Source organism: Sinocyclocheilus grahami, unplaced genomic scaffold (genome assembly GCF_001515645.1).
Source record: "Sinocyclocheilus grahami isolate Dianchi unplaced genomic scaffold, SAMN03320097.WGS_v1.1 scaffold508.1, whole genome shotgun sequence".
NCBI lineage: Eukaryota > Metazoa > Chordata > Actinopteri > Cypriniformes > Cyprinidae > Sinocyclocheilus > Sinocyclocheilus grahami.
The window spans coordinates 14255-122335 of record NW_015505687.1 but is presented as its reverse complement, the minus strand read 5'-3'; the positions used below and the strand labels follow the sequence as shown (position 1 = coordinate 122335).

At 37.8% G+C, this 108081-nt stretch overlaps 3 protein-coding genes and 1 long non-coding RNA gene across 6 annotated transcripts in view; 3 read left to right on the top strand and 1 right to left on the bottom strand.

Moving 5' to 3' along the window:
- The window catches only part of LOC107554597 (uncharacterized), a 12828-nt gene extending 10179 nt beyond the window's left edge, over positions 1-2649 (top strand). The window contains exon 3 of the long non-coding RNA XR_001605072.1: positions 2630-2649. This is a non-coding gene — a long non-coding RNA (uncharacterized lncRNA). The remainder of the gene's footprint in view (positions 1-2629) is intronic.
- A 2179-nt stretch (positions 2650-4828) lies between these two features.
- On the top strand, positions 4829-17511 carry tent4b (terminal nucleotidyltransferase 4B). The gene is made up of 11 exons (XM_016237172.1): positions 4829-5001; positions 7410-7456; positions 9478-9598; positions 9691-9798; positions 9898-10026; positions 10592-10805; positions 10950-11076; positions 11638-11747; positions 11827-12023; positions 12319-12468; positions 15682-17511. Exons 1-11 carry the CDS (start codon positions 4939-4941, stop codon positions 15820-15822), a joined length of 1407 nt encoding a protein of 468 aa, XP_016092658.1. The 5' UTR covers positions 4829-4938; the 3' UTR covers positions 15823-17511.
- Positions 17512-28911: 11400 nt separating this feature from the next.
- LOC107554606 (adenylate cyclase type 2-like) lies at positions 28912-74328 on the top strand. Of its 3 annotated transcripts, XM_016237169.1 has the most exons (28): positions 28912-28995; positions 53432-53957; positions 56644-56850; positions 57835-58008; positions 58134-58283; positions 59684-59841; positions 60603-60714; positions 61358-61485; positions 61596-61754; positions 61871-62003; positions 62104-62292; positions 63384-63424; positions 63561-63620; positions 64289-64369; positions 64521-64590; positions 64719-64816; positions 64930-65014; positions 65485-65622; positions 65737-65832; positions 66161-66339; positions 66738-66849; positions 66946-67104; positions 68464-68610; positions 69170-69274; positions 71402-71516; positions 72792-72916; positions 73072-73260; positions 73349-74328. In XM_016237169.1, the coding sequence occupies exons 2-27, from the start codon at positions 53793-53795 to the stop codon at positions 73216-73218; spliced, it is 3333 nt and encodes a 1110-aa protein (XP_016092655.1). In that variant the 5' UTR covers positions 28912-28995; positions 53432-53792; the 3' UTR covers positions 73219-73260; positions 73349-74328. The 3 variants fall into 3 exon arrangements, with proteins under 3 accessions (XP_016092655.1, XP_016092656.1, XP_016092657.1); XM_016237170.1 differs by lacking the exon at positions 63561-63620 and having other exon boundaries at positions 66946-67149; XM_016237171.1 differs by lacking the exon at positions 63561-63620 and having other exon boundaries at positions 28913-28995.
- Positions 74329-75711: 1383 nt separating this feature from the next.
- Positions 75712-90466, bottom strand: LOC107554585 (bromodomain-containing protein 7-like). Its single transcript, XM_016237150.1, has 15 exons — positions 90319-90466; positions 89176-89363; positions 88628-88751; positions 88456-88513; positions 87564-87708; positions 87256-87366; positions 85402-85586; positions 83572-83686; positions 83365-83440; positions 83177-83284; positions 77862-77997; positions 77532-77643; positions 77318-77374; positions 76145-76226; positions 75712-75836 (listed from the first exon to the last, which is right to left on the bottom strand). The coding sequence occupies exons 1-15, from the start codon at positions 90365-90367 to the stop codon at positions 75712-75714; spliced, it is 1671 nt and encodes a 556-aa protein (XP_016092636.1). The 5' UTR covers positions 90368-90466.
- Positions 90467-108081: the final 17615 nt, after the last annotated feature.

The window sequence follows — 108081 nt, the reverse complement described above, 5'->3', positions numbered from 1 at the left end:
TTTTATTTGTGTTTAGCCTTCATACAAACAAGAAATGTGAAATCACTGTCAAATAAACATCTCAGACTCACCTTATTAATTATTAATATCTTCTAACATACCAGTCAAAAGTTTTTGAACAGTAAGATTTTTATTGTTTTTAAAGAATTCTCTTCTGCTCACCAAGCCTGCATTTATTTGATCCAAAATACAGCAAAAGCGGTAACATTTTGAAATAATTTTACTATTTAAAATAACTCTTTTCTATTTGGAAATATTTTAATGCAATTTATTCATGTGATTTCAAAGCTATTATTTCAGATAAATGCTGATCTTTGGATCTTTCTGCTCCTCAAAGAATCCTGAAAAAAAATACTCAACTGTATATTGATAATCAGCATATTAGAATGATTTCTGAAGGATCATGTGACACTGAAGACTGGAGTAATGATGCTGAAAATTCAGCTTTGTATCACAGGAATAAATTAAATTTTAAAATATATTCAAATAGAAAATATTTGTAAATTTTATTGTTTTTGCTGTACTTTAGATCAAATAAATGCAGACTTGGTGAGCAGAAGATAATAATAAAAAAAAAGAAAACATTAAACATCTAGCTGTTCAAAAACTTTTGACTGGTGATGTAGGGTGGCTGATTATTGTTATAGATTGAAACAAATGTGCTTCAGCCAGGATAAAAAATATGAAAAGTGCTCTGAGTTGCTGCAGAAAAAAAAGAGCAACAACAAAAACATGTTGCTGGAGACGGGCTTATTGACAATTGAAAAACTGATTGTCTGCCAGCAGGAGGCGCTGTGAGAGCACTAGAACTAGCAGTTTCTCCAGTAACGGCTGTAATCAAAGCAGCTCCGCTCATGAACGCTTCTTTATCAGATAAAATGATAATGTCATCGAAACTTTTCTGAAGACAGTCGGTTCCCTTCAGAGATTCATTCATATAAAACACCCGCGCCGCGTTTTGATTTTGAAACGTGCAGTGCTCATGTTTATTCAACGAAGTCAAACGCCACAAATAAATCAATGTATGGGAAACACTGGTAATGTATATTGAAATATCAGAAATGTGTTTAAAAATCATATCACCGTTATTGAAAAGAAATATATTGCGATACATATTGATATTGAATTATGGTCCAGCCCTACCACATCGTGAGGTAGACATGTGGGGGGGTGTTAGAACGAGCCGTTTTAGGTAGGTTTGATTGACTCCTAACTTTTATAAAGAATATCTCTTTGGATTTGAGACTTTAGTCTTTGCAACTTTACAGATCTTCTTTATGCACCAAGAGCTTGTAACACTCCAAAGAGAAAGAAAAATTTAAATCGCATCATATGAACACTTTATTGTTAACCAACAAAAGATGCTAAATAAATGTTAAGTAAACCTACTGTATCTGAAAAATTATTTTAATAATCTCTTTCGTATTTGTCTTGTCTTATTATGCTTCTTTTTCAAAAATTATATATACAGTGGGTACGGAAAGTATTCAGACCCCCTTAAATTTACAGCTGTCATTATCGCAAACGATTTTTTCGATTTCAGAATCGCGCAATAATATCATCAGTGATAATTTTTTTAAATTTTTTTTTAAGTGTAACTTGTCAGTGAACTATGGCTGTGTGTAGTAAATTCTGCTCCATCTGAAAGCACGTGATGATGATTTCCTGCTCATTACAGAACTGGCATTACTATCAAAATGCGCATGACAATCGCATTCGATTAATCGTGCAGCCCTAAAGGTGACATATCATGAAAATCTGACTTTTCCAGGTTTTAAGTGCTATAATCAGGTCCCCGGTGCATCTACCAACCAAGGAGTCGTGAAAAAGATTAACCCAGTAACTTTGTTTTGGTAAGCCTTTTTCTGCAAGCATCTGGAAAAACGAGCGCGTCTGATTTCGCTCCCCTAGTGACGTTGCAAAGGGATCATTATAATATTACTGCCCCTTAATCTGTAAGTTTCCACCCATGGTGCCGTCATTTTGATTTCGCAAGCGACAACGGTGTACCAGCTCTAATGCCATGGCGAAAGTTTGAGCAAAACATGCTAACTGTTCTGTCTTTGGCTGCACAGACGAGCACAGAACACTGTTTACAGTCCCAGCCTCAGAGGAGACAAGAGAGCAGTGGATTTATTTAATGTATATTGCTGCTGCCACACAGATCTAACATAAACATGCGATTTATTTCCCAGCTGTTTACCTTCACAGACATAACCGATTGTTTTTGTAACTCCGTGCGTTTTTAACAAACTTGTGTGAATGAGAACTTAGTTTAGTGCTCAAATGCTGTGACAGCCGCTTTCTGTCCGTGTGCTTCGGATGTGTGCGCTCAGAAAACCGTATATCAGAAGTTTAAACTCATATGGTTTAAAATGCATGATTTCAGCGCGATAAACATGATAATCAGAACCAAAACACATGTTTTTAGCAGGTCCGAGCTGTAATGGCGCAGCTCTATTCTGGAAAAGGGGGCGAGGAGCAGCAGCTCATTTGCATTTAAAGAGACAGGCCCGAAAAACAGCGTGTTTCTGCTTCCACTCAAAATAGGCATTTTCAAAATGATATAATAAATGATCTGTGGAGTATTTTGAGCTGAAACTACACAGACACATTCTGGAGACACCAGAGACTTATATTACATATTGTAAAAAGGGGCATAATATGTCTCCTTTAACTGAAAGCTGAGATTAACTGACATGAAACAGGGACTTAAATGGTTACTATGTTCCATTTTTAAAACCTTGTTTAGGGAAACAAACGCTCTAAAGGAGCCAGGTGTGAAAACGTCCTATAATTGGCATGTCTCCGCCGACTTTCTTTGATGCTATTAAACAGATGTGAACTATGTAGGAATATTTTTCTCTTATTTTCTTTTATGCTTTTGCCACACTTTTATCCAAAGCAGCTTACATTTAGTTTCAATGTACATACACCATTCATTGTGAATGTTATATCAGTTCATGCATTCTCTGTAAATCAAACCCATGACCTTGGCGTTGTTAGCTCCATCTTTAAGGAAGTCTATTAGTATCATTACCTAAGTCATGGGCAAACTCCGCACATGTACAGAATGATGAAACCACCTGCAGCAGCAGCTACATGTGCATAAATAAGGATGGCGCCCAGTTTGGCAGGCATGTGCGGATTCAACCCTAGTCATGGGATTGGCACCTGGCATCAGAAGACCAGTGTTAGTAAAAGCTGGAAGAGAATGAGAGGTGATAGCAGGTGCCTTGGCGCAGTCATCTACTGAACATACTGAACTTGCATGACACCTAAGAGACTATTTCAGTGAATGAATTCTGCTTCTCTAAGCAGCTTGCATGTATAGTATTTCTGCAGGTGTGTCCCATGCAGTGTTCGATGCTGCTACAATTGCCTGAAATTAGTGTTCAGGTTGGAATAAACTTGGACTGCTGGGTCAGGTTGGGTTGAGCTGAGTTGAGGGTGTGCTTCATTCTAGGGTCAAATTATTAGAAATGAGTAATAATGATTTGTCGCTTAGCTACACTCTCCCTTTCCTGACTCTGAAGCCTCACTAGCTGTAGTAACCTGCCTTTGAATGTTTACTTACCTGTAACTAGGGTGTGAATTTGTTTATTTATTTATTCTTTTCTTACCCTGAGTCATGTTAACCAATGTTCTCATTGCTGACATGACAGCATACAATATCATTCAAAAGTTTGGTGTCAGTAAGATAAAATAAAAAAATTAAAAAAAGCAGTTTATAATTTTATTTAGCAGGGGAGCATTGAATGGATCGAAAGTGACAGTAAAACATTTATAATTTTACAAACTATTTAAACTTCAAACAGTTACTGTTCTTTGATGTAAACTTTCTATTCATCAAAGAATCCTGAAAAAATGTATCATGGTTTCCACAGAAATTTGTTTTACTGTTTTAGACATTGATAAGAAATATTTCTTAAGCAGCAAATCAGCATATTAGAATGATTTCTGAAGGATCATCTGACACTAGAGAGTAAAGACTGGAGTAATGACTGCTGAAAATTCAGCTTTGCCATCATAGGAATAAATTACATCATAAAATATATTAAAATAGAAAACCGTTTTAAATTGTAATACAAACTATTTTAAGTTGTAATATTTCACAATATTACTGCTTTTACTGAATTTTTGATCAAATACATGCAATCTTGTGAGCATAAGAGACTTGACATAAGAGACAGTCAAAGTAATTTAGTTTAGGTGTTTATATGTATTATGTACTAGGAAAGCAAACACATTTGTATGCATTACTATTGGCTGTTATTTCGTATTCTGTCTTTATTGATATTGAATTACACTCACAATAGCTCAGGTCACCAGAAACCAGGTTTATCATTAACATTAACAACACCTATCTGTGGTATTGTGCCACCAAATCACTTTAATGTAGTATTTGAGTTAAACATTAAAGAGCATTATTGTCAATAATGCAGTCATTCTTTGATTATGTAATACTTAATTTCTCTCTCTATACAGGCTGCATGAGGAGATAAAGGACTTTTATGAGTATATTTCTCCTCGTCCAGTACATGCAGTCTTGTGAGCATAAGAGACTTGACATAAGAGACAGTCAAAGTAATTTAGTTTAGGTGTTTATATGTATTATGTACTAGGAAAGCAAACACATTTGTATGCATTACTATTGGCTGTTATTTTGTATTCTGTCTTTATTGATATTGAATTACACTCACAATAGCTCAGGTCACCAGAAACCAGGTTTATCATTAACATTAACAACACCTATCTGTGGTATTGTGCCACCAAATCACTTTAATGTAGTATTTGAGTTAAACATTAAAGAGCATTATTGTCAATAATGCAGTCATTCTTTGATTATGTAATACTTAATTTCTCTCTCTATACAGGCTGCATGAGGAGATAAAGGACTTTTATGAGTATATTTCTCCTCGTCCAGAGGAGGACCACATGAGGCTAGAGGTGGTGGCCAGGATCCAGAGAGTCATCAAGGACTTGTGGCCCAATGCTGAGGTTAGTGTTACTCATATTATTGTCTTCTTGGGGTTTATGTCATTTGTATTCTTGAATATCTGGATGATGAGGAACAATCAATAGGCTACCTGCCAAAGAGGCATAAATACAAACACTTTTTCAGAACTTCTACTTGACCTTTTAAATATCAAAACCATATGTGAATTTGTTCTTGCAGTAGTTCACCATTACACGTTGGTGTCATGGACATGCAGAGGTCTAAATATAGGGCCTTGAGGGACTCCATTTCTAAGTTATCACTGGAACCTGTCAGGAATACAATAAATACTCTTCTCAGTTTACCTGTATATCTGAAAGGATATGTTTATTGATTTAACAACGAATTTGCATTAATTTGCTTTATATAAAGTTTTACAGTTTGTGTTGTTCAGTCCAGCTATTTTGAATTGGTTGGTGGCTAATCATCTTATTTGTATTTCAACTGTAGCTTATGGATGTTTTCTAGCAGAGAAAGAAATGCCTAATGGGTGTGCAAAGTGAAATAATAAAGACACTAAAGACACATGATGTGGAAATATAAACTGCACAGAATCTGCTAAGAGAATAGCATAGCTAACTCAACAGTGACCCTTTTGTGCGTTCCACAAGTGGCAGGACCTTCTGTTGCTAAAATGTAGTTCTAAATGCATGGATAATGAGCTGAAAAATAATTCAAAGTGTGTCAACAGCCTTATTTGGCCTTTGTGTTGTGGAAAACTCGCGTGCTGTTCTGTTCTCTACGCGCGCACACATGAAGTGCGCACACGTTTCAGACGGCACGCAAACTGAATCCTCTTCTGAATCCTCTGAACAGACACATACACATATAAAATTATGACAAAATACCCATCTCGACAATCATTCAGGTAAACTCAGTCAGTTATGTCTCAAGTGAATGAAAACAGCTGAGAAAGAAATCGGATGTGATGTGTATCATTATATCAGATCCATGCATCAGGTCTTAAAGGGACAGCGGCCTATAAATACTGCTGTATAAATTAAATATAGATTTTTATCACAGCTGTGTTATTTTCCATAATTATTACATTTCTGTATTTGAATACTACCAACCTTATTTAATTTGTAACATATTCTGTTGTATTTATCTATGCTTGTAATTTGTGTATTTGTTCTTATTTTTACTGGCTGTCCTCTTGTCTCTTTAATCATGTTTAAACTTTCTTAATCTAGTAGTGTTTGCTGTGGTATCAAAGAAGTACTTCGCTTTAAGTAATAAATGGAATGCAAGTTAAATTGAAATATTTTTATTTTCTTGCTGATCCGAAAAATTATCCGATCCATGGGTCAAAAACCGTAATGTGATCCGAACCGTGAGATTTCTGATCCGTTGAACCACTAGTTGTAACTCTTTATATTTAGCTCAGAGTGCAGGCTAATGTTTCAAGGAAGCATAATCGGTGTAATAAAGGAGGATTGCTTGTTTCTTTGTAGTATATATGATTGCAAATTGTTAGAAAAGTAGCCAAGGCACTTGTAGCTAAAACATGCATTTGTATCAGGGGAGTTCTTCAGAAGCATGTTTATATTTGAATCCCACAGTGTAGTTTTTGTCTTCCTGCTTTTACACATTAAAGAAACCGAATTAGCATCTCCTTCTCAGTGCCAGTGTCTGGTTGCTTGTGAAATTTAGGAATGCATATTTATTGTCAGACAATCTAGCTCCTATAGCGATCATTTTTCCTGTAAGCTGAAAGCAGTGCACAGGCTAGCAGCTGCTAATGGTTAGTACTAAACATCAATTATTCTCAATATGACTCTCTCAGGGTTACCCAAAGGATGTGCATAGTCTGTGTCGGTGTAAGAAGATTGAGTATTTAACTTTGCAAGGAGAGGCTTTACCTACTATTTTAGAACCACGTACATGTCTTTAAGTCCCTCTGTGAATGAATACTTCATGTATACTGCATGTTAAATGCTTGTTTTGAATGATTTATTTATGCTTGGCTCAAGTGTGTATTTATTTTTTATTTATATTTATTTTGTGCTTATTAAGTTATGGAGTACATTGTCCCGTAGGCTTGCATTGCATGTAACGATCAGCATTATATTATATTATATTTTATATTATATATTATATTATTATTTTCCGAGTGAACCAACAGAATACACGGATTAATATACTTGAATTTACAGCTCTTTCACCAAAATTTTTTATGTCTTATGAGGTCACAGCTTGCTTGCCATTTTCAGTCCTACTTTGTTTCTGCAGTGTAATTGCGCTCATGTACTCAAACACCAGAGCGTCTCGTATGAATACTTGTCTGTTTTGCATGTTATAGATATGTTCCGTTTTAAATATGAACACAGGCTGGCTGTTGGGACTAATAGCTTCATAGGGAGATTCATGTAAGGGCAGATTTAATCTGTTTTTCTATTTTCTGATTCAGGTTCAAGTGTTTGGCAGCTTCAGCACAGGCTTGTATTTACCTACAAGGTAATGTTATGATTTTTTGCTCTTGCTACATTTTTTTTACACTCAGCACAATATCCATAAGATCTTAAATGTTATTGCACATACACCTGATTTGTGGTGCGAGTTAAATGAAAGTCTAATTTTTGTAATTGTGTAATATAATGTATTATGACTTGCAGCTGTGTGTGTCTGTGTACTTTTTATGTGCTTGCAAGGAGGGGATTAAGATGTGTAATTTTAGCTCTGCTTATCCTGCCATCCCGAGTGTGTGATTTTCTTTTTTTTTTGTGGCAATCTCACTTCACTCAGACCAGTCATACTGCGTTTATACGCCACCTGGATTACTGAACTGTGGCTTAGTGGAATAAATCTATCAATAGTACCAGTAGTGCCAATACACAAGTATGCTAGTTGCTTAAACTGTTGAGTTTAGTATTCAGTTTAGTACATCCATAAATTCATTTGTAACATACTTGGGTGCCCTTACATAAGTTTGTTTTTAATTTATTTAAAGGGGTCATGAACTGCCTTTTTTATTTTGTACTGTTCTCTGAGGTCCACTTATAATGTTCTCAAGACTGTGTATTTTTTTGTGCAATGTTCTGCTATGATTGGCTAACAGTTGTGTATGTTTGACAGCCTACATCCTTCATAGATGGACGCTTCTGCGATTTAGGTCAAAAATGCATAAATACTACATATCAAACGATCTGTAATAACGGACAAATCAATAGTGACCATGTAATAAAAACAGTTACTCACACTTGTGTGGTGCGACATTACTGTCAGATCCAGTCTAGTCAATTCGGCACAGCATCATCTTCCTGAATATCCTGCATTGAATTGTGCCTTTTTTGTAAACAAATCCACTGTGAAATTAAGTGAACAAAGGACCATGTTCTTAATCACGCAGTATGAATCTTCATTAAAAATAAACTTCATCCACTCATTCCTAATGTTTGGATCAGAAGGTGTTTTTCCACAACTTGGCACTGAACAGCGTCTTGTTGTTTTCAGAGCATCTTTATCGTTTGGTTTCTGCCTAGATCTGCGTTTGCCTCTCTCGTTATTCATTTACTACATGTGCGAGTCGGTGGGTGGGGCAACAGGCAGTGCTATTGAAGCAGGTGTTGATCTTCCTCTGCGGAGGCGGAGTTTAGCCACACTATTATGTCATAAAGTGGTACATTCCACAAGCTGTCGTTTTGGCAGATTGGCTTCAATATAAGCTGTTTTTAGACTAACGATCTGCGATTTAGGTCAAAAATGCATAAATACTACATATCAAACGATCTGTAATAACGGACAAATCAATAGTGACCATGTAATAAAAACAGTTACTCACACTTGTGTGGTGCGACATTACTGTCAGATCCAGTCTAGTCAATTCGGCACAGCATCATCTTCAATCTTTCTGAATATCCTGCATTGAATTGTGCCTTTTTTGTAAACAAATCCACTGTGAAATTAAGTGAACAAAGGACCATGTTCTTAATCACGCAGTATGAATCTTCATTAAAAATAAACTTCATCCACTCATTCCTAATGTTTGGATCAGAAGGTGTTTTTCCACAACTTGGCACTGAACAGCGTCTTGTTGTTTTCAGAGCATCTTTATCGTTTGGTTTCTGCCTAGATCTGCGTTTGCCTCTCTCGTTATTCATTTACTACATGTGCGAGTCGGTGGGTGGGGCAACAGGCAGTGCTATTGAAGCAGGTGTTGATCTTCCTCTGCGGAGGCGGAGTTTAGCCACACTATTATGTCATAAAGTGGTACATTCCACAAGCTGTCGTTTTGGCAGATTGGCTTCAATATAAGCTGTTTTTAGACTAACGAGAAAGTTTTGAGTTCTGAAACTTACAGGATGTTTTTATAGTACAATGACCTCTTGTATATCAAAAGAGCAAGGGAATTTTGATTTCTTAGTTCATGACCCCTTTAAAGCCATCAAACTTGTTCAAAAACAACATTGTTCATTCATTAAGAAAATCGTTTTTGTTTGCTTCTATTTAACACTTTTTCTTCTCCCTCTTTATACCAGTGATATAGACTTGGTGGTTTTTGGTCACTGGGAGACTTTACCTCTCTGGACTCTGGAAGAGGCGCTACGCAAGAGAAAAATTGCAGATGAGAACTCTGTCAAAGTCCTGGACAAAGCCACGGTACGCGCAGTGCTTTGTCATACACGTATGTAGGCTGTTTTTGATGTCTGTCAGACATCCCTGCTTGTGTTTAATGCTCTGTGTGTTTGTAGGTTCCCATCATTAAACTGACAGACTTGCACACAGAGGTAAAAGTGGACATTAGCTTTAATGTACAGAACGGTGTTAAAGCTGCAAACCTCATCAAGGACTTCAAACAGGTGAGTGTGGAGGTTTTTTAAAGTTGACGTGGGCAGCCTTTAAATGTTCTTTCTTTATACAGATTTATTTTCTGACTTGTATTTGTGTGTGTGTTTTAGCAATTTCCCGTATTACCGCACCTGGTGCTGGTTTTGAAGCAGTTTTTGCTGCAAAGAGAGCTGAATGAGGTTTTTACAGGAGGCATCGGATCATACAGTCTGTTCCTCATGGTTGTCAGCTTCTTACAGGTAACACACTTCGACACATTCAAATACACACACTCTCTCACTAGTACCCAAAAATAAATAATGCTAACAAACATGTGAACTGCACTGTGAAGATTTTTACATTGTTACAAAAGATTTCTGTTTCAAATAAATGCTGTTCGTTTGCTGTTCTTTCTACTCATCATAGAGTAAATTACGGTTATGATTTCTGAAGGATCATGTGACACTGAAGGCTGCTGAGAATTCAGCTTTGCCAACACAGAAATTAGTTTTAAAGTATATTCAAATCGAAAAGTTATTTGTGTAATATTTCACAATATTACTGTTTTTACTGAATTTATGACGGAGCCTTAGTGAGCATAAGAGACTACAACAGTAGTGTACATTAGAATACAGCTTTAAATGCACACAATGTAACACTCTTTGTGAATATCAGCTTGATAAAGCCTGTTTTTGTTATCCAAAGGTATATGCATCGTCAGATTTGCCTCCAGAGTGAAAATCACCTATTTAATGATAATTGCTCATAGGCTTTTAGCTAATACAACAACTTCATTACAATTGTAACTGCTGTTTTATTTCTCAGCTGCACTACAGAGAGGATGTGTGTAGTTCAAACCCAAACCTGGGTGTACTGCTGATTGAGTTTTTTGAGCTGTACGGACGGCATTTTAACTACCTGAAGACAGGGATCAGGATCAAAGACGGTGGCTCGTATTTGGCCAAGGATGAAGTGCAGAAAGGCATGCTGGATGGGTACAGACCCTCAATGCTTTACATTGAGGATCCTTTGCAGCCAGGTACAAACACAAACCCTCACGCACACATGCACATTTTAAACTGATTAGCGTTTTAAACAGTTCAACTGATACGGAAATGTCATCAAAGATTGTATGGAAGATGTTCTGATTCTTATCACTTGTTTATGTGTGTCTGTGTCATAGGAAATGATGTTGGGCGAAGTTCATATGGGGCGATGCAGGTGAAAGAGGCTTTTGATTACGCTTATGTTGTCTTAAGTCATGCTGTGTCCCCGATTGCCAAGTACTACCCCAACAACGAGTCAGAGAGGTGAGACAAGGAGAACTGGGTAAAAGATGTGTGCATTTAATTTTCTTAGTCGTAAGGGCTGGGCAGAACATTAAACGTGTTTCGTATTATTTCATGAATTTGAAAGAAGTGTTTCTTTATTGACCCATGATATAATATGTAGTGCAGACACTATGACAGCAGTATTCAAGCTCTCTTGGTTTAAGACATGTCAGGGGGGATATGCACTCCCTTATCATACATAGATAATGGGTCTCATATTTACGAGGATTATTTGTATTTATACACACAGGAGAACTTCTCAAGATTTCTGCATAGTTTACAGCACGTTTATATGCATGTGAATTTGTTCTTAATCTTGTTTTAATGTTAATGTATTTGGAGTATTCTAAACACCCATAGTTAGTAATTTGTTAGTAATAGTTAGTAATAGTAATTTGCAAACAGTAAAAAACAACTGCAAACTGATAGATGAACATTGTGAAAACTAATATTAATTGTCCTAGGGGGAAAAAATTACTGTGATAAAAATCAGGATCTACTCCGGATTGGATTCATGAATGGGCTTATTTTTCCCTACAGTATTCTAGGCAGAATAATCCGTGTCACACAGGAAGTAGCGGAGTACCGTGTCTGGATCAGTGCGCAGTGGGGCCAGCGGAGCAACAATGAGCCGGTCCTCAATTGTAATGGTGAGACATTATCCCTGAGCTCATTTTGATCCATATTTCACTTTAGAAAGCTGAATATCCCTTTTTTGATTCTCCATAGCAAATGATGTCACGCTGCTCGTGGAGTCCGAGGAGCTTGATGAGTGCAATAATAACTTTTCTGAAGATAGTGCGGTGCTTCCTACTGTTCCCCGGAGCAAAGTGTCATCAAACTCCTCCTCTCCTTCCCCCTCTTCCCCTTCATCACCATCATCATCATCATCGCCATCTTCAACGGCTTCTAGCTCAAGTGATGCAGTAAGTTCTATATATGTATCTGTGCATCTGTGCAAATCCACATTTTCTCTTTGGACACACTTAAAATGTTAATATAGTTTTTCTATATGTAAATTATCATGTTTGTCTATTCCTTATTTCATTTTAAATATGGTAATATTAATAACGTTCACTTACAACATTAGATGCTGTTTTAGCATAAAACCAAATACATTTAGACACTGTATTGGTAAAAATATTATTTCAAAACAGAAAAAATATATATATATATTTTTGTATTTGTATACATGTATTTTTTTCCACTGGCTTTCTGCAGGACTCTGATGGAACACCCTGTAAAACTTCAAAAGCTTTGGGTGGCCGGGGCTCTAACTCTTACAGTGAGAATACAGAAAGGAATCTGTCCAATCACAGATCACAAAATCATTCAGCAACAATGCCCACCCCCACTTATAAGGGCAATAAGGTAAGAACCTGATGGAAGTGATTATGATTCCATTTATGATTGAGACATATTGGTTCAGTATCCCAGTAATACATTCATTGGCAACACTTTACTATAACATTCAATTTGTTAGCATTAGTTAACCAATTGATTTGGTATTAATTAACATCATGAATTAATCCACAGTACTACAGCATTTATTAATCTTGTTTAATGTTAGGGGTGCTCTGATCAGGATTTTTGAGCTCGATCGCCGACCACCGAAAGCAGTATCTGCCGATACCAGTCACCGATACCGATCTTTTTAAAGCCTTCTTTTTATCATTTATAACTATATATAGTGATACTCCAATCAGGATTTTTAGACATTTATTCAGGGCCTGAATTTCATTTTTGAAAATGGGGGAATTCCCCTCTTAGGTGACTCTTGTGAGAGGGGAAGCAGCTTTCACACAGGAGTCTGCTACTGATCCGTGTTTACCACAAACACAACATTTATCCATTATTTTGATTTCAAATCCAAACATTGTCACTGGAAATGCTTTTTCAGCATTGCAATTATTTTTTTACACAGTACAGTAATACAATCTTTCACAGACATGTTTAAACACAATAAATATAAGCAACACATCATTCAATGCATTTTAATTTTGCATTTACTTCTAGATTTATACATTAAGTTGCTCAAGCAAGTGGTAAAACATTTAAACTACTTTTCTTACGTTATCACAAACTTACCATTGACAGAAATAGTCAGCTCTACTGCCTTTCCTTTTGCATTTAAATCTTTATTACAAGCAATCCTGCCGTTCATAAAGAACTTTGTTTTCCTACCTCCACGAGTGCATCTATTATTGCCTTGTTTATCTAAAAGTGCTCTTTCCCTTTAAACCTAGACAAAAAGCCATGTGTTGACTGTGAAACACAGTAGACTTCAGTTATATGCATTTATGGTGTAATTACTACATTTTCGTGTCAATCCATGTTCATATTTACCGCAAACAATGAGCTGTCACTTTAATTCAGCGCTTGCAGCACAGCAAAAATAGACTCGGTGCGGAAACGATCTCCGCACTGCTGCAGACGCACCGCTACTGGAGCGCACTGCCGGACCGCAACTCACGGAGTTCCTCACCTTCAGCATAATAATTATTTCACCCGCGCCGGACAGAGACTGAGACGGCGCCTCTGCATGTCGTGCCAAACCTCTCACGGCAGCATCATCAGCTTGAGATCGGTTTTTGGAGATCTGCCTTTTTAGAGACCGCCGATCAATCATCCCAACGTGATTATCGGCCGATAGTGATCGGTAGCCGATCAATCGGAGCACCCCATATTTAATGTCTACTAATACATTAAAGCAGCACTATGTAACTTTTGGCGCTCTAGCGGTTAATAAACAGAACTGCACACATCCCGCGGAAAAACATTCCAACCGGAGCTACTTGGCGATTCACGCAGGTATGTGTTACTCCGCAGCGGTGATGACCCGACCAGGCTACAATAGTCCAAATATAAGTACTTAGTGTACCGTAGTAGTTCGGAATAAGACAAAAACGCGGTTTGGATGATGAATTCATGATGTACTCGCTCATTATATACATTTTGCATATTTTGAACACAGAAAAAATTACATAGTGCTGCTTTAAGTTATATTTTTTTCTTGCATTTCTCCTCTGCTTTAGCCTAATCCAGCTTTCTGATAAAACTGGCATTGTGTACCACGACTGTGTATAATGCCATATATTATGAAGGAACATTGTCAGCAAATTAACAGTGAACAACAGTATATTTATTAAATAACCTAGATTAATAAATACTTAAAAAAATTAAATTTTTAGTTTATGATATCTGTGAAGAGCAGGCAAAAGCACGCACATCAATCTCAACTGGATGCTCGACTAAGAAACAAGTGGACAATTTTTGGATGTAAAGTCGGCAACACCAAAGCTCCAAAAGTATCAAAATGTATTTTTTTTTAAAAACTGTCGCATAGCATATGTGACATTTCGAGCACGCAGGCTCTTCATCAGACAAATGAACAACACTGATATCCCAATCTTTATAGGCCTACCTCCAGGTGATCAAAGGTCACATGACCGTACCATATTATCATGATAATAATAATAATAATACCAAAACAATAACATATCAACCAAGGAGAAAAACATAGAAACCAAAATAATTTCCAAAAACCAATTTCACAATTTAGTCGTATTTGCCATATTTGCAGCAGTGATGAAGATTTTATCACAGAGATTCAGAAAACGAAAGAGTGGATTCAGTCTGCAGCCAGTCGTTTTAAAGATGTGTCACAACAAGAGTCTCGTTAAAAAACATAAAAAATGTGACCATCGTGTTAACTGTTACATCCAATATTCGCCTGTGTCGAAGGACATTGATTGTTTTATTGAAACATTGGCATATTGTAGAGAGTGATCCTAACCTCAAGAAATGTTTTGACAAACCACCTCGTTTAGTGTGCAAGAAAACACCTAATCTTCGAAATCTTTTGGTTAGAGCTGATTTGAAACCTACTCCTCATTTTTTTGAACAAAATACCATATGGTAATTACAGATGCGGTAACTGTCAACAGTGTAATTTCACATATAAGACGTCGACCTTTACACATCCACACACGGCAAAAAATGTTTTAATTCGAGGCACTATTTCATGTAAGGCGGCTAATGTCATTTACCTGTTGCGTTGCCCTTGTGGTTTGTTATATTGGTAAGACTAGCAGACCTCTAAAAACTCGCATCTCTGAACATGTGCAGTTTGTATTTATGTACCTAGGCAGGCATCAATTAATGTTATTAAACAATATATTGATAATTATATTTGTGTATTTTGCATAGCTTTATATGTTTTTGAATTCTTTTTATTTCTTATTTTGGTTTCTATGTTTTTCTCCTTGGTTGATATGTTATTGTTTTGGTATTATTATTATTATTATCATGATAATATGGTACGGTCATGTGACCTTTGATCCCCTGGAGGTAGGAGGTAGGGTAAAGATTGGGATATCAGTGTTGTTCATTTGTCTGATGAAGAGCCTGCGTGCTCGAAACGTCACATATGCTATGCGACAGTTTTTAAAAAAAATAATTTTTTTGATACTTTATGATATCTAAAACATTAACTGATGTTAACAAACAACGTAACATGTTAGAGTTTTATTTGTTAGTTTTAACCTTAATATAAATGTCATCTGTTTCTTTCTTTTTTTCTAGAGTCGGCAGCTTACTAACAAAAGTGCTCAAGGGCCACACAACAACCCCAACAAGATCCATCAAAACAGCAAGTCCCAAAAAAACAACATAAAGAAGAGGAAACCTCAGCGTGAGGTAGCGCATGAGGACCTGTGTAGATAGGGGGAGCTGTTCTCTCAGACTTACACCTGCTCTTAATGTCTCTGACCACAGAAGGGTGCTGGTGGTATCATTTATCTCTCCTGTCCCACTGTGTAAGGGATGTGTGTGACTTTGTAGCTGGAAAAGGAAAAGAAAAAAATAATAATTAAAGTGGGGCATTGGCCATGGGATTGAAATCATATGGAGAGTTTAGGCCTGATTTCCACTGGCTTCTGCACAGCTTCTGCTCGCTGCCCATATGGGAGCTGCACTGCTCTATTGGAGATGTGGAGGACCAGAGAATGTAGGAGAGAGAATTCAACTTGAGCAATACCTGAAGCCTTGGGACTTTTGCCTCACTGAGGACAACTGAAATAAAAAAGGACTCAAATTACAAAAAAAAAGTTATATTGAAAGTGCAAAGATTTTTAAATGTCTAAAAAAAAAAAAACTTAAATCGTACAAGAGAAATTATGCATGGTTTTCTTTTTTGAAGAGTGGTTCTTTTTTGTCATGTATGCAGATTATACAAATATTATTAAAAAAATATATACAAAAAGAAAAAAAACTAAAACTACAAAATAACCCAAAAATATTATCCAACATGGAAATGGTTTCATAATACTTTTATAGCATTGTTCAAATGTTGCCATGCTATAGGTGTACACACATTAACTGTAAAACATCTCCTCACAGCTGTGTGCGGGTTTGGGTTCAATTGCCAACACTTATCATCAGCCTCTTCTGCTGTTCTATTGTTTGTGTAATGATGTGGTTGGGCAGTATAAGAGAGGTGTTCGTATTTGACTGCACATCCAAAAACACACACGACTCCGTGCACACTGTATGAATGTGTGTATGTGTGAGTCTGTCAGCAGGAGGAGTAAAGTGTGTTGATCTGGAAATTTGAAGAACACTACCGCTGTGGTTTTCAGTCTGCTTCTCTGAATGATCTATATGTCCATCACAAAAATAAGTTGTATTTGTTAATGTATTTATTTTTATCAAAGACATTGGATTTCTATATTCTGACCGCAGTGGCCAGACATGTTTTGTGTTCTGTCTTATAGCTGAGTGACACATGATTGTTGCTTGTCATGTAGTGTGCTATATATATATATTTTTTTTTTCTGGATGTCAGCTACCCTTTTTCCGACAACTGAGTGACCAAGTTAATTTCTGAAAGTACATTTTAACAGATCTAGAAAAGATAGTTTAAACATTTTAATTTGTGGCTGGTCTACTTAAAAGGAGATGAGTTGAATTATTTTGTGTGATTTTTATTTTTTGTCTCCATTCCACTGGATTTTGATGTATTGTGTAAGAATGCCTGTTCTCTCTAAATTAATATTATTGCAATTCTTCAGATAACCAGTAGGTGGTGGTGTAACCTAAGGTTACTGTTTTTATTTTTATTTTTTGGTTAAGATTTGCCTAATAGTTTTCACAGGTTTCTGGTGTCAGTTTAAGAGATGATGGCTTTTGATGAGGTAATATTAGTTACTCCACCTGGATTTAGTGTATATGATGCTAAAATGAAGTATCAAAGCCAGTAGTATGTCTTGAAACCAGATGGATGCCACTGAAATAGAGTGAGAGAGATGCAGAGCTAGAACAGTTGGAGGATCATTAGTGTCACGGCCAGTGCTCTAGTAAGGTGTACTCCACATGTATCCGTGATCATCCATGCAATAAAAATTACAGCACAACTATAAAACATCAAGCGGGTACATTTACTGTTCTATAAAAATTCTGTTCAACATGATTGTAGTGAATATAAATGTTTATGCTCTGCACTTACATTCCTTAAGCAAGTCCTCCATGTCCACAAATATCTTTATTTGTTTGTTTGGAGACTTTTGTACATTCGTGGAGATCCACTCCAGCAATCTTTAAGACTTGTTAAAAAATAAATAAATAAGAAGAAGAAGAAGAAAGAAAAAAAAACCTTAAGCATGAACGACTGGAAAGGTCATGGTCATAAAGGGTGGGAACCCTTAAAAAAGCCATTACTGAAGAAGAAACTTTACATAGGAAGAAATATCATCTCTAATAGTCTGTTAATTGTTGCAAATAAATGTAAACATTTATATAATATCTAAGCATAAATGTAAGTAAATGTAAAGTTGTCGTTGTTACAGTTCAGATTAAATTGTTAAAAGGACTGCATGAATAAAGGTTTTGCTATCATGTCAGAGCTGCTGTTTAGCTCTGTCTTTCATTTTGGTAAGTTTGAAGCGGAAGTGGCATTTTTATGTTCTGGCTTCAGGGTTTCACAGTCTACTTTACACATAGTAACTGGTTTGTATGAAATAGGGATTAAATAATATTGACATTAAATCAACCATTGCTTCGTTTATTCAGAAACAGGTAATGTTGTAAACTAAACATTTAGTATCTTGACAATGACTGATGTTTAATAGGTCACACACCTGATCTTACCATAACACAGTCATTGTGGTACAGAATCTGGCTTGGCTGCCGTAGTCAGCACTGTACTCTTCCACTCATAAAGTGCATGGGCAATGAAAGGATTTAGGCTGCAGGAAGTGATTCAGATCATTTGCTATGACAAAAATCTTTGTCATAGCTCTTTTGATCTTTGGTTTCATGAACAGTCAGCTACTGGAACGGAACATAAATGTTGTCAACCGTTAACCAGTATTTAAAAATCATATTTTTACATTGGAACAAGTGAAAGGGATTGTTTATTTCTTTGGTTTTGGTTGTTAATCCATATTGGCAAAATGAAAGTACATTTTTAGAACTAAAACTGTAAACTCAATTGTTTCATACTATGTGATGTTCTGTCAGCACTTTTAATGTCTGTTAAATGGAGTTTCTGGACTTATTTTTTGCAAAGAAATATGCTAGGAAGTGCTAAATTAGCTTCTTAATGTCAATGTAATGAGAGTGAGTGATCTATAAATTCTTTGAGAGTGAGATGTTTAGGTTTCATTTTGACATGAGATGCCTGATGCAGGATACTTTCATAGGCTTTCTAGTCACTTTTGAGACATGCACGCTATGAGCCTTAAATGTATATATAGTACACATACTGTTTGTAGCATATACACAATGCAATAGATTGGTACACCACCCAAAGGTGCATTGTTGTGTTGTGTTTTCTGCAGGAGTTGTTTGTTCTGGGCATCTGGGCAGTGTTGAACAGAGAGTTTATTGGGTTCACTGAGAGCAGCGTCAGACTCTGTCTGAACGTGGAAAGCAAGTGAGAGGCAGACAGCACAGACATGAGGTTAATTATAACCTCACATCAAACATGCTGAAGCATTATGGTCAGACTATTGGTAATGTTTACATGCATGAGTTAAAATGTATGTGTAAGCATTAGTGAGCTTTTCCAAATTGGACCTTACACTGTGTTAGAATGTTGCCATTCAATTTAATTGATTATTGAATGATCATTTTTGTAGTTTGCCTCTTTGATCTACAATAAGAACTTTTTGTAACTGTATGAATGACTCTGTGCTCGCTGACTGCCTATTTCCTCTAAAGCCTTAGTACTATGCAAGCTTCTGGTATAGAATTGTCTAAAAGCAATTTGTAGTAGTAAACTCTTTCTGTCATATTTCTAAAAAAAAGTGTTGATTGATTGAGCTGTTTATTGATTAAATTCGATTGACATCGAATGCAAAATTCACTTCTACATGGTGTTTGCTTATAAATGTGTTTTAGCAGTGTGTGGACTGCACAACCTGCCTACAATGATAAAAATCCATTCACTTCTCTTTTTTTAATCCCCAAAAAACCTAAACAGTCTCAATTATCAAGCCGTTTGTTTTTCTGAGCAATATGACGTCATATTGCTCAAGCCCCGCCCACGGCCACTGACGGACTGTCTGGTATTAGCATATTTCCGCCCTCAGCCAGTTGTACGCTGTCTGCCATTTTCTCTGAGCTCGAGCAGCTGTAGCAACAACGTCTCATAAGCAATGCAGGTGTTTTGTAGTTGGATGTAGAAGAACATAAGAGTCTTCATTTTCTCCCGACATCAGACCCACTGAGGACGCGCAGTGGATTCGTTTTGTTTTTGATGGTAATGTGCCACCGAATACACCTAAATTCGTTTATGTCTGCGCAAATCATTTTACTCCAGACTGCTTTCTAAACGAGGGATAATTCAAGACAGGTTTTGCTAAAAAGTTCAAACTCAAGGATGGATCAGTACACACTGTTCGGCCCTCAGCCAGTTGTACGCTGTCTGCCATTTTCTCTGAGCTCGAGCAGCTGTAGCAACAACGTCTCATAAGCAATGCAGGTGTTTTGTAGTTGGATGTAGAAGAACATAAGAGTCTTCATTTTCTCCCGACATCAGACCCACTGAGGACGCGCAGTGGATTCGTTTTGTTTTTGATGGTAATGTGCCACCGAATACACCTAAATTCGTTTATGTCTGCGCAAATCATTTTACTCCAGACTGCTTTCTAAACGAGGGATAATTCAAGACAGGTTTTGCTAAAAAGTTCAAACTCAAGGATGGATCAGTACACACTGTTCGTGATCTCACACTTTATAATTTTTTACGATTTTTTGCAAATCGCCTTTCCTCTTCCACGGAAGAGAGGGGCGGGGTGAGCAGAGCTCATTAGCATTTAAAGAGACATGCACCGACATGTATCTATCTTATCTTTAGCTCATTGCATTCTTTCTTATCATGTAGACAACAGGTTAAGGAAAAATATTAATATGCAAATTAGCGCATATATTTAGCAAAATGCTCCTCTTTATAGTTATTTTTTCTAGCTGACTAATGAGCTTGTGGATGCCGAATGGTTATTCTGAGGTAAATGTATTGTCTCACACAGTCGCTCCCCAACACAATGGAGAACTGCTAGATTACTTATCTTTAATTCGAGAAGCACATGGACCCCCTCTGACCTTTGACGTGTTCTCCACCCTTCTCTCTCGCTATTGCTAGGGATCTATAAATGGAAGAGAGGTTAAACATTCAAGTGTGCGTGTGTGTCTAGGATGTTCTTCACTGATGTCTCCTGAGTTTTTCCCACCCCTGCCCCGTGTGTTGCACACTCCCTCCTGTGGAGATTTTCTGGTGTTGACCATCCATAGTGCACTTTCAGGGAGTGACTTCCTCAGCTTACTTTGGCTTCTTTTCTTTTTTTATTACTAAATTGTTAAAAAAAAATTATAATAATAATGAATGATTCCATTTTTGACATAAAGGTTTACTGTTGTATTAAGAAAACGTTTTCTTTTCATAACATGTTCTGTGAGGTTAGTGAGTCATATGGCAACATTTTATTTTGAAAATGTAACTATATCATGATTTAAAAGGATAGTTCACCCAAAAATGAAAATTACCCCATGACTTACTCACCCTCAAGCCATCCTAAGTGTATATGACTTTCTTTTTTCAGATGAATACAATCGGAGTTATATTAAAAATGTTCTGGCTCTTCCAAGCTTTATAATGGCAGTGAATGGGGGTTGAGATTCAATAATCCAATAGAAGTCCAATAAAGTTCATCAATCCATCAATAAAAAGTGTTCCACAAGGCTCCAGGGGGTTAATGAAGGCCTCCTGAAGCGAATTGATGCATTTTTGTAAGAAAAATATCCATATTTAAAACTTTAAACCGCTAACTGTCGTACACGTTCACGAGAGAGTGGCGTTCCAGCGGATAAATAAAGTTCTATTCCAAGTGCACCACACGTGAAGTGGTCAACATAGGGTAAATGTAAAACAAATTCCCTTGTTAAATATATTTGCAGAAAAGATTAAATATAGAGGCAAATATTGTACATACTTGTCTTAAACACATCCTATATGTTCAGAAATAATATAAGGAAAATGCTAAATATTTCTTAGCCAAAATGTGGCCAACTCAAAAATTACAAAAAAAATGTTTGTCCTTGGTGTATTGTCAACGTGTCTAATTGTAGCATTTGCTAATATTTTTATTCAAAACCGCAATTCCTTAATTTAAAAAATATATGTAATCATGACAAAACATTACATTCAAATTAATTAATAAAATCTGAAAAATCGCTCATCCATCCCTACATGAGGTTCAGTGCTGGACAGAACTACCTCTGCTATGAAGATGCTTTGTACATTATGAGTCGATGACCATTGAGTCCCTTCAACTCATCCATGTTTTTATATAGCCAATTACACACAATCAATCCGTCCAGTAATGTAATCATCTAACCAGTAACAGATGGAGTGGTGCCATGCTGCTCTTTAAAGGCTTTAGTGAGATATTTTTTATTTTTTATTGTTTTTATTTGATATGGCAGATCATTATTATACTTCGGTTTCAAGTGCTGTGGTCTGCTGTGCTGTTTGACTGACAGGCTGGTCCATGTGCAGCAATCTAACCTCACCACACATGACAGACACAGATCATTTAGAGAGGGAGAGGGAGAGGGAGAGGGAGAGGGAGAGAGATCAGTCGATTGAGGTTTAGTGACCACATCATAGACATCTGTCATATTAAATCTTAAGCAAAACAGTTCATGCAGTGTGATCATAGCTACCACAAAAGGTTACTGACTGTCACTCAGAAGGTCAAACCTGCTCCCCCTCAGTGCAGTCTGTTGCTGTTCGAGCCTTGTGGGCAGTGAAGCATGTGCTGTACGATCTATTTTAGATTTGGTCTATTTGAGTTGCTTAACAGCTCTGTGTTAAAACAAGATCTCACACTTGTGTGCTCAAAATGTGTGGAGGAGTTGAAGAGTTAGCAGCTATCTCTTGAAAAGGTGTTCAGCTTAGCAGGAGTCAAATTCTAAACACTTCAGTGTCATCAGGTGATTGATAGGGTCTCCTGTGTGTGTGTGTGTGTTGTCCCCTGAAGTTTTGTCCAGTTTAGCTAACCTCCTTGTGGACACATAGTCAAAGATGATATATATGTCATATTTTGTACCACATATTTTACACTATAGTAACTATAAAAATAAATGATTAAAAATCATGAATTGTTATACAGTAGTAGCCATCTCTTGAAAAGGCGTTCAGCTTAGCAGGAGTCAAATTCTAAACACTTCAGTGTCATCAGGTGATTGATAGGGTCTCCTGTGTGTGTGTGTGTGTGTGTGTGTGTTGTCCCCTGAAGTTTTGTCCAGTTTAGCTAACCTCCTTGTGGACACATAGTCAAAGATGATATATATGTCATATTTTGTACCACATATTTTACACTATAGTAACTATAAAAATAAATGATTAAAAATCATGAATTGTTATACAGTAGTATTTTATTTATTTAAAAAATATATATTTAGTTTTTAATTAAAATATATATATTTTAGGGTTTGTTTTAGATTAGGTTTAGTCTGTAGTAAATGTAATTGTCATTATTTACAATAGAAGTCTATTGTATGTCCCTGTCTTGATAGCTTAGTACAGCTTAGTAATACTACCATTCAAAAGTTTGTGGTCGGTAAGATTTTTTGGTAACACTTTACAATAAGGTTCCATTAGTTAATGTTAGTTAATGTATTAACTAACATGAACAAACAATGAACAATATGTTTATTACAATGAAAATACAGTTGTTCATTGTTAGTTCATGTTAATTCACAGTGTATTAACTAATGTTAACAAACACAACTTTTGATTTTAATAATGCATTAGTAAATGTTGAAATGAACATTAACTAAGATTAATAAATGCTGTAGGAGTATTGTTTATACTTAGTTGTTTATACTTAGTTCGTATTAACTAATGAACCTTATTGTAAAGTGTTACCGATTTTTAAAAATGTTTTTGAAAGACTCTCACTCATGAAAGCTGCATTTATTTGTTTGAAAAAAAAAACAGCAATACAATATAACATATATTTTCTCCGCAAAATGGATATAAATCTGATCTTAACACATATGCACTGAATCAGCTAATTTCAAGATCAAAGACCGCAACAGGAGAGAGAGCGGCATCAGCTCTGGAAAGATAAGTTAGTTTCACTACTTTTAATGAAGATGATTGTGTGTTGAACATCTGCAGTTTACTTTCACATCAGTTTCATTCATATCTGACTATGACATTTCATATAGCCTACAGTGGGTATAGAAAATAATCAACCCCCTTTAAAATAATCACATTTTGTTGCTTTGCAGCCTGAAATGAAGATTTATCCAGCTGTATTTACTCAGTGCAGCTTATAGCATCCAAGTGAAAGATATAACACCAACATGTCAAAAAAAAGGAGGATCACCCACCTTTTGCTTTAATTACAGCCTTTAGTCTGTTGGGATATGTGTCTACTAACTTTGCACATCTAGACTTTGTAATATTTGCCCACTCTTCTTTGCAGAACTGCTCAAGTTCAGTTAAATTTGATGGGGACTGTTTGTGGACTGCAGTCTTCAAGTCATTCCACAGATTTTCAGTGAGGTTTAAGTCTTGGCTCTGACTAGGCCTTGCAAGGACATTCAGCTTTTTCTGCTTCAACCACTGTGTGCTCAGTTTTGCTGTGTGCTTTGGGTCATTGTCATGTTGGAGGTAAACCTTCTTCCCATTGACAACTTTCTGGCAGAGGGCAGCAGATTTTTCTCAAGAATTTGTTGATATTTTGCGCCATCTATTTTTCCTTCTATCCTGACAAGCGCTCCAGTCCCTGCTGCAGAGAAACACCCTCATAACAGGACATTACCCCCTCCATGCTTTACTGTAGGAATGCTGGTATTTGGATGCTGAGCTGTATTGGATTTCCGCCAGACATATAGTTTAGTATTGAGGCCAAATAATTCAATTTGAGTCTCATCTACCTCAAAATCTTCAAGGTGTGTTTTGGCAAAGCTCACTCGTGACTCGTGACTGCATGTGGCCTTTCTTGAGGAGTGGCTTTTTACTTGCAACCCTCCCATACAAGCCTCATCTGTGGAGAATTTGTGATGTTGTTGTCACATGCACACAATGAGCACTCTTTGTCATAAATTCCTGCAGCTGCTTCAAGTCGCCTCTCTGACCAGTTTCCTCCTGGCTTTTTCATCCAGTTTGGAGCGATGTCTTGATCCAGGGAGGGTCTGTGTTGTACCAAAAACCTTCCACTTCTTAATAATATACTTCAATGTGCTTCTAGGCAGTGATAAAGCCTTTGAAATGTTTTTGTATCCATCTCCTGACTTGTGCCCGTCCACAACTTTATCCTGGAGATCTTTTGACAGTGCCTTGCCACCCATAGTTGATTGTTTACTTCAGTTGCACTACCAAGGACTGAAATGCTCCAGGAAAGCTCTTTTCATGCTGAGCTGATCAAAATGACAGCAGCTGATCACAGTTGAAAGTCAAATGGCTTTGTGTGCCATTGAGAAAGTGATTAGCCTCCCATGAGTTTACAAGTCATTTTTAGGAGGGGGGTGATTCTTTTTCCAACTCAGTGAGTTTTGTATTTCTTTATTTTTTTCTGACATGCTGGTGTTATATCTTTCACTTGGATGTTAGAAGTTGCACTGAGTAAATACAGCTGGATAAAACAAAAACTGTGTCCGTCTTCATTTCAGGCTGCAAAGCAAAAACAATTTGACTATTTTAAAGGGGGGGGGGGGGGATTATTTTTTATACCCACTGTATAACATGCTCTCGCACACATTTATTATTTGAACATTTTGGGAGGAGTAAAATTTACATATATGGTTTCATCAACCAGATGCATTTACACTTGTCCAGTTTCATCTAGAATGTGTCTCAGACCACCTCCTGAAGTGGTTTGAGGAAACGGATTTAAATCCGTCTTGAAAGCGTTTCGGAGGGCATTTACACCTGGTCTTTTCACGATCGGATTGCCGACGGTGTTGTCGCCTCGCGTCGTCAGCGTCGGACCAAAAAGCTGTGCTCGAAAACCGTCGGCAGTGTCGGACCAAAAAACTGCGCTCGAACACACCGTACAGACTACAGCCGAACTAGCATGTGCGTTCTGCGCATGCGTGAGAGGAATTACTGTCTATATCAACAGCTATCAATACTATATATTCTTCATTCAAAAGGAGAAATCGAAACAATGATATACGAGATAAACGCAGATATATACGAAACGTAAACAAAGCAGGCTTGCTTACCATTTTGAATATCAGTAACGCTGATAACTTTAATCATTGTAAGCGGCTCATGTTGTTATGAAAACATTTGCGTATTAGAATGATTGGGAAAGATCATGTAACTTTTAAACAGCCTTCTGTCTATACCGCCTTCATTTATGTGCTTGTTTTCATCACTTTTGCTTTAATTCTCGGGCAGTGACTTGTTTGATAATCTGAACATCCAATCAGAGTTCTCACTCTCGCGGATGGTCCCGACAGCCCCGACGCCGCTTCAACATGTTGAATCGGGCAAACTGCCGCCGATGTGAGCCCAACGAGAGCCAACGAGTGGAACACACCAAACAAACTAGCCCAACTGTCACTCACCGTCGGCCCGACGTTAGCCAACGGCCGACCGTCGGCTTGGTGTGTCCCGGCCTTAAGATTCTGTGAATATTCTTTGAGATAAAAAGAACAGAATATATGAAGAGTTCATCTGCAAAAACCGATAAACGCCACTTTAAAAAAATTTGCTGATTGCGTGCATTATTCTCCACATATACCGAGATCTGAACCCTAAACACGTTTTGCCAAAAAAGCTGGTTTTGTCCACTTTCAAGGCATCACGAGTTCATGTTTTACTGCAGAAGCCGACAAGCGCCCTTGTTGTTTTTCAACAGAAGCCGATAAGTCCATTTTAACGAATCAGCTTGCTGTATTCAGGTCAGGTGACAAGGCTACTTTCACTTTGAAAAGACGTGCTAGCTGAGAGGAGTTTCGTCAAAGCTGACTAAAAGTGATCGAGGATAGATATTTTCGACAAACTTGATGAACCTGTGATATCTTCTTCAGGGCGAAAAAAGAAAATAAAAGCTGAAACGGTTTCACGGAACCTTGCAAAAGCAGCGCGTTACAATGGTGAGGGAAAAGCTCCGTGTATTGCGTGTAATCACATCCATACAGTCTATGATCACAACAACAACAATGTTTGTCAGGCATCTACTTTGTCATCTGAGGAGATTACAAAGATTAAACAAGTGTTTTTTTAAACTCTAAAACATGAAATGTGGAGTTATCTGCTTTTGCCAAAAAACGACTGTTGGAGTTATCTGCTTTTGCTATAAAATAAACTTTGAAAGGAGTCCTATTATGCTCTTTTACAAAGTCTTGATTTAGTTTTGGGGGTGTACTTGAACAGGCTCTCATACTAGGTTTTTCAAAAAACACATTATTTTTCACATATTTTACATTATTACAGCACCTCTCTCCCCAGTCTGGCATGAACGGCTCGAATAGTTCCTGTATCAAATGAAGGCCCGCCTTCTGAAATACGAAAAGTGCTGTGATTGGTTAGCTGGGTCAGTGTGTGTTGTGATTGGTGCCTGGTCGGGAAATATCATGCCACTTACCACTGCGAGCTTCAGTGTAAATATTGCGTCAAAATCAAATCAATTTGAGCGCGGTTTAAACCCGAATGATTGTAACCACTCTAAATTCGTCTGCCTTGGGAAAGCTAGCGTGTCTCCGACATAGTGATAACACTCGTTGCCTTCTCTAGTGCAGCTCAACCAGGTCTCGTCCCATTCGTCAATATCTGTGATATCACAAATCCCAGAAAATATGCGTTGTAGTCCAAACGAGTCGTTTGTTGTAGTTTTTGAAAAGTGATTTCTGTTAAATAAAATATCTCCTTTTGAAGTGGACTTTGAGCTTTGTAGCTCTGCAGATCTTTTTTATGCTCAAACAGCAACATTACAGACTAACTAAAGTTGAAAAAGTGAGAAAGCATAATAGGACCCCTTTAATATGTAAAAAAACATACTTTCAATGAACTTTAATTTAGTAAATGACCTGTTAAGTTATTATTACTTAATCAAAACAACCCAACTGCAGTTTGATTGATATTACTTGGAATGCGCAATAAAAAAAACAAAATTAAAAAAATATATAAAAATGAGTTATCAGTTTTTGCAAATGAACTCTTCATATTTAAATAGATTTTTTTGGTAACAATGTTCGTGTTCACTGTCACTTTTGCTGAATAAAAGTATTGATTCTTATAAAACAAATCTTACTGATCCCAAACTTTTGAACGGTAGTGTATGTTGTTTTGATTTTTTCTGTGCATTTTAGGATAACCTTCAGAAATGTCTGACAAAGAAAGAGGACTGGATTCCAATAAGACTGGACAGGAGAGAAAGATATCCCATTTGTTCATCTGTACTCCAAACAAGTGTGCTGCACTAGATTTACCATAGCAAAAGTGACATTGTGGAATTCATGTTTTGGTAAACCTTCTCTAGAAAAGAATATGCAAAATGTGCAAAATATGTTGCATACTAGTCTATTTTCTCTGATGTAATGGCCACGTGCTAGTGCACGTTATTTTTCTAGAAGCCTGAAATTCTCTGTAGCAGTTTACTACGTAAAAAGGTCTATGGCATTTATCCTCTTGAAAATCCACATCTGAAGTCATGATACACTATGTAAGAGACTTTAATATGAAGCTGAATACTTCAAAGAGTTCATCAGGTTTTGAGATCATACAAGGTCATGTCAGATCTTTGGCCTGTGAGAGATGAAGAAGTGATTTCATTTGCCACGTCTTACCATCTGATCCTCTCATATAAAGCACACTTGAGCTGATAGAAAAAAGCATATCTGTTGTCTTTGTTATGGTGTCTTTCCAATAATCCCTCTCTTATTCTCTCATTTTGTTTTTCCTCCCTCCCTCTTTACCCTTATCTGCTGGATCGCACAGGTCTGTTTAATTGTTGCATATCCTCTGCCCATCCCCTCTCACACACAACCCCCCCCAAAACCCTCTTTTTCTCCCACAGACACAAAGGCTTGTATATAAACAAAGAGTAGATGATAATGTCAAAAATATTATGATTATAGTATGTAGTGGAGAATTGGTATCCGTGTGTCACTTGCATTCTGAACATTCTTTCGCAGTGTGTGTTTGCTCGTAGCATTGATGTAATGTTTTGTCTAGTCTTGTCTTCTCAGTTTTTCACTGTCTCTCCTTCACATGCGCTCTCATCCTGAGACTCAGAGGTGTGGACGTTATCCCTGTGCAGTGTGGACTGTGTGGAAGTTCTCCCACTCTTGACCCTTTTGACGCTCTTGTTTCTTTGTCCTAAAAGTGGATGTGACACTTGAAGCTCTCTCTGAAGATCATTTGCTGTTGAAGAGGTATTTCAGTTGCTGATGTGATGCGTTGTATAGAGGGTGTGTCGTCGCGTTGGTTTTTGTATTGGTTTTGTTTGTCTTTAGCCCGTGTTGAACGCCAGTTGTTGCATGCTTTTGCATTTTTTATTACACACATGTGGAATTGGGCTTGCCAGGTGTATTTGTAACGGTGAAAATTTGTGGTTGGGTTTTGATGTGGAATTCTCTCTCCTCTTTGGTGTGAATTATGAAGAGACATTGAAAAACCTACCCTGTTGTCCACAATGCATTCTTTTTATTGAAGGAATTAGATTTTTGTTCACTCAGAAATGAAAATCCTGTCATCATTTAGCCTATTCACTTCTTGTGTTGACCCCATTGACTTGCATTGTATGGACAAAATGGTTCAAACGCTCTTCAAATATCTTCTCTTGAGCTCCACAGAAGAAAGAAAATGAGATACTTCTGGGAACAACATGAGGTTGCGTACATAATGAAATATATGCTAAATGGCTTCAACAAATAGATTTTTTTAAGTTTAGTGCCATATTTACTGTTTGTCAGGAATGAAAATGAGGCTATGAGGGTAGAAATACAGTGCGTTCAATGGGATGTTCAGTGCATTGTTTAACAACATACTGATTGAAACTTTCAGTTGACAAAAACTCCATAAAACAGTTATTTGATCTAGTACCTTTATACTGTATGTACCATTGTAAAGTCTCCCTCACAGCCTTGTTTTAATCTATATAAAACTCAATATGGACTAAGGTCCATTTTTCAATTTTGGGTGAATTATCCCTTTAAATCATCCTTTTTCAGGTTTTTTCGTGTTTATTCTGTGGATGTTTTTCTCTCTAGAATAACATTTCTTAAATGGTGAGGAGCCTATTTATGTTTGAACGCACCTGAAGGTCAGAATATAGTCTGTGTGTTTTTGTGCTCTGTAGGAGTCCAGGTGCTCCACTCTTTTGTCACATGACCCGACTGAGACACACGTATCTCTGTACTGTGACATGTGAATTGCAGAGCTCGAGAAAACGACAGTCCTTCTCCATTGAAATCCCTCAGAAAAGGTTCATTGTTGTTTGAAGCGATGTACCTCACTGCTCTGCTGCCTGTACTGCACTGCCTTCAGCCCTGTAGTTAGGGAAATGAGTCACGGTTGCTAAGGAAATGGGTTGGTGTGTGGTTAGATTGAGTAGACATCTAAGGTTGTCCTTGATGAGAGTTTCTCTGCTCAGAAAATGGTGGATTCTGTCTTCTGCATTTTGTGTGCTGTGTATTTCATCGACGTTTTATTCTAGTGCCCACTCACTCCGACCGCCTTTATCACCACAACAATACAAAAATCAGCTCTGTTAACACGCCGTCTTTCACATCATCACCTAATGTGCATGTGTGTAGCTTAAGGTTAAAATGATGAAGTGTGTTTCTTTGCAAAAGCGTATGATCTGAACGCGTTCAGTGAGTTTTTTGTAACGTGAGCTTGGAGATGTCATACTGTCGCTTCTCTGTGGTTTTACAGCAATTGTCATTAAAGGTTCTTCCTTCGACCTTAAGGGAAGAAATTTACATTTTAATTTGTGATCTTATTGGTACAATATATTGATGCATTTATCTGTGCGTGTGTGGGAATTAGAGAGTGACCAGAAAAAGGGTGTTAAAGAAGGTGATTAATGTACAAGATTGCAATTTCCACTTAGCTAATAATCAACCTTTCAGCTTCCCTCACACACACACACACATCACTGGCTAAACTGATATAGCATGTTAGCGAATAAACTACATATTCCTGGTTATAATCTGACTTTTGTGTGTGTTCCAGTATCCACCACAGAAAAAGGGAGTGAATCACGATATCGTGCAGGGAAACACACAGACATGTACTTTCTGCATGAATGTTCCTGCATAGCTCCACACAGATGCACACAACTGCAAAAACACTGTTGATTCTGCACGCACACATGCACACTTAGTTGAAACAGTGTAATGTAACACCGGGGCACCACTTTCTGACACAACGACTGCTTTCATTGACTGGAAGAAAAACAGGAGAGAATGAGAACGATTGATACGTGGAGTAAGACAAAAGATTTCTATTTCAAATAAATATTGTTCTTTTGAACTTTCTATTCATCAAAGATTCTTGAAAAAGATATATCATGGTTTCCACAAATATATTGCGCAGCACACCACTACATATACATGAACATGGATGTCTTTGGCATTCTGTTATGCCTCACACTGTTTTTTAAAGTGTGTTAAAGAGTTAGTTCACCCAAAAATGAAAATTAGACTGTGTTTTACTCACCCTCGAGGCATCCTAGGTGTATATGACTTTCTTCTTTCAGATGAATCCAGTCGCAGTTATATTAAAAATTGTCCTGGCTATTCCAAGCTCTATCATTGCAGTCAGCAGGTGTTGCAGTTGAACAGTCCACAAGTCAAATAAAGTCAAATAAAGCTCACACATTCATAATAAAATGTGCCTCACACGGCTCCGGGGGGTGAATAAAGGCCTCCTGTAGTGAATCCATGTGTTTTTGTAAGAAAAATATCCATATTTCAAACGTAATAAACACTTTTCTCTCACTTCCGGTATCTGTCATATGCGGAAGGCGATCCGATGGATGACACCGCACGTATGCGCAGCGCACGCCTCTGAGGTATGCTAGTCTCGCGAGTTTGTTTGTAGGAGCAAAGGAAGCAAAGTTTCCTTACTTTAGCAAAGGAAAACCAGTCTCCTCTTGGTTCATATCAAAATCCTCCGACATTTGTCTTTGCAAATCCTCAGTTTACTTCTAATTCGTGACCGGCATTTTGTTTTGTTCTCTCTCCGCATTCGTCACTAATCACACAACGCCAACATCCTACGTCATCCACTGGAACGGCTTCCGCGTATGACAGATATCGGAAGTGAGAGAAAAGTGTTTATTACGTTTGAAATATGGATATTTTTCTTACAAAAACACATGGATTCACTACAGGAGGCCTTTATTCACCCCCCGGAGCTGTGTGAGGCACGTTTTATTATGGATGCGCACGCTTTATTTGACGACTTGTGGACTGTTCAACTGCAACACGCACTGACTGCAATGATAGAGCTTGGAATAGCCAGGACAATTTTTAATATAACTCTGACTGGATTTGTCTGAAAAAAGAAAGTCATATACACCTAGCATGCTTTGAGGGTGAGTAAAACACAAGCTAATTTTCATTTTTGGATGAACTAACCCTTTAAGGTAAAAGAGTCCAACTTGAGTTGAGATCTTTATAATGAAAATGATAAAACGAGTCTTGAGACCCCTGAATTTGACTCTGTTACTTTACGTTCTAGAAGGAATGTATTTTAAACCAACTAAATTATAATATAAATTATTATAATTGTCTAGTCATTCAGGCAACCCACGGATTAGTTGATTTTGAAAAAGAATATTTTTGCACATCCCTAGTATTAGGAAGCCTGTTAACATAGAAAAACATTAGGCTCAGACCTTGAGAAACTAGCTGGGGATATTTAGGAGGCAGAAATGAAAATCAGTGCACATGCAGAAAGACAGACAGTCAGATGAGTCAGCCATTTAAGTCGTGATGGTGGCTCCTAATGAAAGAGAAAGACCAGATTGCCGGTAGTAACATCACGTATAATTACACGCGCAGTAATCAGATATTGGAGGTGTGGAATGGTTGGGTGCCCTGACTCTAACCTCAGATGGAGGATAATAATGCCCTCCTGTGCAATACTTACCTGAACTACTCATCACATCGCCCCAGCTAATGATATTCTGCAGAGAGTGTGAATGTTTATTTGTAATTTACTAGTCTGATCTGGTTGGGTGTGCAGATACTTTCAGCCATCTGTCGTAATGGCGCCTTTCAAGTGCACCTGGGAAACATGTTCCTCCAGGCATTCGTTGTGTGTTCATTATTACAACATGTCATGCATTCAGAGTCTGAGACATAAACAAAAGAAAAGCATTATAATTCTAAACAGCAAACCCAAATAACTACAGTTGGATTCAAAATGATAAAGAATTATTATTTCTATCACTTATTTATATATGGTATCACAACTAAATGTGTAGCAAACCATGAAATTTGAGTGTTTAACACCATTCGCTACAGACTTGCTTTCCACTGTCTGATCTCTCTATAGATTATAGATGATATGATATTAACTATATTTTAGATCAGTGTCCGCCATGTTTCGCATTGACACAGCCCTTCCAATGTCACAACTTGTGCATTATCTACAATTCTGTGTTCCCCACTCATAAATATGACTTAAGATACCATTCATTTGCAATATCCACCTGGAATACTTTATGTAAGGGATAATCAATGGCTAGCCGTGCACTAAAGGATTTTAAATGCATGACGTGGTGGCAAAGAACCGCCCGACGCGAAGCGCATTTAAAATCCTTTAATGCACGGCTAGCCGTTGATTATCCCACTTATTCCATGGTCATTTGCCAAGTTATAGACAAGTTAAAGTATCAGAATCAGAATCAGAATCAGAAGAGCTTTATTACCAAGTATGTTTACACACACAAGGAATTTGACTTGACGACAGGAGCTTCCAGTGTAGAAGAAAGTACAAACATAGTGCAGACATACATGATAGTGCAGACAGTATTGTACTAGTATCGCTCTTTGCAGCACAATATTTGACCGAATGGGTAAAAATTACAGTTATTTTCATCAGTTAGCTCTAGCATTCTGCCAGCTTCAAATCAGACACAGCTGAAATAGTGTGGTAAGATCACATTTATTTGAATTAATTATAGCATGTATTTCAATGAATTATCGATCGAGAGCGAGCGAGAGAGAGAGATGACAGTTGTGTGTACCTGCGTGCTGCGTCTGCGCATCTCTCTCTACAAACAATTACTTCAAAAACAGTGATTTTATCACCTCGTTGCTGAGGAATATAATGTAGCGATCTAGTATCTAGGCTATTTTATTAATAAAAATTGCGGGGAAGCGTTGACAACAAGTTTATGTGTGTGTGCAGCGCAATCTGCGATCTCTCACTCTCTCACTCTCTCTCCCTCTTGCTCTCTCTGTGTGTGTGTGTGTGTGTGTGTGTGTGTGTGTGTGTGTGTGTGTGTGTGCGAGTGATGTGTGTTGGTTAGTGTGCATCAACTAAAGCAGCGCATTAATATGGAAGGCTGATTAAACTGACTTGGAACTACCTGTGCATTAAATGGTTTTACTGCATACCCGCCAGCCAATCAGAATCCAGTATTCAGACAGACCATGGAATAAAAGACTTTATAAGACTCTTTATAAGAGTATAAGACTGACCCTAGAATGAAGGGGCCTAATTTTTGCTCCTTTGGTTAATAATATTTAGATTTTTTTTTTTGATTGGTTGATGGTACCACAAAGATGCAAGGATCTGAAAGGACAGTCCTGAGCCCTTCACTGGTGACTATCCTGAGCTATGACGTCACAAACAGCTCGCTGGGAAATATTTTCACATTTTCCACAAGGGATGCACCAATATTACAATTCTGGCTGATATTAATAAGCCAATAAATATTGTCCTGTTTTGCCTGATAACTGATAAATGGCCAATATTAAAATGCTGTAGGTTTGTGTAAATAAAAATTAAAACGCTAAAAATCAATAATTTTAAATGCTACAAGTAAATTTAGGCAATATCAACATTATAATGTGCAGCGTGAAAAAAGGATACATGTAACATTTATATACTGTATGTGTAAAGCCCGGCTCACACTGTGCGATTTTGGCCACAATTTGGTTGTCTGAGACAAATTTTGGAAATCCTAAAAGATTCCTATAATCCTAGGCTAAAATCTGGTGAACAGTACAACAAGAAGAAAAACTTATTGAGTTTATTTATTAAGAACCAGGATGTTTAAACTCAAATAACAAAATTACCTTAAGTTCGCTCTGTAAAACTGGAAGTCCATAAAGTACTTTTTTGCCCAACCATGACTTGCTCCACACATGTCGTCTTCGTTTTTTTTAGGTTTTTATTATCAAGGCATGTAATAAACAAAACTAACGCTACATATTGCTTTTGTTTGCAAGCTACCATTATAGCGAGAGAACGCGGGTCACAGATTGATGACGTAAAACTCTGGACAAGTCTTGACTGTCGTACAGTCTGACATTATGACAAATGAGATCCTGCAGTGTGACATGGGGATCATGTTCGTATAGTGTGACAAGCAACAATCGCAAAGGACTATTAAAAATCGCACAGTGTGAGCCCATCTTAAATTACAAAGATGTACCTAGGCCTGGGTGATAAAACGGTATCGATATTTATCGACGGTACACCTTCTTCGATATCGATAGAAAAATTGTTCAATATAGCGCACGATATAGGCATGTACTATGAGTGACGCAGACAGCACACACAAACATGAACACATGCTGAAATGAGTGCTGTGCCTGCCTGTGATGAGGAGATGGTGAATAAAGAATGAATATTAGTCAAATTTAAAATAAGCATTTACATTTAAATGTTAGGTGTGCATCAGGGAGGGTCATTACTGGCGCGCGAGATGCGGTGATGATGTAAGTGACGTTGTTGCATTTAAATGTTTTGTTAGTCTAGACCAGGGGTGGTGAACGTCGGTCCTGGAGAGCCGCAGCCCTGCACACCTTCTTCGATATCGATAGAAAAATTGTTCAATATAGCGCACGATATAGGCATGTACTATGAGTGACGCAGACAGCACACACAAACATGAACACATGCTGAAATGAGTGCTGTGCCTGCCTGTGATGAGGAGATGGTGAATAAAGAATGAATATTAGTCAAATTTAAAATAAGCATTTACATTTAAATGTTAGGTGTGCATCAGGGAGGGTCATTACTGGCGCGCGAGATGCGGTGATGATGTAAGTGACGTTGTTGCATTTAAATGTTTTGTTAGTCTAGACCAGGGGTGGTGAACGTCGGTCCTGGAGAGCCGCAGCCCTGCAGAGTTTTGCTTCAACCCTATTCAAACACACCTGAACAAGCTAATCAAGGTCTGAAGGGTTACTAGGAAGCTACAGGCAGGTGAGTTTTTTCATTAGGGTTGGAGCTGAGTTCAGCAGGACTGCGGCTCTCCAGGACAAGTGTTCGCCACCCCTGGTCTAGCCCACGAGATGTGCCACTGCTGTGTTATTCATTCAAAATATTAGAGAAATATAGAAGCTCAATGTGGAGAAGATCTTGAATGGGTTAAAACCGAAACCAAGCCATTCACACAGAACGCATATTCAGCGCATTTTTTAGACGGACAAATATGACTGCTGCGCTCGCGTCTCACACAAGAGATGTATAGATAGCCATGCAAAGTTAAAACAGTTTAAACTTTTAGAAAACACGTCACGAATTTGTGGAGGTTTATTCCTTTTCACTGCGTCTCATATGTTTTTAAATGCAGTCTGTGTGAATGGCGAATTTGGATTAAACAATGCATTAATACATGATGCCGTTTTGTTCATAATTGTTTATGCAATTTATGAAATGATATTTGATTTTTATGAGTTAATTTAGACGTAATGCACGTTTTTATAGAGTTACTTCCTTGCGTTGACAATTTAAATGTGCTGCATTATTTTGCTCATTGCGCCCTCCTGTGGCCTCAGGAGACAATTAGACCTATACAATAAAGACCTAATTAATCTGCATATAAAACATTAGAAATTAGATATTTGTTTAATTTTTATTGTGTTTGATTGTTAAAACAAAAAATATTTGTTGTTTGTCCCAATAAATTGTGTTAATTATTAGGGGTGCTCCGATCAGAGTTTTTGAGGCCGATCACCGATCGCTGATCTCAGACAGCAGTATCTGCCGATACCAGTCACCGATACTGATCTTTTTAAAGCCTTCTTTTTATCATTTATAACCATATATAGTGATACTCCAATCAGGATTTTTAGACATTTATTCAGGGCCTGAATTTCATTTTTGAAAATGGGGGGAATTCCCCTGTTAGGTGACTCTTGTGAGAGGGGAAGCAGCTTTCACACAGGAGTCTGCTACTGAATCATGGCTGTTTACCACAAAAACAACATTTATCCATTATTTTGATTTCAAATCCAAACATTGTCACTGAAAATGCTTTTTCAGCATTGCAATTCTTTTTTACACAGTACAGTAATACAATCTTTAACAGACATATTTAAACACAATAAATATAAGCAACACATCATTCAATGCATTTTAATTTTGCGTTTACTTCTAGATTTATACATTAAGTTGCTCAAGCAAGTGGTAAAACATTTAAACTACTTTTCTTACGTTATCACAAACTTACCATTGACAGAAATAGTCAGCTCTACTGCCTTTCCTTTTGCATTTAAATCTGTATTACAAGCAATCCTGCCATTCATAAAGAACTTTGTTTTCCTACCTCCACGAGTGCATCTATTATTGCCTTGTTTATCTAAAAGTGCTCTTTCCCTTTAAACCTAGACAAAAAGCCATGTGTTGACTGTGAAACACAGTAGACTTTAATAATATGCATTTATGGTGTAATTGCTACATTTTCGTGTCAATCCATGTTCATACTGAAAACAATGCGCTGTTACTTTAATTCAGCGCTTGCAGCACAGCAATAGTCTCGATGTGGAAGCGATCTCTGCACTGCTGCAGACGCACCGCTACTGAACGCACTGCCGGACCGCAACCGTGTGCAGTGAACGCTTTAATCCGTTAACATGAGCGTGGAAAAAATACACACCTCATACACACTGCAAACTGAGTAATGTGAACCTGGCTTTATGTATGTGTGCTGCGAGTGTGCATGAGCACACGGTCTTCAGGAGAGCGCGTAGTAACGATGTGACACTACCTTGATTGTGCAAATGACAATTCCTGTGTCAACTGTGCAGCGTGCAGCTCGCTTATAGACAGTGATGTGTGGTGATGTGTGGTGATTTGTGGTGATTTGAACCATTTGCATATTTTAAGAGAGAAAGAGAGAGAGCATGCGGTGATTCACTCACGCTGTTTGTGAAGTTACGTCTCACACAAGGTTTTCAAATTACTTTATAAGTTATTTAATGAAGAGATATAGCATTATAATTATTTCACCCACGCCGGACAGAGACTGAGACGGCGCCTCTGCATGTCGTGCCAAACCTCTCACGGCAGCGTCATCAGCTTGAGATCGTTTTTTTGAGATCGACCTTTTTAGAGACCGCCGATCAATCATCCCAAAGCGATTATCGGCCGATAGTGATCGGTAGCCGATCAATTGGAGCACCCCTATTAATTATCATTCTTAACACATGCACAAATAAATGTAAACTAATTAATTTAAAATAATTTAGATCAAGAATCTTTTTATAATCTGATTGTGATTCCCAGAATTGAAATCAGTTGGATTGTGAGGTGCCATCAGCTTCCCACCCAGTCTCATGTTTAGAGCAGCTTGGATCATGCATTGTTCATGCAGCAGCTCACTTTGTGTTATCCATTATTTTTTAAATATGTTTGCAACATCATAATATAATCAATGTTTACTAGGGTTGTAACGGTACATGTATTCGGTACGGGTCTTTTGGTTCAGTACGCATGTGTACTGAACAAACACAGCATTGGTTAACCACTGCATGAGCGTAACTTCATTGGAAACTTCCACTTTTAGATATTGTTACTTTTGATAAAAAAAACAAAGTCTCATCCTTCAAATCATGTTCATTTTTTTTTCAGGAAATTCAAACTATAGAAATGCCACACATCTTTGATGTCGCGTGACAGATCAATAAATGCCTCAGTTCAAACGGCAGCGCATCATCCCTTCCTATTTACTAGTTTTAACATGAAATAAACATGATTGAACATCTTGTGCCTCATGTAATCGCCCAATCAGTGTTTCAACCGTGGAAAGACGTCAATAAAACAAATTGTAAACAAAATGTCACGTATAGGGATGTAACGATTCACTCAACTCACGATTCGATTCGATTCACGATTTTGATTTCACGATTCTATTCGATTCTAAAAAAAAAAATTATTTTATTTTTTTTACAAAATGAGATTTAAGACAAATGATAAATTAAATGTGTCCTTTTGTTATTGCTTGGACAAAATGTTGCACATTTCTTTGTAAAATTGAAATATAACTATAATAATATACTAATATATCACTTGCATATTATTGCTCTTGTGTTGGTTTTGATTGCTTCTGTTGTCCTCATTTGTAAGTTGCTTTGTACAAAATTTAAATATAATGTAAATGTAAATAACAAAACTAAACTGAAATTTCACGATTTTGATTTCACGATTCTATTCGATTCTAAAAAAAAAAATTATTTTATTTTTTTTACAAAATGAGATTTAAGACAAATGATAAATTAAATGTGTCCTTTTGTTATTGCTTGGACAAAATGTTGCACATTTCTTTGTAAAATTGAAATATAACTATAATAATATACTAATATATCACTTGCATATTATTGCTCTTGTGTTGGTTTTGATTGCTTCTGTTGTCCTCATTTGTAAGTTGCTTTGTACAAAATTTAAATATAATGTAAATGTAAATAACAAAACTAAACTGAAATTTTAAGAACATTTATGTGTGAAACTACATAAAAATATCTGCATGAAACAGCGGACGAGCTGAATGAGATGCAGATTCACTCTCTGCCAGCAGGTGGCGCCTAAAGCGTTTCCTTGGTTTCCACTGTAAACAAAGCAGCGCTGCACTTATGAACTTTAATATGCATTATACAGAGGCAAGATGAAAAGAAAAAATACCATCTAAACTTTTCTAAAGACATTAAGTTCCCCTCAGACATGCATTCATATAAACTCCTACCCCTAAATGAATCGCGATTTGTTTAGCATCTCAACCGATTTGAATCGTCACATATTTGAATCGATTTTCAACCGGCTCGCGGTTAATCGTTACATCCTTCGTCACGTAGCAATTCATTTACCTCAGGCAAGGCATCAGTGTCCACAAATCGTTAATTCTAGGGATGCACGATATATCGGCGGCCATATCGTTATCGGCCAATAAATGCTATTTTTTATATTATCGCTATCGGTCCGATAACAAAATTAGGTCAATATCTTTAAGCCGATAAATAATGTATTATTTCCGCTGGTTGAACCACTTCACATGCTTGCTGCTGGCCACTAGGGATTTGATCGTCGCTTCTGTGACGTCGCACAAAGCAGACGCGCGTGTTACAAGAGCTGCTGCTAGAGAGAAAATAAGATGTCAGCGGTGTGGGAGTTTTTCGTTGTGAAAAAACAGGACACCAGACTTGCAATCTGCAACAGCTGCTAATGCGAGGGGGCAGTAGAACTAAAAACTTCAATACTACTAATTTAATAAGCCATCTGAAGTTTCGCCATCCCGAAATTTATAAAGATTATCAGACGAAAGTCACTGCCAAACAAACAGCGTCACCCACTACCAATAAGCCGGTACAACAAACACTTGACAATATGAAGAAATTTGACAAGGACAGTGCCAAAGCAAAAGCCATCACATGCAAAGTTATGGAAATGATTGCAATTGATGACCAACCTTTCAGCATTGTTGAGGATTTTGGATTTCGTTGGCTTATCGAATTTATTGAACCGCGCTACTCGCTCCCTAGCCGGCGGCACTTCGCTGACGTTTCGCTCCCCGCTCTATACAGTGAAGTGGCAGCTCACATCCACATACTTTTGGGCAAAAATGTGACAGATATAAGTTTCACTACTGACATATGGAGCTCTGACGTAAGTCCAGTGAGTATGTTGAGCCTTACTGCTCAGTGGATTGAGGAAAACTTTGAGATGAGGAGAGTAATTTTGCATGCGCAAGAATGCCCAGGCTCTCACACCGGCGCTGCTATAGCGAGGGCACTCGAGAGCATGTTCGTTCGGTGGAACATAACTAAAGATATAAAGATATGGGTGCTGCGAGATAATGGCCGCAATATGGTTAAAGCCATCGAAGACTGTGGATTGAACAGTCTTGGCTGCATGGCTGCATGTCTCCAGTTAGCCCCCAGCCCTAGATGTACCTTTTAGTTTTTGTACCTTAGGATACCACCCCAGTAACAGATTTGTACCTTCTTTTTCTGATAGCGTTAATGTAGAAATAGGGGAAATGATTTGTGTGAATCCTATAGCAGAATGGACAGATTTGCTTGAGGAGGCTGTTTAGGGTGGAGCCACATGAGGTCATTATAATTGTTACAGTCTGTTTCCCTTTTATGGTCGATTTCATATGTTTCTATAGTTATAGTGTTTATGGCTGCTCTACTGTGTCTGTTTTGCAAAACTAATTTAATTCATGGGATGAAATGTGATGGTGTGAACAGATTGGCAACACTTACTGTGAGAGTTATAACACTCCATCCTGATAAGGCAATATGCTGAAATTGACTATGTGCCACCTACTGCAAAATCAAACATTTTACTCATTCTTGTGGGCTACCAGGAAATGCAGTCAGGAGTATTAATCATTGAAAATAATAGGTTTATTGAAACTTGTACAGTTTTGTAGGCCGTAGCACTGGACATGGATTAGGTACAAATGCAAGTCTAAAACAAGCTGGGACTAAATTGCTTTTCTATGCACTAAGACAAAACTTGAAAATGATCCATTGGCGGTCTGCTGAGGTCCAGAATTAGAACAACTGCATGCAGGATTTAAAGGGTTAATTACCCAACATAAAAATTCAGTCAGGATTCTGACTTCCATTCTATGGACAGAAAAAGAAAAATCTTTGACATTTTTGAAAATATCTTCTTGGGTAAACTACACCTTTAAATCAGAGGGGATCTATATTTTTTCCATGTTGCTTTTTTGAATATTTGCCAATATTGTGGTGACTTCATCATACTGTAGGTGAAAGGAAGGGCGCGGTAATTTTAAAACACATATGTGACCCTGTCTGTGAAATCTAGGCTAAAGTCTCAAAATCTAATTATGAGATAGCAAGCATCAAAGTTTGATTTCAACCATTAATTTCACTATGATTTCAATCTTTGACATGACCTTACTCAGTCAATATTAAAGATATAAAGGTTATATTTTCACAGAATGTTCTACATCTTTATGAAGGATAATTTTATGTAGAAAACAGTAAATCACAAAAAATGACTTTAGCTGGGTTTTCACAGGCATGGTCACATATTCACATATTCATATTCATCTCCACCCACAGCAACACTACCAGGATTCCTTTGTAGCTTGACCTTGCCCTCACACAGCAGGGTTGCTATTGTCTGTGTTTCCGAAGGATAACAGTTATGTCTCTTTATGAGAGTGATGCTGGAATATGTTTCCTTCAAAGAGACTATTTCTGTCTGCATTAACCAGACTGCATCTGTGATTCACCAGAGAGAGAGCATGCAAAGACAGATGAGGCAGAGTTGATCTCTTGATAAACAATAGTCAACATTCTTTAAAGTCACCATAAAATTATGTAGGCCCCAGCTGCTCATTGTGCAGTTCATGTGACACACTTTTGTTATTGTGTAAACAGTAATAAAGGAACCTGCAGTACAGTGTTACTTTCCAGAATACGCTCTGCATGTTTCACAGACAGTTTATGTTTTTATAATGTTTATGTGTCAGGCCAGTGCATTTATGTGAGTTAGGACTGTCATAAGATGAATATTGCTTGGCATTTGTGATGTTATAGACAAACACAGTCTGCTGAAACAAATAACATAAACATTGATACGTTTTCATGTCTCTATTGAACACACTGTTTAAACATTCACATTGCAGGGTGGAAAAAGTGTGTGAACCCTTGAATTTAATAACTAACTGAAGCCTCTGGTTATATAACCCACACCGGAAATTCACTTTGAGTGCAGATCAGACCTGCAAGGCAGGAAGAATTTTGGCCTTAGTTTTGAAAGTCATGGTATAAACAGAATAGCAAGGTCTTTACTGACATTTTTGTATTGTTGTACAGTAAATACGATCATACCTGGTATGATTTTTTTTTAGTAAATTATTGTTTTAGTTCAACTGAAAATTAAATAATGTGCATGCAATTAGTTAATTCTTAACACATGCACAAATAAATGTAAACTAATTAATTTAAAATAATTTAGATCAAGAATCTTTTTATAATCTGATTGTGATTCCCAGAATTGAAATCAGTTGGATTGTGAGGTGCCATCAGCTTCCCACCCAGTCTCATGTTTAGAGCAGCTTGGATCATGCATTGTTCATGCAGCAGCTCACTTTGTGTTATCCATTATTTTTTAAATATGTTTGCAACATCATAATATAATCAATGTTTACTAGGGTTGTAACGGTACATGTATTCGGTACGGGTCTTTTGGTTCAGTACGCATGTGTACTGAACAAACACAGCATTGGTTAACCACTGCATGAGCGTAACTTCATTGGAAACTTCCACTTTTAGATATTGTTACTTTTGATAAAAAAAACAAAGTCTCATCTTTCAAATCATGTTCATTTTTTTTTCAGGAAATTCAAACTATAGAAATGCCACACATCTTTGATGTCGCGTGACAGATCAATAAATGCCTCAGTTCAAACGGCAGCGCATCATCCCTTCCTATTTACTAGTTTTAACATGAAATAAACATGATTGAACATCTTGTGCCTCATGTAATCGCCCAATCAGTGTTTCAACCGTGGAAAGACGTCAATAAAACAAATTGTAAACAAAATGTCACGTATAGGGATGTAACGATTCACTCAACTCACGATTCGATTCGATTCACGATTTTGATTTCACGATTCTATTCGATTCTAAAAAAAAAAATTATTTTATTTTTTTTACAAAATGAGATTTAAGACAAATGATAAATTAAATGTGTCCTTTTGTTATTGCTTGGACAAAATGTTGCACATTTCTTTGTAAAATTGAAATATAACTATAATAATATACTAATATATCACTTGCATATTATTGCTCTTGTGTTGGTTTTGATTGCTTCTGTTGTCCTCATTTGTAAGTCGCTTTGTACAAAATTTAAATATAATGTAAATGTAAATAACAAAACTAAACTGAAATTTTAAGAACATTTATGTGTGAAACTACATAAAAATATCTGCATGAAACAGCGGACGAGCTGAATGAGATGCAGATTCACTCTCTGCCAGCAGGTGGCGCCTAAAGCGTTTCCTTGGTTTCCACTGTAAACAAAGCAGCGCTGCACTTATGAACTTTAATATGCATTATACAGAGGCAAGATGAAAAGAAAAAATACCATCTAAACTTTTCTAAAGACATTAAGTTCCCCTCAGACATGCATTCATATAAACTCCTACCCCTAAATGAATCGCGATTTGTTTAGCATCTCAACCGATTTGAATCGTCACATATTTGAATCGATTTTCAACCGGCTCGCGGTTAATCGTTACATCCTTCGTCACGTAGCAATTCATTTACCTCAGGCAAGGCATCAGTGTCCACAAATCGTTAATTCTAGGGATGCACGATATATCGGCGGCCATATCGTTATCGGCCAATAAATGCTATTTTTGATATTATCGTTATCGGTCCGATAACAAAATTAGGTCGATATCTTTAAGCCGATAAATTATGTATTATTTCCGCTGGTTGAACCACTTCACGTGCTTGCTGCTGGCCACTAGGGTTTTGATCGTCGCTTCTGTGACGTCGCACAAAGCAGACGCGCGTGTTACAAGAGCTGCTGCTAGAGAGAAAATAAGATGTCAGCGGTGTGGGAGTTTTTCGTTGTGAAAAAACAGGACACCAGACTTGCAATCTGCAACAGCTGCTAATGCGAGGGGGCAGTAGAACTAAAAACTTCAATACTACTAATTTAATAAGCCATCTGAAGTTTCGCCATCCCGAAATTTATAAAGATTATCAGACGAAAGTCACTGCCAAACAAACAGCGTCACCCACTACCAATAAGCCGGTACAACAAACACTTGACAATATGAAGAAATTTGACAAGGACAGTGCCAAAGCAAAAGACATCACATGCAAAGTTATGGAAATGATTGCAATTGATGACCAACCTTTCAGCATTGTTGAGGATTTTGGATTTCGTCGGCTTATCGAATTTATTGAACCGCGCTACTCGCTCCCTAGCCGGCGGCACTTCGCTGACGTTTCGCTCCCCGCTCTATACAGTGAAGTGGCAGCTCACATCCACATACTTTTGGGCAAAAATGTGACAGATATAAGTTTCACTACTGACATATGGAGCTCTGACGTAAGTCCAGTGAGTATGTTGAGCCTTACTGCTCAGTGGATTGAGGAAAACTTTGAGATGAGGAGAGTAATTTTGCATGCGCAAGAATGCCCAGGCTCTCACACTGGTGCTGCTATAGCGAGGGCACTCGAGAGCATGTTCGTTCGGTGGAACATAACTAAAGATATGGTACATGCTGTGCTGCGAGATAATGGCCGCAATATGGTTAAAGCCATCGAAGACTGTGGATTGAACAGTCTTGGCTGCATGGCTCATACTCTCCAGTTAGCCATGCATGACGGAGTTCTGAGCCACCGCATCATTTCCGACTGTATGGTGATAGGGAGGAAGATAGTCGGGCACTTCAAACATTCTCACCTTGCCATGTCCCGACTTGGAGAGATACAGACAGAGCTAGGACTGTCAAAAAAGATGCTGCAACAAGACACTCCGACACGTTGAAACAGTACGTTTTATATGATGTCGAGTTTGTTAGCACAGAAGCAAGCACTTGGTGCATATGGGGCAGAATTCGAGCTTTCAGCGCGTACCAGTGGGGCCTTATTGAAAATGCAGTAACACTGCTTGTGCCTTTCGAAAGAACTGACGAGAGAAATAAGTTCACACACAGCAACTGCTTCAGACGTGATTCCCTCTGTTGAGGCTCTGAAACGTTTACTGAACAAGAGTCTTAGTACAGATAGTGGTGTGAAGACGACAAAAGCTACTCTGCTGGAGGCTGTGAAGCAGCGGTTTAACGGCATATACACCGAGCCTTTGTACTTCTTGGCAACGATCCTGGACCCAAGGTACAAAGATCGCTTTTTTGATCAAGCCACCAAACAGCGAGCAACAGAAATGCTGCTGAGACAACTGAACAAGATGACAGAACTTGAAAATAGCACGGAGAAAGAGAGAAATGAGACAGAGCCCCCTTTAAAAAAGACGTGCACCGAGAGCGACGGAGGCGCAACATCCCTGCTTGACATGTATGGTGAAATTCTTGAAGAAAACATGGCCACAGAACACCAGACGCACCAAACATCTCCAGTAGGACAGCAGGTAAATTATTTTTTCCCCCTCATATTTATAAAAAAACAAAACAAAAAAAAAAACAGCAAAATAAGAAATAACATTTTATTTGACATCTGTAATATAGAGTACATTAAATTCACACAAAGTCATGCTGTATAAGAATAAACATTTTATTTATCTATTGCAAATTTTTATTATTTGATTGGTATTTTGATTATGTAAGTAATGTTGTTCAGTGACTTGGTTGCTTTATTTATGCATTGTTTTTTGTCAAGGCAATAGCTTTTATTTATATAAAAGAAAGTTGGCCATAGAAATGAATAGTTAATTAATAAAGTTCAGAGATCAGTTCAAACTTTTCTGAAGTTAAGGTTTTAAAATAAAATCAGTTGTTCACTGTATGTGTTTGCCTTTTTGTTTTTGCAATCATGCTCAGAAAAATTAATATGTATATTTATCGGCCAATATATCGGCTATCGGCCTCCAAATATAAAGAGTTATCAGTTATCGGTATCGGCCAAAATTTCCTTATCGGTGCATCCCTAGTTAATTCGCTAGAGAAACGAAGTCTAGAGAAGAGCATTTCGTGAAATATTAATACTCATTATATTTTACTTTACCTGTTAGTGATGTCTTAATTATTTAATGTGTTTAAATAAATATGTTATGAAACAAGTTATGACAGCCACTGTAAATAATTATATTTCACCAGCAATTAGAAATCTTATCATTTAGAATTTGATTTTAAATCGTTTACAGCAGAATCTGAGGTAGATTTTTACCCCTAAGGAAATTGTAATTATAATTAAGTTTATTTAAAGAAAGAGCAATTTGTTCGGTAAACCAGTGTTTAAAATATATTTAAAAAAAGCAACGTTATGTTTTTTTTTCCCCCTTGCTGTACCGAAACCATACCGAACCATGACGTCAAAACCAAGGTATGTACAGAGCCGTCATGTTTCTGTACTGTTATACCCCTAATGTTTACCGTATTCTCTCATCATAAATCTCATTTGAAAATATATTGATGTACCTTACAAAGTTGTTATACCGCTCAGCCCTTCTTTGTATCAGAAGACTGGACTTCCGTACTGTAAGATGAGGAATTTCAACAACAGATTAAGACAGAATTCATTTACAGTGCCAAAGTCGGGCATGTGCCTTTGACAGTCTCCACTTCCTGTGTGCACTGCAAACAGCAGTGATTAGCCAAACCAGCCTCGGATAGCATCTGACTAATCTAATCACCCCCCCACCACCAGTCATCTTAGTCTTCCTCATCAGTGCTAATTCAGTTTGCCTCATATGGGGGATTTATTCACTTTGAGGGGTAGTAGTACCTATGCTAAGACGCAATTGTTTGTGTTTGAGGATTTGCTTTTCTCAATATAACACTCAGTACTTTTTTATTATTATATATTAATATATATTCTTATTGTCCTAATTTTTAGTCACTTGTTTGCCAATGTGACTGATAGTCTGACCTACCCATAGGAAAAATGTATCCAAATCCAAAATGACAATGGGAGAGGAACGTGTGAGAAACATGGTAGATCTCTTTATTGTCTTGCTGTAATCTCTTGCAAGACTCCATTACAAAAATGTTTTACTGCTCAGAGGTTGCTGTTGCTTTTTTATTGCAATGGGGTTTTTCACCTTTAATGGTCAGGACAATAGGAGTAGAGACTGGAAACAATTGGACAGGTGAGAGTTGAACAGGAGCTGGAAAGCACCTTTAGCTGGGATTCCAACCCATGTTGTCTGAGGTGCAGTTGTGCCTTCACGTCGATGTGCTGCCCACAATATGTAACACTATACCAGTGTACCAGTGTTTTTATTGCTTTGTTTAGCATTACAATTTTGTCTTGTACAGCCCATTTTTGCATGTATGTAAATATAGGTTATGGTTTCCTCTGTTAAATCATTGTGCAATAAAACACTGACTACATAAAACAACTTCAAATATGACAATGCATATTTTGTGTTTGATTGAAATAGTGTGGATAAATGACATTGAAGCTAACCAGAGCGAAGACAAATAAAATAAAAAAAGAGATCTTTTTAACATGTCAAATATTTCTCCTAGACATAAATGAGGTTACTTTAAGATTGAATGGAAACTTTTGCTTGAATCTCCTGCTTCTCAAACTTGTCTCCTGAGACAAAAACTCTGAGCTCTCTCACAACGGTCTCCTTTAAAGCTTTAGAAGAGATCTCAACAACATCACACACTATGCTCAGACATTTCTCCTAGTCTAAAGACTCTGGTGGCCTCATATTTGTCTCCTCCAATGTTTCAAACAAGATCTCATCATCATCACACACTGTGCTCAGATATTTCTCCTTAGCTAGAGGCTCTGGATCTCTCATATTTGTCTCCTCTAAAGTTTAGAAGAGATCTCAACAACATCACACACTGCTCAGATTTTTCTCCTACACTAAAGACTTGGGAGCTCTCACATTTGTCTCCTCTAAATTTCAGAAGTGATCTCAATAACTTTACAAAGTGTGCACCAAGTCAAATGCCTCAATATGAGCTCAAACATGTCTACCATATAATATGTATTAATAATCAAATTAGTCAATTAATAATCAAGGCATGTATGTGCCTTTCAGCAAAGAAAGCTTCAGGGTTACATTTTCTGTAAATCAGTTTTGATTAAGGCATCCGGTACATTACTATTTCCAACAACAAATGATGTTCCTAAGTACATAAACATTGTCTCATAAAAAGTAACATTATCCTTATTTCTGCATAATTTCTCTCTCAATATAGCCTTTATCTCTGAATTTATGATTCCCCCCCTTTATTTGGTGCCTTTCAAGTACTTCACTTGATGCACACTTTGTAAAGTTGTTGAGAGCTCTTCTAAAGCATTACAGGAGACAAATATGAGACCCCCAGATTATTTAGCTAAAGAGAAAAATCTAAGCACAGTGTGTGATGTTGTTGAGATCTCTAATATATAAACATTTTAGGAGACAAATGTGAGAGATCCAGAGTCTCTAGCTAATGATAAAAATCTGATCACACTGTGTGATGTTGTTGAGATCTCTTCTAAAGCTTTAAAAGAGACTAATGTGAGATATCCAGTGTCTGTAGCTAAGGAGAAAAATCTGAGCACAGTGTGTGACGCTGTTGAGATCTTGTTTGAAACTTTGGAGGAGACAAATATGAGACCACCAGAGTCTTTAGACTAGGAGAAATGTCTGAGCATAGTGTGTGATGTTGTTGAGATCTCTTCTAAAACTTTAAAGGAGACAAATATGAGACCACCAGAGTCTTTAGACTAGGAGAAATGTCTGAGCATAGTGTGTGATGTTGTTGAGATCTCTTCTAAAGCTTTAAAAGAGACCATTGTGAGAGTGTTAGAGTTTTTGTCTCGGGAGAAAAGTTTGAGGAGCAGGAGACTTAAGCAAAAATCTCAATTCGATCTTAAAGTAACCTCATTTCTGTCTAGGATAAATATTTGACATGTTAAAGAGATCTCACTTTTGATTTTTCTTTCCTATGGGTACATTTATATTGTTGTTCTTGGCAGATATTTGCTTACAAAACATATTACAAAAATGACTTAAGCAGGTACTAAAAGATAAAGGTCAATAGTTGCACTGCTATGACAATAGCTGACAGATTGCAATAGTAAACATGAAATCCTGAGGGAGGTGTCTACCTGCTAAATCAGTTATCATGTGTAAACATGGCAGATAATAATCTATGAAGTATAAATAATATGCAGTAAACATTTAATCAGTCTGTTGCAATAGAGGTCTGCTACCCGACCCGGGTTTATAGCTAAACTAATACTATATGCAGTAGGCTACGCTGCTTTCATAGACGCACGCACACACATGAGTGCACACGACAACACAGCACGGAAACTTTTATTAGTAAAATAGCTTCGACAGGCTACTGACTCGCAACTTTATATTTCTCTGCAATGAGGGGGTAAAATCGCTGTTTTTGAGGTAACTAAGCCTCATTGCTTGTAGAGAGAGGCACGCAGACGCAGGTTCACACACGCAACTTTCATCCCTCTCTCTCTCTCGCTCTCACTAATTCAAATAAATTATATAATTAATTAATTCAAATAAATGCGATCTTACCACACTGCATCTCTGTGTCTGATTTAAAGCAGGCCGAATGCTAACGAGCCTTAAAGGGTTAGTTCACCCAAAAATGAAAATTAGGCTGTAGCCTATAATTCAGCATTTTAAAAAATGTAATGGATAGTGCAGGTCAACGTGATGGAATGGACAACAAAAGGGAGATGAAAAGCAGAGTAGATAACAAGTGTAAATAGTTCATTTTCTAATGAATTAAAGCAGAGAATGGGGCTTTTGTGTGCTGAAAGGCCACTGTCCTGGGCTTGACCAATGACAATACCAGCTCTCACATCACATGTAGCTCTTGAAAATTCACATTTAGATGCACTTCCTTCTGCCTGTCTTCTCTTTCCTCCATCACATGCTTTTCCACAGAAGTGCAGATGAAAGAGGAGTGTGAGAGACTGGGCACGACATGTCTCATGATGTTTTGGAATAAGAAAGTGGAAATAATATCAATTTAAATATTTTTGGTATCTGTTTCTAAATTTAAAAAACTCGCCCTCATATCATTCCTATCATGTATAACTGACTTTCTTCTGTGGAACACAAAATAAGATATTTTGAAAGTCACTGGGGTCCAAACAACATTTTAGCCCATTGACTTTTATTGTATGGACAAAAAATAAAATAAAATACTTTTTTCAAAATATTATTTTGTGTGTATATAATTTTATGTTCCAGAAAAGAAGAATGTCATACAGGTTTGGAACGACATGAGGGGGGAGTATGATGGATGAGAGAACACAACATTATGATCATGGTGTTGGTTTGTGCCTCAAAACTATGGATTCAAATGTTTTAGAAGTGATTTAATTCTCAGTACACTCTACTAATGCCACATTTGAGTAAAAATATAGGTATTTATATTGCATTTATAAGTATCGCTGCTTAATCATCATAGGTAGGTGATGTTAATGTTATTTTTCCTTGAGAAATAAATTCCTGTATTGTCAATAGTGTGGAGCATTAGTGTGGAGCTGCAGACTGCTGTGCTGTTCATGTGCAGTTACATACAGTTTGACCCTGAGGAGGTGGCCTGATTATAGTGCTGTGCTTGTGTCATGTCAAGCGTCAGATCATTGTGTATGTTTGGAGCTTCACTACTCTTGTGCCGTGCACTTCCAGGAACTACAGCAGCAGCCAGGAGGATTTGACCTCCCTGTTTCCGCATGGAGAGACTATAGACTCTCATTCCTTCTGTCTCTCCCACCCTTTTCTCTTTCTTTCTTTCTTTCTTTCTTTCTTTCTTTCTTTCTGTTATTGCCCTGTTGGATTGTTCCTTTGCCATGGTAACTTTAGTTTGGGAATATAAAGGCCACTTGTTGGCTTGGGTGCATTTGTCTGGGAGAGTGAAAGAGTGACCTGGAGCTGTCTTTCAGTCTTTAATGACCCTCAACAAAGAGAAAATCATGGAACATCCCAGTTCTCTGTTACTCTCTGTCTCTCTCTCTCTCTCTCTCTCTCTCTCTCTCTCTCTCTCTCTCTCTACGTTTGGAAAAAAATGTTGTGTTGGGTTGATAATGATGTGTTGTCTTTTTCTGAGATTATGGGATAATGTAATGAGGTGTTTTGTAATGTTTTTTTGGAGTTTTGTATTTAATAAAGGTGTTATCAATTCAAAATTCTCTCTCTCTCTCTCTTTCTGCCTCTCTCTCTCTCTCTCGGTCTCTCTCTGTCTGTCCTGTTTCCTGTGCTTCTTTTCAGGGGCACTTCAATGGAGCTTTGGAGTTTGTTCTTTCTCTCTGTGTTGTAGTTTCCAGTCCTTCACTTTCTTTAAGCTTTTGCAATAGTATTAGAGGATATTTCTAATACTTATATGGCAATCAGGAAATGAGAACAGACAAAAATATTGTATGATAACATTTGCTTTTGAGTTTGAGTCATGTTGTCAGCAATGCGTCAGCATAGCCAAGTTTAGCATCACATGAAAAACTCTGGATTGTTACTCATAAGTGTGTTTCATGGTGTGTGCGCATTCAGATGTGAAGCCGTTGCTTACGTTTCCATGATCATCTGCTTGCGCTCCTCAAACATTAATAACCTGCATTGAGAAATCATGACCTTTGGACGAAGCTTATTTACAGAGACTCCTCTGGTCATTTTCCTCTGTGGACCGTTTCCTCCACCTGAGGATGAGGATGTACTAATGCAGATTGTTTTCCGGCGCATTTAGATCAGGGATGGGTCATGATGATGATAATGACGATGAACTAATCACATAGTTAAAAAAAGGAGGTCAACTAGTAAATCTAAATTTTTATATTTAGTCTTTTATGTTCACCAAGGCTGCATTAATTTGATCAAAAATACATTAAAACAGTAATATTGTGGAGTAATATTACAAACAGCTGAATTTTCAGCAGCCATTACTCCAGGCTTTAATGTCACATGATCTTTCAGAAATCATTCTATTATGCTGATCTGCAGCTCATGAAACCTTTCTGATTATTACAATGTTGAAAATAGATTCTTTGATGAGTAGAAAGTTCAAAATAACAGCATTCATTTGAAATAGAAATCTTTTGTAACACTATAAAGTTTTTTACTGTAACTTTTGCTTAAATTTAATGCATCAGTGCTGAATAGAAGCATTAATTTCTTTAAAAATCTTTCTGACCCCAAATTTGTAAAATGTTTTCCTTTCCTGTATAGTCTGCATGTTTGCAGTGTGACTACATCAAGCACAGTAAGACCATTAACCACTCTCTGCACCGAGGTCTCTATGTGTCCAGCAGGGCAGAGTTCACATACTCTGTGTCCAGTGTTCACTCAGGTTTCTCTTTGGAGAGCTCCGCTCGCCTCAGTGTGAGTTGTAGCTGAGGTTTGGCTGAGGATGCCATGGACAGCAGCCATCAGCATTAGGCTCTGTAATGAAGAGAGGACTGAATCCACACAAATGTTGAAATCTACCCAAAAGCCTTTTTACAGACACAGAGAACTTCCAGTGTGGGAATGACTGAACAGAGCAGTGTTTATAAAGATCTAAGGAGTTGACTTGAAAATATACTCGCTAAACTTACATGATTCAACAGCTTTTGAAACAAACCGAGCTCCTAATTTTAGTTTTTTTTGCTCTTCAGTGGGTCAGAATGACTATATGAGGTATTATATTAGTATAATCATTGTAGCACATCTAATAAATAACTCTCTCTAATTTTTTGTGTGTGACAGGGATTTTTGGACTGTGGAAGAATCTGTAATTGCATTGCATTCCCTCTCATCCAACGTACACACCCCGTGATATCCTGAAGCCCTCTCCAACAGGACCAGGAGGCACCTGAGGCAAAAAGTGCTGAAAGAGTGAATACAGAACGAAGAAGGATCATAAAGGACATGCACAGAATGCTGCTCTGGAGGGGAGAGCAGAAGTGTTCTGCACTGGAATGACCTCCCATACACTCTCACGTGGTTTCAATGGGGATTTCAGCATAGCCGCACTCTGCTGGATGGGAGGTGGTGTATTTCTGTGGCATCTGATTGCTCTGCTCTGATTGGCCAGTACTATTCAGTTGCCACACTGCCGTTGGTCAGAATGCCAGCAAAAGGGAAGTACTTGCTGAACGAGCAGGAGTTGAAACAGGAAGCACTGTACAGTAAATTTTCTGGCATTGGCCACTACCAGCCATTCGTTCTGTTGCTGGGACTGAGCATGCTCACCTGTGTCATACTGCTAGTGCTCTTCTTCAGCCTGAAACTGGTGAGATGCCACGTTCATGCAAATGCACTCATACAATATGCATGCTTACACACGCCCACAATCAAAGGTCAAACGCCAACCCACGCAAGTGTGCGCTGTTGAACAAGTCACTTAAAATTAGGAAAGACATTAACTGTCACAGAAAAAGTCAATATTTAACATGTGCCGGATCTGTTTTGTCTTTGCTGTTCAGATGGTTTCTGATGATTGAAGCAGCCTCTCTTACATAATCCTGCAGCCACTGAGGTGCTGATCCTCTGTAGTTGCGTAATTTAAAGTCTGATGATCACAATGCTGATGTGAACTGGCATTATGCGTGACAGGAAATTGAGTGTTTTAATTGTAATAATTGGCAGTTCATGCCAGGTCCATCAGAATGTTTTTTTTTCCTCTGGGAATTTGTAGCACATTGTATAATAATCTCTCTCTCTCTCTTTATTTCCTCTGTTACATTCTCACATAAACTCGCACATAAACTCTGGAGTCAGCAGGATGTGAAGAGGGGCTGTGAACGCTCCTTCCGTACCGCTGTTGTTCATCTCTTTAGCCGTTAAGCACTATACCATCTGTATGAACTTCTGTAACCTTCTCTCAACACCAACCGGCCGTGGGAGGAACAGAATTACAACCAGTGTGGCTCTCTGTGTGTGGGCATGTATGTGTGTGTGTTGTGTTTTACTATTTATTTGAAGTTTCACAAAGCCCATAGGATGATGGGAGTATGTAGGTTTGTGTGTGTGTTTCTTGTGTGTGCTTGTGGACTGAGGTATGTATCTCTGATGTGTTTGAAAGTTGTAGCTCAGTGGTAATTCGGAGTGGTTGACTTAACTGGGTGAACATGAGTGGAGGACTCTACCCACTGCGGTGAGTGTGTATATTGGTGTGTGGGTGAGTGGTGGGGTCGAACTAGTGCTGTGATTTGCCCACTTAGGTAGGGGCTTGTTGTCTGATAGTGTTATTTAATCATTTTACTTTGTCCTTTGTTTACTCTGACTCTATATATAATCAATGACTGGTGTAGAGATTATGGTACTGTTCAAAAGTTTGAGGTTGGTAAGATTTATGTAATTTATAATTAATGTTTTTGAAAGTCTCTTTTGTTCACCAAAGCTTGTTCATTGATCAAAATATAGTAAATATAGTACTTTTGATCAATTGAATTCTCCACCAAACAAGTATTTCCAAATGAAACCACAGCAGAATAGACCATTGCACATCTCAGAGCAAACACACTGTAGTGTCTTAGAACTATCTGCATAGTAAATGATTCAATGACTCACTCATAAGTCACTTGTTTTGTTCCTGAGTGAATTGATGAATTTGAATGTATCGGTTGAGTAGATTATTTAAATGACTCACTCATAAAGACAGTCAGTTGTTGTCATGTACTGGTTTATTGATGTAACCTGCCAAAAGACTCACTAAAAAATCCCCACCACTAATTCACAGCCTGTCTGGAATGTGCAAACATCAAATCCGAAGACCGGAAATAACTGTTGTGTATATATACTGTGTATAGTAAATATATATATATATATATATATATATATATTTCCCTTGTTGTAACTTTGTGTTGCAGCTATTAATGCTTACTCAGATGGGTGCCGATAGCCTCGTTGGCACAATTTGGCAGCGCGCCGACATATAGTGCCGTTTTGCTTTGGGTATCCTAAATTTGAGTCCCAGGTTGTGGACCTTGCCTGATCTTGTCCCCTTCTCTCTCTCCCACTTCGCTTCCTGTCATCATACTGTACTATCATAATAAAGGCAAAAATGCCAAAAAATTAATCTTAAAAAAAAATGCTCACTCAGATGGTGTCTGGTTTTAAACTAGTGTTAGCTTTGTGACAGATGGCATGAAGTGATCTCTGGAGCTTTTAAGGATTTTTGGCTTCTATGTTTTTATGTTTGAGTTTTTCTGCCTTTAGGGGGAAAAATAGTGTGGGAAGCAATAGTCCCTTAACGGCTCCATGACAACTAATGTGCAAAACATTTCCCTTGTTGTAACTTTGTGTTGCAGCTATTAATGCTTACTCAGATGGGTGCCGATAGCCTCGTTGGCACAATTTGGCAGCGCGCCGACATATAGTGCCGTTTTGCTTTGGGTATCCTAAATTTGAGTCCCAGGTTGTGAACCTTGCCTGATCTTGTCCCCTTCTCTCTCTCCCACTTCGCTTCCTGTCATCATACTGTACTATCATAATAAAGGCAAAAATGCCAAAAAATTAATCTTAAAAAAAAAAAGCTCACTCAGATGGTGTCTGGTTTTAAACTAGTGTTAGCTTTGTGACAGATGGCATGAAGTGATCTCTGGAGCTTTTAAGGATTTTTGGCTTCTATGTTTTTATGTTTGAGTTTTTCTGCCTTTAGGGGGAAAAATAGTGTGGGAAGCAATAGTCCCTTAACGGCTCCATGACAACTAATGTGCAAAACTAATGTTTCCAAGATAGACTGCATACACAAACATGTAGACGCACACACATTCACAAAGTTTTTCTAGATAGAGCATTAGCAAATTTCTTTTGAACAGTGCTCTTTATTTTTTCAAAGCATGACATACACCCACTTCCACACACATACTGCTTTTTCTAAACCCCTTGAATGAGCTGGCTTATGTGATATGTATGTTTACCTCTAACACCTTGCTCTCTCCATGTGTGTATGTGTGTGTGTGTGTGTGTTTCAGGATGCAAATGTCCATGGTGTATTTGTGGGAGTTGTGGGAGGAGCGTTGTGTTTGTTCCTGGCTGTGTTTATATTAATCTGTACAGAGACCCTCTCTCAGAGATGGAGAACTTTACTCGGCCTCGCTGTGTGGGCCACACACCTCACAATGGGCTTCACCTTTATTTTCAGCGCAGAAACCGAAATACCAATACAACCATGGGACCAGGTAACACATACTAGCTATAATATTTTATTTAGATTTCACATGACAAGAGTAGTTTTTAAAGGGCACCTATTATGCAAAATTCACTTTTAAATGTTGTTTGGACATAAATGTGCGTTGGCAGTGTGTGAATACAACCACACTATAATGATAAAAATCCACCCACTCCTTTTTGTTAATCCCCATAAATCATAAGCAGTGTCTCAGAACAAGCCGTTCGCAAAATCTGTACGGTGTGACGTCATGTTTATCATCAAGCTAGAGCATTTAAAAACAGCATTCAAGTAAGAAATGTCATCTTATTAAAGCTATAGAAGTTATTTGGTCAAGAGCAGTGAGTGATTTTGTTTTTATTTTATTGTTTGGGTCATATTAACAGCGCAGACAGCAGTAGGTACTGCATATAACGCTGCTGTCACAGATCTAATATAAACATGAAATTACTTTCAGACATAACTGACTGTGTTTATGTAACATATGTGTGTTTTTGACATTACCTTGTGTGTATTTGACAGTTTAAATGCAATAAGACATTAGTCTTAATAGAAACAAGTTAGTTTACACTGATATGGCTTTACAATGCATGATTTCAGCACGATATACATGATAATCAAAACTAGACAGATGTTTTGTTTTGGTAGAGTATCTGAGGTGTGAGCTGTAAAAGCACAGCCCTATTCTGGAAAAGTGGGCGGGGAACAGCAACTCATTTGCATTTAAAGATACATGCACGGAAACAGCGTGTTTCTGCTTCCACTTAAAATGGTCATTTTAAAAATTATATAATAAAAGATCTGTGGGCTATTTTGAGCTGAAACTTCACAGACACATTCTGGGGTCATCTGAGAATTGTATTACATCTTGTAAAAAGGGGCATAATAGGTGCCCTTTAAAGAAGGAGCATTCTTACGTGTTCTCTGTCATGCATTGAGACATTTAATATTGGCAGTAACCGGTAATTTAATACTTTCATCTTATTCTCTCCAGGTGCCCTTCTTCCTCTTCATCATCATTATTGTCTACACAATGCTACCATTCCAAATGAGCTACGCTGTGACCCTGAGTATCATCTCCTCTCTGTCTCACATCATTGTTCTTTCGGTGCACCTCACAGTGGTCGAGGTATCCTCCAAACTCTCCAATCATCTCATCACCAATCAGGTAAAAGACTGGTTTCTGATTGGTTGAAAGGTTTACAGCTTCAGCAAACCTATATGAAAAGAAGCTGAAAAGGATGTAACATCTCAATGTTAAAAGTCAGTTTTCCTCTCCCTCTCCCTCTCTAGTTGCTATCAAATACTGTGGTGTTTGTTTGTGGAAATATGGTTGGTGCATTTCATAAGGTTCTGATGGAGAAAACTCTCAGGCAGACATTTCAGGATACTCTTCGCTGCCTTGGCATTCGCATGAAACTGGAGATTGAGAAGAGACAGCAGGTGCTCATACAACTTCACTCCAACAAATCAGAGACACAGCCAAAGCAAACATATAGGAGAAACAAATGCAAATAATGCTCTGTGTAAAAATACATACTTATGTCTGTTATGCAAGAGTATCAAATGATCTGTTTTATAGAATTTTTGTGACTTCAAATTTGTTATTGTACAAACATGGGTTAAGTTTTTTTTTAAATGAGACCACATTTTTCAGCTGTAACAAAAGCCCTAAGTGTGCTTCAGTTTTGATGTGAACACTTGGTGTACAGCCGAATCAGCCTTTCAAAGTATCCTCCATTTGTGAGTGTACACGAACTCAGTTGGTCACAGACAGAACACACAGACTAGAAATAGATACAGTAGCACTAGAAAGTTTAAACTTTGTTCAGTGTCTGCGCTATTTCTCTCCAGAAGTTATAACTGATTTTCACACATAAGTGAGCTGAGCATAAAGAGTACACGTCTTTAGTAAAATGGCTGCGCACGTAAAATATGCACGTACTATGCACTAATTGAAATTTGCACCATGCATATTGTATGAATACCCTAGTGTACACTTTAAAACATAAGTATACTTTAGTCTTAAGTCCATCTTTCCCACAACACTCTAGCAGCCCCATACTGTAGCTTTCAAGCTAATTTCTCTTTAAATAAAACAAACTTTGAATTTATCTTCAGTCTGCTCATGTATTCAAACTAAATAAGGCTTAAACAACCTTCACCTTAAATGAACTTTTTAATATTGACTTTGGAAATTTTCTCTTGAAATTTTTTGATTTTTTTTTTATATAATGATTTTATATAATGGTTAATTCATCTTCAAATCTAACAGCTGATGGGTATATTAGACATTGAAAAGTGAATCAAGGAGGTTTCTACTGAAATAGTCTTAACTTTTTGTATAGTTTTTAAACTTCTTTTTGTTTCTTGGTTTGTTATGAGTGTTGTCGAAGAAGTGACATCTTGTATGGAGAGCAGTGAAAAGCAGGGTAGAGTTTAATGACTGGCTGTTAACCTCCCTGACGGTATATGTTCAGAATAATAAATCTCACAAACAATGGTGAATCCTTAAAACAAACATTTATAAACACTGGGCAATAGTGTCCTTACAAGACACAGTAAAATCCTTCTTCTGAATGAAACCGTATAATCTGTTAGTTTCCCATTACCCTCTCATAGTCCAGATCTCTTAGCCTGTTGGCACTTAAGCTGTTACAGTCAAACAACAGTTGAAACTGAGAAAGAATAGGACACTCAAAATTAGACAGGAATTGAATTGAATTTAAAGAAAATAATATGTTAAAAAATAAATGTTTAATTCACAGACAGACTTTAACAGTAAACAGGATGATTTCACGGGCATTATCTTTAAATGTGTGTATGTGTTTTTTGTGCTGTAGGAAAACCTTTTACAGTCAGTGCTTCCTGTGTACATCTCCATGAAGATGAAGTTGGCCATAATGGAGCGCTGCAAGTGTAAAGATAAAGAGGAACAGCAGCGTATGGTCCGTGACAACAACTTCCACAGTCTTTACGTGAAGAGACATGAGAACGTCAGGTAACACGTCGTGTGCTCACACACACATATACATCGTCATACATATCTAGAGCTGTCTGTGTGTTGTTCTGCGTTTCCATGCACTAATTTAACCCTTCCTCATTAATCAAGTCCTGAGAGTGAATGAATGGTCAGTCTGTTAGCCTCAACTATCAGAGTGCTCATCATGAGGCCACTAATTTAATTAGTTTTATTTCCCATCAACCCCAAGAGTGAAGATGGGGGATGGGGTGCATCTATTAATATTCTTTGTCCCATGTTCACAATGCTTGGTTCTCAGGCAGCTGTTTATATTTAGATAGACGGCTTGTTTGTCTCCCATTACAGCTGCTCAGATAGAACACAGATTCACTCACCTGTGTGTGTGAGCAAACAATAGAGAGCTGTTCACCTGCCGAAAATCATGGGGCCTGCTCTCTTTTTGAACTTGTTCATTAGGAGTGTGATGACATGGATTGTGTGTGTGTGTGTGTTTGGTCCTGTAGTCAGCATTGAGAACAGCTGGGTCTTCAAGGTTAATTTCCATGAGCTGTGTTTATGAAGTTTTTATACTTTTCTGGGCGTTAAGACAGCTGACACTGAGCTGCTTCTGTTCTCCTCATTAAAAAATACTCGGCACAATCATAACTTCTAAATGCCGCCTCTTCATATTTGACCTGACCTGAGATTCAAACTAGCAAGCATGTTTTCCCCTTTGTTTCAGTTCCAGAATTGCCTACAAAAACACATAAGTGTGTCTCTTTTTGTCTGCTTTCTGCTAGCATCCTATATGCTGACATAGTGGGTTTCACACGTCTGGCCAGTGACTGTTCTCCTAAGGAGCTTGTGATCATGCTGAATGAACTTTTTGGGAAATTTGACCAGATTGCAAAAGTAAGTATAACTATATAGGACTTAATGCAATATAATTATGCGCTTATGCTCAACATTTATTTGGTCAAAAGTACAGTAAAAATAGTAATATTGGCAAATATTAATACAATTTAAAATAACTTATTTACATGAATATGTTTTAAAATGTCATTTATTTCTGTGATGGCAAAGCTGAATTTCAACAGCCATTACTCCAGTCTTCAGTGTCACATGACCCTTCAGAAATAATATGCTGATGTGATGCTCAAGAAACATTTCTGATTATTATCAATGATGAAAACAGTTCTGCTGCTTAATATGTTTGTGGAAACATGATGAACAGAGTGTCTAAAAATAACAGCATTTATTTCATATAGAATTCTTTTGTAACGTCATAATGGTCTTCACTCTTAACTTTTGATCAATTTAATGTATCCTTGCTGAATTAAGGTATTTTAAACTGACCCCAAACTTTTGAATGGCACTTTCATTATATATTATATAATGAAATTGATTAAAATTCAATCTTATTATCAGTCAGTTTGGTGCCTAAACAAATCAAATATCATTGGTGATTTAATAAATTAGATACTTGTGCTCTGAATTGTACATATTAGTTGTCCTTGAAGATGACTAGTATCTGCTTGTGTGTGTTCCCCTGTAGGAGAATGAGTGTATGCGGATAAAAATTCTTGGTGACTGTTATTACTGTGTGTCTGGCCTCCCTGTTTCCCTGCCAAATCATGCCAAAAACTGTGTTAAAATGGGCCTGGACATGTGTGAAGCCATCAAGTAAGTCTCTAATCATTATTAGCACAGCATTTCTCCGTATAGTGTTTTTCCTAGCACTGGCCAAGATATGTGGCAGATGACAGGCTGAATATTTTCCTAATCACTTGCAGGCAGGTGCGTGAGGCGACAGGTGTGGATATAAACATGCGTGTAGGTGTGCACTCTGGAAATGTCCTCTGCGGTGTGATTGGCTTACGGAAATGGCAGTTTGATGTGTGGTCACATGATGTCACCTTAGCCAATCATATGGAGTCAGGTGGATTACCAGGGTATGAACAATAAAATCGCTTATCAATCAAGAACTTTTTAAGCTGCATTCAGAGTACTGTCCGTATTAATGTCATGTCATCTCCATAAGATGCTACATTTGCGTTTTCTCCATTAGCCGAGTTCACATCACAGAGGCGACTCTGAAGCACTTGAACAAAGCGTATGAGGTGGAGGAGGGGAATGGTCACCTGAGAGACCCCTACCTCAAAGAGCTTAACGTCAAGACGTACCTGGTCATAGACCCACGGGTAGAAACTTTAAATCATACATTATTAGTGTGTGCCTGCCACATACAGTATATGTCACTGTATGTGAATCTGAACATGTTGATGTGGTGTTTATGTTTAGTCAAAAGACTCATCACTGATGGCTCCCAGTGTCACCAAGCCTCGTGTGAGTGATGGTTTGAAGATGCGAGCATCTGTGCGTATGACACGCTTCCTGGAGTCGTGGGGGGCTGTTAAACCTTTTGCCCATCTGCAGAGCCGAGAGGAATTCAGCACAGATGCTGTGGTCAATGGAAAGGGTCGTTGCAAGGTCAGAAACGCATGAATGAGTGCTCAAAAATGAGAATTGACCTCATGACAGAAAAATGACAGACATCCCAAACAGCCAATCAAATCACTGTGCTGATAAGCCTCGTTGTTATCTGCCATTTTGTCCGTCAAACTGTGTGATAAAACTCCTTTTTGGCAAATTCCCAGCATAAAAAATAAAAAGTGTTACATACAGTGAAAAGATGCAAGACCGTGTGAACAACTAAACGGTGAAATTTTAAAATGATCGTCCAAAACCAAAATGTTTGTATAAAAGAAAAATTGTTGAATACAGGACAGTTGATATTTTTTGAAAAGGGATGTTCTTTCATTTTACAGTTATTTTCCCAATTAATTACTACATACATGCGGCCAACATATGTTTGCATCTGCAGAAGCATCCGTTGCACGTTACCTTTGTCTTAATGTCAGGATTTATAATGTCAACTTTCGGCTTCTTAATATTTGAGTAGATTTTACTATTTTTTTCTTGTCTTCTACCATTATATTGTTTCATCATAACAACCTGTTAAAAACGTGTGTGCTTTTGTTTTTGCATTTGAAGTACTGTCATTTATTCATCAGGTGCATTAGTGAGCGAGATGACTTTCAACGTCATTTTCTTTGACAGACATACAGTAGATAGAGTACCCATGCTTCAAAAGCGGTGACAGTGTTTAAGTAATGCTGTCATAGGGTAATATTTTCATTATTACATTTACACAAAGTTATGGGGTTCCAAACCTGTGTGCTGTTATTTTTGTGGAACATAAAAGGAGAATCTTTTTTTTTTCATTGTGACCACGACTGTCAAGCTTCATAAAAGGACCAAATGCACGAAAGTAGTGTATTTGATTTGTTTGCTATATTCGCTTTTTATAAATGACTTTTGTGTGATGGATTGAACAGTTCGAAATGCCAGTCTATTAATTCTGTTATTCACACAAATATATCAAATGGAGCCAGAAAACATAATTATTTGGACTACTCAATGGTGTCTTTTGGTCAAAAACTGATCTTTGTATGCAGATCATGTGTTGATGATGACAGCAACTCTCTATGAACGATGCTTAAGTTTGTCTCTCCCTTTAGGACATCCCTCTTAGATCAGTACCGACCAAAATTACAGAGAGGTGAGTTGTGTTTGTGTCATCTGTGTGTCTGTTTTGTGTGTGTCTCAAAGGGGGAAAAAAACAAGGTGTATTGCCTGGTCTTGCTGACTGAAGCAGCGATGTTGAAGTTGTCTTTCTCACTGTTGCTCTCTGACAGCTTTGATGAGTCTCTTGAGGAGTCCTTGTCTTTACCTGCCCCTCCCTTGAGCATATATAAGTGAGTGGAGCCATACTGGCTCAGCCAGCTCTATGGGGCCCGTAGTTTCAACACTAACAATGCAAACGCTCAATGAGCCACTGCTAACTGGTTATACGGTTAGCATGACCATAGCTGCACTCCCGCAGTACACCTGTAGTGTGTTTCCAGATTATAGTGCACTTTGGGCTTAGAAAAGCTTGTGTGTTTCTGCTTGCAAAGAGAGAGAGAGAGAAAGGAAACAGAATTTTCCTTCCTGAGCCGTGTTGAGGCACATTGCAAGGGGACACTTGCAATCTCTCTCAGGGAATTAAACTAACACACGGCATCCTGCCTCACACATATTTGCACAGACACAAATACAAACACCATCTCAATTCTCCAAAAAAAAGAAAGATCTATTTAGATCCTTTAACTACACAAAGCATTAACTGCAAAACTAGTCAAGTCAAGCCACTTATAACTACAGACTTCACACATATATTCACCCAAGCTTCCCCTGAACTGGCTGCAGTCAAATATAACTCAATAACAGCATGACAACAGTTATGAACATCTTTCCTGTTCCCCAGTGCTCATGCACATATAGACATGTGCATTGTGTGTGTGTGTGTGTGTGTGTGTATGTGTTACTTCATGGGTACAAAGTGTGTTTCTGTCTCTATGATTTGTGTATGCTGTCTCTGTAGGAATAAATCACAGAAGACTAAGTTTGATGAAGAACTTTACGACAAGATGACCACCACCATCAATGATTTGAGCTCCAGCAAGTTAGTCATAAACAAGCACATAAAATCATTTTTGGATGGAATTAAGCCCGGTTTGGTTAAAGTTGTACATTTAGTATGCATGAAAACGAGTGAAGAGAGTTTTTTTTGTGTGTGTGTGTATGTGTGTGTGTGTGTGTATGTGTGTGTGCAGGCAGTGGGTAAAGTCTGAAGAGAACTCTGGCCTCACACTGTGGTTTACTAAAATAGACCTGGAAAAGCAGGTAGATATCTTACTGTGGGCTTAACTTAAATGTCCTAACATTTCATTGTTTCATACACTGTGTATTTAAAAAAATAACAAATACCACAAATAAATGAATATTAAAGTATGTGTGTGTGCTTCTCTCAGTACAGGACTATAGAGATGCCAAACTTTAAATACTACATTGGTTGTGCCACCTTCGTCTTTTTATGCATCTTCATCATCCAAATGCTTGTTACCAAGCAGTAAGTGTCATGAATACAAGCTGAACACCATAGACAGACTCGATTTAACACTTTGGTGCTGAACGTGTCTTCATATGTTACAACCATTTGCCCTCTTTGTCTCTCTCTCAAAGGCGTAAAAAGCTGGGGCTGGCGTTTGCGGTGTTGGCGTGTGTTCTGCTTTTGGCTCTGTGCATCTGTTTTGCAGGTCATATACAGGTTAGACCACCACTGCCTTCCTTTGCCTTAGCACAGACATTCAGTTGGTCCTATGGGTTCTGGGGTATGTTTGTGTGTCCAGCACAATAAAGGTCTACCCCTGTGGTTTTAAAGATGCTGCAGCATGCAGTGCCTCTCTTGCTGTGCACTGTGCTGTAATGTGGAGAATGTCATTTGCTGTGTCCATTGTTGTCACTGACTTGTACTGGAATGTGAAATAACGAAAAACAGACTGACATTTGCTACAGTGTCACAAACATAAATACATATACATACCATGACATGTGAGTCGCCCATGCATACAGTGTTCCTCCCAGTGTCCTCTCTGCCCCATGCATTCAAACACACTGTTGCGTTTTCCAACACATTCTGGCTTCTGTAACCTTGAGAGCTTTTGCTTAGGTCAAATCCAGCTCTGTCTTTTTTTTAAACAGCTGTTTTTTCCCTTCTTTTCCCTTTTTATTTCTCAGAGGATGTTTCCGGAGAAGTTAAAGTCATGTACGTGGCTCTCGGCTCTTTCAGAAGCAGTGGTTAAGAGACCTTTTCTGCGCCTCCCATTGGCAACCGTGGCCACCGCAGTCATAGTCATCATTGCCATGTTCAACTTTGTAATGCTTTTTATAATGCTTAGACAATATTGTTGGTATATGTTTTTGTTGAAGCACTACAAAAGTAGGTTCACCTCTTAACATTGTTGCTCATCAAACTTTTTCACTCCACAGTATTTTAAAACCCCAGAGAATTTATGTGACACTTTGCGACAAAATAACAACACCGTTCCCGATCTACCTTTTGTAGATGACCTTCCATATTTGCCTGTGAGTAGCAAGCACACAAACACACACACACACACACACACACACACACACACACACACACACACGTTTACTTGGATAGCTACATGGAGACATACTCTAAACTTCTATTGTTTTTATATGTAGCTAATTATGAATACTCTAATTCCAGATTATAACCCTAACAAATTATTTGCATTATTATTTATTACATTATTTTCTTTATTTATTTCTCATCTTTGTGAATGAGGATGTTTGATGTCCCTGATTTGAGATTGTGAGATAGTTATAACTGTTGACACTACTGTACAAATATGACTCTTTTTGTTTCTGTATGATTTTGTCTTTCCAGTATTCTGTATATAACTGTATATTGGCATTGATCGCCTGTGGCGTGTTTTTGAGGGTGAGTTTGGAACTGAAGGTGGTCTTCCTCTTCATCGTCTCTACCGTTTCCTACATAATCATCTTCTACTCTCAGGAAAATCTCTTCAGCAGCTACAGCTGCCTGCTCTACACCAACCACAGCAGGTACACTCTCACGAACACGCATGCATTTGATTGTCAAATAATTTTTTATTATTGCATATTAAATTGTAGATACTTATTTCCCCCCCTCCTCCATTTAGATTAGCTTTGCCATCTTTTAACACTCACTTAAAGTTAATCTAATAATGTTTGAATAACACTGTTAACATTGCGAAATAACACTGATGACAATTTTTTGTAGATTTCAATAAAAAATGCATACGGGACTTTTAAAACAATTGATTTTAGTGTTTTATTTTACATTTATTTAGATAAAATAGAAAAAACTTTTAATACTGGCAATTTATCAGTCCTAACATGGAAATAATTATCAGTATTGGCCAGAATTTTAATATTGGTGCATCTCTAGTATAATCATGTCCAGTGTTTGTCTTTTGTAGTGTGGAGGACAGTTTGATGGTGTTCAAAGCAGGACTTATGAAGCACCCAAAACTCATGAGCTGCATCTACATCACACTCTTCCTCATTACCATGCTGCTCATATCCCACCAGGTACACACCTCATACCACACACACCTTAAACATGCCATACTGTCAGGGCAGAGAGTTACGCCCATCCTTGCTCTGTCCGTTCTCTCTTCCTCTCAGAATGATTACTGCTATCGTCAGGACTTCCTGTTGAAGAACAAGAACCTGGCCGATAAGGAAGAAGTCGAGCTGTGCGAAAACCTGAACCGTCTTCTTTTGGAGAATGTTCTCCCTGCGCACGTGGCCGCTCTCTTCGTGGGCGAGAACAAAAAGAATGAGGTGGGGCTGCTGTCCACTATCTCTTTACTAAACCGGAAATACAAGGTAGGAACCGGCTTCGAATGGGTGGGATGAGTCTGTATATCACCCTCTCATGTCTCCCATACAAGACCAGACATATACCAGTGATTCCCAACCATGGGTACCTAAGCCGGTTCCAAAGGGCACTTGGAAAGATTTTGATTTAGCTTTGTTGAATATTTAAAACAGAAACAAATGTTAATTCATTAAAATGACTAACTTTGAATAATTTCATGGTTTTGCAGATCTTTTTAAGGAAACAAAATAATGTGTGAAAGATGAATGTTTGTAAGAGCCTTATAGATTGGGCTGTGGCAGTACGTAAGACAAAAAAGGTTGGGAAACACTGCCATATACCACAGAAGATAATATCATGCAATACTCCACCATACCATTCCAATATCATACTCTAAGATCACAGTGTGCACTATACAGAGAATCCCACACTGTATTTTATAGCAACCTCTCAACCATTTTCTACCACAGTCTATACTATACCATACCATAATTAAGAGAGATTCAAAACTTAGGCCTGATTTAATTATTGTGATTTTTTTATTTTTTATTTACAATGGTTTTTATTCCTCCCTGATCTGCATTCTTACAAGAAATGTTAGCGTATTATTACAGTTATCTAAAAGTGCAATGGTTTTGTCTTATTTCCTTTTTCTCACTGTCCAGAAATACTTTTATGTTAATTTAACACACTGCTGGTCCCTTTTGCGGGTCTGTGAGATTTTTTTATGTTTTTGGAAGAAGTCTTCAGTGTCACATAATCCTTCAGAAATCATTCTAATATGCAGATTTGGTGCCCACAATTTTTTTATGATAAATCGAAAGTTCAAAAGAACCTCATTCTTTTTAGAAATAGTTTTTTTTTTTCTTTTGGACCAATGTAAGTCTTTAACTCAAACCTGACCTTTGATCAATTTAATGTCCTTGCTGAATAAAACTATTAATTTATTTAAAAAAAAATCTTACTGACCCTTTGAACAACAGACCAATTTATAGATTTTCTTTTTCATTTTGTTTTCTTACTGTCTAATTTGCAGGTTTTTTATGTGTCTCAGTACATTTAGTCTTGTGCCTCTCTGATTTTTGAGTGCATTTAGTGAAAATGTTCTTTTTGTTACTCAAAACACCCACATAATTTGTCATGAATCAATCATGCCTCATACCTTTACACATGTATTTACATAGTCTGTGAATGTCCTGTCATAAACCGTTTTTTTTGTTGTTGTTGTTGTTGTTGTTTTTTGTCTGTTGTACCATGTGAATGACTGCGACACAGAAGAATTGAGCTCTTGCTGCATGTGTCTTTCTGATCCTCTTCTCCAGGACCTGTACTATAAGTCATATGACTGCGTATGTGTGATGTTTGCCTCGGTGCCAGACTTCAAAGAGTTCTACACTGAGTGTGACATAAATAAAGAAGGACTGGAGTGTTTAAGGCTCCTCAATGAGATCATCGCCGACTTTGATGAGGTCAGAGTGATGTCATGTCTCATGTCTCAAAGCATATGCATTTGTGCTGCTTTTCTGTGATCTCCTTATTCCAGTCTTTCTTCTTCTGACATTCCCTGAATGATTGAATGAATGAATGACTCATTGAATATGAATAGTGCTCTGCCAACATCCAAAATACTTTGTTCTAAGGACGTCACCTCAGCTATCACATGGGTAATTTGATGAAATGAGGCAGCCGTTGTGTAAATGTACACTCATATCACTTCAACTGCTTACTTGTGTGAGCTGCTTTTGGATTGAGGATTCAGCAAGAAACAACCAGGACTTGTTGGTGATCACTGCCACAACAAAGCTCTGGGTTGACTGACCACACAAAAGTTTAGGCCAACAGTTCTGGCAGCAATTTGGTTCACCGAGAGGGATCTAAATACAGGTTTCACATATTGATAGTGCTGAGTTTCAGTGTGAATCCTCTCATACTCTCTCTGTCATTTAATGTGAGATAACATGGCATGGATTTCTACTGCTCTGAAACACTGATATCCACTTGGCCCTTGCCTCCTCTCCTTACCTGCAGTTGCTGTCTAAGCCCAAGTTCAGTGGTGTGGAGAAGATTAAAACCATCGGCAGCACGTACATGGCTGCTGCGGGACTGAGTGGACCTCCAGAACAGAGCAGCCAGGTACTGCACTACATAGTGTATGCAAAGACACCCCATACCACTATATAAACATCTAGAGCAAAGGGAATTCAAACACATAAATCTCAATAAATGCATTCTTAAAATGCATAAACGATTACACTGCGTTAATTTCTCAACTGTCTTTACCTCTCGGGTATCTTGTGTATATTATATTTAAGAAAAAGTGAAGGAGGATGCTCTCTCATGCTAATTGTAGGTTTAGAAACCAGTTCATTTTGTGTTAAATTGTCAGCTTTTGCTGTCATACTTTTGACATTTGGTAGCTACTAAATGGAAAGCCTGCAGTCTGTCACTGTGCACCAATCAGTGATGGCGGCATTTGCATATCCTGAGGCTTAGCTTCAGAATTACTAAGAAAGAAATTTAACTGAATCGCAAAACCTTTTGTGAATTAAATAGATAAATCTGATCAATCCACACATTAAATGTAATGTTTCAAATTAAACTTCACATCAATTTTCTAAATACATGTTATTGATCTTATTGTAAATATTCATCGATGCTCATGTGAAGCATGCTGGAAATCTCCAATCGTTTAGTCAGCTTAAACCCTGCCCCTTTCTTACAGTCGACTGCAAGCTCACATTCAGATCTGCCTCCATCATAATTTACAACGATGGATAGAACCTAGTCCCTGTCCTTCATTTTACCCCAAACAATCACAATATGGAAGAAAAGATCTATTTCTATTACATTGAAACTTAAAATTTGTTTTACACTCCTCTTTCTTTGAGTGTAGACAGGGTGTTAAACATTTTTGTAAATTACAGTTAAGTGGTTGATTAGTATGATTACTTATTAATTTTAAGCAAAAGATTCATTAAGTTAGTTTTATATTAATAAACGTATAGCATCAGGATACGCACCGCATGGCACCAGGCCATTTGCAGCATATTTAAACCTCAAAATCTAGCGTAGCATTAGTTCTGGCAGGTCACGTTAGTCAAGCTCGCATCAGCTGACTCTCAGCTGATCCCCTTCAACCTATGGGGAATACGACACCTATCTAAGCATTCTTATTTTAGGTCCCTCAGTATTATCAGCAGTTTTCGCATTGCTCAATTGCTAATTACCCTCCTCCATCCCCAACTCCTCCTCTGTCAGTCAGGATTCAGCCTTCTGATTCTCCTTTGAATCAGACTAATTCTAAAATGTGTACGTAACATTATTGAACTTAATGATATCTGCAATACATTTTTGTTCTGTTTACCCTGGGGGGGTTATTGCTGCTCTCCCTGCTCTCATCCATGCTAGGCTGCATGGATGCGCAGGGAGTTCTTGCCCAGAACAGAACCATACCGCCAATCCAAACTGTATGCTAATTGTCAATCATCTTTGACGATAGTGGTCCTGACAGAAATGTGTTTCATTAAATAGCAAAAATCTTAATTGACAGCGAATTTCAAAAACTTGATAGAAACAGATCTACCACAATTTAGCGCAAAATGGACTGATAAATTTCTTCTTACATCAAGCTAAAGCTGATGATACATGGGGCAACTTTTTTTGAGCAATGCTGCTTTAGCACTTTCCCGTTGAGAATGGGTAAGAAATTTCTATCTGAATACTTTAGATCGGTCGTGGACCCTGTGTCTCACCTGGTTGCCCGTTGATGGCAACATTGCCCAAACATTGCTCAAAAAGTTGCCCCATGTGTCATCAGCCTAAATCTACACCGCTGCATGTAATTACAATCCCATGTCCTTGACTTAACAGAAATGATAGTGAATTTATTTTCTTGAATATGATTTACATACTGTATGAGATTTGCATGTGAAGTGAACATTGCTGAGAAGTTAACATGCTGAAATTATTTATGAATTTTAATAGCACATTTGTGCTGTAAGATTTCAATTCACCTTAACTGCATTGTTATGGAAAATGAAAAGGCTGACCAGCACTTGTGACTGAGGAGCACTTGATGAATGAGGTGATAAAAATAGGAGGCTGCACATATAAAAACCAACTGAAAGAGAAGTTCCTTTCTTCTATGCAGTTCATTTTATTCTCTGACCCCTGGCCACCCAGCATTTTCCAAAAGTGTCCTTCAAGCTACATAATTTACGTGTCCCTGGTTGACTTGAGCTCTCGTGTGTGTGCCCTCAGGACCGTGAGAGGCAGAATGCTCAGATAGGAAACATGGTGGAGTTCGCCATCGCTCTGATCGGCAAGCTGGACGGCATCAACAGACACTCCTTCAACACGTTCAGGCTTCGTGTCGGTAAGTCTGATTACAGAAACCTCAATTCTACACTGTTGTTAATTACTCAGTTATTGCTTGGAGTCAGAATTAATACTTGCATTTATTCAGACTCAGGATGAAAAACACTTTACCTCCAGGTATTGCACAGCCATTTCATTTTAGTCTTTGCTATTCTTACTTCTGCATTAAGGGTTAAAAATGAAACCAATATATATGGGATGTAGCTGAAAATCTCACTGGCAGCTCATAAGAGAGATCTTCAGCAGCTCAGGGTAACAGATGCACTTGGGAACTGGCATGAAATGCTTCATAAATGCTCCATTTAAGAGTCTGAGTACATATCACCCATCTGTGGCAGAGATCTGATTAAAAAATATATAGTAATAACAGACACAAATCCCCTCTAATAGACTTTATTAGAAAAAGGGAAAAGCACATTCCAGCAGTTACTTGAGGATCAAACTCACTGTCTCACTGGATCTGCTTTATGCTTCAAGTAAGTGGATGCCAATCATGTCTGTGAGCCAAAATTAAGAGGTGATGTCACTGACGCTAAAAACAGAAGCGTCTAATGCTAGTTAAATTAAATCAAAATGGCTTAGTGCAATTTATTAATTTGTGAAGGCTGTGATTTCATTGAAATACATATATGCACTGCCGCTGTCTCTTTTAGAGTGAATGGCACATGGCACTATGTTGTTTTACATTCGAGCAGCTTGTGATCCGGTGTTTTCAGAGCAGCACAGATTGCAGAAAATGCTGCTCCACACAAAGTCATCTCTGCATGTGCCCTGAGTTTGGGTCATTCATGAAGTGCAAATGGAAATGCAGTTTTCTGCATCCATCTTCCAAAACTATTCCAAAAATGAATAGTGCTTATAAACTGGCTGCTGTCAGTGTTTGGAAATGTAAACTGATATTTAAAAAGATAGAAATAACTGGCTTAATACCTTTTTTTTTTTTTTTTGGTGAAAATACTAATGGCCTAAGACTACACAGTAGTATATGTATATATATATATATATATATATATACACAGTGGGGAAAATATTTTTTGATCCTTAGTATTTTCACAAAAAAAAAAAAAAAAAGGTTGTCTTTTGGTTTAGATTCTGTCTATATCTGTTAAAACAAACCTACCATAAAAATTACAGACCCTTAATTTCTTTGTAAGTGGGCAAAGTCAGCAGGGGATCAAATAAATATTTCCCCAAATGTGTGTATATATATATATATATATATATATATGTATGCAGAAATCATGTAAATGTCTGTGCATGATTGTTTGTGCAGGTATAAACCACGGCCCGGTGATTGCTGGGGTGATTGGAGCCAGGAAACCACAGTATGATATCTGGGGAAACACTGTGAATGTGGCCAGCCGGATGGAAAGCACTGGAGAGCTGGGTAAAATACAGGTATGCACTGAATCTCTCCTACAGTACTTCACTTCTCTAGATCCACTATGATGATGATTCTCTTCTCATTTTTAGATTTTCAAAGTAGCTAAGTCATTTAAAAAAAATGAAATGGCCATCAAATGGTTTTTGCTATGACAAGTTTTGTGTTGCAGGTGACAGAGGAGACGTCAGATGTCCTGCAGAAGCTGGGCTATTCATGTGAGTGTCGTGGCCTGATCAATGTGAAGGGCAAAGGAGAGCTCAAGACCTTCTTTGTGTGCACAGATTCCAGCAAACAGCAGGGCATCGGTCTGAGCTGAGACTGAAGCCTCTGCCGCTGACAGCCTCACACACACACACACATGCACACACAGACTCCGGGCCTATATGTGATCTTTTTTGTTTTTCTCTTCAAACTGAAGCCTCTGCCGCTGACAGCCTCACACACACACACACACATGCACACACAGACTCCGGGCCTATATGTGATCTTTTTTGTTTTTCTCTTCATTTAAGAATGTTTTATTGCTACTGGATTTGTTTCTTTAGAGCATGTCTGAAGAAGTGCACATTCTTACTAACTCTGACATGTTGGAGTTTGTTTTGGCAGCATTTGGAGATCTGAAACTCTCAGACATAAAGCAACATATACATTCACGCACCTCACACTAACACAAGCGATCCTCTTATGGGAAACAGACCACAGACAGTGGGTAACTGAGTTCAGTGAAGGAAAATACTGCTTCTCAGACTTTCTGTGTACTGCTGTCATAGTGGCCTTGATCCTGTTGGATTTAGACTGATTTGGGATGACTTGAGCTGGTCGGCCGGTTTTGGTCTCATTTGAGACTCACATACAGAGGGAACACGTGACCCACACAAACCCATCATGGCAGATGAGCAGACGTTAAAATATCTAGAATTTGTTCGGTCATTTAAAATAGCATGTATCTTATTATAAACCATTCTGTCAACATTTGGACCAACGAAATGGTGGAAGCCTGTTGTTGCTTGAATATACATACTGTGGATGTTTTTATTTTTATTCATATATATTTTTTTTGTTTTCTTTTTAAAAAGAACTGCCAAGTGTTTTGAATGCCAAATATCAACAAGAAGTGTTGATTTGCTGTTGTCTTTGAGTTGAGATTGTGGATGTTGGTGAGCCTTTCTTAGCTTCATAATATGCTACAGACAAAAACTAGGAATGTTTACATATACTGGGGGAAAAAATGTCAATGACTGAAATTCAGTCAACTTCAAGTGAAAGTGTACTTTCATCGCTTTCTTTCATTGCTTGTTCTTTCATATTTCTTAGATGTTGACCAAATGGCTCTGTGGCTTCTCCCATCTGAAGTTGTAAATTCGCTACTGGATGTATTCATGCATCTTAGCTTACATTGCAGTAAATTGATTTGCTCAGACGGTCTCTGCTTTTGTTCTTTTTGGTTTGTTTTCTTTTTAAAAAGAACTGCCAAGTGTTTTGAATGCCAAATATCAACAAGAAGTGTTGATTTGCTGTTGTCTTTGAGTTGAGATTGTGGATGTTGGTGAGCCTTTCTTAGCTTCATAATATGCTACAGACAAAAACTAGGAATGTTTACATATACTGGGGGAAAAAATGTCAATGACTGAAATTCAGTCAACTTCAAGTGAAAGTGTACTTTCATCGCTTTCTTTCATTGCTTGTTCTTTCATATTTCTTAGATGTTGACCAAATGGCTCTGTGGCTTCTCCCATCTGAAGTTGTAAATTCGCTACTGGATGTATTCATGCATCTTAGCTTACATTGCAGTAAATTGATTTGCTCAGACTGCTTTTGTTCTGAGAATGTTTGGTGAAAATGAGAAGAATTTGTGCCTGTTGAAGCCATAGGCATAAATGTTCAATTTATGTTCAATGTCTCTCTGGGTTTTCAGCCCTCTCGAGTGTGAGTGACTAAATTGACATAGTTTGAGATTCTGCGCTGCCTTTCTGTACCGCGCAATGTTTGTGAGGAACGCCTGCCGTCTCCTCTGTTTTGTGTGCATTGTTACAGAATAAATCATTTTACACTTTATATGCTTCCTGTCTAGCATTTTGCCAAATTGATGAGAGAAACTGTGTCAGAGGTCACACTGGACTCAGGCCTTCTGGCGACTTCTGCAGAATGAGACTGTATTGTTCAAATAGCAGGTTCATTTATCACAGATTTATGATTTGTTGCCTTAAAACGGTAGCAAATCTCAAGAGGTCATGAAACATCATTATGATTTTACATAAATTTGCCATTGCCAAACATGAAGGGCAATTAGAATTACCTGATTCTTTGGTTTAGTTTGGCTTTAAATCAAAGCATCAGTGGTAACACATGTAACAACTTTCCTTTAAGGTTTACACAGAATTCTTCCAAAGCATGACAGGATTTGTGAATCTAGCAGATAGCACAAAGCACTGTGAACTGCTCTCATGTTAAATCTAGAATTTTCAAACCGTTTAGTATTTTACTCAGACCTTTACAAATGCTACTCTGACATTGTCATTTACTCACCCTCATAACAAACCCATAAGTCCCAACACTCATCTTCAAAAAACAGTATAGACATTGATAAGCGTGCATACATAGAGCACATCAAATATGGCAAATGGAAACTCTATAAACATGTTTGATGCACGAGACCCAATGAGGTTTGTTCTCACATGTCCCACAAGCATATCTGAGCTTCCATTTACTATATTTGAAAAGCTTTATGTATGTGCTTCTATGTGATTAAAATCCTAAATTAAATGTGCTCTTCAGAAGACCCGAGTGAACCGTTCGATTCATAGATTCATTACTTAAAACAGCGGCAGATGATGTTTGGCGGCTGTTTAGCGCTCAGTCTCTCTTTCTGAACCTTCTGCAGCTCCCTCAGCAACACTGTCGTCTCATCCAGCTTCTTCTGGAAATGCTCTGCTTCTAATGGAGGAAGCGGAATTTTTACTGAGATGAATCAGTCTGTTTAATAGGTGGGAAAAGGGTTCACATGTGTTTTTGATGTGATGCTTTCCATTCCACAGCTGAGGGAGGAGGATCATTATGAATTCATTCGGCATAATAGAGATGAAAGATGTGTCTCCAGAAAGAGTTCATTAATAAAACTGGGAAAGAAAAAAAAACAAAACCTTGGGGCCTTGATTTCCATAAGGTTCGATCACACACAAAATGACTAAGAGAGATTTATGATCCATATTTCAAACTAAACATTTTAATAACGGGATTTTTACCTTCTGAGTCGAAGCTCTCAGGGAGCAGGTCAGGATTCAAACCCAAAGCACCATCACCGCTGCTGGGCTCCGACACAACAACCTACATGGACAAAGGGGGATATGGATTGAATCCAAAACATCAATGTGTTCAAAACACTTGTGAGAAGACTTCAGTGTAAACACCTCCAGTCAAATCATGCCACTGACTAATATGCTGATTTTATGCTTAAGAAACATCTTTTTATTCTCAATGTTGAAAACAGTTGTGCAGATTAATAGTTTTGTGGAAACTATGATGCATTTTATAGAAAGCTCAAAAGAACAGCATTTATTTGAAATAGAAATCTTTTGTAACATTCGAAATGCTACTAGTGTCATTTTTGACCAATGTTCCAATTTCTTAGGAGAAAACAAATCACCCTAAACTTTTGAATGGTAGTGTATCTGTATGTTTACTGTTGTTCAAAGAAGTCTTATCAAGTGCATGGAAGGTGCTTATATTATTGTGAGTTATGGCGTCATACAAAATTATTGTAATGTACTGACTGCCATATTATTTTCATAGATTTTCTCTTTTATCGATTTTATAAAGCACAATCAAACTCCTTCCAAGTACCCCAAGGAACAAGCTTAGATACAAGTACATCTGGTTGGGAATCGCTAGATAAAATGCTTGTTGTTCTCCTTCAACCCATCGGTCTTGTCTAGTGGATAATACATAGTTTTAACCTATGCTATATGTGAAATCTGGATAAATCTGCTAAACACAGTGTTGAACAGTAGCACCACCCTGCTAAGGTATGCTTGCAGAACCACAGTCAAAGACGGCCTTCCACACACGGACTAATGTATGTTCATAGACGACTCGTGCTTACCTTTTCCTCTACGTCATCAGCACCCTCACACACACTCACACTCACACAGATTAGTGTGAATGAAGGAGGAAGTCAAAAACGACAGAGGGAGGGGAGGGGAGGGGAGTGTGTGTCTGGGCAAATATTCTTTCCATTAATGTGAAAGTTGGTTGGTGTTGTTGACACAGCTGCTGCAGAGCAGAGAGCCTGCGGTCCTGACACTGCCTTTAAATAGCAGGTTTGTGTCTTCACTTCCACTCAAGTGAGCTATACACACTAGTATACATACTTATAGACATTTGAAATGTTATTTTCTGAGGACATGAGAGCATTTTACCACAGCATCATCTGTTGTGTCTACTTTCTCTGCAGGCTCCTCCATGGTTAGATTACCCTGAGAAGAACAAATATAATCAAAGAAATAATCAAGAGTAAGCTGCCCAGTTGAAAATAATTCAAAATGGATATTATATACATTACATCATTTAGTGGTATATCATGCATTCATTTTGACATGCAGTTATGGGTATTAGATGAATGAGGTTTCTTACAGTTTCAGTCTCTTTCAGTTGTCTTGAGTGCTCCCCACTGGTCAAAGCATCCAAGACATTATCTGCCAACCTGCTCATGTGTTCCTTGGATTTAGCCAGGTAATCTGCAATGCTGCACATGAACCCATCCGAATTACATTTGTGGAACACAAGGTGAACAGTGGAAGGGTGGGAATCAGGGCTTTATTGTTTGAGAGGTTCAGAAAACCACACAAATGCCTGCGGCTTACTGCAAAAACCACTGTTCTTAAGAGACGGCTGCTTCTTAGTCATCTAAAACTGATCAATGGATTTATTTCATCATATGTCTGATTCCAAACAAACACACACCTTTCAGATTCTGGCTGACTGTTGTCCTCTCCATAGAAGGAGTAAATGAGATCAGAGTCCTCTTTGCTGATATGGGAAAAACTGGAGTCATATGTAGGTGCATATGAGCTGAATGGGCCGTAATTCATATAGGCAACTGCAAAGAGAGAGAGGGGCATGTGGAGACTTTCACAGATTCAATGAACTTCAGACTGATTCCTGAAATAGCAGTTTTATGTTTAAGAACATTTCAATAAGTAACTGCCAAAGCAAGCAGTTAGACTGAGAGGAAGGACTCAACACAGTCTAAACCTTTTGACTTTAAGGCCTCCTTAAAGTCCACAACAATATTCAGAGGCTCCTTAGCCCAAGTTTTGTTTCTGAAACTTATTTTAATTTTATGGGCACTCTTAGTTAAAATGATGAAATTTCATACATTCAAAAGTTTTAGGAGTGGAACGTTCTTCAGGGTTCCCAATCTTTTAAATAATTTTCATGATTTACTGGATAAGGACTAAAGATTTAAAAATAAAAAATATTATATTCTATATTCTAAAAAATATTTCTACATGATAAAATAAGAGCTTGGCATTAATTATATTTATTCAAAAATGCCCATGGCTTTTTAAGATTTTTTTTTTATTAAATTACCTTGTCTCAAAATCACAGTTCCCTCTTTGAGAACTATAAAAGAAAATGGACTAATGCACTGCCCACTCCAAAACAGTCACTTCTGAAGCGGCATTGTACAATTCTCTAACTTGACTCAAACCTTCGGTTTTTTGATCAAACAACTAGAGTTTTACATTTTGAAAATGTGAAAGAATGTGAGAAATGGAAAACTCAGTAGGATGCTCTTAAAAGGTTACCAGAGCAGTGCGGTTGTTGACTAGCCCCCACCCCCCCAAAAAATGAAGCCCACCCCAAATCTTAATGTTCTGACTCCTTAAATGGAAGGCTATGATATTTGTCTGCCTTTGAGGTATTATTCGTATCAGTAGCATGGTCTAGAAAAATTGTCACACAGAAGAGTAAAAATATGAAAAACAAGAAGCACCACAGGTGACTGACAGATAAAAGATACAGATGAGTAGAAAAAGGCCACTGATTCAGCAGTGATTTTGACCTATCCTATTTTCCTCGGAACAATTCGATTTTTCTGGCATGTAATAGTACATTCTTCTGGCAGTTGAACACTGGGTATTTAAACAGAGATTATATCGCACCCCTCCCATGATCTTCTCCACATGACTGAAGGTAAGGCCACAGAAGAGAGAGAGTACTGGGTGAGTACTGGGTGAGTACTGGGTGAGTACTGGGTGAGTACTGGGTGAGTACTGGGTGAGTACTGGGGCCTGTACCATGATGGTGGCTGAACAAACTCGGGGTTTCAGGATTAGTTTTCAGTTGACAAAACCAAATCAGTCCAATCCGGCTTTGTTGGTACCATGAAGCTGATCATCAACTTTCTCTGTCAACTCAGGCTTGATCCTGAGTTAATGGAGCATGTGCACATGAATGAGTGACATCAGTCATGAACAGCCAATCACATGCCTTGAAACTGTGGTTCACTTCTTGTGAGACTCAGCACGATTCACTACCAAAGATTAAAATATTGAACAATATGAAGAATTTAAAACACATTTACAAGATGAAACAATCTATCCATGAAAGAGGAAAACTTAGAAAACATCTTGCCTTGTAAGTGCAAGTAATAGTTGTAAAGTTAGTTTATAGAGTTGATAATATTTATAGGTATAAAAACACATAAAAATCTTAAGCTCATATGCAGACATGTTTAAAGCTATTGATTCTAAAACTTATTTATATAGCATATTATCTATATGTTTATATTAATTTAAAATAAAAGCTTAATAATTACTGTAAAACTAAGCTAGCTTGTGTAATGGATTAAGGGTATAATAATTATAAAAAATAATAATCTCTAAATTCAGACAATTTTATGTAGCGTCCTTTAATTTGGAGTAAGAGAAACTGGGGGAGTGGCTTTATTGCGTCAGAGATGTGTCACTTTGCTTGAAGCTGATTGGTCAAATTTCGGTTTGAGATCTCTAAACCAGAACATAACCTGCCCCGGAGCAGGCTAGCTGTGGAGTGCAAGTTACTATGGCAATGAATGCCGCTAAAAGCTAAGCCACTTTCATGGTACATAAAACCCAGGATTGGTGCAAACTAAACTGAAACTTACCTGGCTAGCCAGCTAATCTGGCTTTATGGTACAGGCCCCCGGTTTTAACAGAGTGGTTGAGACTGATACACAGAAGTGAGATTCAACTGGTTGGAAAACGAATGGAGAGTTTATATATATATATATATATATATATTATATATACCTGGAACGACCATGTTTCTCTTGTCCTCTTTGAAACCCTGAAGGGTGTTGATTCCAGTCTGCAGTCTACCTCCCATCATGCCCAATTTGACTGGGCAGTATCCTGGATCTAACATGGAAACATGATGAACTGTACCACATATACTGTACAACATTTGCTTGTTTTCTTGAACTCCCATTGTCACAAACCTCCAGCGCTCAAGTCAGCGGGGTTCAGAATGCCCAGAGTAGTTGAACCATCAGACTTCCTTCTCTCAAACTCCAGCTGCTCATAAAAAAACAAGCCGAAAGAAAAGTGACCCTTCATCAACTGTTATCTGACATCCTCAGAGAATGATCTCCCATTTGAGGGATGTACAATAACACGATTCATCCGATCTGGTCTTATACGCTTACCTCACACTGCAGGCTTCTGTTTGAGAGTTTCCCTCCAGACTCCTCAACGATCTTCTTGATCTCCTCCAGGTCCTTCTCTGCTTGGCTCTTCTGAGGATCATCCTTACTGTCCCTGCTACACAAACATTGATGCAATTCTGGATAATATATTCGTGTCATCAGTACTACCCCCTTCAAAGTGAATAAATCCCCCACATATGAGCCCCATCATTCCTGAAATGAATTCCAGGCCTAATAAACTCTGAAGTCAGAGCAGTGATTGGATAAATGATGAATAATGTGATAACAGATCAATGTTTGGTCCTTATGGGCCTGTTCTCAAGCCGCTACCTGACCCAGTGGAGTAGTGTGCAGGACGATGATTCATCCTCCCTGAAAAGCTACAAAGTGTGTGTGTTTAAAGAGCGTGTAGTTTGTGTGCTACAACTGACCTACAAGTCACATGTTTAAGCATTCCAAGACTCTTGGTCACTGCAGCAGCCAAGACGATTTACGTAGGCAAGCAACAAAAAGAGAGAGTAAAATAGAGAAAGCCAACAAACACCCCGGCAACATCCTAGAATGTCTCACTGGCTTGAATACAGCAGCAGAAGCCCTGAATGCAGTTACAAAGCCATTGTGAATTGCTGCACAGTTAGAAAATACACAACAAATGTTGAAAGGAAGCATTTGATAATTCATTTGAATAATTTTACTGAAGGTATCACTCATTTATGTAGTCACTAGGGATGTAACGGTATGAAAATTTCATATCACGATTATAGTGACCAAAGTTATCACGATTATCAATATTATCACGGTTTTGTTCAAATTAGATGAAAACGTTCAAAAAGAACTGATACACACACTGAAAACATTTCAATAAGTTTTATATTTGAAAATCAACAAACAACTAATACAATTAGCAGCTATATGCACTTTTTTTTTGCATAAACATTAAATGAACATTAACATGAAGCCCTAATAATAATAATAATAATAATAATAAATCACTTGAAGATCATGTGATCTTCGGTTAGGAGATCTTGTGATGCTTTTTAAAGCAAAGTTGGGGTTGATTTCGAGTTCACATACAAACATAAATAGAACAGGCTAATTAAATTTGTCTATTTTAATGTAAGACAACATGCAGTGCGGTTGTTGACTAGCCCCCACCCCCCCAAAAAATGAAGCCCACCCCAAATCTTAATGTTCTGACTCCTTAAATGGAAGGCTATGATATTTGTCTGCCTTTGAGGTATTATTCGTATCAGTAGCATGGTCTAGAAAAATTGTCACACAGAAGAGTAAAAATATGAAAAACAAGAAGCACCACAGGTGACTGACAGATAAAAGATACAGATGAGTAGAAAAAGGCCACTGATTCAGCAGTGATTTTGACCTATCCTATTTTCCTCGGAACAATTCGATTTTTCTGGCATGTAATAGTACATTCTTCTGGCAGTTGAACACTGGGTATTTAAACAGAGATTATATCGCACCCCTCCCATGATCTTCTCCACATGACTGAAGGTAAGGCCACAGAAGAGAGAGAGTACTGGGTGAGTACTGGGTGAGTACTGGGTGAGTACTGGGTGAGTACTGGGGCCTGTACCATGATGGTGGCTGAACAAACTCGGGGTTTCAGGATTAGTTTTCAGTTGACAAAACCAAATCAGTCCAATCCGGCTTTGTTGGTACCATGAAGCTGATCATCAACTTTCTCTGTCAACTCAGGCTTGATCCTGAGTTAATGGAGCATGTGCACATGAATGAGTGACATCAGTCATGAACAGCCAATCACATGCCTTGAAACTGTGGTTCACTTCTTGTGAGACTCAGCACGATTCACTACCAAAGATTAAAATATTGAACAATATGAAGAATTTAAAACACATTTACAAGATGAAACAATCTATCCATGAAAGAGGAAAACTTAGAAAACATCTTGCCTTGTAAGTGCAAGTAATAGTTGTAAAGTTAGTTTATAGAGTTGATCATATTTATAGGTATAAAAACACATAAAAATCTTAAGCTCATATGCAGACATGTTTAAAGCTATTGATTCTAAAACTTATTTATATAGCATATTATCTATATGTTTATATTAATTTAAAATAAAAGCTTAATAATTACTGTAAAACTAAGCTAGCTTGTGTAATGGATTAAGGGTATAATAATTATAAAAAATAATAATCTCTAAATTCAGACAATTTTATGTAGCGTCCTTTAATTTGGAGTAAGAGAAACTGGGGGAGTGGCTTTATTGCGTCAGAGATGTGTCACTTTGCTTGAAGCTGATTGGTCAAATTTCGGTTTGAGATCTCTAAACCAGAACATAACCTGCCCCGGAGCAGGCTAGCTGTGGAGTGCAAGTTACTATGGCAATGAATGCCGCTAAAAGCTAAGCCACTTTCATGGTACATAAAACCCAGGATTGGTGCAAACTAAACTGAAACTTACCTGGCTAGCCAGCTAATCTGGCTTTATGGTACAGGCCCCCGGTTTTAACAGAGTGGTTGAGACTGATACACAGAAGTGAGATTCAACTGGTTGGAAAACGAATGGAGAGTTTATATATATATATATATATATATATTATATATACCTGGAACGACCATGTTTCTCTTGTCCTCTTTGAAACCCTGAAGGGTGTTGATTCCAGTCTGCAGTCTACCTCCCATCATGCCCAATTTGACTGGGCAGTATCCTGGATCTAACATGGAAACATGATGAACTGTACCACATATACTGTACAACATTTGCTTGTTTTCTTGAACTCCCATTGTCACAAACCTCCAGCGCTCAAGTCAGCGGGGTTCAGAATGCCCAGAGTAGTTGAACCATCAGACTTCCTTCTCTCAAACTCCAGCTGCTCATAAAAAAACAAGCCGAAAGAAAAGTGACCCTTCATCAACTGTTATCTGACATCCTCAGAGAATGATCTCCCATTTGAGGGATGTACAATAACACGATTCATCCGATCTGGTCTTATACGCTTACCTCACACTGCAGGCTTCTGTTTGAGAGTTTCCCTCCAGACTCCTCAACGATCTTCTTGATCTCCTCCAGGTCCTTCTCTGCTTGGCTCTTCTGAGGATCATCCTTACTGTCCCTGCTACACAAACATTGATGCAATTCTGGATAATATATTCGTGTCATCAGTACTACCCCCTTCAAAGTGAATAAATCCCCCACATATGAGCCCCATCATTCCTGAAATGAATTCCAGGCCTAATAAACTCTGAAGTCAGAGCAGTGATTGGATAAATGATGAATAATGTGATAACAGATCAATGTTTGGTCCTTATGGGCCTGTTCTCAAGCCGCTACCTGACCCAGTGGAGTAGTGTGCAGGACGATGATTCATCCTCCCTGAAAAGCTACAAAGTGTGTGTGTTTAAAGAGTGTGTAACTCGTGCGCTACAGATGGCCTACAAGTCACAACATGTTTAAGCATTCCAAGACTCTTGGTCACTGCAGCAGCCAAGACGATTTACGTAGGCAAGCAACAAAAACAGAGTAAAATAGAGAAAGCCAATGAACACCCCGGCAACATCCTGGAATGTCTCACTGGCTTGAGTACAGCAGCAGAAGCCCTGAATGCACTTACAAAGCTATTGTGAATTGCGGCACAGTTAGAAAACACACAACAAATGGTGAAAGGAAGCATTTGATTATTAATTTGAATAATTTTACTGACTGTATCACTCATTTATGTACAGTCACACTCCTTTTTCCAAGCAGACATGATAAATAATGACTGGAATCAATTCTATTTAATGGCGGCCAATTAATATCCATGATCAGGGTTTGAAATGAGCTTTCTTTTTATTTTTAAAAGAATCTTCTATTTTTCACCACTGCAGCATTTAATTGATTAAAAATACAGTTAAAACAGTAATATTGTGAATTGTTATAACTTTTCTATTTTAATGTCTTAAATAGTTTATTCCTGTGAAGTCTTCAGTGACACAAAATCCTTTAGAAATCATTCTAATATGATGATTTTTTTGTGACAAACAGGACAGATCATAGTCTCTCTAGCAGCATCAGATACTGATCCAGTCTCCACTGCACCCATCAAAACATAAAGACAACCCAATATGATTTTGTTTCTCGTATATTTGTTTTGGTGTCCTAATGCAGGGACTATTTCAGAAATGTGTTTCCACGTTCAGTTCTGGAGAAAAAGAAAATGTACCCTTAAAGGTTTATTGAGAATGCCTACATTTTCCTCTAAGGTAAAAGGTGTCACATGTTGAGACAGATGTCGTCTTTGATTTGCTCACGTCACTTAGATGAATTTCTTTCTTATACTGTCTGTGTAGTATGTTGAAGTTACACAAAAAGTAACAACTGGCCAAAAAGCCAATTTTATTCACACATTGGCAAGTGTTTTATACCCTGCCTGTTATTAATATAAACTATTATTTTAGGAAATCTACAGGAGAAAAAAATAAATAAAATAAATAAATAATGGAATTGTTCAGTTTTCAAAGCAACCTCAGGATCAGTCTAACTTGAAGGAAATGTCTAAACCCTCAACTCAAATTACCTTTGATGATAAGGAAGGATTAAAGCCTGTTCACACCAAGAACATTAAATAAAACCATAAATTTGCCATTTATTTGACAGGGTTTAGCTCCAACACACTTGCCTGGAAGTTTCTAGTGAGTCTGAAGGTCTTGATTAGCTGGTTCAGGTGTGTTCAATTAGGCTTGGAGTTAAACTCTGCAGGTTAGAGGCCCTTCATGAACAGGTTTGGCCACCCCTGTTCTAGACAAACTAGTCCTAGATAATAAGTAAAAAACTGAAACATATGATTCATACCTTGGTGTATCTTTGTTGCCTACACGGGGTGATTGGGAGTTGTCACTTGTGTCCATAACAGATGAGTTCTCTTTGACAGCGTCAGACGTCCCGCCCTCATCCTCTCCATCCTCTGCTGAATGACTGCTAGACGTCTGCAGGCCAGCCATGAACTCTATGCTCTGTTTTAAACTATCCAGTCTCTCCTAAAAGCACACACATACAGTCATGGCCAAAAGATTTGGCAGTGACATAAATTTTGTTTTTTGCAAAGTTTGCTGCTTAAACTGTTGTGGTGTTCATTCACATTGTTTCTAGATTATTGTGTAGAGTGATCAGAAGCATTTTAAATAACTGCTAAAAGCCTCATTGGCCAAAAAAATTTACTTTTCACAAACAAATTTTTGATCCTGACACAAAATGACCAGCTAACATTAATTGACTAATCATATCAGCAGCACATGTGAATGAGTACTAGTCAGGTTAATCACTATCATACTAATTAGATTGTAAGAGCAGACTGATTGCTATAAAAGGAGGGAAGAAGCGCTTCCAATCATTGTGTTCTTGTTAGCAATGGTTACCTCCAAAGAAACACGTGCAGCCATCATCGCTTTGCATCAAAATGGCCTCACATGCAAGGAAACTGCTACAAAGAAAGAATATTGCACCTGAAAGAACCATTTACCGGATCATCAAGAACTTCAAGGAGAGAGGTTCGACTGCAGTGAGGAAGTCTTCAGGACATCCCAGAGTGTCCAGCAAGCCCCAGGACTGTCTCCTCCTGAGGAGCCAGCTACGGAATCCTGTCACCAGCAGTGCAGAGCTTGCTCAGGAACGGCAGCAGGTTGGTGTGAGAGCATCTGCATGCACAGTGAGGCCAAGACTTTTGGACAACGGCCTGGTGTCAAGAAGGGCAGCAAAGAAGCCACTTCTCTCCAAGAAAAATGTCAAGGAAAGACTGAAATTCTGCAGGAAGTACAAGGATTGGACAGCAGAAGACTGGTGCAAAGTTATTTTCTCTGATGAAGAAGAAAAGGTGAACGCTACCATGAGTCCTGTGTTGTGCCAACAGTGAAGCATCCTGAGACCATACACGTGTGGACTGTGGAGTAGCTTTTCAACCAACGGAGGGGGCTCTCTCATAATTCTGCCCAAAAACACTGCCAGGAATAAAGAATGGTATCAAAACGTCCTGCAAGAGCGACTTCTTCCAACGATCCATGAGCAATCTGGTGATAATCTGTGCATTTTCCAGCATGATGGAGCACCATGTCACAAAGCAAGAGTGATAAAGAAGTGGCTCGAAGATCATTACATTGAAATTTTGGATCCGTGGCCAGGCAAATCCCCGTATCTCAATCCCATAGAGGACCTGTGGTCAGTCCTCAAAAGGCGAGTGGACAAGCAGAAGCCCACAAAGTGTGACTCCGAGAACTAATAAGGCAAGAATGGATCTCCATCAGTCAGGATTTGGCCCAGAAGCTAATATCCAGCATGCCAGAGCAAATTGCAGAGGTTATGAAGAACAAGGGTCAACACTGTAAATATTGATTTATTATATTTGTTTGCCAATAAAAGCCTTTAAAACGTATGATATGCTTATCATTGTTTTTCAGTATACCATAGAAACATGTGGAAAAATAATCTACAAATACTGAAGCAGCAAACTTTACAAAACACAAAATCTGTCACTGCCAAAACTTTTGGCCATGACTAGTTATCTTCCAGTTGATAGATTTGAATGGGTATAACCTACATCATATTGTACACAGCACACCAGTGCCCTCTGGTGTTAAAACACGTTTGGTTTCACTGACACTTTCTAAATGAAATTTAAGTTCCAATACAATTGTTCAGGTTTTTCCAACTCACCTTGCTCAAGATCTTCATGCCAGAGTGAAGGAGTTTCTTTGCGGCTTTGTAGTAAATCGTCTCTGGTTTGTTGTAGATCAAAGCATTCTCACACATCACTTTGAAATCCAGCTGTTGGGAGAACAGTACAGCATAGTCAACCATTTTGTCAAAATAAACGGGATGTATTTTTGTCTAAATTATCTCCATCAATATTAAAATGTTCTATGACTAATTCAAATGTTCTATGGCAAATTAAGGCAGCTGGCATATTCAATCATTCAACTACTATTGTGTGCTAGTGTTACCAGCTGTGATGATTATATTACCTTGAGCTCCTCAAGTGACTGGTATTGCTCCTTCTTCACTTTCTCCTTCATAGTGCTGAAGTCCATGGGTCTCTTTATAATGAGAGAGTATCCTGGAGCGATCAGGTCTGTCACAGGAAATGAGAAGAACGCACTTGGGTCCTTCCTGCAATAAACAGCAGCCAGCAACGTTCGGCTTTCATTCGCAGAAATTATAGACAGGATTATGATCATACACCACAGGAATATAACCCCCACAACACAGGTCCAATAAGATACACAGATAAAGACTACTGATGCAGAATCAGAGGTGTTGTGTAAGTTGTGCAAGAGAACAGTTTCAAAGTTATACACTACCATTCAAACGTTTAGGGTCAATATGTAAGAAATTAATGCTTCTTTTCATCAAGGATGCAATAAATTGATCAAAAGTGATGATCAAAAAGTAATGTTACAAATAATTTATATTTCAAATTAAAATGCTATAAACTTTCTATTCGCCAAAGAATCCTCAAAAAATGTATAATGTTTCCCACAAAAAAAGTAGCACAACAGTTTTCCACGTTGATGATAATAATAAATGTTTCTTGAGAAGTAAATCAGCATATTAGAATGATTTCTGAAAGATCATGTGACACTGAAGACTGGAGTAATGATGCTGAAAATTCAGCTTTGCCATCACAGGAATAAATTAGATTTTAAAATATATTAAAATAGAAAAGAGTTACTTTAAATTGTAATAATATTTCACAATATTGCTGTTTTTGATCAAAGAGACTTATTTCAAAAACACTAAAAAAAAAAAAACCTTACTAACCCCAAAACCATTGAATGTTAGTGCACATTAGTTATGTATAAATCCACAACCTGTCTAAACACAAATTGTCCACAGGTTAGCAAGGTTTAATCCTACCTCTGGAGTTGTCGGATGAGCTGACTCAGAGCTTCCTGTAGAGGCGTCTGCTCTTTTTCTGAGGAATTACAAAAGCCATAACCGACAAATAATCAGCACAAGCACTCGATCCCTCAAAACAACATCATTAAAATAGATCCGTTCTAAACCATGAAAGGGTGCGCAGCTCTACCTTCCATTTTGGCAAGTGAGAGGGTGAGGGGCTTGTCCTGGGACACATCGGAGCGAGCAGGAGTTCTGCTCTGCTCATCCCAGTCTGGATCCACAGAGTCTGGGCCCTTCCTTTTTTTGGTCATCTATGAGACACACATAACATTGATTAGTGAAGTGACATGTGACATGTGACATGTGACACGTGGCCAAGTATGGTGACCCATACTCGGAATTAGTGCTCTGCATTTACCCATCCAAAGTGCACACACACAAACCGTGAACACACACCCGGAGCAGTGGGCAGCCATTTATGCTGCGGCGCCCGGGGAGCAGTTGGGGGTTCGGTGCCTTGCTCAAGGGCACCTCAGTCGTGGTATTGAAGGTGGGAGAGAGCGCTGTACATTCATTCCCCCCACCTACAATCCCTGCCGGTACGAGACTCGAACCCACAGCCTTTGGGTTATGAGTCCGACTCTCTAACCATTAGGCCTAAACTTCCCCCATTAGGATGTAGTAAGCAAGTAAACATCAAAAGTAAAGCACAAAAACACAGTATTCATATCCCACCTTTTTCTTTTTGTCAACCGGTGACACTGGAAGACTGGCTCTGGCCTTCTCGTCCTTCTTTTTCTTCTTCTTTTTCTTGTCTTTGTGCTTGTCGTAATCTACAGAATCTTTGTGAACACTCTTGAGGCTAGGGCTGCCTGTGGTGACCTCATTCCCAGCCACTTTCAACACCAGCTTCAGTGGACGCTCTGAAAGGCCAGACACAACATTGTCATTTAGTACAATAATATAATATAATATAATATTGAAATACTGTCCCATTCATTACCATGGCTATACACTGAATCTGATTTGAACACCTGGTATATCCCGTGTCTCTTTTTCTGGCTTTTGTTAGAAAAACCAACTAGGAGAACATTAATATATTATTGTGTCATCGTTTTAGCACTAATCAGAATCAGAATCAGCTTTATTCGCCAAGTGTGCGCAAACACACAAGGAATCTGTTGTGGTTTTTAAGCAGCTCTTGGTACATACATGCATACATATATACATAACGTTACATATCTGACATGAGAACAGACATATTTAAATAAGACTTAACAATAAATAATAATGTGTATGAATCTAGAACAGAAGATTTATGTACAAATTTGCGCATTATTTACTCTATATATATACAGCTGTATAAAAAGTATTTAACAAATAGTTCCCTCATTTGAGAAGATCTACTCTTCTCATAGACCACTGCATGTATCAGAGTCTGAAATATCCTCTCTTTTAAAACCACATAAAGTCAAACATTTTTTTTTTATTATCGTTTATTACAGTTGGTGATGCTCACTTGATTTTCATCTGGATTTAGATTGAAGACATTTATGGAAAATAACCTACAACTAATTCTGCTGCTGACTTCACTAATCTGATGTTTTGAGCAACAGCTGCTAGTTTTCCGGAGCAAAACAACTGCTAGCCGGCTTGGTAGCCTGCAAATAAAGCTAATGAGAAAACACATGCCTGTCATTCTATATAAATCAGAACATTTACTGTATTAACATCACTTTGTGGACATGTAATATCTGACAGCGTTAGAGTCCGAGTGCTGCTTCATAGCTCATCTGAGTTCATAATGTAACTTAAAGCAGGCTTTCAGTCTATAGTGAAATATTCTCCTACATGGTGAATGTATCGTGTGTGACCTACCGTCGTGTGTGTGCTTCTCTGATTTGTGTTTCTTGTGCTTTTTGCCCATAATTTAAAGTAAAGCTGAAGGTTCAGTCAGGTCAGTGCTTGACCAGTCCGCTCTTTGTTTTGTGTCAGTAAAGATTTCAGAGCGCCTCTCATGAAGCCGCAGGATTCAAACAGCGGCGCCTAATGTTCGGCGGTGTGATTTGCAGGTTTTTTTTGTTTTTGGTTAATTTGACAATAAACCGACTGTAGTTTCATAAATACATAGTTAAATATAATATAACAGAGTCAAAATTGTATATAAAAACGTTCTTTAAAAAAAAAAAAACACGAATGTCCCACAATGCGAAACTTCAAGAACGGTAAGAGCAACAAACAAAAAACGAGCTTAACAGTTTTACACTATGTACCACAGTAGCATACTGAGGCATCATAAGCACAGATCTGGGCCCGTATTCACAAAACATTTGAAGCAGCACTGCACAGACCACTCTGTGTATGACATCAGCGAGAGCGATACAGCATTTTTTTGTTTTAGTTTTGATGTCAAATAAGTCTTGCTGTTTTGCTTTTTTGTTAAAGCAGTGTTGCTGTTGTAAAGTTATACAGCTACAGTTGTGTTGGTGGGTTTTAAAGCAGGTTTGATTTTTGATTTTCTTCCTTATCACTCTGTATTTACAGGATTTCACTGTCCACTCTGTTCAGATGTGGATGAATGGCTACACATAGATGTGTGCACACACTGTCAGAACTGTGTGAGCTAGGGCTTTAACATTCTAAAAGCTCTTTATTCCAAAGATACTACAAGCTAGTCAGTGTATTCAGTATTGTAAGTTATTTCAGAGGTATTGCAAGTATTACATACAACAATAATAAAACAGTGCATTGACATAAAAAAGGAAATTTACTTTTGGTACTTAAGTACTTTTAAAAGCAAGTACTTCTGTACTTTTACTTAAGTAAAAATCTGTCTTTACAACTTTTACTTGTAATGGAGTAATATTTGACCAGCAGTATCTGTACTTTCACTTAAGTAATGGAGTTACTTATAAAAGATAGAGGTGTATTTTGTCCGCCTCTGCTAACTATGCACACAGTGATTGGCTGGTCTGTCAGAGATTTATTCAGACATATTGTAGAGTACGATATTATGTTGCCATATTCAGATAAAGGTTTAAAAATTAAAAAAAATTCTAAAATGTTTCTGTTCCGGTGTTGCGCCCAATTCTGACCTCCGCCAGATTACTACCCCCCTAGTATTGGTATAGGTTTAAGGTTAGGTGTGGGGGAGGGGTTAGGATTAGGCAATCTGGGGCCGTATGTATAAAGCCGCTCAGAATAAAATTTTAGTCCTAAGTGTGTCAAAATTCTTAGAATGATGTAAGTTTACTCTTATTCCTAGATTTAAGAATAAGAGTGATTCATAAAGGTTCCTAATTGTTAAGACTAGGTCCCAGCTCCTAAATTATTTAAGAGAGCTGAAGAGGTCTCCTAACCTAGTTAGGAGTAACAAGATGGCAGCATAGAGGAGGAAACAAACACTTTCCAGCGAAGATATGACATATTGGAGTTATATGATGATCTGGAGTTGATAAAACGATACAAACTTGATTGTCAAGATCAACTGACAAAACTTTTTTTTGTAACGGACAAAGTAAGAAATTTAATAACCTCTTCCACTCAACAAGTCAATGCTCTAACTGCAGAAATGTAGTAATAACATTTTTTTGGCTGTAAAATTGGAAGAATTTGAAAAATGCAGCAATGCACCGGAGATGACACAGTAAGCAGGGTCTTACATATTGTGGCACTAACTTTTTGCATGTGTTCATAATTTCTTTGTATGATAGAAAGCCAAAAATTATGACCGCACAATTTGGCATGTTTCATTGCATTATTATCACAAATAAAACAACTGACTCTAAGCAACTATGCAATATGCTAACAAAATCTTGAACATTCATTTATTTATCTTTTTTAATTAAGGGTGAAATTTCCTAGGCCGGACCTCACTTTTGGCCACTACTATATGGCAATTAATAAACTTTCCAACTGACCGACAAACCATATTGCAAAAACAAGCCACTTTTATGAGGATTGTGGACTGGGAACTCATGTTCCCATCATTGCTCCAACTGTAAACGAGGAGACATACCAATAGAAAACGAAGCGTCAGTAATAATTTGTGATAATTTTGCACAATGTAAAGCATTAAAAAAAAAACATTAAAATATTAAAATATTTCAGTATCTTAATTAAATTATTTTATTGTAGTTACATTAAATGATTGGTGTTGTGCTGCTGTGACTTTACATGAGCAGGCTCACTATTGGCTGATTCAGAGGTTGAGGTCAGCCATTTTGTGTTGACATCATTGTAGTCCTTAGTTCACAACACTTAAGTGTCACCTCAGTCAACACTTAAGAATCAGTCTTAGACTTTACTGAAAGCTGCTTTTAACTTCTTTATAAAAGTCTCCTACTCTTAGAAAAGTCCTACTTTTTACTAAGAATTTTTTGACACTTAAGTCAAAGCTTAAGACTATTCTTAAGAGCATTTCTGAGAAGTTTTATACATATGGGCCCAGGTAGCGATTTCAACGAGAGAGGGTAATAATTTTGAGATAATTTGGCAGGGGTCGAAAATGGGCACAACACCGGCAACAGCCATTTTAGTTTGTGACTTGAGTCCTCTTCACTACTCCTATAACGTTTCATAGATTTAGGAGCTATAGTTTTACTGCTGAAATGCTTTGTGGCCTACTCTTAGAGCAAAATTTAGGATTGACACGCCCATTATTTTTTTACGATTTTCTCCTAAATCGGCGATTTATAAGCTATTTTTATTTCATTTTAATTTTATGTTTTGTGAATATGGGCCCTGGTGTGGACAGTTCACTGGTTTCACAGACAAGGCTTAAGCCATAGTCCCAGACTAAAATGTATGTCTGTTCTGTTTTAACGGTAAAACTTACACTGACATATCTTAAAATATGTTAGTACTATTGATTTGTCTCAAGATGCAAACCAGTAATGTTTTTTTTTTTAAGGCACGTTTAGAAAAGATAGGCTACTTAAATGTCCTAATTGAACTATGGCCTAATCCTGTTTGTTAGTCATGCCTTTTATGTGGCAGATTATGCATGGATTTCTGGAAAGTCCCAATACCAAAACCTTAGGACTCATAACTAAATCTTACTCCTTTTTTCCCATCTGAATTACATGCAGGAAATGTGGAGAAATGTAATGCACATGAACTACACTGCACTACTCTAACAATTAGAACACAATGTTTCTGCTTATATTATAGTACAGGCTTTCATTTAATGTGTACATTGTTTCAATTTACAAAGCCAGTACTTGGAGTTGAAGTTTGAATTACGTTTATTGTGATAAGAAAGTAAACATAAATGCATCCTGGACAACAACATATACCTACCATGGTCTTTGTTAAGTGGAAGTACAGTATATGATATAGTTTAGACCTATGTATTCATCTGAACAGTGCAGAGTATTTATCAGGATTACAAGTCATATGATTTTTTAGTTTACTTAATGAAGCCATTAACTATTATTTATAGTCACTTTTAGCTGACATGTTAAATACTTACTTGATTCAGATCTGCATTTTATGTATAAAATGACCCATGACCCTCAATTTGTCCTTCTCTGGTATGGCATAGGCTTTCCAAAAGCTGCCATTATCTCTACACTGGAACTCCCTCAGGCTGTTTTTCAGGCAGTCTGTGATGTGATTTAACTCATCTCAGCCTGTCTCATATACTGTTGCCTTTGCTCTTATCGCTCATATAAAGCCACACACTCTCACTTACACACACAGCCTTAATGGCCATATTTAAGCTGTGCTGTATCTGTTTGCAACAGGCCTTAAACGTGAGGGAAGCGATCAATGTTTGAATAGATATGTTGGACGTAATCTTCTTTTTCTATCACATACTTTTTGTAATGCCATTTCTTGCTTTGAATCTTTTGAATAACTATTAAGGAATATTACAGTAATCACTGTTAGAAATAAATCCTGTCATTGTAATCAGACCTATTTTTTTTTAAGCCATGGCATTGATGTTCTGCTCTCATGATACATTTATGGCTTAAAATCTAATGGAATCTGACCACCATTTTGGCCATACTTTGAAGAGATGGATCCAAAAGCAAAGGAGCACAATGAGGTGGGTCAGTTTCATTTACTTCAACAAGCCAATGACATTCAATGTCTTTTGAAAACAGTCCATTGGATGCATTTCTCATCAAAGCAGCCACAAACCCATGGGGACAATCATCACATTTGTTCTGGTGATTCATTTTACTATTAATATCTAACACAGGGCTGGTCTTGATTTTCACTCAAATCTGGACGTGAAAGGCACCCTGAAGGATGACACGGCACAATCATGTATCATTTACACTGACACACTAGAATATACGCAATCATCTCTCAAAAATCCCTTAACTGTGAAACCCATTTGCACTGTTTACTCAGCTGGTTCCTTAAGAACTGGTTCTGTGACTCATTTGACTTGCTTAAGTATATTTGTCTGGTTCAGCATTTGCTTTCTATTTCCCATGTATTTGTGTATTTTCCATATATATCTGCTAATAGTTTTCATTTATTTATTTATTTGTTTGTGATCGGGAATGACACTAGCCCTAATTTTGTATGTTGGACATGTTCTATAAGTGAATGGAATAAAATCTGGATTTGCTTCAGATGGATTTCTAGGATTCTTGGCCAGGTGTTCTTTGAAGTCTTGGAAGTCTACCCTGAGGTAACTGGGGCTTGGCTTTAGATTTATAGCGATTTGTTTTAGCATGGCAGGTTAAAGCTATAGGGTCCTGGTTCTGCTTAGGACGGTAACTGTCAGTGTCTGGTACTCTTCAGCCTGCATAGAGACAGACTCCTTCATCAGGTGCACCCATGGTGCATTATCTGTCTCTGCTGGCATGAAATCTTAGAACTCTGCTCTGTGAAGTCTTTAGTTTACCTTGGCTCCCAAATATGGGACTCTGCTCTAACAAGAGAAGCTGTCTTTAACTCGTTCCCAATCAAATGATAGTGGATTAAACTTTCAGAGATTTTTATTACAGTCCGCAACACTACATTCCGTACCTAAGCTGTGAACAAAAAATTAGATTTCCTCTCCTTCATCAGGCTGTCATAGTGTCTAATGCTAATACAGTATTAATGTATTGTAATGTACTGTATCCACACCAATTGCCTTCATCTGCTTAGCAGACTTCCAGTATAGTATTCTTCCTTAGCAAACCTTTTCTGTTGTATTTCTAATAACTATTGATCACAACAAATTATATTATTGTATAATATAGTATATTCTAAATGTATTATTAGCTATAGTAGCCATGATGTTTTAGGATATGATAAAAAAAACATTACATTATAGTAATGAGTTACAGAAGCTTTAAATACCTTTAGTGTAAAGGTGGATCATATCAATATTTTGTATTAATCAAGACCAATTTTGTGCTTTTTTTAATACATTGTGCTGCACCATAAGTTGCAGTGGTAACTGAGGCTAAATGCAGAAGCATTCATCCATCGAGTGCAACCATTTAACAACAAAATCAAGACTTGCTAGGTTCTTTCACCTTGGCGCATAGAATTTGGAGCTAGTAGAATTGGATTGTTATCCATATATGATCATTTACTTAAATCAGTATGACTTTTTTTTTCTTTGAAGAAAAAGGGCATATTTTCCATTAAATGAAAGTGAACAGGAATTCAGTTAGTTTTACACATTTGGTATCATGAGTTAATGCATTTACTGGAAATCGAACCCATGACTTTGGCATTGTTAGTGCCATGTTGTATTGTTGGAGCTATAGGAAAGCCTTTTCAAGACGCATTTGCTATAGTCTTCTGAAGCCAATCAATAACACTAAAATTTAAATCACTATTTACTTTAACTAATCTTCTCCTCCATCATAATTATAAAAATGTACAAACCCGATTCCAAAAAAGTTGGGACACTGTACAAATCGTGAATAAAAACAGAATGCAATGTGGAAGTTTCAAATTTCAATATTTTATTCAGAATACAACAGATGACATATCAAATGTTTAAACTGGGAAAATGTATAATTTTAAGGGAAAAATAAGTTGATTTTAAATTTCATGGCATCAATACATCTCAAAAAAGTTGGGACAAGGCAATAGGAATGGGAATGTTGTCCCATTCTTGTCTAATACGGGCTTCTAGTTGCTCAACTGTCTTAGGTCTTCTTTGTCACATCTTCCTCTTTATGATGCGCAAAATGTTTTCTATGGGTAAAAGATCTGGACTGCAGGCTGGCCATGTTGTATGTACTACAAAAATGGTGTACTGAAATTATTTAACACCAAATGCCATTGGTTGTCATCAGCATCAGTCCTAATGCAGTGCCTCTTAATACAGCAGAGTACAGTACAATAATGTTTAAGACACCCCCTCAACTATGTATGTATCTATGTATTTATATATATATATTTTTTTTTATTCTGGAAAAATAAATTAATAACATCTTAAAACATTTATATAATGAATATACCTTTTTCTAGGTATTCCAAAATCTAAAATCTTGTAATCAGGCAGAAATTATGATTCAGGGAATAACAAATGTCCTTTTCAATATTGTAGACAATGGAATCAAAAAGATTTCCTTGCAATCAAAAAGGTTAAGAGCCACCAGTCTGATGTTTGATGCCTTGCAGCTACAGTCATTTATTTGAGAACTAGTGTGGGATACAGTGAACATTTTCTGTGAATAATGACTTGACCATCACTCTGTTCTTCACACAATGCAATCATTTGACTTCAGAAGAGATAGCACACAACGCATATGGACCACTTTTATGGTGATTTTTTCTGAGCTTGACAGCCTCAGCCCACATTCACTATCATCAAATTCACACTTCCATAAGAAAGAAAATCGCACAGTTTTAAAACACGAGGCTGAGTACATTTTCATTTTTCAGTAAACAACCCCTTTAGGTTTACCGTAAACTCATGGCAGATTTGACCTAATTCAGCCAGGATAAAAAGATATTCATATAGGAACATACAATCAAAAAACACACATGCACCACATAAAAGTCACATTCCAATGGAAAAACATGGGTAACTGCTTCCTCTTGCTGTAGCAAGGGCTAAATTCAAATTCAAATTTTGGTCTCATCCCCTGCCCTCCTCAAAGAAAACGATTATCTTTTTATCTGGCCAGCACTGTGAACCAAACTAGAGTGCCAAAGGTGGGTTCAAAGACTCATTGCAGCTGTGAAGGACAGATGGACATTGCAGCGATGAAATACTATAATAGACTTTTCTGCTATTCGTATGCCAGCATTCTAGTACAAAAACTGCACGGAATTTTTTTTAAGCAGCAAAATCATTAGGGATGAACGGAGGCCACCTACCATTTTCCAGTGTAAATGTTTGGGGACTCTCTCTCCCTGACTTATTTATTTTCACATTTATTTTCACATGAGGCACAGTGACACAGTATAGAAACCAACAGTAGGGTATTAAAACATTTCTGGATCTGGATCAATTCTGTGTTCGTTGTTCTGATATATGTGCTTGCCGAATGGCTCTTCGTTAAACATACAGATCAAATACAGAGTTTGTTTATGACTTCTAATCATATATGACTTCTAATCATAAAAATGAAAATGCTGTCATTTACCCACCCTCTATTTATACTAAAGTTACAGTTTGCAGATTGTTGTATATTGTTAGATCAGTCCAGACCATAAATGCCTATAACTTGGAAGCATCATCTCATGTTCTCTGAAATTCCAGTGAAGTTTTTCATTTAGGATGAAAGCTAAAATCAGATAGACCAGTAACTCTCTCACATGCGACTGCTCTCTGATCCAATTACTCTAATGAATATTCCATTTGGCTTACTTATTGTTTTTGTAGCAGGCTATATCATGTTTAAGCTTCTTTAATGTATTATTCTGTTTTTGTAATGTCTCTTTATAATGGAAGTAGTGGGCTTTTTAACAGCCTGTTCTGATGAGAGACACTGTGGGGGAGGCACACTCTCTGTGTGTGTGTGTGTGTGTGATGAAGAAAAGGAGGGTGGGGGGTACTGATATCTGTCGCTCGAGGCCTTTCTTCTCTGAGCCTCTGAAGGCAGAGGCCCTTTGGAGAGAAGAATTCACAGGAGAATAACCGTTCAAAGCCAAGAAGCGCCATGATGGTCTTCCTCCAGATTCAGAGACATTTGAAAAGTTCACACAAACTGTGATGCTGCCATTGGGAAACGTTTTTAACACACACAACGCTCTGGTGTGCTTCAGTCTGCGACTCGCTGTTTTTATCATAAAGAGGAGGGCAGGAGAGGAGGAAAAAGCGGCAGAGAGGAAGAGGGCGTGAGGGAGAGACGGACAGAGAGTAATAAAGAGAACTGAAAAAGCAGAAAAAGACAGATTAGAAGAAAAGGCAAGCTGTGACCCCAGCAGCTCTTACTATAAAGGCTGCTCACTGTCATTCTTTTTGAAATCTCTTTTAATTCAAATAATCAGTACCCTCAAAGGGAAAAGTTGCATACCACGTGATTCCCTTCAACATCCAAGTCTCTCTGCCTAGACATATGTCCTTATTGGTGCCAAAATATGGCACAAAGACAATATAGTGCCTCGCACACATGAATCATTTGATTCATTCAAAAGTCCAAAATAAACTCGGATAAGCCTGAGGTTGACTGACTGAATCGTTGCTAATAAAATTTCATAATAATGCAATTATTTATTCAATTAATTTCAGTAGTGTGAACAAAATGTGCCACAAAATCCAATTTTTGATTTCAGGAAAAAACCGGTTGACCACAGATGTAACTACATCTCATGAATTATTCTCTTATTGTGACTTTTCCTATTAACATCAATATTTGTGAAATGTATTCCATCTAAATTTTTTTAAGGTTTAATAACTTTTTTCTGTTTTAAAGAGGGAGGGAGGGGGGGGTATAGAGGATTCTTACATATTTAGCTTTGTTGAGTTAATTTTATTGCTTTTGTTTTGAAGAGTTAATTTAATCTGAACATAATTTCATGCTGCACAAAAATTGTTATGATAAAGATTTGCTTGCTTGATTGATTCGATAGAATCAATAGCGATAATGTATTCATATGATCTACCATTATTATAAAGGGGCAGTTGTGGCCTAATGGTTATAGAGTCAGACTTGTAACCCAAAGAATTCGGGTTCGAGTCTTGGTACCGGCAGGGATTGTAGGTGGGGGGAGTGAATATACAGTGCAATACCATGACTGACTCAATACCATAGCTGCATCCCAATGTGAAGGGTGCGCACTTTGAAAATCGCATTTGAAGGCTGATGGCATCACCGTGGTGCGATGAAGGCTGTGTAATTCAAAAGCAACTTCAAGGGTGAGAGTTCTGTGGTGGCCGAGGAATTCACATTTAAACGTAAGTATTGTGTTTTAATTTACTCAAATACTTAGCAAAACAAAGGCAGTTTTTTTTTCTTTTTAAAGAACTTTAAAAATGTTACCACTGCACGGCTTCATTTGTTAGATGGTCTGAGACAAAACTTCTAATATTTCAATTGTTTTAGGGAGCAATGAGCAGACAGCTCAATTTATTAAAATGAGGGATTAAAAAAAGGACCATTTATTTACCGGGGCCAAAAACTCGGCCAGCGTGGCTTGGAAAAGGCAATGACCCATTTGTAATATTTCCAATAGGCTCTCTTGTGTATTAACTATTAGCTGTCACTCTACACAAAGCCCACAAATAATAAGACAACCAGAATATAAGGTAATATTCTTTCACTTTGTTGTGTTTTTGTAGTGCTGTCATGCAAGATATGTCTACAAATGTTTTAACCAAACGTCAGTATTTTGTATACATGTCCTGCTGTGTCATATTTTCTAATGTTAAGATTGCAGCCCTGTCTTAAAATTTTTCATAAGTGTTTCCATTTTCTCTTGTTTTAGGACAATTCTGGAGAAAATGGGTCTGCTGGGGAAAGACTTAAAAAATACAAAGTAAGCAAATTAATACACACATATTTTTCGATATCTTATATTTTATTTTAAATGTCACTTTGTCAATGAAACAACCTAATTTCTGTATAGTTATTTTTGTAGAACTGAATAAACCACATGCCAGCCAGAAAAGAAACACCAGGGTATGGATTGTGACACCCTATCTGTGTTGCCGTTCACTTCTCCGAAGATCCAGCAGCATTGCCAGGGCCTCCCTGCTCAGCCGAAAATCAGGCAGTGTGTCAAACTTGTTAAAAAACTGTCCAGCACTGGCATATTCAGGTTTATCCTGCAGTACAGAGGTCTGGTCTGATTTAGGGAAAGAAAGAAAAGAAAAATTGTTTAGAGCTATATTGGTAGAAGAAATATTGAGATACTTTAGTAAACTACTTTTAGTAACTACTAATACCACATTGGGGAAAACTACTAGTCATATTTAAAACCTTAGTTGCAGGGATAGTTCACCCCAAAAAAATTCTGTAAAATTACTGAAAATTCTGTAATCATTTACTCACCTTCAAGTGAAAGTATTATCTTGTATACTCCAATATACTTAAAGGGTTAGTTCACCCAAAAATGAAAATTAGCCCATAAATTACTCATCCTCAAGTCATCCTAGGTGTGTATGACTTTCTTCTTTCAGACGAATCCAGTCGGAGTTATATTAAAAATTGTCTTTGATCTTTCAAGCTGTTTAATGGCACTCAGCGGGTGTTGCATGCATCGGTCCAAAAGAAGTTAAATAAAAAGCGCCCATCCATAAAAAAATGCTCCGGGGGTGAACAAAGGCCTCCTGTAGCGAATCGATGCGTTTTTGTAAGAAAAATATCCATGTTCAAAACTTAATAATCACTTTAATGCATAGCTTGCGCCAACAGCTGTACACAGAAGCAGCTTCGGGCGGATGACGTATGAGTTCAGCGTTGCGCTGGTGAGTCTTGTGAAAACCAACGTTTGTTAACAGTAGCAAAGGAAGCAAAGTTTCCTTACTTTAGCAAAGGAAAACCAGTCTCCTCTTGGCTTATATCGAAATCCTCTGACATTCTTCTTTACAAATCCTCGTTTTGTCCTTCTAATAAGTGACCGTTCTTTTGTTTTGATCTCTCCCCTGCGCTTCCGCGTGCGTCACTTCTGAGCGGTGCATGCGCAAAGCCGACCTCATACATCATCCGCCCGGAGCTGCTTCTGTGTAGGACTGTTGGCGCAAGCTACATTAAAGTGATTATTAAGTTTTGAATATAGATATGTTTCTTACAAAAACGCATTGATTCGCTACAGGAGGCCTTTGTTCACCCCCTGGAGCCGTGTGAGACATTTTTTTATGCATGGGCGCTTTTTATTTAACTTCTTTTGGACTGATGTATGCAACACCCGCTAAGTGCTATTAGATAGCTTGAAAGATCAAAGACGATTTTTAATATAACTCCGACTGGATTCGTTTGAAAGACGAAAGTCATATATACCTAGGATGAGTTGAGGGTGAGTAATTTATGGGCTAATTTTCATTTTTGGGTGAACTAACCCTTTAAGGTATTGAGTGTAAAAGTAAAGGTATGTACAGTATTGTTCTGAAATCAACTATTTGTATTCTTCACTATATCTCCTATATTCCTAATGGCAATTTTAGGATTTTTTATATACTACACATTTTATTTAACATTTTTATCACAGAATAAGGCAGAAAATACAGCACATTTGATAGTTTCTATGGCTACTGTATTAAATGCTATGTCAGTTAGCACTGCATCATCCAGATACTTTATTTATTACCTGGCGATGACTTGAAAAACACACATATACCATTGTCGCAATCGTGCATGCATTGTCTTCACATCTTTTATTAAGCTTAGCTACAGCGATAACTGAATGCTTTTGTCCATATTAGGTATTTCCTGTCACGTCATAAATTATGAGTTTTGGACTTTCTACATGAGCACGCCCTCTGGCTTGGAGCATGATAATCAAATACGCCCAGTGGGATTTTTTATAGAAAGATTAAAAATACGTGAGAAAAAAGGGAAAATAATTAAACAGGATGATAGCAGGATAGAATGGTCAAATACGTCAGAATCCCGGGAAAAACGGTTTGAAAGGTATGCCTCTCGCACCATTGCTATGCGACAGGAGTGGTAATCGGGAACCCCTGGTGGCGTAATCAGGAAATCCTGCAAAGACAGAGCGTCCTTCACGCACTTCAAAGTGCGCACCCTTCACTTTGGGACGCAGCTCATGACTGAGGTGCCCTTGAGCAAGGCATTGAACCCCCAGCTGCTCCCCTGGCGCCGCAGCAAACATGGCTGCCCACTGCTCTGGGTGTGTGTTCACTACTGTGTGTGTACTTGGATGGGTTAAATGCAGAGCACAAATTCCGAGTATGGGTCACCATACTTGGCCACACGTCACATCACACTCATTATTCAGTTGTTCAATTAATGTGTCAAAATAGATTTAAATAGCATGTTTGATTTACTATTTTTACATTAATGACACTTCATGATATCAGATGCATTTTATATATTCAACAAAAACAGATGGCCGTTGGGATAGGTTTACCTGGGGAAACTTCATGCTCCAGGCTATCTTACCCCAGTAGTGGAGACACTCATTATTCAGTTGTTCAATTAATGTGTCAAAATAGATTTAAATAGCATGTTTGATTTACTATTTTTACATTAATGACACTTCATGATATCAGATGCATTTTATATATTCAACAAAACAGATGGCCGTTGGGATAGGTTTACCTGGGGAAACTTCATGCTCCAGGCTATCTTACCCCAGTAGTGGAGTAAATATCTTTGCGTGAAATAAGACACAAGGCTTGCTTCGTGAATTTTTACCATTGGGGACAGATCTGTTCGTCCCTGTGCAGTTATCATCACCTTTCAGATGGACATTTTCCATTTCTTATAGCTCAAAGCACCGCTTTAATTCCCAGGGGGCAGATGATCAAAACCCTTGATTATCAAATATCCTCTTATGAAAAAAAGAAAGTCCAGGTATGTCGGCCTACAGAGCCTCTTTGTCATTCTGACTTTCTTTTAAGTTTCTTGGTGAGCCCTACATCATGCTACAAGGTGGAAGATTCTGATAAATGTCTACACCAAAGTCCAGATGGCTGCAGTTAAGGCCGATTACTGATCAGCCATTATTTCCTCTTTAGCGCTGTTGGACATCCCAAATTATGCATGTAATTTCCCTCTCTCTAAAGCCCCTGGATGAATTTTTACCATTGGGGACAGATCTGTTCGTCCCTGTGCTGTTATCATCACCTTTCAGATGGACATTTTCCAGTTCTTATAGCTCAAAGCACCGCTTTAATTCCCAGGGGGCAGATGATCAAAACCCTTGATTATCAAATATCCTCTTATGAAAAAAAGAAAGTCCAGGTATGTCGGCCTACAGAGCCTCTTTATCATTCTGACTTTCTTTTAAGTTTCTTGGTGAGCCCTACATCATGCTACAAGGTGGAAGATTCTGATAAATGTCTACACCAAAGTCCAGATGGCTGCAGTTAAGGCCGATTACTGATCAGCCATTGTTTCCTCTTTAGCGCTGTTGGACATCCCAAATTATGCATGTAATTTCCCTCTCTCTAAAGCCCCTGGATTGAGATTGAATAGGTGTGGCTTAATTGTTCACAGGAGCTAAAGGAACATATAAAGCAGATGAGAAGCTTAGGTTCAGCGTGAGGCCTTTCGTCAGTGTGCCGCTCGGTTCTGTGTATGGCAGCAGAAGGCAGGGGTCTGTTCGTTCTGTCACCAGAGACATGAGGAGCCAAAGCTTCAAAGCATCTCTGTAATCTGCCAGGAAGTGACTGTCTAACCGACGTGCCGTCCCGGCCAAGAGCGGCGCACACACACGCACACACACATACACACTAATGAAACTGAGATAAAGGGATCATTCTCACAGCAAGCACTGGCTGTTCTGATAAAATCAGAGGGAAAATGGAAAATCAGTGGGGTTGTGCTTTTCTGTCATTATTTAATGTCTTATAGGATGTTTCTTCAAGAAGTCCCTAGCAGATAAACAAAGTATCCAGGATTTAATTTGTGCGTGCTGCAATATGTTGTTTCATGCTTAGACATGAAAGGAATTTATTTCAGGGCTGATGTAAGTCTCATTCACTAAGCATGTGTATGTACATATTTGTGTTTAAAATCTGTGTATGAATGTTTTCATGCAAAAAACTGAATATACATTTTAGCTAAAATGTATTCTCAATTTATAATGAAATTATATATACACACAAAAACACATACACTGCTGTTTAATGTGTTTTAAAGAATGTGTTTTAAGTCTCTTATGCTGATCAAGGCTGCATTTATTTGATCAAAAATATAGAAAAAACAGTAATATTGTGAAATATTATTACAATTTAAAATAATGGTTTTCTATTTTAATATACTTTAAAATATAATTTATTCCAGTGAGGGTAAAGCTGAATTTTCATTACTCCAGTCTTCAGCGTCACATGATCCTTCAGAAGTTATTGTAATATGCTGATTAATTATCAATATTGGAAACAATGTTGTGCTGCTTAATTTTTTTTCTTCTTTTGGAACCTGTGAAACATGCTTTGATGAATAGAAAGCTAAAAGTATTTTTATTCAAACAAACACTACTGTTCAAAAACTTGTTTGAACAATAGTGTTTGTCAGGTCATGGAATGTCTGAAATGTGACATCTGTAATCTGGTGATTGTCGATGTTGATTGATCAAGATTAAACTGTGCATGCTCTATTTATCCATTAAGATACAAATTTAAGTTTATAAAGATGTCTAATCTTATATATAAAAGTTTAAACCACTCTTTTTAGTTCATCGTTTCATTAAATTTAATGAGCATACACCCAGCTATCCATTCTCTCTGATTCCTCTTCAGATAGAACATTAGTGAGCGATACTCAGGAGAGCATAGACTTGTCTGACTTTACTAAACCTTTCCTTGTGGCTGCCTGTCAACTGAAGTCAGGGGACTTGTTAACAGCAAGTAGACCACGTTCTACAGGAAGCGTACATGGGGGCTGATTTCCCCTGAGCATCTGACAGATGAATGGACCCACAGCAGCCTGTCAAACACCTTAATTTCTTCTGCTGTCAAGGTTTGAGATTTTGTAGCTACATTTTAAAAGCCAGTTCTCTTAAAAGGGAACAGGTAGGCCTACTTGTTTAAATAAGAGAACACCACACATCACCAGGTGCCTGGAAAATCTCTAAAATTGTTACTGCATATCAAAATAAAAAAGTTATCACTAAACTAGGTATCACTAAACTGCATATTTATTGTCCTGGGCATAGCATGAGCGGACTGTCAGAGACTGGAATACAGGAAAAAGCATTCCAGACTCCTTTATCAATGACCATGACTAATACACACAAACCAGTAGACCACAGTGACATGCTGCTGTAGTGAGTCTCCCGCAACTTACACATCTCATCCATATGGCTTTAATTTATGACGGCAGTTATATTTGAACTTGGAAACAGAGGAAAAAAACTGTATACCTTGATCAAACAAAGTCTCTGTAATATATCTTTTAAAGTTTTAATGCTTATGAACATTTGAAATACAGAATTTAACAGATTATGACTTTATAACTCCAAAAAGGCTATTTGTGACCCTGGAGCACAACTCAAGGTTTGAGATTTTGTAGCTACATTTTAAAAGCCAGTTCTCTTAAAAGGGAACAGGTAGGCCTACTTTTAAATAAGAGAACACCACACATCACCAGGTGCCTGGAAAATCTCTAAAATTGTTACTGCATATCAAAATAAAAAAGTTATCACTAAACTAGGTATCACTAAACTGCATATTTATTGTCCTGGGCATAGCATGAGCGGACTGTCAGAGACTGGAATACAGGAAAAAGCATTCCAGACTCCTTTATCAATGACCATGACTTATACACACAAACCAGTAGACCACAGTGACATGCTGCTGTAGTGAGTCTCCCGCAACTTACACATCTCATCCATATGGCTTTAATTTATGACGGCAGTTATATTTGAACTTGGAAATAGAGGAAAAAAACTGTTTTTAAATAAGAGAACACCACACATCACCAGGTGCCTGGAAAATCTCTAAAATTGTTACTGCATATCAAAATAAAAAAGTTATCACTAAACTAGGTATCACTAAACTGCATATTTATTGTCCTGGGCATAGCATGAGCGGACTGTCAGAGACTGGAATACAGGAAAAAGCATTCCAGACTCCTTTATCAATGACCATGACTAATACACACAAACCAGTAGACCACAGTGACATGCTGCTGTAGTGAGTCTCCCGCAACTTACACATCTCATCCATATGGCTTTAATTTATGACGGCAGTTATATTTGAACTTGGAAACAGAGGAAAAAAACTGTATACCTTGATCAAACAAAGTCTCTGTAATATATCTTTTAAAGTTTTAATGCTTATGAACATTTGAAATACAGAATTTAACAGATTATGACTTTATAACTCCAAAAAGGCTATTTGTGACCCTGGAGCACAAAACGTCCCAGGTTACGTATGTAAACATGGTTCCCCGAGGGAACGAGACGCTGCGTCAGAAATGCTAGGGGAATGCCTTCAGTGATACCAAGCTCTGAATCATATGTGTGTCAAGGTTTGAGATTTTGTAGCTACATTTTAAAAGCCAGTTCTCTTAAAAGGGAACAGGTAGGCCTACTTGTTTAAATAAGAGAACACCACACATCACCAGGTGCCTGGAAAATCTCTAAAATTGTTACTGCATATCAAAATAAAAAAGTTATCACTAAACTAGGTATCACTAAACTGCATATTTATTGTCCTGGGCATAGCATGAGCGGACTGTCAGAGACTGGAATACAGGAAAAAGCATTCCAGACTCCTTTATCAATGACCATGACTTATACACACAAACCAGTAGACCACAGTGACATGCTGCTGTAGTGAGTCTCCCGCAACTTACACATCTCATCCATATGGCTTTAATTTATGACGGCAGTTATATTTGAACTTGGAAATAGAGGAAAAAAACTGTATACCTTGATCAAACAAAGTCTCTGTAATATATCTTTTAAAGTTTTAATGCTTATGAACATTTGAAATACATAATTTAACAGATTATGACTTTATAACTCCAAAAAGGCTATTTGTGACCCTGGAGCACAAAACGTCCCAGGTTACGTATGTAAACATGGTTCCCCGAGGGAACGAGATGCTGCGTCAGAAATGCTAGGGGAATGCCTTCAGTGATACCAAGCTCTGAATCATATGTGTGTAATCAGTCGAATCAATGGGCAGGACGTCAGAGGCGGGTGACGTCATGACCAGGAACATACGTAACCTGGGACGTTCCCCTTCGGGAACTCGAGCTGCGTCGGAAATGCTAGGGGAACGAGATGTCCATGCCGCCAGACTTGCAAATCCCTGCCTTGTGTGGAAGAGCACAGCTATGGCAAGAGAACAGAGAGGCCTGGAGCGGTTCGCAAATCTAGGTCATAGAACCTGACGAACGTGCGGGGCGTAGACCATCCTGCAGCGTTGCAGATGTCCTGCATAGGAACTCCTGCCAGAAAGGCCTTGGAGGCCGCCACACTTCTTGTCGAGTGAGCCTTGACCCCCAATGGTGAGGGGAGATCAGAGGACTCATAGGCAACAGTAATGAGGCCGGGAGTACGACAGGCCGTAGTGTAGAGGAGGGGACCTTCGGGACATACCCCGCCCAAGGGTACAAAAAAGCTTTGGCCAGACCGGGCGCAAAGTCG

Excerpts from the sequence above, each read along its gene's own strand:
- LOC107554585 (XM_016237150.1), bottom strand. The coding sequence starts at position 90,367 with ATGGGCAAAAAGCACAAGAAACACAAATCAGAGAAGCACACACACGAC. Across the intron at positions 89,364-90,318 it reads AGAGAAGCACACACACGACG|AGCGTCCACTGAAGCTGGTG; the intron begins GTAGGTCACACA and ends CTGGCCTTTCAG. Across the intron at positions 75,837-76,144 it reads TGAGAGCTTCGACTCAGAAG|AAGCAGAGCATTTCCAGAAG; the intron begins GTAAAAATCCCG and ends TTCCTCCATTAG.
- tent4b (XM_016237172.1), top strand. The coding sequence starts at position 4,939 with ATGAGGCTAGAGGTGGTGGCCAGGATCCAGAGAGTCATCAAGGACTTG. Across the intron at positions 10,027-10,591 it reads TGGTTGTCAGCTTCTTACAG|CTGCACTACAGAGAGGATGT; the intron begins GTAACACACTTC and ends TTTATTTCTCAG. Across the intron at positions 10,806-10,949 it reads TGAGGATCCTTTGCAGCCAG|GAAATGATGTTGGGCGAAGT; the intron begins GTACAAACACAA and ends TCTGTGTCATAG.
- LOC107554606 (XM_016237169.1), top strand. The coding sequence starts at position 53,793 with ATGCCAGCAAAAGGGAAGTACTTGCTGAACGAGCAGGAGTTGAAACAG. Across the intron at positions 58,284-59,683 it reads AGATTGAGAAGAGACAGCAG|GAAAACCTTTTACAGTCAGT; the intron begins GTGCTCATACAA and ends TTTGTGCTGTAG. Across the intron at positions 60,715-61,357 it reads AATTTGACCAGATTGCAAAA|GAGAATGAGTGTATGCGGAT; the intron begins GTAAGTATAACT and ends GTTCCCCTGTAG.